Here is a 126620-nt window from a genome sequence, read left to right on the forward strand (position 1 = left end):
AGCGGTAATCAAAATAATGTAATCCAGGGACAAAGACCAGACATGCAAAACAGACATACACATTTAAGAACATAAAGTAACTAAAATCATACATACAAAGTAACAAAAGCAAATGGGCAACTCGGACCGCTAAAAATTGGGAGCGTGGACCAGGTGCACCGGTAGGGTAAGCGTCCTCTGCTTTTCTAGAAACACCCGCCGAGTTGCTAATAAAAAATCAAGTCCGGGGTAGACTAACAAAGAAAGGAAAACTATGACCCGTTGAATAAATCAGTTTTCATGGTGCAGATGGATACACCATAACAATCCATTATTACAGCTCAACTTAGTGATCAAAATTAAATGACTCTGGATATATCTAACTGCTTTTTAACACAAAGTATCTTCTCTTGAATGTCCCGATCTCCCTCAGGAAGACTTTAGATTTTGTCAAATGTTCAATAATACATTTTGATATAAATTTTCTTCTCTATTTTAACTCCGTGAAAAATCTTCATACTCAAGGGCAGACAACCGACTTGGCATCTTTCCCATCACTATGGTTTGCGGTCAGGTTTTCCGTATTATAGCCTGACAACCCCAGCATTTAACACACCAGGGGTACCAAATTCCACCACCTGGGGCACACAACCCAGTTGCTCTGTGGGCAGAAACCTAGCCCTCCACTAGGTTTCTGAGCCCTATTTAGTCGCCAATTACGACAAGCTTAGCGCTGCTGCACGGGGCAACGTGAACATAAAAATAAACAAACAAAACTTAAAATGTTTTTTCCTGTTTTAAATTTTAGTCATGCCTACTGTTTCATAATTCATACTTACCATTATTGGAAAACATGGCTTTATTTTTTGATTTTATAATGAAAAGGGTCAGCTTAAAATTATTATTTGTACTTATTCCATACATACTTTATTGAATATATCGAATTATTACGTTACTGCTTTTTATAGACCACAGTCATGTGTATTTTTAATTGTTATCTTAACGTTCTTTAACGAAAATACCGTGACATGCCAACGGTATTTTTTGAATTCGTCACTGTGTATTAGCTATTTTAGGCGCTGGTTTTTCATTGTTACTAAAATAATTTTGATCAATGAACAGAACGTGTACTTTTGTAATTTTGTTTATACAATCTAAAGTTTAATTAATACCTAAAATACACAGTGATGTTTATGTGTCACAGAATGTCTTAACGTGTAAAAGCAGCAAATAAAATTAAAAAACTAAAACAAGGCTTAATAAGGTACACATGTCACAATAATTCATATCAAATTTATAAATACCAGGATAAATATTTGTAAAGATCAAAGTTTATAATCATAGAACATATTTTTTTTAAGCTGACAATTAAATTTGACCAGAGCAAGACAAAAATAATGCTGTGGCATATTTAAAGCATACGTAAGTTTTGAATATCTAAAAAAAAAACATATTCAACCAAACAGTATAAGAAAAAAAAGCTAACAAACGTTACATATAGCACAGATATATACATGATTTAAATAACTTTAAATTCAAATTTGATTTATATAAACTTTTTATTCTAAAGTTCGATAATGTTAAGATCGTTATGGCTAGTAATGGACGAAATCCAAATTATTGTTTTATTTATCAACGTGTGTTAGGTATTTCAGGTGAATTGATTTTGTCTTTTAATGAAAATAAATGTGACATACAAACCGAATTAAACATTTTTTTTTATTTTGTTTTTACCATATAAGGTTTTAGGATTGTTCATTTTGTTTTTACCATATAAGGTTTTAGGATTGTTCATTTTGCTTTTAACATTTAAGGTATTAAAATACCACAACAAATAATTGTACAGTTTAAAGTTCGATCTTTAAAGCATAGTCATATTTATTGAAGGAATGGCAGCCAAAATATCTGAGAGACAAATTAACGACAATGTGATGTTTATGTAATAGGTGTCACAGAATTTCTTTAAAACAAGCTACTTATTTAAACTGTATACTATTATCTCAAATTATTACGTTACTACTTTTTGTAGACCTTTCATTCGTCAATATGTAGTGGCTATTTAAGGCTCGCTGGTTTTTATTGTTACTAAAATAACTTTGATCAATAAACAGTATTCGCACCATCCAAAATTTAATAATACCTAAGATACAGATTTGTGAGATTTATGTTTCTATCTTTAAAACATAGTCATAGTTATTTCTAGGTGACTTCAACTACCTTAAGCTGTAGGATTATCATAGTGTTTGATTTATAAGTGTCACAGAATATCATTTAAATGGGGGTAAAGAGCAGGAAATAATCTGATAAAAAAACTAATGGAAGAAGTCTTAATTGGCAAATGTTACAACAAAAATAAGACAAAATCAAGAGGACCGATCTTCAAGATCCAATTAAACTAAAAACGGCCAACTCCTAAATATTTTCGCCGTAGTAAAGTCCAGAAAGACCACGTCAAGTTTAATAAATATATTATAATATAATATTTCAGACGTTTACACATTCCTTTAATATTTTTGTTTTAAAATTAAAATCGTAGAGCATATTCATTTTAAGTAGCAGTCCGCCTAAGAATCATGTAATTTTCACTGAAAGTAATTTATTGATGTCAGATGTTTTATCAAAATTGACTTTACATCTGTTGGATATATAAGAAAAACAATCAATAAAATAAAAAAATGAAAAATGTTTTCACCGTTACCATAGCAACAACCACTCCTTAGCAACCACTAATTTAGGGCTTAATAATCACAACAACACCACAATTTGTTGTATTTGTTTTATATCTAATGGTGGAAATTTACCAAACTAAATAATTATATTAGTGAAGTGTGTCTTATGGAAAAGAATTTACAATGAAGTACAAAGCAATCTGATTGGTTAAAATCTGGTTACCTAGCAACCAAAATTCTTAATTTTTGACAATTTGAAATATACGAAAATAGGTTATCTTCAGATTCGTTTTGCTAACAAGAGCACAAAGATATTAATTAAATGTATGCATGGATGTGTAGTAGATGCTCTCCACTGAAACATATCAAAAATAAAAATATGTAGCATATCTTTGTTTTCTGCTCATTTGGACCTTAAATCACCCCTATAAAGACTTTTCTTCCTCTTAACGCTTTTCATACAAACTTTGTCCAGATCATAACTTTTTTGTCTTTTGACCTAGACTTCTAGTATTTGGTATGTTGGTATATCTTCTCAGGGCGGAGTGTTGCGTACCATGGGTAACCTTTGACCTTGACCTTTAAACTCAAGGTCAAATAACATAAATTTTCGCAAAAAACGATACACAATTTTGTCTGTGCCATTACTTTTTGGTCTTTGTACTTGACCTGTTTGACATTTAAGTAAATCAAATCAAGTTAGAGTGAAATGTTCTAGATTGGATGACTTTTGACCTTGGCCTTTGACTCCAAGGTCAAATGACATACAAACTTTTGGCAAACTATCATACAAACTTTTGGCGGGGCCATAATTTTCTTTTGTCTTTTTACTTAGACATCTGATATTTGGTATGGGGTTTTGTTTTCTCAAGGCGAGGCGCCTCGTACTAGATTGGTTGACATTCGAACTTGACCTTTGACCTCATGGTTAAATAACATATCAACTTTTGACTTGATGAGTGTTAATCAGAAAATAGGGCAATTAGACAGGCTAAGTTAACATTACCTGATTAGTCAAATGCAGAAAATGCTTTTAATAGCATTTTACAACCTGAACCAGAATTTTGCTGAAGGCAACAGTTTTTGAATTATTTTTAAAAAAACTCTTCTGACCCCTATGTTCCATTTTTAGTATAGGCAGCCATATACATTTTAATGGATTAAAAAACACAAGTCATTTCGAGCACAATACACTAAAGAATTAACATGCTTTATTTCCATTAACTGATCTTAAATGGTTTTCGAGAAGAAGATTTTGCACGTATACATGTGGAAAAATTAAGAATTGTTTGAGGAGCCATAACTCCTACATTAGTGGACGAATCGTTTCGAAAATGTCATAGATCAAAAATCCCGACATTTATCTTGTGTGGAATACCATACAGAACAATTGTTTTTGATGATAATATTTTCAAAGTTGTACATACGAGGAATGCCAAAAAAACTTTTATAGGGGTCATAACTCCTACATCAGTTGTAAATTTCGTTTGCAGAATTTCGGCATAGGTTTTCTCAAAATCCTGGACAATATTATCCCCTGCCAGAATTTCGCTAAAGGCAACGTTTTTTAGTTATTTTCATAAATTATCATTAGACACCTATGTTCTATTTCTAGTAACAGCAATTATGTTTTTTTTACGGATCATAAATCCCAACGGTCATTTTATCCACAATTATCTAAAGAAGGAGAATTTCGAAAATTAGTCGATGACGAAGGACGCCAAGTGATGGCATAAGCTTACTTGGCCTTCGGAAAGGAAAGCTAAAAATAACAAATGTTTGTTTACTGGCCTGTTACCCTACATCTATTACATGTAGCTGTCTAGAGTAATCAAGGGAACCGAGGTTATAGCGGTAATCAAAAGATCTAATCCAGAGACAAAAACCAGACATGGACAACAGACATACACAACAAAGAACATGAAGTTACTTAAATCATACATACAAAGTAACAAAAGTAAATGTGCAACTCGGACTCCACTAAAAACTGGGAGCATGGACCATGTGCACCGGTAGGGTAAGCGTCCTCTGCTTTTCTAGAAACACCCGCCGAGTTGCTCATAAAAAGTCAAGTCCGGGGTAGACAAACGAGGAAAGGAAAACTATGACTCGTTGAATACATTCATGGTGTTGATGGATACAACATAACGATGCACGAGTTTATGATGACGACCATAAAACTTCTGTAGTGATGACTTCAATCTTGCAGCAACATAACCCTGTTCCCGAAGCCTATTTGTTAGAGTTCTAAAGCGATACAAAAAGTCTGCGTAGTTTGGGTAAGCTCTTGCATAACGCATGAGTTGTGATATGAACACTCCATACGCAGGAGCCGAAGGGATGTTGCCACAGATGAAAGGAAAGTTGACAATTTTGAATGAAAAGTCATCACGTTTGTCGAAAAGTTCGGTCAATAGCTTTCCTTTACTATCGATTTCTAAGTGTAGGTCAAGATATGAGGCTGACTTTACAGTGTCTGTAGTATCTTTTATCTCAAGTTCGTTTGGGTAGATGCGATGTATCAATTCCCCGAAATTAGGATTGTTTAAAGATAACACGTCATCTATATAGCGGAAACTGAGATTAAAGGATCTAGCCAAACAATATTCTTTCTTTCTGATCAGACCAGCTATAAAGTCAGCCTCATAAGAGTGAAGGAATAGGTCAGCTAGTAAAGGAGCACAATTTGTTCCCATTGGAAGAAAAACACGTCCACCACACTGGACAAATATGTTGTCGCTTAAAAATTCCAGCATTTTTAAAATATCTTCCTTTGTATATTTTGAAGATGATTTGGAATTATTTCTTACAAAGTATGAGGATTCCTACCAAGAACTATATATTTGTATCTAGGTGTACCATCCTTTTTGGAAAAACAACGATGTATAATGTTTTTAAGTCGGGATTTTAACTGAGTATGGGGAATAGAAGTATACAGTGTTGAAAAATCATAGGTTTTAATGCTATTATATTCAGATAATAGTCTTGAACTGATTGTCTTCAAAAGATCTTTTTAATTTTTCAGGATCCACATTGAATTAATACCACTACGGGAGTAACAAGTGTTGTGGTAGGACTGTAGACCCTCTTTGACAGTTGTGAGTATAGAAGTTAAACGTTTTAAAAGAGGTTTGGTGGTACATGTTGCAGATCCAGCTATGAAACGTTGTTTGTATGGATTCTTGTGAAGTTTAGGAATCCAATACATAGACGGTAAATCACAATCATCTTCCTTGGTATAGAGACCAAAAGAGGATAGCACAGATTTATGGTTTTCCACAATCTCTTCTTTGGAAAGAGTGGTAGTAGTGTATGTCTTATCACTGCTATTATTTTCTACGTCTACCCCTGATAATAAACATTGGATATAAATCGTTTTGCAGACACAAACAATGTTGTTTTGGGCTTTGTCTGCTGGTACGACAGCATATTTGTCATGTATAGTGGACAATGTTTTTGCTACATCGGGGTCTTTGAAAACTGATGTAGCCTTGGCACTCATTGACCTACTTAAAACTTTCATTCGTTTCAAAATTAAAGACTTCACGGCCTTCAACCACTCTGACAGAGAATCAATGTCTTCTTGTTCTCGTTTTATCCATTTTCTTGCATAGTCCTCGACTGCATTCATAAGAACTTAAATTAAAAAAGTTATTATTCCAATTTATGGAGCGTGGTTCACGGTACTTGGGACCTTTTTATAAGGATATTACGCAGAGATTCGTTTTCGATAATGATTAAATATCCCGTAACGACTTGACCAGAAGGACCATATTTGAATGGATAGGTTTTGCAAGAACAGTCAGGTGGTTTAGCCTTGAAGTCATCAATCTCGGGGTTCTGCAATAGCCATTTATAATTGAAAATTGTGTATGTAATGGGTGAAGTATAGGAATATGAAATAATTGGTATGGATTTGTCTTTGAAATATGGTGGAATTTTGCTCGTGACGTTTTTGTGATTGAGGTTGTTAGCCAACTTAATTGCATCTTTACCTTTGTTGACAAATTATCGTTTTTCTTCATCTTGACTTTTCACACAAACGGGTTTATAGAGTCTATGGAAACCAATATCCAAAATGATGGCAACAAGTCTGTATATTGATGAGTTTGGGTCAGAAACAGGAGTGTCAAGACTTGTTTTTAAAGGGAGTGTAGTAGAGTGAGAGGTATAGAATAAAGTTTAGTTCTAATGTGATGAAGTCAAAGAGGTTTTTGTATGAATGGAAGGAGACCATCTATGGAAACATCATGTAACTTAGGTAACTTATAGTGGCGATGTCCATGACTCCTTTCACGTCTTCGATTTTTGTCAAATAAATTCATCACATTTATGCAATTGTTATATTGGCTTGAAATGTTTCCAACACTGTTGATGTTGTCATCGCATCCGTAAGATTTTTCAGTACCTAGTCTGCGCATCCAGTACTCCTCTCTTTCCCTACGATAGTTTTTACTTAGAATGGGACTGTTCGTAGGATGGTATTTTTTTTCTACAATACGACATTTTATAGAGAGGATTGAATGATCTTGTTGATTAAAGCGTTGATAAACTGTCTGGAATTTGGTGGCGTTAATTCCCGAACGATGACCGCACATTCTTTTGTTTAATCGGTCTTGTTGCATTCTAAGTCATATATTAAGTTTGTTGCTTTGCAACGTAAGTCATCGTGACTTCTTGTATGTAAGGTTTTGTTTGTAAGGAAACTGGAGAAGTAAAAGTCGGTTATAAGAATGTTGTAAGTTTTGCAATTTTTAATTCCACATTTTGACATGGTAAATGGGGTTCGTCATCGTTATAGCCAAATATATTATTTGAACTGATGGAACATGGTTTGATCATTTTCAAAACAGTCAGAATTGTTGTAATATAATTTATGGTCTGTAGACTGAACGTGTGATTGGGTACTTTTAGTTGAATTAGTCGGGGCACTTTCACTGGTCTCATTTGGAGTTGTTGCATGATTTTTATAGTTTTCGGATTCCAACCAACTAGATGCCTCTTGTCCATTGACCCTATGTTTGCTCTTCATATTACTATGTACATCGTTCTAATCATGCAACAAAATGAATTTTAATCCTTGATATATTTTCAACAGTTTAAAAAAGTTTAAAAGGTGCTAATTCAAGGTCAGGGAAAAATAAGGAAAGTGTGTTTTCTCGCCAAATTTATATTACTTATATTTCAAAAACGAGATCATTGTCCTAACATTTATTTTTTTTTTTTTTTTTTTTTTTTGTTGTTGTTGTTTTGGGTGGGAGAGGGTTAATTTTGTTCACGTCAAATTGTCTACTTTTTTTTTATTAAAACGTACAACATTATTTAACAACAATAGAAAGGTACAAGAAATATTTAGCGTTTAACAGCAGTGATGTTCACAAACAGTAACTGTGCTATTACTAAACAACAGTGGAACATTATGTGTGTTATATATGTCTCCTCAAACCAAAGAGACTCAAACCAATCAAAAACAAAACCCCAATTTAACAAAGATACCAGTATATGATCTGATATTGCTGTTCCATACTGTTATAAGACTTCTTTGCAGAGATCAAGTTATGTATGTCACTTTTCCCCTAAATTTCTCTGCGTTGAAGTGATAGAAGCGAGAAGTGTGGTTATTTCACCGTGTAATTGATTTGTATTTCTCGCGCTGAATAACGGTTGTGTATTTATTGCAAAATACAAATTAATATACATCCGTCCATCCACAGAACGAATATTGCCCCCTGCAAAATATAATTCAAAACACATTTTTAAGTAATACGTAAAAGATTTACCTAATTTTTCATTAACACCATTTTTCGGTACATAGTTATATTCTGCGCAACCATACTGACTATCTATTTCATTTTGGTTTTTTAGTTTACTACATCGTGTAATAAGATGGACTCTATTTTCTTTTTTTACGTTCGGGTCATCTTTCTTGGATTTTTTTAATTCTTTTAATATCCCATTGCTAACGTTCGGTATATTTTTTGCCAATATTAAAAAAAAATATGATTTAACAATGAATGTTTTTTAGTGTACATAATCCAGTGAATGGCATGATTACTTATATTTTGTAATATTAAAAGATGCAATATTCGTTTACAGCTGATGTTTGTACATTAACATGTACTAATCAGTCATATTGATCTTAAAATAAACTTTATCAAAAGCAATTTGGCATGAATTGTTCAAAGTGGCCTATCATCATTAGTATTTAAGTAGCTATCTTTGTAAGAATCATGCAAAATCTGAAAAATGTGATACACCCCACAAAAGGCTACACATTTTTATTTTTGTAATTCAGTTGTTTTATGGCATGTATGGGTGTATATTATGAAATTTGTAATTATTCATTCCGATCTGCCTGCTCTTAGGAGATAATCAACATTGGAAATCCAGTAGATTATATTGTATTTGAGTGTCATTTACAGAGTTATCACCCTTAATTTTGAAATCTACAATGCATTCTATATAATTTTTATCTCCTATAAGCACGGGTTATATGAAAAACTAAATGTTAATTTCTCTTTACTCAAGAATTTTGTTTTACAAAATATCAAAAACAAACATATGCATGATTCTTAGCTTGAGTGCTACTTACCAACAAAACAATTCTGATAATTGATGTAATTAAACAAAGACAATTTAAACATTGTCAGTCACATTTTAAGAAAAGTGATTTGCATAGAGCTGTCTCTTGAATTTTGGTTTATATCTATAAAACTTGGTTAATTTAAGAACTAACATGTATGTGCCCACTACTAAATTAAGCTGAACTAAACATGACTCTTTCGCGTACGTGACTGACAACGAATATATCTTGAAATATTTCATTTAAACATGGCGGCGACCTAAAGTCATGTGATGTTTTGAAACAATGATATTTGTCAAATTATATTATCTCGACACAACAGGAGCGAAAATATAGGTCAATAAGTTTGATTTTATAATCTTACCTAGACTGGCATACGTGATTAACAACAAAGTTTTTTATGAATGTATTTGTTTGTTTTTTAGTCTTGTTGTAATCTTAATAACAAAAAAGCATATCATATCCATAACCGGGTTAATTTCGAATCACCTACATCCAAACAAAATTAAAATCAGTAAAAGTAACAAACTTAAAACCATTTATATTGATCTAAATCGCAAAATAAAGTATATTTGTTAACTATGATTTTATTTTTGATCAATTCATATGATATATTTGTAGCTACAAATATAGCACTCGAAAGTTTTAATGAGTAAAAATACACATATGTCAAGTATCACATTCAGTTTCAAAGAAGGTTCTGTTCTTGTCGTCTGATGTTTTGCAATATTCATAGTTGTTATAATGATTGACTAGGATTGTATGTCAACTGTTTCTTTCATTGTGTACAAATTTGAACCTAATATATAGATCCACTGACGAAATGTGAAAACTATTTATCGCTTACCCCTTTAAAGGGGTAAAAATGGTTAATGAAAATGCAATGTTTTTTTTTAATTACACCAAATAAAATATACTTTATTTTGATCATGTAAAATACTGTTCAATGTGTGCGAAAAAGGGGACGCAATATATTTTGAAATGAATTTAAAGAGACACTTTTGTAACCAAACAAATGTAATTCAACCTAAAACATGTCGCCAGAGCCGTAGTCATTAGGGATATGTATTTTCAAACTCATTGGGACGTGTTAATGAGTCACCTTGTGTATATGGAAAATAATCCGTCAGTATACTTTGTAAGAACTATTGTTTTTCTATTTGTCTTTATCTAGTTCTCAGAAGTTCAAATTATTTAAAAATATATAAACGGGATTCTGTTGAATATTGACATTTTTATGGGAATGTAGGGTTTGATTTGTACCGTCCCTTACCTTGGGGCTGAGAACTTTAAAGCCGACCTTTGTTTTAACTTATTGCAAATTTTATTTCAGGTTCAAAGAACTTGAAAATGCTGTATGTAGGGGTACGTAGATCTTCACAATAAAATCGACATCGAGTGGGACAAAATGCCTTGTGAGAAAAGCAATATTTTCATATAAGGATGCTACATTTTAATCTTTACAGGCCATCTGGTCACTATGAAAGATAGTGCTGCATGGTAAAATTATTACTAATCTATCAGTTTGCAGCAGTGTTGACATTTCGAGGATCTTAACAGTTGCTAGAATGTGATTTCTGCAAATAAATATATTTCAATGTTTACTTATCAATGTTTATTGTTATCAAGACAGTTTATAAGTGTGTAAACTGGCAAACACCTGAACACCTACGTGAACATTCAATTTTATGTAAACATATATGTTTATCAATTTGATTAATACAACATGATAACTTGGTTAAACGAATTCATTGGTTAAAAAGGCGATAATTTTAGAATAAATGCTGATAAAGTATCAAATAAAAGAAAAAAATGTCTATTTGATCAAACTCAAATACACATTTCTTTTACAGGTAAGAAATTATTCATTGATAGTTGCTGTATGTATGATATTCATCCCTATTTGTACCTTTCATACTTTTCACTGAGTACAAAATGTAATTGTTGGATGCTCTCAATGTGATCCATCTAATAAAAAAACAATGTTTAGCAAAATGTTTTCCAATATCATGACAGTCCGACATCATGCAATTTCTGAGAATTGATTGGATTTATCCACGACAAGAAACTTAGACTAGATTTTGTTTTCTTTTTTTATAACCATTATTTCTATAAAGAAAAGTCAAGACTTTGATAAGCGTACAGCAGAACTGTTGAGCTAGGCAGCAACTTTATTTTAAAAAAATACCGCTAAACACAATGGACACATTAGTAAGAATTGTTCTAATTAAATGATTTAAGGTATAAACCATCATTGAGATCCGTTTATTTTTACCTTTGCAAATGATTGGAAAACTTTTGAATAGAAGCATTGTGCAGGATGATAACATCTTTTTATGGGTTGATAGTTTCACTACGAACAAACAAGTGCAAATATATTTGTAGTAGATAAGTCGATGAAAAAATACAACACGAGGTAAATAAACTGTACTTTTAGCTTCTACGCTTTGAAACGTGAATACATAGTCAATTTGATTCTTTAAAAGAATAGCTTTGGGTTTCTAAAAAAGCAGAGAACGCTTACCCTACCGGTGCACCAGGTCCATGCTTCCAGTTCAAGTTTCTCATTTGCTTTTGTTACATTTTATGTATGAGTCAAAGTTACTTAATATTCTTTATTGCGTATGTCTGTTTTTTTATGTCTTGTTTTTGTTTTCAGATTAAAAAAAGATGCTGATGCATGATGGATTTTAAGTAAAGAAACTATTTATTCAACGAGTGATAGTTTTCCTTTCCTCGTTTGTCCACCCCGGACTTTACTTTTTATGAGCAACTCGGCGGGTGTTTCTAGAAAAGCAGAGGACGCTTACCCTACCGGGGCACCTGGTCTATGCTCCCAGTTTTAAGTGGAGTCCGAGTTGCTCATTTGCCTTTGTTACTTTGTATGTATGATTTTAGTTAATTCTAACAGATTGGCCTCTAGAACAGGGTAATGTTGCTACAAGATTGAAGTAATCACTACAGAAGTTTTTTGGTCGTCATCATGAATTCGTTGATCGTTACAGTGTATCTATCCACGCCATGAAAACTGATTTGTTCAACGTGTCATAGTTTTCCATTCCTCTTTCTCCAACCCCGGACATGATTTTTTATGAGGAACTGATGTCTCTAGAAAAGCAGAGGACGCATACTCTACCGGTGCACCTGGTCCATGCTCCCAGTTTTTAGTGGAGTCCGAGATGCTCATTTGCTTTTGTCACTTTGTATGTATTATTTTATTTACTTTATGTTCTTTGCTGTGTATGGTCTTTGTCAATGGATTGCACTTTTTTATTACTGCTAGAACCTTGGTTCTCTTGATTACTCTTTCATAAATACTGATCAATAAATTTATCATTATATACTAAGCGCTTCCTCCAAACATTTAACATTAATTAAATAAAGAAGTTTTTAGTACACCACTGGAACGCGTAACGTTCCTAATCCCACGCACAAGAAGCACACGAAACAACCACACGAACCACACGATGCACGAAAGCCACACAAAACAAGTTGCACAAAGCAAGAAATATGAATTATCGTGTCGGCCGGAAGTATTCATCTGAGTTATTGGTACATTTCGAAATCTAACTTGCGAAACGAAATTAATAATTGATGATGGTATCCTCTGTATTTCTGTTCGTCGAATTTTTACTGATTTCTAACATCTTAAATGTTGTTTAACATTGATTTGTATTATGCTTAAATAAACACTTTCGATATTTACAATGTCCAGGTATGTTCTGATATATATCACGTTCATGTTCATTATATATCGTACGTTGCTAAAACATTTGCATTGCCCTAGATAATGACAATGTTGAAATTTCATAAAATTGAAACAAAATTCCCAAATTTTCTGTTAAGAAAGGTGTTTTTACCATACCATCATATTGCTTTGTATATGAAATAAATACTATTCTTATGAGAAGAATGCCATATATGATGAATTTGGTTAATTATGAACATATTTTCCTTGTTCGAGGAGAATAAAAATATCAATATTTCATAAAGAGTTGACAAAAATACTTTATTGTGAGATAATTAAGCTATTTTAACTGTTGTGGTTCTTTCTTATATGTCTAAAACAGAAACATTGCATTGTTGATATATAAATTGTCTATTTTCATACTACATGGTACATTCCGGAACATTTCCATTTGTCTGGAAGTTAAGCGATATTGAATTTGTATAATATTGGGGTAATATATGCTCAATTTTTAGATACCGGTATATATCTGAAGGGATTTGGTCAACGTTTCGCTTACTGGTAGTTACAATTTCTTCAAAATAAGTATAATGAACACTTATTTAACTTTATATCAAATGACGCAAATTTGGTTGTTCCATCAGCGGGATTCGAGTCCCTTCTCTTCTCTAACATCTATGGCACCATCGCTATAGACCAGTCGGCTTACATATATATAATTATGTCAAAAACTGTTTTGGACAATTTGAAGCCTATTTGTTTGCATCTTTTTAAACACCGTTTGCTCATTACTACTGAATAATTTTACAAGATAACATAATGATCTACCTTGATGCAACTGTGATAGCATGATAATCACATTAAAAGCGCATACATTAGAATACGCTAATTTCATTGGATGAACGGCTTCACAGTTGCATATAATAAAGTTTGATAAATGAATGGTGTTTATCAAAAGCTTGATTCAAAAACTTAACAGGTTTCGTACCAAAGTACAGATGAACTATATAACCTTCTGTGGATTTGTTGATCTATCTGTCAAATCTGAAATCCAAAAATATACGTACCTGACCTTGTGCTTTTTAAAAAACAAAGATAATGAAAGTAGACATATTTCAGTTGCTAACATTCATAGCCTCATAAACCCCAAAAGGGTGTCCGCGTTTTCCTCTATGGCTCATGAATTTAAACATCTAAATCATCGACAGAATATTTAGACGTTTCGTACAAATAATAAATATCAATGATTTATAGCCTGCTTGAAAACTTTAATAATATTTCTATTCATAAAGATGAAGTTACTTGCATTTCTTAAATTTTTATCAGAAAATCTGTTTTGTTTGAAAGGTTTTCTAATGAGTTGATCTTATAAATATTTATTTTTTATATCTTGTTAGATAGAGCAATTGAAATATTTTGGTCTTTTTTTCAGGTCAAAGGACAATACGGTATTAAGTTTGTTAATACTGCTTGAACAATCATAGCAACCATATTTCATTTGCAAAATATGAGGGGAATCTAAGTACCATGAGTATATTGGTATAACCATTTTACATGAGCTAACAACGTATGGTCCAGTACATGGTCTTGTCGGTCATAAGAATGTCTGCATAAAAATGATGTAGTAACAGAGGATGTCGCAAACGTCTGAATTTCCTATCATAATATCACTAGTAGGCGGGATGCATTCTATAGCTTTGCGTTCAGTTTGTCCAGCTGCTCAAGACATTTAAAAAATACATAGTAAGATATGAAGATATTGTACGCAAAATCATATTTATACGTATAAAGGGGGGGGGCTTTGAAAAAAAAGATGTAAGAATACGAGACAATTGGATATATTTTTTATTATTATTATAACAGTTACCTTGGCAAACGAGGTATATAATTAACGTCATTTATAACTCAAAAGTTAGTACCAAACGACATATACTGTCTCTCCTAGTTTTAATTTTTTGTCATTTTTAAAATTCAAGCTTCCTTTTCTAGTTCGTTGATGATATCAGTTAATTGCTTAGCACGTTCGGTTAATTTACCTTTGTGTAAGTCGATCCCACTATCAACGATTGTTCCAATATCAATAACAATTGATAAAGCAGCAAATACCCCACCAGCGATTCTTAAGCCCTTTGCGGCCGATGATGCCACTCTAGCTCCAGTCCCTGCAACTCTTACTGCAACGCTTGTTCCCTCAGTCGCAGCTTCAGTCGTTGCTCTAATGCAGTTGGCGACGGGTGCAAGAGAACGGACGCAGGTACACACTTTTACCGTTGTAATAACGATATTTGCTAAATCACAACAGACACCAATACACTGCGCAAGGTAATGTTCAACAACTGGACGGATCTGCTCACTTGCTTGGATAAGATTGTCGATCAAAACTGCAAACTCCTCAATATCTGATTTATACAGCTTCAGTAACTTCTCGGCATCTTTGCATTTTTTTTTTACAATAAAATATTTCGCAATTCCATGACTGATAGAAGCCCCTCCAGAGACAGCACCTACTGCAGCACCAGCTATGGTTAATCCTAAAGATGCCCCAAAAGTAAAAGGTGACAGAGCAATGCCAGCTATCGCAAGGCCACCACCAACGATGCCAGTTGACGAGTACACTATCTTTCCAACGCGCTCACGTTTGTCTTCCTCTATGACGTCGTCGCGAATTTGTTTCAGTTGTTTGATGATCTCGCTTCTCTTGCATTTTATTTTGTCAAATTCAATTTTCAATTTCTGAATATCGCCTGTATATTGTGGCATCCTGTCTTATTATAGTCCTAAAAAGGTTACAATGTATCAAACTTTTACATATCATAGAGTAATCAAGATAATCAAGTTTCTAGCGGAAATCAAAAGAATGTAATTCAGGGACAATGACCAGACAAGAAAAACTAACAAAACAAGAAAACATCGATAAAAACCAAAACAATGTGTACAAAGCAAAAACAAATAATAATAAATTAGTGACTCGGTCTCCACAAAAATAATAATAACGATGTGTAATACAAAGAATCTGAAATTTTGTATTTGCATACGGTCTACCATTTCAAAAGTTTCATTAAATTATCTAATTTAAAAAGTGATATAACAATGATTAAAATAATAATACTACTAAAGTTTAAGAAAAAATGATTATTTATCATGATGTTTTTGAAAAAAAATAGAGCTGCCATATTTCTGTACCTTAAAAAAATAATTTTAAAATTCTGATAAAAGTAGCGTGTTTTACGTGAAATGCTTACCGTACGTGACCATCGGTGCAGTTGTCCCAAATACCAATATCGACGGTGTTGTCTGATTTATAGACATTTGTTATCTTTGGGTTGTAACCTGTAAGAATTTATATAGTTTCGGGGGAAAGTTTCCTTACAATAAATCGTTTTACATTTAATATTTGAGCTGTAAACTGGAATTCAATAGATGAAAGACAAATTATACAGGTAAGATATTTGTTAAAATGAAAATGTCTATGTCAGTGGTTATCATACTTTTATGTAAAAAATAAAATAAAAACATAAAGATTGCAAAACATAACGTCATGACTTCTTTTCAAATGTCTTGTTGACAAAACAGATAACATCAATCGCGTCTTTGTTTCTTTTATTAAGGAAGAAATATGTTACAATACAAAAATAACATTCAAGTATCAATTAATCCAGTAGTAACAGATTCGGTGCAATATTGAATCATTTTGAATAAATGTACATAAATTGATTGATCAATTTGTGTTTCTCGCCAAAGCAGCAATATTTCAGTTGAATAATGGCAATAAACATGAAATGTATGTTAAAATGAATATGAAATGAAGATGCAATGAAAAATGGAATTAGACACAAGGACATTGACTCTTTTTGATTGCCAATGAAAATAAGAAGAGTTGGGTAGGGTAGGGCAATAATTCCTCCTGTACCGAACCCGAAGTTCCTTCTCCTGCCGATTACCACAGCACAGTTTTTTACACGTGATGAACGTGGGATTTCTCCCAACACGTTGCAACACTTTGGTCTGGGGTCAGGTCTTTCGTATTATGGCCTGACGACCCCAGCATGTAGCATGTCCGGTGTACTACTTGGGGCATACAACCCAGTAACTCTGTGGACAAAGCACCCTAGCCCTCGGCCAGGATTCTGGACGCTATTTAGTCGCCTTTTACAACAAGCTAAGCACTGCTGCAGGTTTATTCTTTTGATATTCACTGGGCTAGATGTACATACATGTACAAATTATGTTTGCCTCAATATAAACGTTGAAATAATCATGAACCAAAAAAATTGCATCACGCAGAACAAGTATATTGATTTTTGAATAATAAATTATTTTACACTTTACACATTTTATTCAAATCGTTTATTGTTTAAGGATGACATTGAAAGATAATGGTCCGAGTATTTCAAATAATCCTTCATTCTGACATGAAAATTCCCATGGGGTTTCAATGATCTTGTTTTTGGAGACTCTCACAGGAAAATGGAATAAGAATTTTTTGGTGCAGAAAGGGAAATAATTAATGTCAGATATGTGCATGAGAATGCAATTTTAAGGCTTTTAAATTAACTTATGCAAAATTTTTCTATACATGTATCACTTGATGACTCTTCTAAAAAATTCTTTGTGTATTATGGTAAATTTTATTTATGTTCCAATTCTGCTTCCCATGTTTCCTCTTTAAGATTAAAATTAGAACGAAAAATTGTGCTGTGCTCGTTATTTTTTTTCTCACAATTAATTTCAGTAGCATCCGCCATCAATGGATAAAAACGTCAATGCAAACATTTCCTATGTATATGGATGTTATGGTGGGAGATGATTTATAGCTTGAAATAATGGGAATGTTTAAAAGAGCAATCAAGGGAATCAAGGTTATAGCAGTAATCAAATGAATGTAATCCAGGGACAAAGACCAGACATGGAAAACAGACATACACAACAAAGAACATACAGTAACTAAAATCATACATCCAGGGTAACAAAAGCAAATGAGCTACTCGGACTCTACTAAAAACAGGGAGCATGAACCAGGTGCACCGGTAGGGTAAGCGTCCTCTGCTTTTCTAGACACACCCGCCGAGTTGCCCATAAAAAGCCAAGTCCGGGGTAGACAAACCAAACGAGGAAAGGAAAACTATTACCCGTTGAATAAATCAGTTTTCATGGTGCAGATGGATACACCATAACGATCCACGAGTTCATGATGACGACCATAGAACTTCTGTAGTAATGACTTCAACCTTGTAGCAACATAATCCTGTTCCAGAAGCCTATTTGTTAGAGTTCTAGTGCGATATAAAAAGTCTGCGTAGTTTCGGCAAGCTCTGGCATAACGTATGAGTTGTGATATGGACACTCCATACGCAGGTGCTGAAGGGATGTTGCCAAAGATGAAAGAAAAGTTGACAATTCTGAATGAAAAGTCATCACGTTTGTCGTAAAGTTTGGTAAACATTTTCCCTTTACCATCGATTTCTAAGTGTAGGTCAAGATATGAGGCTGACTTCCTAGTGTCTGTAGTATCCTTTATCTCAAGTTCTTTTGGGTAGATGCGATGTATCAAATCCCTGAAATTAGGATTGTTTAAAGATAACACGTCATCTATATAGCGGAAACTGAGATTGAAGGATCTAGCCGAACGATATTACTTCTGTTTTGAATGACGTAAATGCAAAATAACACATGCTATGTCTCATGCTCACATCTGTAGTAGAAGCATCTAATAGATCGTAAAACATACCGCATATCGGGAAATGTTTGCAGCATTTCTATTTTTGTCGAATTACAAGACTACAAAGGAACCACAAAAAGTAAATCATGTTTACCGAAAATAACTCGAGCTTTTCGAAGTTCTACGATTAAAGGGGAGATGCACGGTTTTGACACCGAAACGCAAGCACGTTGTTCCGAAAATAGTTATAAAGTAAGAGGAAGCTGTACTCGATATGATACTTCCCAATCGCCTGTATTATTTAGGAATAACACACTAGAACTAACTGGTCAGATAAATCCTTTTATTTCCTTATTTTGTGTCTCATTATATATATCTATCTCAAAATATTTTAACTTCAACACACGTCAATCTTCATTAAACACAAAGAAAGAGTATTCAATGGTACCAAGATTGTGGTAATCAAAAGATTACACAAACATGAAAAGACGCATACAACAACGATCATGACATACTCAAAATAACATGTACTAAGAAACAAAAGAAAATGAGCACATATCATTTATGGTGTAAAACATACCTGATTGATCAAAACAAATTTGCTTTTATTTTGAATTTCCAGATATGGGACAGCAGGTATCAACAGATAAGAACAACAGGAATGTTTTGAAAAATGCAAAGCCCGGAGATCTTATTCGAATGAAAAGGCTAGGTGGAGTGTACTTCCATTGGGCAGTTTATATTGGTATGGCGGCTTTTGTTTGTTTTTATTTTCCCCATATCTTGGCTGGTTTATAAAATCACTTTATAATTTAAATTACTTTTATTTTAATTTTGTAGCAACTCATAAACACATTTTATTTCAATTCCTTGAAATTAACGCTTCAAAGAAATGGATGAAATTAACAAAAACGCCTAGGTAATTGCTGGTAGCAAAATGTCTACGCCTTTAAATGTAATCAGGAATGTTGCTATGACGAGTAAATGTTTTGAGTCAGTGACAGAGTATAGAACCTATTTCTATTGATAGCTGTAAATATGAAAAAAAAATTATGTATTACTGTTGAAGTACAATTGAAAATCACATTTTGGAAGATAATCAAAAGTAATACCCCAACCCCTTTAATACATTTCTCAAATTTAGTTGAAAACAAATTAATCTTGACAAAATTAGAGATAAAGGACACAACCGACTCACTTAAGTCTGCCTCTTATCTTTACCTACACCTCAAAATAAAAAAAACCGGAACATCTTTCAGCTAAACTCTATGACATATGCGACAGAGACTTTCCGATAACCAACTATTCTTTTTCTGTGAGGTAACATTTCAGCACATCATATAAGTATTGTCTCTATGCATTGCATCAATCACATCGATTGTCTAAATATATCTTGGTGTCTAACGCTACAGTCCTTGAACCGATCCGCGCAACGATTTGACGAATCCATTACCGTTGACTGATTGATCGCAAACGAATCGATGACCGCAGATTTGTTATGTAAAATGACGCAAGATCTGTTTGAAATAAATCGGTTTGACGGATCGATGACTGATTGCAATTTTTGTTGCACGGATCGGTTCAGGTACTGTAACAGTACTATGATATGTATGTTGCCCAAAAGTCGCCTTTTAAAATGTTCTTCAGTCGTCACTTCGACCTAACTGGGTGTCCGTTTCTTATATGACCATCGACTTCTATCTTTAACTGACATTATCCCACTACCAACGCGTCTGTACTTGCGCATTGATTTGTCCACTTATTCTCGTTTCTCTTTCCCGTCTTTTTTTAAATATCATAATCCAGACAATTTTGTTTTATGTATGAAAGGTTCATGTCGATTAATTGTTTACGTCCACGGATTGACACAAATGTTTTTAATATTTTGTTATAAGCATACATCTAGGCATCTTAAGTGGTAAAATGTAGGGTTGTACTAAAACAAATAGTACAAAACATTCCTTTTCGGAACCCTATTTATTACATTCAGGATATAAAGGAACAAATGTTAAAATGATCATAATTAAGACCTTTCTTTTTAGATATACATTTTAATATCAATTTATAGATGTAAAAATTTACATTTTCGTTACCAAGGTGATGGCAAATTAATACACAGAGGCAGTACTGGTAACGGGAAATCATCGGCATCAATTGTAGAAAGTACGTTTGAAGAAGCTGTCAGAGACTCAAAAGCCGAGATCGACAATTACCTTGACAACAAATTCAGGTTTATAAAATATATAAATAATATGATATTTCTATTTGTCGAGATTAAGATATGACGAATGGTACCTTATTCTTATATTTCCCATATATGACGTTTGGTTATGTTATAGAAAAATATATCAGCAAATCAAATACTCAAAAGATACACCGTGCACTATTTTCATGAAATGTTCCTTCAATTCGACTAATACAAGGGAACATTCTAATGTAATTCAGGAAAGTGATAACACGCAGAAATGAAAGTTATCTTGAGGCAAATAGGTTTTCTAGCACGCATGGAAAGAATTTGGATTGATACAACATACGACACGGACTATTTCACTAAATCTATGAATAGTGTCGTGTTATGGCCAACTGTAGCCTGCTCGTGGAATGAGCGATTTCTAGTCTTTCATTGAAGACCTATGGGTGATCTTGAGCTGACCATGTTTCCTACTTTGACATCCATTTTATGTTATATAAGAAATTACAGGACACATTTTCTACACAATTCAACAAGACCAATTCAAACGATTTAATCAATACGTACTATTAACCAACCAAAACTTTTATAAAATATTCAACAGTATTATGATTTATGATCTAATTTTAGTCATTTTACTGGTACGAAAATTGTGCAAAGGGCAAGAAGACTTTTGACTCAAGACGGATATAGTCTCTTAGAGGATAATTGTGAACATTTTGCAGTTTGGTGTCGTTATGGTCTATACAGGTCTAGACAGGTATATATAAACGTCTAAGAATGTGACGACTCTATTCGCTACACTGTTCCATCGGATCAAATTGATACAGGAAAGATATGCAAACGTATAGAAAGGTCTGAAAAATTCCCAACGATGTTAGAACTGTCAAATTTCTGATGCAAATTTTTGGTCGTTCCCTCCATATATATGTGTGTGTGTGTGTGTGTGTGTGTGTGTGTGTGTGTGTGTGAAACATTACTTGTCTTAGAAGAGTTTCCAGGTTTCTGAAACAACCAGAAAGAACACACACAGGAAAGCTTGGTCTTCTTTGTAACAAAAGTTCAATAATTGACGTCCAGGTCCCACGTACACAGTTTTCTTGCAGAATCATGCCGACAAATCATGTTTTACTGTTTTTTTTTGGGTTTTTTTTTTTTGTTTGTTTGTTTTTTTTTTTTTGCGAATATTTTTTAATATGATTTTGATTATATTCATTTACTATTTTTGTAATACTTTCCAGGTGGATAAACTTATTTCTGGGATTAACGGAATTGACGTAGTTAGTAGTACAATGAAGTCAATTGGAGGGATTTTAAAAGCAATCTGATAAAATGCGTTGCCTAGAACATTTTAATGTAAACAGGACACACAAAAACATAAAACTAAAATTGAACATGATGGTATTTTATACAATTTCGATATTTAACTAAAGGATGTTTCCGTATTCCCTAAGTTTTGTATTTAGTACCTTGATTTTCTATCAATAAAAAAATCTGTGTGTTTAATTTTGTCGTTTTTACTTTTTTATTGATTGTTTTATGACAATCAAGAGTTCATATTTTTTAATGTTTCATCATCATTTTAGTTAAAATTGTACATTTAACTTATGACTGTTGCAATGTATCCCCCTAAAAAAAACACAAAAAAAACACTGAATACATTGACTAATTTCGGTAATATCTTAAGACTAGTTTCATGTGGCTCAATATCATTGCAAGTTTGACAGAATTGAATATAAGTGATTATCCGACTAACTACATGACAATTCTCGGACTAAATACTTTCTCCTCAAATTAACATATGAATAGCATACCTCTATATACCATTGCTTTTTGCTCTATTGCTTAGCTTTAGATTCTATAGTTTTAACATAATAAAAATGAATTGTTAGTGACTGGGTTTTTCATTGTACTCAACATTGTATTAAATTGTATTTAATTGTTGAATGTGTCTGAATGAAGACATTAGAGGTACATATAATAAAACTTTCGATTTGTAAACTAACTGTATTTTTTGGAATATTTCAATGGGCGCGTCATCGTAAGTTGAGAATTCCCAATGATATCACCAGTATCAGGATCGAAAGTAACTGTTGTTATGTTCATCGGTAACCCCATTTTAACTATTTTTATCCGTTTTGATATACAAAAATGGGGTACTACTTTGTTGCGCAAAACATCTAGGAGTGCGACTACACGCTTACAGTCGTGACGTCTTTTTTATTCTAAATACTATTAATCTGTTGACCGATATTTTAAATATATTGAAATTGAGAAATTTTCGTCAAACAGATCAGAGTATTACCGGAAATAACATTTACTTTATTGATAATTTTGTAACATTACAGGGATTTTTCTTAGTTTCATGGAAAATCATTTTTATGTTTTATTTTAATTGCATGAGGTACAAAACAAATGTACCAAACCATATCAAGTTCAGATACAGCCTATGGTAAATGTCTATCATGGTGCAGAAAAATCCACTTTTTTGTAAATGTTGTACAACTTTTAAATTTAATAAAAACATAGTTGATAATGGCGTTAATTATGGTATTTTTTTTTTGGTTTTGTTTTGTTTTGTGTTTGTTTGTTTTTTATGTGACGTCTTGATTCCTTAACTATTTGACTCTACCTTCACCCAAGCATGCATGATTTGTTCGCCACTTTATAACATCAATTTTCTACTAATAAATAATTTCAGTCTACTCCTCTGAAAATAATTCAATCCCATTTTCAATTTATTAACACCTTCATTTTGTAACATTATATGCACTAATTTGCCATTCTGCTGTTCCTGCCAAAAAGGTGCCTACATGAACATCTACATTACTAAATTATATTTTGTCTCATAGTATGATGAGGATTCTCTTCTATTTAAATCACAGGATATCAATGAATGATTTTCATTTCCTTGTACGTATTAGTTTGGTTATTTTATTTTCTTTGTTGTGTGAATCTGTTCTCCTTGTCTTGTATTTGTCCCTAGATTGTGTTCTTATGATTTCCGCTTGAATTTTGGTTCTCTTCCTAGAATTAATATTGTTTTTTTATTTTTTTTATCAGATGGCAATTGATCTCGCTTGAGTTATTAGAATTTTGCAGAGAAAGTTACATTTTAAACACCTTACATTAAAGAAATGTTTTATCTGGACTAAACACTATGGACCTCCTGCGCAAAAAGGGGACACAACTTCATTACCAAACAAAACTCATCAATATATATTTGCATGCAAGAAAACCAGTTCAGGACGAAAGCGTTTGAAAAAATATCCGGCTTGTCATATGGATAAACACAAACAATAAGGTTAGCGGAAGGCTTCTGCTTAAAGGGAATAACATAGAAGAAAACGAATTTTCTTGAAACGAATTGGGGTTAAATAAACAATTATTTAGCAATGAAAATTAAACAATAAATATTTTAATGTTAAAACAAATTTCATAGAAAAATATGGAGAACTATTTCATGTACGTGGAAATAAATAAAATATTCTACAATAATGTCTGAAGTTGTTGAAAATATACATATATCAAGGCTTTTAAGGCTTGAAAGAGTAATCAAGGGAACCAAGGTTATAGCGGTAATCAAGAGAATGCAATCCAGGGACAAAGACCAGACATGGAAAACAGACATACACAAAAAGAACATAAGAATATCGTTTGGCTAGATCCTTTAATCTCAGTTTCCGCTATATAGATGACATATTATCTTTAAACAATCCTAATTTTGGGGATTCGATACATCGCATCTACACCCGGAGAACTTGAGATAAAGGATACTACAGACACTGTGAAGTCAGCCTTACATCTTGACCTACACTTAGAAATCGATGGTAAAGGAAACCTATTGACCAAACTTTTCGACAAACGTGATGACCTTTCATTCAGAATTGTCAACTTTCCTTCTTCTGTGGCAACATCCCTTCAGCACATGCGTATGGAGTGTTCATATCACAACTCATACGTGAAACTCTGCAAACTTTTTGTATTGCGCTAGAACTCAAATATTATATTCCTTTTGATTTCCACTCGAAATTTGTTCCCTTGATTTCCGTTATAACTTTTGTCAGACCCTATTTCTCTTAATCGATATTTTTATTCTGTTTGTCTGTATACTCATTATAAAAGACGATTTTTTTTCTAATCTAGCATAGTCCATCTTAAAATACTTAAAATAAATAAAAACGACGAATGGACTCTTTTAAAGTAAAAAAATAAAAAGAAGTTACAAAAAAGGATTAACAATATAAATGTATAAATGACCAATGTTGTGACTGTATGCTACAGGGTGTTAGATGGAAAAATAAGAATTAAAAAAGTCATGTCATTAACCATTGTTTTTTTTATTATTTTGTAGACCTACGAAATATTTACGACAATTACGGTAACAGAACTACATTTATAGATTCCAACAGAAGATTTTTTAAAATAAATAACTGTTGTCCGTGATGTATTTCGTAAAATCTGGCAAAGAATAATAGAATATTCAGGCCCTGAACCGAAATGGCCTTACAATCAAATATTGAGAACCAAACGTTGAATAAAAATTAACACACCTTTACACGAAATGGTAAAAAATTAACGACTGGAGGGTTCAATAATGTTGAATCTAGAATAATTTTAAAGATAATTATGTATTTTGGCGAAATGATTATCCATCCCCGAAAAAGAAGGCGATCTACATCTTTGGAAGAAGAAATCGAAATTTTGTGGTGACATGCAGTGCCTTAGATTGATCCATAATCGTTTTGTTCATCGCGTTGACATTGATAACAGTAAAAATGTCAATGTTTGAACTCCTCGACAACTGCCTTCATTGTACACAAGACCTGTCTTTCAAACGTAAGGTACACAGGCAATATTCAGACGCATGTCAAACATGTCAACCATTCGTCAGACATATGTCGACTGCCATACATCTGACTCCCGTTTCTAACCGCGTATGTCAGACATGCTCCAGAAAACATAAGATCAAAATGTGTCAGGCATACAGTTAACATATGTCTTTGCGTTGGACGCTTATACCATATAGTCAGAGACACATGTTTAACATATGTCAGACACATGGTAAACATATGTTTTGTGTCAGACGCCTTAATAGTATAGCCTTTGATTTGCGTTTAACGTAAGTTTAACATAACTTTAACATATGTTTTATGTCAAATGCCTGCAACTTATCCATTTACACGTGTCAGATCATGATGCACATCAACCATACATGTATATAGACATATGTTCTACAAATGAGAAATAGGCAGTTATTAGGGTCAAGACACATAAATGGTGATGATTTCTATCATTACCTTTTAAACAGACTGTTCTTGATGGCAAATCCAATGATAAACAAACGGGCCCTTACCTGGGGCTCAAAATCTTTCCTCGACAAAAACATGTGTGCCATACAAAAAAATGAATGTGTATGGATATTAAAACTACACTTAAAATCAAATTTTATTAATTGTTCAAAATGTAAATTGCTATTCAAGTATTGTTTTTTTTTCAATCTACAACTAAATAAATATAACATTTTGCAAACGCTGCCCCTTTGAATCTGCCTACAATTCTATATACATTTATTAATAGTGTCACATCCAGTATGATACCATAAACATTGTTTGCACATTCAGTATAAAAGTGAAACTTCTTTAAATTTTGCTACCATATAATAATATTATACATATTTGAGTAGCAACAAGATTTTATAACAAATTGTTGGTACATGTACATGTATTAGCTCATTAGCTACAAACAATCATAATGGATCCTGTCTTACTTAACATTCAAAATTGCATGTACATGTACATTCAATTAATAGTTATGCACAATAAAGGTGGATTTGTTCAAACAGAATCGAAAAAGCTTTAATCTCAATACAAACAAAAATGCAGGATTGTACAAGACAGGATCTTTTATACAAATGCGTCACATGAAGTACTATGAATATCCATACATTTTCACATAAATAACGATAAAGTCCAGTCAAATAAATTGTAACCTTATAAAAATTACAATCAAAAATGTTCAATTCTACAGCATAATGCACCTTATAAACACAGAAAAACCGTTTCTAAGACTTAAAATTGAAGCAAACATAAAATAAGCATTTTAATATACATTGTAAAGGGGAGATAATTCCATATTTTTTTTCAAGATTCTCCCCTTAATTGCTATTTTTAGCTATTTATTCCTCATTCTCACAAATTGAGGAGTCCATGATACGCAAGAGATGTGAAATAATATGGGTAAATGAATTCTTTTTTTTTCTTTTTTGAATTGCTATTGTTTATCCAAGGTTATGGAAAGGCAGAGGGGTCATGGGCATATAACCATTGAAGCTAAAAATGACCCATCTAAGAATTGTACTTAGAATGCTTATAAATGGCCCGTATACAATTTGAATATTTGTAATAAATGCTGAAAATTATGACCCATTTCAATAAAATCTTTCCTGACCACTGTAATGTTTACATTCATTTGTATGCAAATTATCATTTGTTAAAAGTATTTTATCGTATTACCATGAAAATTGAAATTCTTGAACTTAACTACCTTTACAGTGTTCTAGCTAAGATTTGAAAAAGGCAGGGTGCTAGTTTAATATGGACACATTGTTCACTAATAAGGTACTAAATTATACATGTAGGTTGTTCTTTGATAGCAGGTACGAAAACTTTTTTAAATAATCCTCTCATTCACCATTAAACATCTACTCTCTTCACATTTTTTTCTATCAGATATAAAGGCATAGTTATGGTTTTGTATCAAATTGTATTGCTATTTAAGCCAATTGATTAGAGTAACCTCCCCTTTCTAATGCTTATTTTAATGGAAACTAGGAATCATTGAAAGGGACTCCATTCACATTCTGCACGCGTCTCCATGTTGGATACTCAAGTAAATTTGTTCGTCAGAGAAATGCATGTATATGAAATAGAAAGACCGGGAAAACAAAAGGAATCGAAGTTGTTTTAAGCATTAGAAAAGATTGCAGCAAAATAAATTTTAAAAGATTTTTGAAAATGATTTTGTCATTATCTTCTACATACCGTAAATTCTGTTAATCAGAATGATAGTTTCAAACTCCACACTGTGATTTCTTTGAGTTGTAGTTAATCCAGAGTAAATATTAATATAGCGGAACAAAATGTATACATGACCTGTAACCTATCATGGTGAACTTATATACAAAAACTCATGTCAATATCTTCAAGTGATTAAAAAAAAGTCTAAAAAATTTGAAGAGGCACTAACAGACGGGTCGAAAACATTATACCAATATGCCAATTATCAATATAGCCCACATTAAAAGACAAAAAAAATATAGCCTTGAGATGAATTTGTTAACCAAAAAAGCAGGTTGAATTTCAAGGTCATAAACCATTATCAATGGAACATGACACATTATCGTTAAGCAATCAATCCACATGCCATATATGAAAAGCCCACATGGAAAGACAAGAAGTAACAGCCCGGACACAAGTTTGTCACAACGCAAAAACATGAATTTGACCTTGAGGTCAAAGTTCAAGTTCATAGGCCAATACCCATGGTAAGCAACACATCGTACTTAGGTGACCTATCCACATGCAAAATATCAAAAGCCTACATCAAAAGATACATATAACAAGGTCTCAAATAGTATTAATGGAAAAAAATGAAAATAGACAATCATTATGTTAACTGTTCTAGTATAAACAAAATAAATGGTGCAAAAATATCTTGATTGGTTAACTTTTCAATTAACAGACATACAGACATTAATTTCTTTCAAACAAGGCCGACATTATACCCCCAAAAATAAAATCCTTCTCAGCATAATTGAGCAAACAAACATGATTGCTTTACGTGTACAATGTGTACCCAGACAGTCTGTCACTATTGAACAACAACAGTGAATCACTATATATACATGTATTACATTTATAGAAATGAACTTGAAATTTCTAGTTTTACAATATTTGATAATTGCATGGTAAATACCAACTTCATTTTCAATGATTCACAAGTAATAATCAATACAGGCTGTAAACAAATGATAAACTTCTTGTACTGCAGCTTGAAATCACAAGTGTCTGGTGAATATAAACCACACTGTTCAATCTATTTGGAAAACAATTTGATTAGACTTCATCTGTGGCTGTTCTTCCTTGGTTGATCCAAACACTTAGATAAACTTGGTTTTATTCCCTTTTGATTTACGAAATTTTGATAAAGCAGCGAAATCTTTCAGACTCTCTTAGTAATAACCACACAGGTAAATAGCTTGCAAAGAATCCGTGTATGAATATTGTTTATATTGTTTACATGTGTGAGTAATTTTACTCCATGCTATCAGTTAGCAAAAAAGGTAAAAATGTTGATTTCAGTACGGGGAACATAAAATAAAAAAACCTAGATCAAAAGCAACAAACAATTCACAATGCCTAAATGAGAAATTGGCCCATATTTGAATGTATCCAGTGACTCCAATCCCATAATTCAAAAATGTAAAATCCAAAACATGTAAAAATCAAAACTGAGCTTTCATTAAAAGCCTGAGAAATAAACTTTTCAATAAAGTTTCAAGAAAATAAAAACTTGAAGCCTTTTCATTTTTTGGGGGCAAATATGGTAAATTGCACTCACCCTTTTTATGAAAAAGTCTCATAACTAAACACAAAATTGACAGCTGCTCCACAAGCGAATGATACGCCAGCTTTCTTGTGAAAAAAAAAACATAATTAATGTTAAGGTAACATGTACAGGATGTAAAATATATCCTGATCAATTCCTTATCCCCACTCCATATGAAACCCAACAAAAATTGGTAACAACATGCTTACTATGATACCAAATTAAAGTAATAATTCAGCTTTTTGATCTGTGGAAAAACGTGGTTGCTGTTAATTGTTACAAAAACAGGACGAGGGGGTCAGTCAGAAGTGTTTTCTCATAAATCTTCAAAACCATTAGGTTTAACCAAGTTTTTTCCATTGCTGAAATGATCCTTAAAATAAGATCTACAAAAGTTACAAGGAAAAAAAGTTTTGTTGCATGTGATTACATGTACTTAGAGCTTGTATACATTTACATGTACATTTTGTACCTTAAGTTTTCAAATGTATTGAAGATTAGTTTCTAAAAAATAACATTTTATTAAAAATGTTTAATGAACAGTTTAAGAAATAGCAGGAAATAAAATATACAAGAAAAACCTGGAGTTAAGTCTCCTCACCTGTGGATGGTTTCTGGTTCTTTATATCAATACCCAAGTGTCTTCCAAGTATGTGTTTTATTAAAATCCTGAAAGAAGAAACAGTTATCCACAAAGAATCAGAAACAAATACAGCTTTAAAATATAATTTAATATTTGTGGAGTGTTTTTACCAGACTTCAGTTTAAGAATACTAAGCGCTATGATAAAAACTGAAAAGCCTCAAAGACTTAATGTAGTACTCTATTGTAAACACAAAATTTATCAAAAACAGCTGTATGAGGCTTTGTCTGAAAACTTAAGAACAACAGTACATACCATCCGTACATGTATGGTATATATACAAAATTGATAACAGTTCGAGCTCGTCAATGTATTAAACATGTTGGTCAAAATAGTAAACGGTATTGTTTTTTTTTGTTTTTTTTTTTTTGTTTTTTTTTTTTTTTTCCTTCTCAGTCAAAGGCAATATCCATTTGTTTTTAAATTGGGGTATATCATACACTGTAATTGCTGAATTACAAAAATACCTTTGTCTGTCACATTACCTTAAATGCTGCGAAATTAAAATTGCTTGTAATGACGATAGGATTAGCATCGAAACATCGATTTCTTATTTACATTCTTTATGCAGTAATGATTATAATAATAAGATTCGCGCTTCACTTCAGTAAGGTTCGACAACTTTGTTTGTAACAATTTGAACATGTGTATTCAAGGGAGTGAATGTTCAGTGAATTGAACATGCATCAATAGGTCTCAGTCTTGTATTTTTTTCCCATAGGCTTCTATAATATGTCGTAAATTTTCATGATTTTTTTTTAAAATAGACAAGGACAACTTTTGACCATGTTTTTCAATTACGGAAATGTAAATAATAGTTTTATGTCCATTTTAGAAGAAAAAGGCACGAACTTTGGTACACCAGGACAGGTCAAACTAAAAAAAAGATTTTTTTGCTACTTTCACTTTTATTTTGAGTTCATAAAATAGACTCCTTTTCTGAAGCATTATTTTTCATAAAAAAATACTGTTTTTCCTCAAAAACAATTGTCTGTGTCATAGATTGATATTTACCCTGTACTTGTAATGAACATTAATTATAGTCATTTGCCAGGAAACAAAACAGAAAAAGGCAAAAATGAAGCGCACTATATTTTTTAGCCTCCATGTTTTCACGTACACCCGCTCAGGAATGTGTAATACAAGACTGATACCAATAGCAAATAAACAAAAGGTAAGAACATGAAATAATGATTTACACACTAAATTTTGCTTCGAAAATGACTTTACATTTTTTTCAGGTTTTTTATCAAAGAAATTGAGGAGAAAGTATTCCAAGTGTTTAGAACAAAACCATTGAAGCCATGTGTTAAACATTTGAGAGGACGGAATAACTTTGTTCAAATCGTAGATCATCGGACAGATGTCTTCTGCCATTGTACAATTAGCCTAAATAAACATATTTGTATCTATACTGCTTGCCAAAAAGGAAACTAGTGTGATGTCCGAAATGTTCCAGTTTTTAACCATAATTAACTAAGATTCAGTACAATTGAACTTTTATCAAAGTTCAAGTATATTCAGTGTTAGTCATTTAGCAAAAGTTCATCATTTTCTGTCAGAGGCGGTGATTCTTTGATAAAAAGAAGAAATAGAAGGGGTGATTTGACTCCTACACATATCTTAAATGTTTGTGAACTAAACTATTTCATAAATTTGGGTTTGTAATACCAAAATAGTTGTCTTTTTCAAAATACCTTGTAATTTTTTAGTTAACACCTGTAATAACAATACATTTGACAACTCTAACAAATAGGCTTCTGGAGCAGGGTTATGTTGCTACAAGATTGAAGTCATCACTACAGAAGTTTTATGGTCGTTATCATGAACTCGTGAATCTTTATGGTGTATCCATCAGCACCATGAGCATTGATTTATTCAACGGGTCATAGTTTTCCTTCCCTCGTTTGTCTACCCCGGACTGACTTTTTATGAGCAACTCGGCGGGTGTTTCTAGAAAAGCAGAGGACGCTTACCCTACCGGTGCACCTGGTCCATGCTCCCAGTTTTTAGTGGAGTCCGAGTTGTTCATTTACTTTTGTTACTTTGTATGTATGATTTTAGTTACTTTATGTTCTTTGTTGTGTAGGTCTGTTTTCCATGTCTGGTCTTTGTCCCTGGATTACATTCTTTTGATTACCGCTATTACCTTGCTTCCCTTGATTACTCTTTGACGAAATTTTAAATCAAAATGTTTTTGTCCTCTTAGTATTGAAAATGTGTCCGTACTTTGGTTCTACCTTTTATTTTTTTTAATTATGTGTGAGTTTAGAAAGACTTCTACAAAGATTCAACCTTCACCACCTGACTGAGGCGTAAAGAAGTCATCATAAGATATGAAATAGTTAATAAAAAAAAGACTACATAAAATGTAATATATATACACCCACACTTTCATATTATATGTTCTACATTTATGATGGGCTACTATATGGTTATATCAAAGGTATTAAATTTGTATTGAGATTTTTTTCCAGTTAATGAGTTGTCGTAGAAATGAAGAGTGAATTAATAGGTGTATGGTTGGGGTAGAATTGATGGCAATTCCATGTATTCTAATATATTTCTCAGGTTTCTTAGTCATATAGAACGTACAAATCTTGCATATTCATTGCTAGTATGATATACAAAAAGGTAGTAAAACAATCAATTTAAGTTGATTTGAAATGGTTTTGATTCTAGATTGATATTTTATGGACATCTTTTCAATACTAAGAGGACAGTTTTTGGTGGAGTCCGAGTTGCTCATTTGCTTTTGTTACTTTGTATGTATGATTTTAGTTACTTTATGTTTTTTGTTGTGTATGTCTATATTTTAGCTGGACTATTTTTAAATTTGGGTTCTTGTTGTCAACTTAATCAGACATAGTAATACCTTTTTTATTCTGGTCTTTTTTAATTTCTCCAATCGAGCCCCATTAACGAATACCTATTCCAAGTTAGATTTATAAAAGGACTAGGCTAATTGGTGTAAGTTATCACTTAAATGGTATATAGTTACTTTAGGAAACCTTAATGTCCAGAGAGTAGGTTACGTATTGTTTATTTTTTTCTATCACAAATGGCACTAAGATGTCAATCAAACTGGTCAAAGGTAAACAAACAAATCATTTGTATATGTGTGTGTCTAGCAGATAGTGTAAAATATAACACTAAGGTAAAATTGTTTTTTTTTACTTTATTCAACATAAACTGATTTAATATGATTTAAACTTTGTTTATTTCTTTTATAAATGAAGATAAATTTTCTCTTTTGTTTTTGTTTTTTTTTATAAAAAACAAAAGTATAACAATTTGTTTAAAATTGTAAAAAAAAATGATTAATTTTGAGTTTATTAAAGGGAGATAATTTCATTTCTTATAGTAGGCACTACAGCGCCTTATTTATCCTCATCCTTTCACGAGATATACGATATAAATTTTCGCCATAAAATTACTGATTTTTTTTTCGAGTATGGTTTGGTTTCTCACTTTTAATATGACGACATTGTTATTGTAAAGGTCATAAACTATAAAAACTAATCTGTCTATGCATTAAAATTGGATTAATCACCATTCACAATTAGTACGGCGAGATGTGACAGCGATACGAAATCAGAGGGAACGGCCAAATATTTGCTTCGTAAATTTGACAATTCTAACATCTTTATGATTTTTAGACCCTTCTTTGATTTTGTAATCTTTAACTTACTGTATCAATTGTGTCCGATAAAGCAGTATAGCAAATAATCTTCACATTATGATACGTAAATATATATAAAGATATTGGTTGTTGATTGAAAGCAAGTAGAAAAACAAATGTTTTGATATGATAAATTTCTTACATAGCTCTACTCTTTTTATTTCCAAAACTCTGGTGTTAGTATTTATATACATTCATCGTGTTATATTTACCATGAATATCATTTTTTATACAACATCATACATCATTTGCTCATCGTAAATTGATGTTTCTATATATATATATTTGCAAGATGACCAAAAGTTGCCCAGTATAAAAGGTGTGATGTACCTTAAATTCACCAATATCTTATTTCAATTCATATAGTAAATAACAGTATAGATACTGAAATAAAACTGAACTTGCAAGATCTGGGTAGTTAAACAGCTTTTATTTAGTATTTAACTTGATAGTAAGATATAAAGTAGAACCAAGTGAATCTAAAGCGAAAGTGCTATAATTCCATTTTTCTTGCTGAAACAGTTTTACTTAACGGCTTTCACAATTCCACCAACAGACGTCATGACCCTGCTTATGCCATCAGCCCCATCCACACCATACCCAAATTTGTCAACCTATAAACAAAATTACAGAAACAACATATTATTCAACTGATTTATTTAACTCTTTCTATACTTCTTGCGAAATCTTAACTGAAAGTGGTCAATGTATTTTCAACAAGTTTCGTTCTTAATCCCCATCTGATGTTTCACAAATTTACATTTTTGGGAACATTAAGCCCTCGTTTGCAGGTTCTAACGAAAAGGCAGCAGATTTAAACATTTCTTTTTAAATATGCCAAACGTCTTGAAAAGGTCCCACCGGTAATCAACAGAATGAATTAATCTATTTAGAGTGTGTATATAAACAACATTAATTGTAGTATTTTATTTACATTTCTTTTTCGTTTAATGATAAGTACAGATAATTCGTTTTGTGTTTAAACCGGTATTTAGTTTAAAACTCAGAAGACGTATCATTCCTCTAGTATAATGTGATGTATAGCATTATGTAATGCAATCATATTAAAAGAACTGTAAAGTATGCTCATGCTGAAATGTGTATGATGTACCTGTCCGGACCTGTGAATGCCATAACGACACCAAGTTGCAAAATGTTCACAGTTGTTTTTAGTAAAGTGGTATCTGCTTTCCGACAAAAGACTGCGTGCTCTTTCAACCGTCTTATCAACAGAAAAGTGACTGAAATTAAATTTATAAAAAAGTTATTTACAAGCAAATCTTGTGTATAACATGGGACGAAGCGTTGAAGATAATGACATTTTTTAGTCCGCAACAAAATAACGAGAACATAAGAGATAGTCCAGATTTTCAGAAAGAACATCGGTACATCTTTTATCTGAAGACGTAGAGAAGAGGACAAAAAAGTAAACACTTTTAATTAAAAACAAAAGAAATGCACACGGAAACTAGAGAATAAATGAGCGACCCGGGTGTACAACACCTGGGTTAGCTGAGTTTCTCTTTTGATGTCATGCCCGGGTTACAGCAACTTAAGGGAACTGAAACTCCATGAACACGTCTATTCTCCAAGAAGAATTAGCCACACCATACTGATTAACACGATCGTGATGTCAAGCGTAAACTTTCTGCATTGATGACGTATACTTGTGTTGATAGATTATTGTTTTAATAGGCTAGACATAAAAAGTTTATTCCGTGTAGCTTCAGTAGGCTCGTGCAAATCATATGAGTGTTGTAAAAACTTGGAGCTTGGAAAACCCTGATTTTGTCACAGAATTTAGATATTCGATGGAGCTTTCTTTAAAATTAATAAATGCAGAAAAAGTTTTACTTGTCTTGAATATTTATACATAATTAACCTTATGATCTTTTTGAAAGATCGTAGGAACATACATTTAAAACAGTTATATTGGAGGTCATATGTAAGGTATTTTATTGTTATCGAAGACTGCTATTCAAGGTTAAAGATGGGCATACTCCCAATCCACTTTTACATGATTAAAAAGAAAAACAAAACAAGCTAAAATGGAAACATTAACACAGAAAAACAGCGGTTGTATTGAGTTATGAGTAGTTTTTAAATCTTGAGGATACTGTATATTACTTAAATGCCATTCGATATACAAATCAGGTAAAATGATAAATAATTGAAATATCCATGGCATTGCGCATTTGAAATTCATGTCGATGGAGGAAAAAATATAACTCATTTAACCAAAAATGTGTCGCCAATTGTAATATTTCATAGTAATTGTGTAGATTTTTTTTCTGATAATGTTTTACCAACTGCCTGATTATTACAAATAATGATACGTAAACAGTGTGTCTTTATCCTCTATGTTTGTAGATTCAATGAATATGATATTTACCTAAATTTGGCGTCTAAGCGATTGTCGATCTGAACTCTTGAATTTCCAACGGCTTCATGAAAAGGGCTTTCTCTTACGAATATACCTGATTTTTTATCACCGTTATCATCACTTGTATGAATTACTTTCCGATTTCCTGCATAAAGGAACAGAACAAATAAAAATTAAAAATAAATTTTAAAGAAACATAATTAGTTTTATGTTCTACATATTGTGTAAATTATAATTTTTCATGTTTCGGAAATAATAAAAAGTTAAAATACTGTAATGTTAAATAAGATTTAAACCGGATGGTAATCAGGGATTAATATATCTAATTAGACACAATAGAACTGCACAAAATTGTTTTAGATTGTCAATGTCAATACACACAGCTAATTAATATATGATTGAAGGTTGTAAGACTGAAGACCCTCTTTGACAGCCAAAAAAAAATAGAAGTTAAGAAAGAGGTTTGGTAGGACATTTACGACAGCTTTCACCTAGGACTGTTTGTTGGATGGTATATTTTTTTAAAGAATACGAACTTGCATATAGAAGATTGAAAGATGCTGTTGATCAAAACGTTTATTAGCTGGGAATTTGTTGGTACTCTGTCCGAGAATGATGACCTCACTTTCGTTTGTTGAATCGTTCTTGTGCTCCAGTGACATGTACTATACCGCTTAAGTTGCATTCTGATCCGTAGATTAAGTTCGCCAATATCCAACTAAAGTTATCAAGACTAATTTTATTTAAGGTTTTGCTAGTACGGGTTGTAGTGAAGAAAGTGTCGGTTGGTAGAATGTTGCATGTTTTGCAATTTTAAATTCCACATTTTGATATAGTACAATGTGGTTCGTCATCGTTGTAGTCAAATATATCATTTAAAGTAATGAAACATCATTTTATTACTTTGAGATAGACAGATTTCTTGTACTGGAATAGATGTGCATTTTGGTACAGTTTGTTGAAAGTATGTTGCACTATCCATGCCAGAGGTGAGCGTGATAAGAGTCTTGTCTGGGAACACAACAACCAAGATAACAGTGTGTGGTCTGTTGTCAGGTTTGGACCTTAACAACCATAAATTATTACAGGGCTGATGATACCCTCGGAGACAAAATCCACCTGCAGAGGTATCGACGCAGTGGTGTGAAAGATTAATCAAGTGAACCAAGATTCTAGCAGAAATTAATAGAATGTAATCCAGGAACAAAGACTAGACAGGGAAAACATACACACATTACAAAGAACATTAAATTAACAAAATAATACATACAGGGCAGAAAAAAAAACCAAACGATAAATTCGAATTCCCCTAAAAAGAGGGAGCATGGATCATGTTCACCTGAAAGATCAGCCGCCTCTGCTTTCCTAGAAACATCTGCCGTTTTGTTCATTAAAAGTAAAGTCTTGGGAAGGCGAAAGAGGAGAGGAAAATTATGACTCGTTAAAAAAATCAGTTCTCATGTTGCAGATTTATACACCGTAACGATTTTGCTATAATGACCATAAAACTTACGTTGTGATGACTTCAATCTAGTAGCAACAGAACCTTTCTCCAAAAGCCTAATTGTAAGAATTATAGTGCTGTACAAATGTCTGCGTAATTACGACAAGCTGTGACATGACCTACGAGTTGTGATAACTCCAGGCGTAGGTGCTGAAGGGATGTTGCCACAGATTGAAGGAATTTGACAATACAAGGAGAAAACTCATCGCGTTTGACATATAGTTTGGTCTATAGTTTTCCTTTAGTTTCGACTTTTAAATGTATGTGAATATATTGAATTGACTTGATTATTTTGAAATACCCTTATCTTAAATTCTTTTGGGTAATTGCGATGTAAAAAATCCCCGAAATTTAAACGATAATGTATAATCTATATATAGCGGAAACTGAAATCAAAGGATCTGGTTTCACGATATTTCATCATTTTGATCAGATCAGCCATAAATTCAGCCTAATAAAAGTGACGGAATAGGTTAGCACATTTTGCTTCCATTGCAGTACCGACCGTTTGTTTAAAAACGTGTCCATCACCCTAGACAAAAATGTTATCGATAAAAAGTTCCAACATTTTGAAAACAACTTCTTCGGTATGTTTGAAAGATGATTTGATATCGTTGTTTACAAGAGTAATCAAGAGAACAAAGGTAAAAGTGGTAATGACGAGAATGTAATCCAGGGACAAAAACCAGACATGGAAAACAGGCATAGAAAAAAAAAGAACTTAAAGTAACTAAAATCATACATACAAAGTTACAAAAGTAAATGAGCAACTCGGATTCCACTAAAAAACTGTGAGCATGAACCAGGTGAACCGGTAGGGTAAGCGTCCTCTTGCTTTTCTAGAAATGCCCGACAAATTGTTAACAAAATTCAAGTCCGGGGTAGATGAAAGAGGAAATGATAGCCATTACACGTTAAACAAATCAGTTTTCATGGCGGAGATGGATACACCGTAGCGATCTACGAGTTCATGATTATGACCATAAAATGCCTGCAGTGATGACTTCAATCTTGTAGCAATATAACTTAGTATACAAAGTATGGTGAATATCTACTACTACATATCTGCATCTAGGAGAAACGATATTTTATATATACATTATACAACAATGTATAATGTTTTGTCTCGGCATTTAACTGAGTATGGGGAGTAGAAGTATAAGGAGTTGAAAAATCATAGTTTTTAATGCTATTGTAATCTGATGATAATCTACGATTGGGGGTTTACATAAAATCGTTCAAAATTTTCAGGATCACATTGAATTTATACCACTTCGAGAGTAACAAGTGTTGTGGTAGGACTGGAGACCCTCTTTGACAGATATGAGCAAAGTCAAAAGTTTTGAAAGAAGTTTGGTGGAACCTTTCGCAGATACAGCTATGTAGCATTGTTTGTATGGATTATTTTGAATTTAAGGAATCCACTATGTAAAGACGGTAGATCACAAACATCGTCTTTGATAGAGATAACATTTACCTTTTTTTCACTATGTTAACTTTGGACAATCTGGTAGCAGTATCGGTCATATTACTGATATTATTCATGATAATATTGTTTAAATAGGTACATATAAATATTCTGCTTTCTCCGCAGCTAATGCTTGCTGAATGAAACAAACAACTTGTGTTAGAAGTATATTAAATTCAAGACTCCTGTCATTATCTTTTTTTAAACTCTCAGCTAAACAAAATTCTTTAAAAAATCGTAATCAACCCAAATATCGGCAAAATACTAAAGCGGAAATGATGCGACACAATAATTAAGAGAAATCAACCTCCAATTATATAGATTCACCGTAAAAACATTTGCAATTCATAAATAAAATATGTATGTAATTTCAGAGCGAAGAAAATCATTCAGACTTTTTAAATCTACAAAAATATCGCCGATGATGGTGGTCCTCACATTCATGTATGGATTTTCCTTTCACTATTCCAATTAATATTCTTGAAACTGAATGTAACTTGTGTTTAAGAAAACGTCTTCGGATGTAATCACGTGTTGGCAGTACATTGATTGGCGGTGTGTGGTCATTGACTGAACATAACACTATGACTCAAAACAGTGTATTGACACTTGAAATAAAATCGGTATACAAATATAGCACTAATCGAAACAAAAAAACGCTCTGCAAAGATTTTGCGTTTTACACCGATTCTCAGCCTCATCAGAATATCGTTTTCATTTCAAGGCAATATACTGTTTTTGTCTATTTTCTCAAATCAACAAAAACCAAAATAAAGTACTCTAATAATATTTGTCTATCAATAAAACGTGTTATATTACTATACAAATAAAAACAGCCAAATGGCAGTAAATATTTTTTTTTTATTCTAATGAGGTCTCCAGGTCTTGCGTTTTTGATAATTCCTTCATGGTTCTGCTTTATTGACTCAGCTTGTCCCATTATGCAATCCTACAAATCAAATACGTACAGGATAAGTGTTGATCGAATTTATTCATCATTAATACACATTTATAAATACAAAAAAGCTAGTTTATGAAATTAATAAAATAAAGAGACTTTCAATTCATGAAAATAAAAACAAATGAAGAACTAAATCTGTAGTATTTAAAGCGATAAAAACTCCACCGTAAAATATCTTTAAACTTAATGTGAATTTGTGTTTATAAATCCCATGACTTCTTACATGTACTTAAACAAATGGAAAACGGAACCTAAAAGTGTTATTTTTCATAATCATAACCTGTCCCTCGGTTAGACTTTTCTTTCGACCAGGTAGATAATGTATAATTACGGTTACAAATAGATTTTTACTACTGGTGCAAATGTACAAAGTTATCTCAGCCAATTCTCAGTTGTGTCTGGTTTTTAGATACAAGTTTTTGGGAAAATATGATAAATATCAAAGTTACATAATAAAAAATATTTGAAAACTGATATTTTAGGATGCATTGTATTAAAGACAAGTTATGCATGAGTTTACAATTTATATTCTCGGCAATGATTCGTATGAAAAAAGTTTATGTGTATCTCAGAGTTGCTGCAAGCGAATGATATAATTCAGAATAGAAACAATTAATGTCCCTCATTTTAAAATTATTAAAATATCCATTTGGCGATTGATATGTAGAGTAAATTGTCAAATAAATACCATACCATGTATCCATTCATTCTAATGTACTGAATATTATCAAAGTTTGACAATAATTTTATATAGATATACACATATTGTTTTGGAAAAAAATGCTGAATACATAAGTGTCTCCCATGCAATTCCAACATACTCCTAAAAACTTAATTTGCCACGCGATATTCACCCTAAGGATCAAATTTTGTTTGTAATCAGATAAATTTAAAGGTTTAAACAAGTGATTCCTAATGTAGTAATAATAATAATTCATTATTCTCAAAACACTTTTAAAACATAAGAAAAAAAGTCAATTGTTGAAACATTTTTCCCCATGATATTGCCGTATCGTTACAAAATAATCCATGACTAAATTAAAAACTATAATGAAGATACTATATTTTGGTCTTTACAGCAATGAAATGCACAACATAATACAAACTTACATAACTTATGGAAGTATTATCATTTATGATACTTTAGCACATTGCACAGGACTGGTAATGAAACTGGTTTCTTATGTTAACGATATAAACAAAATATTGATTGGTTTAAGCAATAAATACCCAACCCACGACATTAACTTAAATATACGAGTTCGTCTATCTTGTAACTAATGCAGTCGTCTTTGCAGCTACATTTACGACAGTGAGTTCCTACTTAATATTTAATCTTATAGTTCAATGTTTTATTGAAAAAAAATCTGTTTTTAGTGAACCTCTTAGTGAAAATAAATTTTGATATTACAGTAATTTCATTTAAAAAATCTTGTTTAACGTTTTTTGAAATGTCTTCGAATAAATATTCAATTCACATTGTTTTATCTATTTCATTTTTGTTGGAAGATAAAAATATAATAGTGATCGCATATTTAATTTCAAATTATGGTGTTGTTAGAGAATTTCTTGAAAAGTCAAGATGTCAGGAGATGATGTTAAAAATTATCATGCACACTTTGAAAAAGTCAAAGAAATGAGAGCTAGTATCATTCAAAAGTTGAAGGAAATTCGGGACGATGTTAAAAAAGAGGACAAACGAGAGAATATCGGGAAGATAGTTTACTCGACGACAGGCGTAGCTGGTGGGGGACTTGCGATTGCTGGCCTTATCCTTGCACCCTTCACCTTCGGAGCCTCTCTAGGATTAACAGTAGCCGGAGCTGCAGTAGGTGCTGCGTCTGGTGGTGCATCCATTAGTCACGGAATTGCAAGGCATGTAATCGTTAAAAATAAATACAAAGAGGCCGAGCGGCTGCTGCAGGTTTACAAATCAGAAATAGAAGAATTTGCAGTTTATATAGACAATCTGCTTCGGGTAAATGCAGAAATTCTTCCAGTAATTTCCAGTAGTTTACCTAAGTCTGCTGGTGTATGCCTTGATGTTGCAAACTTTGTCGTTTCAACAACTAGACTATGTAGCTACATCCGTACACTTGCACCGGTTGCAAGTGGTGTTCGGGCAGCAGGAGGAGCCGTATCTGAAACGGCAGGTGCAGTAACGAAATTTATTGGGGTTGGGTCAAAAGTGGCATCAAATGCTGCCAAAGGTCTGAAAGTTGCTGGTGGGCTGTTTGCAGCGATTTCGATTGTAATTGACATAGGAACTATTGTTGACAGTGGAATCGAACTGCATCGCGGTAAACTTAGCGAGCGTGCTAAACAGCTCGATGACATAATTTCTGAACTTGAACGTGCTGATCAACATATATATTAATTCTGACACTAGACATTCGCATTTCTGTTTTATCAAACAGCTCATTTAAAACCATGATAAATATTGGGATAACAATGGTGAAAAAGAATCCATGTATTGTTCATTATACGTTTGGTTTTTTTTTAAGATATTCACGTCTTTGTTTTGGTTTTATATGAAAAATGATGAAGACATTTTGCTTAAATATTTGAAACATAAAAACTGAATATAAAAACAAGTCTAGCATTTACTACTTCAAAAGACGCACGTCTTTCATCTGAACTCATTCCAGACCGACAAGTATCCATATCTACTTTACAAATATTTATTTTGATGTCGCCGCATCCAACCTTGTTTATTCGAAGTTCCAAAATCTGTTTAAGTTCAATTGAAACCGAAAACTGAAAACCAGCATTGGTTTTAAAATATAAAAATACAACTACTTTAATGGCTGGTTAATACACATTGTGTAGAACAAAGCGCTACATTTAGTGATCCCATCAGAAGAAGCCAGAGCAATGATATCAAAGTATAGTATCAATATGAAATGGGTGCTGCAATTGATTTGTAATGCATGACCTTTGCAAAACCTACAAATATGATGAAAGTCTGAGTTCTTCCTATCTCTTGAACTGGAATGTTCAACACAAATATTTGTAATTATAATGAACTAGAACCAAAATTAATCATATAGGATAGCTCAACATTCAATTTCATTGGATTTGCGTGTTATAAATTTGACATTTGGACCGCCACTAAAAATAATGTCGGTGTTTTTTTCCCTTTGAGTTGCATTTACTGCATTATTGGAATAGTCGTACTCAAATTCAAAATTCTTTATTTTCCAAAGTCAAATCAAATTATAGGTTAAATAATTATACTTTAATTTAAGACACTTATACAATAGGTATAAACTTTTCAATGATACAACAGAAGGCGTATAAATTATAAAATAATAATATTATAACATGTATAACGCTTACCCTACCGGTGCACCTGGTCCATGCTCCCAGTTTTGAGTGGAGTCCGAGTCGCTCATTTACTTTTGTTACTTTGTATGTATGATTTTAGTTACTTTATGTTCTTTGTTGTGTATTTCTGTTTTCCATGTCTGGTCTTAGTTTCTGGATTACATTCTTTTGATTGCCGCTATAACCTTGTTCCCTTGATTACTCTTATCGTAACTTCATAGCACAAATATAACTTTACCTAGATTACAGGTTCTTTTGCACTGTAAGAGCTGATCAAATGTCATATCTAAACATCGATTGTTTTTTTCATATGATATAAAAATATTACTCTGCATGTCTCAACTCACTGTAATTCCTTCTGGTGTATTTCAGAAAAGAAACACATATGAACAGTTTCTGTGTTTCTCTTATAAAATATACGAAATATATTTAAAAATGAACGAAATTCGCACATGTTTAAGTTTGTAAAGTAGCGGTAATAATGCACTTTGAAGTTGTGTTTAAAATAGAAAATTCAATATTTTATTGGACATGTTTGAAAAAACAATACTCCAGAATGTGTTGTTTTTTTTTTAAGATTTACCATTAAATATAAAATGGGGATTTTTGATTACGGACTTCATAAAGCTAAATATATTTAATTAAAACGATGAATTTTGCCAAAGAAAGAATTAGAGTTGATCTCATGGAAAAACTTTAGATTTTTCCTATTAGCCAAAGGATGCAAGTCGTTCCAACAATGACAAAATATTCATAAACGTAATAATTAACTTTTAAACCGTCGTTGTTACAGATGTGACAAAAATAGACCCGTACATTTTGTACAAATGTACGACAAAAATATTACTGTTAATCTGGAAGGGTAATCAAGGGAACCAAGGTTATAGCGGTAATCAAAAGAATGTAATCCAGGGAGACCAGAAATAATCTTGCAATCGATACATGTTTATATTTTATCCGTTCTAATTTACTTAAGAGCCATCCCATGCTTTCAAATACCTTTACAATAACTAAAATAAGTCTGTATTATAACAATATCAAAATCACCAGAAATTTTTAAAATATATATCAACGAAATTTCACTGTACTGTTGGAAAGGTCATGTTATGCCATTTTTAATTGTTCTGTTTCCATGGAAAACATTAGTGAATTTACTTAAGAACAATTCCCTGCTTTCAAATACCATAATAATAACTTAAATGAGTCTTTTGCATAACAACATCAAAATTAGCAGAAATATTTAAAGTCATTAAAAATCTATAGGCACTAAAAAATTGAACGAGATGTTTGATTTTGGTTTATTTTATACCACTGACGAGAACCTTACAATTACATTTTTCAGTCTTTATCTATCCATTTTTACATTTTGAATTATATTTGAAAGAGAAAAGTCAAAGGTTGGTATGCAAAGCTGAAATGATAGATAAATATAAAGCAAAAAAGTAACAAAATAATAAACCTCACTGAATACTGGTAATGTGTGGATGATAAAAAAAATGCTAGCACTAGATTGCATATCTATTTACTCAAGAACCTCTTGCGTTTAAAGGTTCATGCGAATTTTAAATTTGTTTTTCATATGTTTAGGTTTAGGCAGAACTGGTATACTTGCCGTTTCAGCGGTATGATGGAGACAGAATTAGGGTGCGGGCAATATGTCACCGCTAATTGAAGTCCAATACACAACCATTCGATGATTTTATAGGGTTGTTGTTTTATTATATTTGTAACACATTCAAGGCTTCTACGTTTTTGTCGTACTTTATGCAGTCATAAGCATTAAAAAGTAAATTATACAAATATAACAACCCCGAACTCTAGAGGGATTTTTGTATAAATAAAACAAATGTTCGAAGAAAACAAACGTCTGTCGTTTCGTCAAGAAAAGCATCGTTTCCGTCAGTTTTCTTCCGAAATTAAAAGAAAAAAATGGCCGTACACAGGCAAATGGGCCACACATGAGAATTATATGGTTTGCATCATATGATTATCATATTAATCGATGATCATATGTTTTGGTATACATTATATAATAATGTTATGTTTTTCACAAACATATGATAGTTATATGTTTTTTTAAGTCAAAATTACCATATGAGAATCATATAATAATCATATGACTATCATATGTTCAATATCATATGATTTTCATATGATTACCATATGAATATCATATGAATCGAGCACCATATGATTATCATATGTGGCACATTTGGCTGTGTACCTGTTACCCCACCTTTCACATTATCTTTCTCTGCGTAGAAACAAAATTACAAACATTTGCATAATTGCACTTTTTTATAAAGACAAGGGACGTATCCAGGATTTGTGAAGGGAAAGGGCATATTTTGGGACAGAAATTGAGAAAGGGTCTTAACTTAAGAATTCCGATGTTGATGTACGCCGCATAAACTCGTATGCATCTGTACCTGATGAAAGGGTGAAATTTGTAGTAGGAACCAGGGAAAGAAGATGTTTGGACAGGAAATCCAAGATGTGGACGAATTTGAAGGTTGATCAGATAAAACATGTATGACTAAAGGAGGGATGGTTAGACTGAAATTTACTGGCAATCAAAAATAAAAAGAGATAGAGAGAGAATATGAAACTGGTGTATTGGTAGAAAGAGGAGAAAATTTTGTACTCAATGTCGCCTTACCCGAATTAAATGTATATATGCCAAAACGTAGGAGCGTCAGTACCATATTACAAATAATTCATTTATGACTCACACATTTTCATCCGTCTGTCCGTCAATTTGAATAGACCAATACTTATATGTCTTTTTTGTCCTTTTTAATTGTCATTCCTGCCATCTCCTCTCTATCTTTTCTCACTGAATCACAAAGTGAAAGGGGCAAATAGACTAATTCATATTTTTTTCAGTACGTACGTAAGGGTATATCTTTCTTGTTATTTTATTATTACAAATGAACATGTAGTTTCCTTTCATGTATTTTCTACTCTTGCGCTTCTTAATTTACTTACAGTATTTTCTAATTTTCACCATTTCTTTATCACCATTTACCCAGTTTTCCTTTCAAATAATGATTGCAATGCATACTTATAATTCTATGAAAGCCGGTTATCAAAAAGAAAAAAAATAATTCAGATCTCGCTATTACGCGATAAGAATGACTTTTCTCGTTATTTGAAAAAAAAACAATCACGTTTTTTTCTCGATAATAATCTCTTTGTTACGCCATAATTACTTTGTTATAAAGCGATAGTTATAACGTTATAACGAGATAAATACAATATTCTTATCGTGTTATCACGATATATAAGTATCGTATAACGTCATAATTTAACGCGTAATAACGAAATATTATCGTTTTTCTCCTGATAACCAGATAAGTCATTATTGTCATGTTATAAGCAGATAAATATCAAACATAGCGGCGCAATGAAATGAACTAAAACGTGACCAACACTCCTACAATTTTTTTTAACAAAATGCGTCAAGCGGTTTCCGAGGAGTTGCGTCCACACGTGTTGCCGGATGCGATGATACCGAGATTTCTTTGTCCTTGTGGCAAGTGATAAACATATATCCTGTATAAAAATTGGTATAACAACTCAAAATTGTACAATTATCAGTGAACAAAATGCCTAGTAGAAACCAAATATTTATTGAAAAGGGATACTGTATTCAGAATTTTTACCTGGAAAAATCTAATTCGTTAAAAATCTTTGGGTTTGTTTGTTTGTACATTTAGGTCAAACAAACTATTGAAAGGTATGATATGCCTAAACTGATATGAGCCATTCCCATCACTTGACGTCCTTCGTTAAATTTTATTTACAAATCGTCTCCTCTGGAACCACTTTATGAATTATAACCAAAATTAGCTTCCTAGGGGTATCTACTTTGCCGATTGCTTTTTTTATATCACGGTTCAAGATACAGTTTTTTGCAGTTTTTAGCGTATGACTTATCAAATTAAAAGAATATAGAAAATAGAACTAATTCCTAGAGATATCTGGAACCGGGTATGATTATATGCTGTCTAAACAAATACCTTTTAACAACTAGTTTATATTCTTTTTTTTATTTCTACTAGAGTAGTTTAGAGGAAATTGATCTTTTGAAATGATACTTTTAAAATCTTTACATTTATAATATTTTGATTATTCGGGAGATATGTTCGTTTCTGTCTATACGACATTAATAGAAGATATATGTCATTTCAGAAAAACAATATTAATCGAATATCACTCACTTTAATAATCTTTTGGATAATCATATGAAAAAAAAAATATGCATAACAAGGAATGAGATTTTCAAAAACTTTTTAACATGAAACGATTGCAATAACATTCAAAGTTCAGATTTGTTGAATATTATCACCATATCCAAAATGTCTTGGCAACATACGTTGTACATACTATCTGGTTGGTTAAAATTTTTTATTGTGTATTGCTTAGATTCCTAAATAATTACTAAATAATAAATTAGAGGCCTGACACTGCAATTTTTGAAATGTAAATAAAAGTAAACAGTTTGAGCTAGAAAGAGCCCTATTTAGAAGTTTAATGTGCACTTTCTAGAGAAAAAAACTTCACTTTAAGTTTTACATGGTTGAGAGTAAATGATTTTTTTTATGAAAACCCCCTAAATATTTGAACACATACCAATTCAAGTCGGACACACTTTGTGCAAAAGAACAAAACTGTAAAACTTATGTTTCGGGTTTAAACATTTGAACGAATTCTGGCTTTTAATTATACTTTGAATTTACTACATCCGAATCACCTGAAGCAGACTTTCTTCCTGACGGAGTTTATTTTGCCCCCAAGTGATTTCAATTGGTATGACTTATTGTAAAAAGCAACTGTACTGTGGGATTTTCTATTTCTCTCTCAGATCCCAATTGTAGAATTTACGCAAGATTATCGAAATAGTTTTTCTATCAATCGACATAAAAATTGGAAGAAATGGTCACACATCCAATCAAAGGAGTTCCCACAACAAAATAAGTTAGAAAGAGAATAATCCAGCTTCAAATAAACTCAAACGTAAAACCATCAATATGTATTTATCCCCCTTTGGAGTAATCCAACAGTAATTATGTTCATTCATGCACAAATACATATGATACCCAACATTCTTGTACAATATCATCAAAATACTTTGAGCGGTTAAGGAGGAGTTGTGTGTACGAGGTTTAAAAATGTAGTCATTAATAAGAACTATCTCTCTTTGGATTCCTCTGAACGTAATTGTGTTCCTTTATATAAATACACATATGATATCAAGCCTTCCTTTTAAATTATACAAAAGTCCATTGAGTGGGGGAGGATAAGTTAAAAATGTTGATTTGAATGATATCGCTTTGGAGTCATCCAACATTAATTCTGTTCTTTCACGTAAATTTACATTTAATACCAAAACATGCTATAAGGTTTCATCAAAATCCCTTGAGGGGTTAAGGAGGAGTTGCGCGTTCAAAGCTTCATCATGTTTAATTTGATTTATATCCTTTTGGAGTCTACCAGCAATATTTTCTTCATTCATGTACATCGTCATTTGAAACTTAAACTTCCCATCACATTTCATCACAATCTCATGAGCGGTTTAGAAGGAGATGCGCTTACAAGGAACGAGGGCAGACAGACAGACAGATAGATTGACGGATGGACCGACCGACAGACAGACAAACAGACAGACATACAAACTGGACTGGGAGATTCCTATATACCCCTCAAAACTTTGTTTGCAGGGGTTATACTAAACGTCTTAACTGTCATTCTACGAGAAAACCAGGCAATATTGAAAAATATTAATTTCTGCAGTATTCACAAAGCCCAAACTTGTGCTAGATTTTAAAGGTATATGTGTTTTAAAGGATAAAAATGCATGTCCTGTTGTCTTCTGTTTATTTGGTATAATCTTAAAAGGTTGGGATTAGATTTTATAAAAATGAGTGAACAATATCGTGCCAAAGATGACAAAATGAAATGAAAATGAAATGTGGTTGTTATTTTACAAACTAGCAATAAAAATAAGAAAAGTGATGATAACAATCTAGTATGAGTTACATTTATTTCAAACAGTAATTGACATGTTGTTATGGCAACGACGCGAAATGACATCATATCAGCTATGGTTCAATTAGTATCAACTTTACCAAGTATAAAATCATAGAATGGACGCATTGTTTTTGGTAAATCTACTGGTTTGGGTAAACCAACTTTTCCTCTCTATATGTGCCAATTGGCATATTTGGGTTTTCGCCGGTTTAGAAGTAAATGACGGTTTAAATAGACCTGAATTTACGTTGCAATAAATAGGTAGCAAATTATTTCCAATCGAAATTACTTGTTTGTAACAATCATCTCTGGTCATGATTGCCAGCAAATTATTTTTTTAAAAAGCTATATCTAATAATTTATATATGCTTTGCTGAGAAACTCCATAAAAGATATGAAATAAACCACTTCACCTATTGGTTCCCTTTCAGGTAACCACTCTTCAACTATGAGGTATGATAATTCATTGCAAAATTGCAGTCCCCATTACACTAAGAAGTAGTTTGTTCTTCTTTTTGATCTTGTTCATCTGTTTCGTGTTTTATAGAGCAGAAATTAATTTGTAGATGCAGGACAGACACTCTACAGTAAATGATCCCCAGTCCATGCACGTGTAATTATAATAAAAAGCCTATTCCTATTTTTTTTACGAAAGAGTCAGTTTGTTTTAAGATCAGCCATAAACATAAAATCTGCTTTGGAGGACAATGTACTATTAAATAAGATTATTCTGCATCAACTGCACTGTCAAAAAGAGAAATCAGACCAGGGTAGCACTTGTGCAACCACTGGCATATTGTACGAGTTGATTCTGGTTAGTAAAATTACAAATGCATGTATACTATGTGGCAGATCTAACATGTAAGAGCAGGAAGTAGAGTAAATTGAAATTTTAAAAATTGTATGGCTTTTACAGTTTTACATCATTTTCAATTTATTTATTTTTTTCACAAATTACACAATTTGGGAAAACTTTGTAAGTTGAAATTGTATCAGTCCCTAGCTGCAAACATGTAGCTATTGGGATTGCTCATTTATTATTTTTTTTTATTTACTAGTTGTGATCGTTCAAATTACTAAATTTTTAAAAAATGGCAGTAGCTATGATTTTGCAGCTATTCAGAGCAGCACACTCAATGGAGCCAGGTACGAAAGTCAATGACATAATGTCCACTGGACACTGTATTCGGTATCTGATTCTATTGCTATTGAGTACCATTATGGGGACTTCGTCCTCTATAAATTACAGTTTAAAAAGGTATGATTTTCAAAGTGTTCGGTACAATGTAGCAAATTATATTCTACGTGGTCATATCATGGTGGGCTACAAAGCATATTATTATAGCACAGACCGCATTACTGCACTAGAGTGGTAGTACTTAGAAAGCAAGGCTCTGTCTAAAATGGGGTCCTGTGTTTTCAAGGCATATTGAAATTGATAGCTAGCTTTTCATATTCACCTGTCAATTGAACAATGTCAATTTCTATCTATTTTTTGTTGATTGTGATTTATTATCCTCCATTATTTCGGGCATTTCAGGAAGAGAATGTTTGATCATTCAAGTTGACCTTGCCTGGTGCTTGACCTGACAATAGTAACAGCCTGCAGGTAGGAAGTCAGATTCATTATTCTGTTTCCCTGCCAACCACTCATAATTCAATCTCTCATATGGCACAGGCTTGGCAGTGAAGCAGTGCATAACTACCAATTTTATATTCTGGTGTGTCTCAGCCAGGGATCAAAGCCCTGAACTGCCACACTCATGTAGGCATGAGGGGTTGTTTATTTACATGTACAAATGTACATGTAGATCATAAAAAATGTCACTGTTACCTTTGTTCCCAATTGCGCTTTCACATAATTTCTTCAGTTGTTTAGTATTTCAGAAAGTATTTTCGGTTCTAATTATACAATATGATTATAATCAGCTGTTATGATAAGCTACAGCTACACTGCATTATTCTCTTAGCATATCAACCATAATTGATAAAAACAAATGAGAGAAAAATGTCAATATGGGTCTACATTGACCGGTGCAAGAATTCCTACAACAGTATGCCTTGGACTTGCCCCAAAATGACCAATGGAAGTATACAGCAAGCTGGGCATTATGCTACACCCTTCTCATGCATACATATAAAAATCTCAGTGTTAACAATACCTTGCAGTTAACCAAATTTAAATCCCTTGAATTATTTATAATCTGTCCATAAATTAAAAAGATATTCAAATAAAATCTAAATTTTTATTAAATTCTAAGATTTAAATGCCTCCTTAATGAAGACATCATACAATGTATTAGAAGTGGTATTTTACTGAATGTTCACTTAATGTAGGCGTATTAATAGTACACCTGTATATCAATGTGATGCAGTAAAGAGTACAAAACACAGAACAAATGGTCCATATTGTACTGAAAACCCTGGGTATTTGTGTCTAAGACCGCTTATCAATACCAGATGTGTTAAAACAGTTTTTTCTATATTAAAAAATAAAGTACTCATTAAAAAAAGCACCTCTCAAGAGAAATGTATTACTGAAAATGGAGGTTTAGTTGCTCAAAACCTAGCTGTGAAAAGTCACTCAGAAAGTAGTTTCCTCTTGGAAATCACAGTGAAGGCGGAAAACTGTTTTTCATCATAGAGCCACTAGCACTACAGATGTTGCAATGTACATATGTAGTTGTCGGCAAGTACCGTGTGCAGACTCAATAGCCTATAACCAGTCAAATGTATTGGACAGTCAATCTAATGAGAGTAATTACAATTCTTAGAAAAAAAATTGGATAGGCCCTTAGCAGACAAAGATGTTAAACAATATGTGATGTACATGAACATGTATTTGAGGAAAGAGAAGCCTCGTGTAGTAAGCAAACTCTATGAAATTATTTATTACAAATTATCAATGGCTGTGATTAATGTGGGAGACATATATTTTGCCCAAATGATTGGATTTTTGTGTAGAAAGTGAAGAGCCTCTTAGCTTATGGCCATTTAAAGATGATGGAGACTTCCAGTAAAATACAAAACAAACAGAGTGAAATTGTCTATGAAGGCCAAGAAAAATGAAGAACCAAGTGAGATTTGTGAACTAGCATACTACACTGTATATTATGTAACTAAAAATATGTTAACTGTAAATTCGTATGAGTGACTTGAAAGAAAATTAAAATCAAAACGTAAATAGATATTTGTGTATTTATCCAAACTTGCAAACCAGCTTTTAAAATGGAAATTTAAAATGTAAATAATACATCCACAACAGCCAGTATTACGGACAATGTAGGTATGTTTTATTACACCCCCTTTTTTTAAAGCATGAGTAAACATGTACATGTATATTAATCATTCTGTGTGTCGGTCCATTCTCTACTCCTCAGGAATGAAGTTTCCAAAAATTCTTCGTCATATTTCAATGTTTCATTTCGCATTTGCACCAATAAGTGAGTTTTTTCTAGTATTTTTATCTACTACTAAGTATTGCTAGTCTGTAGCGTGGTGTGTAATAAATGTTAGAGGAGTATGATTTTACATCAACTCAAAAAACTAAATAATTGTCATAATGAGGATTTTTCTACTATAAATGGGAAAAACATTATTTCAACTGTCGTTTTTTTATTGATGCAGACCATATATAATGCATATACAACATGAACATGTATGAGATTATTGAAGAAAACCAAGCATACATACAAAAAAAATCAGTTACATTCATGTAAATTATTATATTTTACTGTTTGTTGTGTTTTAGGCTGAAAGATTTGCTAATTTCTTGAAAAGCAGTTTTAAATTAAGATATATGTGGAAACTTATGTATACAATACATTTTAAACAAGGTATTGTTTGAATTTGGAATTATTTTGGAATTACGAAAATGACCAAAAATAAAATTTGTAAAGCTAACCCTTATTAAGGGGGTTAGTCATGCCGGCATGTCTAAGGGGTAGGGTTAGTAGGATAACAAAAGTCAAGGAAACTTACTAACCCCACTTAGTCATGACGGCATGACTAACCTCCTCAGTAGGAGTAAGTTTTACCAATATTTTTTTTCACTTTTTTTCTAAAATCCAAAATACTTCCGAATTCAAATAATACCGTGTTTTCATTCAAATTGCCTCCCCTTTGAAAGAGAGAAGACCTAATTTCACTGTTTTAGAGGATTTATAACAAGACAGAAATAAAATCTTGTGGTGTAATTTTCCCAAGATGCTATTTTCAATCCAAATGTTCTTGTTATGCATTTAGTAGAAATTGAAATTCATTCATGTATATGGGAGTACATGTACCACCTCCTTTTTTTCATTTAATTTAAACATTCTAAGTAAGCTAACTTATTTGAAATGTGGTATTGAATAAAAATAAAATTAAAAAAAAACTCTAAATGAGCACATATATAAAAAAAATTGCATTGTCTATAAGACATTCTTTCCAAGGGAGATAACTCTTTGTTCAGTGATTTTTACCTTTTTTTTTAAATATGCAATTTTAAATTTACGAAAAAGTACTTAATCCTCAGAACGGTAAATCTAAATATTTAATTAGAAACTATTAAAAATGAAAACAAGGCGTCCATTCTATTTTTATTTTTGTTTGAAGATTGGCACTATTTGGTAGTTTTCTTTCCAATTTGAAAATTCATCCTACGTCAAGAGTTATTTCCCTTAAAGTGTAACTTAAAATTAGTTATATTTTTTCAGACATAAAGATAATTGATACATTTGTATATTTATAACCTTTGATTGGCTTGTTTTCATCAGGAGCATATCAATATGGTGTTGAAATTGGGTGATTTTGATTTCAGGGGCCAAAATGGGGGACCTGGAGATGGTCTTTATTTTAGCTTTTTATTATTGAAAACAAATAAAAAATGAAATGTTACCCAAGCTTTGCTTCATTTAGGTACTAATTGGTACAAATTTAATGTAATTCTGTATACCTTGATGAATTGACTTCTGCCTGGGTCTATCATAAAATGACAGTCAAAACCATAAAATGGTAAAAATTACAACACATTATTATTTCGGATAACCAGTATGCATCTTCAGCAAAATATTATATTTTGAAACGATGAGCTCATTGAAATTTCCAAGTTTGAAAGCTACAATATACCCCTAACAAAACATTTTGTTTTTTTCCTTTCTATATATTATCAGTTATTCTTTAAAAAGTTTTGCAATTATTGTCTAGGGTTGTGTATAGCTTTGACACTGTCAAAGACTTTAACCTATTCGTTTACATTATAATTGTGTTTTCCCATATTTTAGTGTTAACCGTAATGACAACGAACTATTATTGGTATAAGGCGTAGTTAAGCGATTGAAAAGATGCAAAATAAAATATCAAAGTATATCAACTGTTTGTAAAATAATTTAAAGGTCTTCTCATTGAAAGCTTTCTCCTTGTAATGTTCAGGTTTGGACCTGAGACAATCTAACTATATAAAACATTTTAGTTTCTGCACTCATTGACTTCATCCGACCCATTCTGGGGAGACAAAATATTTTAAATGTACGCTGTCAGATTTTTTATTTCATATGCGACAATATTACCTTCAAAAAAACTTTTAACATAGAATTTTATTACCCAACCCTTTAAACAGGTATGAAATATTCGATTTGAAACTTTTTATTTTTTAAATGTGCTCATTTCGACCTTGAAAAATGATATATCACCTGGTCGCCCTCCGATCAATCAATTCTATAAATAGATACTGATGTAATAACGTAAACCATTGTAAAGTATGAAAACTTCAAGTTGTGGTAGTTTTACTATTTCTTTGTATATTGGTGATTGGCTTAATGTCAAACAAATGCACCTGTGCAGATCTTTCAATTAATGTAAAAGTGATCTGTCATCTGATGTAGATTTTGAAATAAACTGCTCATAAAAACTAGATCAATAGATGTCTCAAATCTGTAAACCGTATGATGATATACAAAACATATATACAAGATGTTTCCAAACAGTTTGGGAGATTTCAGAGCTAATTTTGGGCAAAATGAATACTTGAAATATAATGCAATACCTAACTGCAGAATCGGAAGGTTTAATTTCAAAATACATATCTATGTTCATTCTTTATGTCATAGGTTTGTGTACTTGTAACCATTTCAGATTGGTTTTATCTGTAATAGTTTTTACGATAAGCGCATTTAAAAGAAATTAATTGAAAGGGGCATAATGTTAAAGGAAATGTTAAAGGGTCATCTGCTTATAGTATATGATGACGTTCACATGCAATATATTTGTGAAGACGGACCCAGGTTGAAAACAAAATGTCAAATAAGGGGAGGAAACTATCATAATGGATAATGAAATCCTTTTAGTAATACATGAGTCATATACATAATGCATTTAAGTCATATGTATGTCTTATAAGTCAAAATGGGTTTATTCGGTGTGTTTCCACATGAAAGAGGAATCAAGGGAACCAAGGTTATAGCGGTAATCAAAAGATGTAATCCAGAGACAAAGACCAGACATGAAAAACAGTCATACACAACAAAGAACATAAAGTAACTAAAATCATACACACAAAGGAAGCAAATGAGCAATACGGACTCCACTAAAAACTGGGAGCACGGACCGAGTGCACCGGTAGGGTAAGCGTCTTCTGCTTTTCTTGTGTAACGATTTCGCCTATGGTAATTATGTAATTATCTCCCTTGAATACATACAGAACCAAAAATCGATAATGAAAGTCGTTGTAAGTTATAATAATAGAACATAGTGTATGTTTATAGTTTCTTTAGGTTAAAACTACTTATTAAAAGCTTTAGTAGTAGAAAAGTTTTATATAAAATAAATATTTGGTGTTTTACTAATCGTTCAATACCAAATGGAAAAAGAAATGATTTCTACATATATATTTTTGCAAGAAATTTTCGAATAGTCTTGGAACAACCAGTAGCTAAAGTATGGCTCACTTTTAACACATGATTTCACAATGAAATAAGTGTCATGATACGTGACAATACTCCAATAGAGTAAAATCTGACAAAATCTTTTATTTTTCAGAAGCTCCTTTACTACTAAAACATGAATTATAAATAGGTTACTTGTTTATTTAAATAACACCACAGTGTGTTCTTTTAGTGTCTATTCTTTTGTCCGTCATATCCAAATTCAAGGTGAAGGTTAAAATATACAACTGTGTTGCCGGACTTACAAAGTTCATGTCTTGAAATGTAAGTAATAGATTTAAATACGGGTGTTTTTGGTGCTTATTAGGGAATACATAAGTGCAATAGTTAAACTACAATTAATTTTGCTAGCTAAATATACATTTAATATATTTTTGATACTCATTTAATTTACATAACAGCATTTAGCATTTAGATAACAGCAGGGGACGGAAGAATCCAAGCCCGACCCTCCTGTTACACTAGAAACACCCAACGAAGGTGCTCATAAAAAGTCAAGTCCGGGGTAAACGAAAGAGGACAGAAACACTATGACACGTTGAACAAATCAGTTTTCATGGCGCAGATGGATACACCGTAACGATCCACGACTTTAAGGTGACGCCCATTAATCTTTTGTAGTGATGACTTCAATCGTGTAGCAACATAACCCTGTTCAAAAAGCCTATTTGTTACAATTCTAGCGCGATGCAAAAGGTCTGCGTAGTCTCGGCAAACTCTTGCATAATGTATGAGTTGTGATATGAACACTCCATACGCAGGTGCTTAAGAGATATTTCCACAGATGAAAGGAAAGTTGACAATATTGAATGAAAAGTCGTCACCTTTGTCGTAAAAATTGGTCAGTAGTTTGCCTTTACCATCAATTGTTAAGTGTGGGTCAAGATATGAGGCTGACTTCACAGTGTCTGTAGTATCCTTTATATATCAAGTTCGTTGGAGTAGATGCGATGTATCAAATCCCCAAAATCAGGATAGTTTAAAGATAATATGTCATCTATATAGTGGAAACTCAGATTAAAGGATCAAAGCCAAGGTTGTAGCGGTAATCAAAAGAATGTAATCCAGGGACAAAGACCAGACGTGAAAAACAGACATACACAACAAAAGACTCGGACTCCACTAAAAACTGGGAGCATGGACCAGTTGCACCGGTAGGGAAGCGTCCTCTGCTTTTCTAGAAACACCTGTCGAGTTGCTCATAAAAAGTCAAGTCCGGGGTAGACGAAAGAGGAAAGGAAAACTATAACACGTTGAATAAATCAGTGTTCATGGCGCAGATGGATACACCGTAACGATCCACGAATTCATGATGATAACCATAAAACTTTTGTAGTGATGACAATATTATTAATTAGAATCGACATTCCTAAATTTGCACTTTGTTTTTCTTTTTATACCCCATCATAATGCACAAATCTGTGGTCCAATATAGGGGGTAAACTTGGCTTGAACTGTTCAAACATACAAGCAAACATCTATATCGTTCTCGAAAACATGAATAATTTAAAAGTTTAGTCTATCAACATTATTATACCACAATTTTAAAGTTTAAACATTACAGTCCAACTCCTGGAAGTGGTCATTCATAAACCCTTTCAATCTCATAAACAATTTGAATAAACATGATCATAAAAGCCATTTTTAAAATATCAAATACATCAACAGAGGTATTGATTTCATAAATTCATCACAATATATAATGATAAAACTGATCAAAATCTTATTACTTCCTATTGTGACAACATTGAAACAAAATAACAATTATGCCTTATAATTATGTCTATAAAAGTTCTATAGTTCAAATTGAACTGTTTATTACACATCAGTAAAGTTTGATATAAAATTGAATATAAACCTCCTTTAATATGTGACTGAACAATAAATAAATTCAGATATGAGCCCTGTGGCTATGTTATTACCGGTGACCTTAACATCGTCAATGACCGACAGACATAATGTTTTTTGAAAAAAAAAACCCGATACAAATTTACTTCAGAAACTTGGTTCTCAGTTCGTATTCGTGCCGGCAGATAAAGCAGTCAATAATGTGGTAATGATGTGACTTAAATACTATATAAATGTTCTTAAGAATGAAATTCTGAATTCTTCTACATTCAAAGCACTGAACTCAACAAAGAGTCAAATTGCAATCAATCACTTACTGACACAGATAAACTAAAGGCCCCCACTGACCATTTTCAAATCCCTAGTATGTAATTGTTACCTAAATAACACAAGAATCCCTTCAAATTCCGTCTAATGTCAGTATCTAGTAAGTATACTACAACTACCATTTCTGTCATTTAAACCTGTGCTCTTACCAATTGTCGACAAAAGGAAACGCAAACATAGGTATCATGGTAAGCGAAATAATCATAACAAACGTGCTTAATAACACACCGATTATTTACTGAAGAGTTCACTTACTATAATTAAAAACAACGGAAGAAATCAACTGTTGTGTAAACTACTTTTCACATCTTTTAGTAAGTAACATGATATTTTTTTAAGAAAGTAAAAATATTTTTTATAGTCAACTTTACCAAGATGCTCCCATCATTATAGCTTTTTTGTTGTCATATTACGTTCCCTAAAGATAATAAAAGTCTATATTTATATATTTAAATATATAATACATCAAGAGAGGTATTGATTTCATAAATTTATCAAGCATATATAATTACAGAACTGTTCAAAATCTTGTACCTTCCTATTTTGTTAACATTAAACCACCAATCATTGCAAATGGCTATAAACAATCCACTAAATTTTGTTTTAATTATATATCAGTTATGTCGGATTTTAATATTGAAGATAATACTCCTTCTTCATGAGACTGTACAAAATCAAATTCAGATATGAGCCCTGTGGTCATGTAATTACCGGTGACTTTACAATTGTCAAAGACCATGAAACAATACACATTTTGAAAAATCATCCAACTCCAAAACAATGACTGGGTAGATTGTCGACGGGTTCTACATGAAGCTCATTTATCTTATTTCAGAAAGTTTTGCAAGGGAGAGAAAGCCTGATGTTTTTCACGACAAATGTAAAACAATTGTAAATATTCGAATCTCTTGCCTTGAAAAAAAACTTACACATCAAGAGAAAACACAATCTTTGTTCAAGAATTTTAACTTAACTTCATAAACTTGTTTTTTGTTCAGTTCAGATTCGTACCTGCAGACAAAGCAGAATATAATATGGTTCATGTAGTGATTTGACGTAATTCTATATATAAAAGTTCTAATAATGAAATTTTGAATTCTTCTACATTCCAAGCACTGTTCGTAACAGAGATTCAAATAGTTAATAATTACAATACTGACACAGATAAAATAAAGGCACGCGCTTGACATTTTTAAATCCCTAGTATGTATTGGTTACCTAAATAACACAAGAACCCCTTCAAATTACGTGTCATCTCAGCATCCAGTACATATACCAAAACTAAAATTTCTGTCATTTTAACCAAGGCCTACCTAATCATAGGAACTAAGAATCAAGTATTGTAATAAAGGTTAAGAACATAATGATGTATAACTATTTTTGGAGTGTAAAAAACTCGCTTAAAATTCTGAATTTATGGCCGTAATGGAAGTGTGGACAGTTATTATTTCTCCACATTTTATACCACAATTCCACATTTTCTCATTTAACAGAAATATTCTTATCTTTTCAAATGGTGTTTAGATAAAACAGATCAAATATATATTCAGGAGATCGAGACAGACAGAAAATTAAATTCACTGGACCTGCGAGGACATGGTTATTTCACTTAATATTCTTCTGGACAACATTTACACCTGTTTCGGCCATAACACTAATCGGCAGGTTCTATGTATTTTGATGTGAACAAATTATGCTCCCTTGATATAAGATCTATTCCTGTGCTGTTATGAATATCACAATGTTTAGATAATGAATCTAGTGACCATGCACCGTCAAAATATAATCGAACAAAAACAAATAATGTCTATTCAAACGCTAATTGTGTTTTAATAAGTTGACAATATCAACATATATTAAAATGTTCATTTGAAACGCAATTTGTCTTACTCAACACACATTTGTCTTGACAAATACGGTAATTTGTATGACAAAGATTTCCCTAGGCGTAGCCAAAATAATAGCTGTTCCGTTTAACTTCCCCCGAAAGGAAGTTAGATTAATTAAGAAATAAATCCCATATCTAAGTAAACCATTCTCTGCAGCCGGTCTTATAATCATATAAACAGAAATATTGTTTGTGTATTAAATTGTAAAGTTAAAAACCTGTTCCGAATAAATGTGACAGGATGTGATATAACTTTTTTAATTTGATAATCAATAACATTTAAATTTATTTTGTAGTATTTTTGATTTTAATCATTTATGTATTTATTATTTTGCCAACAGAATCAATCAAATATAATACATGTCTTGATTGTTCATTAAATAACTGTACTTACTGGCTAATCTAATGACTGACGGTGGAAAAAGTCGATGCAGGTTACAAGAGGCGAAGCATTCGGAGCCATTTGGGATGACTTGCAGGCCTTTCGGAACCACAGAGAATTTTCGGATATTGTGAAACTTTTGCCTGATATTATGAAGAACTCTAAAGCAGATTCTACAAACAAAAAATATGACTTTTATTTTTCTCAATTTAAACAATGGTTTATAGAGGCAAAATTATTTCACGTGATTTTCACACGAATTTCATATGATTTTTTCCTCTGAATTGAGCAAATAAACTAAGTGACAGAGTTCACGTGAAATTCGGGTGAATTGAGCCTTTACATGAAATTCGTGTTTAGTGAATTTCATGAAAATCATGTTAATTTCATGTGAATTTCAAACGAATTTCATGTGAAGCTCGATTAACATGAATTTCACGTGAAAAATATGTGCCTGTGTATTGCTCATAGTTTTTCGCATTTACCAGCTTCTGTATACTCTTTTGCTCTTTTCCTAGGCGGTCTTGTTTAGCAAAAAGTTTCCTCGTCAGTTTTAGAGGCTTATTTCTATGGTACAAGTTGGTACTACTCGTTCGCACAGGTTCTCAACCCTTGTTCTGATAAATTTCTTAATCTCATTCTCGAGGGAAGTAAACGTACTCTTTCAAAACCATTGAATAAAAAAAAACCATCACTACCGAGATTTTGTCTAAATTGGTACAATTTTATACTTCGGATCAAAATAACTTTAAATATAATCAGCTACATTCAGGTGATGAACATGATATGGATGATAAAATGAACATGAAATTAAAAAATGGGATGGGACAAACGGATAATAGGGTCGACAAATTTTGATTACTACTAAATGTAGGGTGGGATGTGTAGGGGCGGGCAATTTATCCTCCTGTGGCGGAGCGCAAAGGTTCCTACAGCTACCGAATACCACAGCAAGGTTTATTTAACGTGCGAGGAACGGAACACTCTTGAAGTACAGTTGAAATATATGATAAAAGGATCATGACATGTCAAAATATGTATCACATGCGGTACAACACTCGATCAGTGGTCCTTGGGTGATATAGGAGTCTCGGGTTGATACCGCAGGTTATACAGACTACATACTGTTATACTTCAAAGGTTCCGGATTCACTAGGACTATACAGTGTTAATATCCAGGTTTAAAATAACCGCCCTTTATACCGATGGGAAGAATGGAACATGATTAAATGTTTATATCGCTTTGTTATACAGCTTAGTCACCCATGACGGAAACTTAACCAACCACCTTGTTAAATACCTAACATTAAAACGCAAAATATACGTGTGTTGTGTACTTATTTATTATTTCATTGAGGTAAGACAATTGTATATGTATGTGTAAAAAGTGTGTAGTGTATACAACGTAAGATAGATAATATAGAGGTTTAACCAAAGTAGCTAATATTTCAGTTTCTCCGATTTTAAACTGATATATGTATTAGGTGTCAGTATTTGAAACTGGCCAAACTTGTTCTCAACTTTTTTCAAAATCTGTTATATTGATTCCGTCTCCGGGATCGATCTTCAGTTTCCATACTCGAATCTAACTAATATAACTATTTAATAAATTGAAAGTATGAGCCTCATTTCGTCCGATTCTAAATACGTCAACACAAAGAGGTCGAACAACACGAAAACAACATCATTGATTTTACTTTAATAACATTAACCAAATTAGAAACTTGTCGAGTCGAATTTTGACCGAAAAATCGAGATTCCAATTTTTCGCTTTTTTGATAAATTCTGACTACGAAAATCGCCAAAAATCATTAAAAGAACCCCAGAAGTATAAATTGTGATAATGGTAAACAGAAAATACCAAATAAGCCATTTTTTACTGAAGCATAAATACTCTAGGGATTTGACATTGAAAAATATATCAATTTAAGCGATTTTCGGCGGGGTACGGGTATATATTTTTTTCATTTTACCGCAAAACCTTAAGTGTTACTGCAACGTTTGTGGTACTATTGTAAAGCTGAGACATTGGGCTACATGATGATATATACATGTGTCAGTTTACTTTGTTCTGTAGAAAGTAGAAATTCGTAGAATCAAAAAAAAACTTTACAAATAGATTTTTGCCTCAACGAGGTATAAAAAGTAGCCAAATAATACAAAAATGTTTCAGTTTATTTTTTGGGGACAAGATCAGTAAATTGGAGGTATAAGGGTACCTGGGAATCATATTTTGGTTGTTGAGTGGAGGGTTGCACGGAGGGTTATCTCAGCCTACCTACTAATACTTTTACATTCCATTCACTTTCGACTTACCTTGGGAGTGGGTGAGTGGATGCACTGGGTAAATGAAAATAAAGACTAAGTTAGCATGCATGGGTTACCCGATACTTCTCGGTATATCGATCTCCTTTTAATTTTCTCAAAAGTTATAAACTTTCTTCATACATTAGTTCCAAGAATTATGGAGCTAAGAGTTTTAACACATTTTACCATACACGTCAGAAATAGGCCGAAAACAAGATTTTCCTTAATACATATTATAAAGGATGGTCTTCAAACCGATGATCTATCAAATATTTAAGTCACTGAGACCTTGATTTAAGTCTGGTAGAGATGCCAACCAATTTGCAGAAAAAAAATAAAAGCTCACGTCATACACGTGATGATAAAACTAGACACGTGATATAGTTTTTATACCCGCCACAATAAGTGGCATATTATGTGATACATTCCGAAAAGTTGCACGTACGTCCGTCCGTCAGCCCGTCTGACCATCTATCCGTCCCTTGACGATTCCAAGGTAATAACTTGAGGACAGATCAATTATTTTCTGTTAATTTGCATAATTTGCATTTTTATTTAGTACAATAACATACAGATTAAGTTCAGTTTTTTATCAGAATTTAAAATGTAGTTTTCAAGTTTTTGGCCATTTTGAACATTCTGTCGTCCCCCTTTTTTCACCAGATTAGAAGTGTTCGCTGTCTCATTGTTTGCTAGCTTAAGTTTGGTTGTATCACCTGTTTCATTATTGCTTTGTTTTTTTTTTTCAATTTATTTACATAATATGTAAGTTTATGCTTTTGAGCCTTTTTGCATTTTTTTATCGTGACCAACTAACGATTCACCCAGATAAAACGTAGAAATTTGACAAGAGCTGTATATTGCATTAAGCACGTGCAATTTTCTTGGAAAAGGGAGGGAGTAAATTTATATTTAAAGTTTTGCATAAATAATTTTAAGAAACACGGTGAGGGAGCGGGGTACATGTAATTATATACTTCTTACACGACGTGACTGAGTTGCCGATAAATGATTCTGTACTTTCCAAAAGCATGTCTTTAAGGCAACTACATGTACATGTCTGGTGCGTTAATAAGTCAGAATAGTGGCTTCTTGTTCTTGCATACATTTACAACTCAGAAATATACTAGTTAAGATCATATGCAGGGGAACCTGGTACTATAGTATTCATGTATTATTGCATATGAAAGATAAAGTCATAATATTGTTTTATGTCTTTTTTGTACTGTGATGATTACTTGTCGGTCGTCGAATGACGCAGAGGAAACTGTGTCAGTCAATAGTATAACTTCCGGTTCTGGTGAATAAATGAACAGAAGCCATTCCCCAAACTGATTTATTCAACGTGTCATAGTTTGTATGTATGACTTTAGTTACTTGTGTTCTTTGTGGTGTACGTCTGTTTTCCATGTCTGGTCTTTGTCCCTTGATTACTCTTTGATTTCCACTATAACCTTGGTTTCCTTGATTACTCTTCCAAATTTAGGATTGTTAATTGAGATACCATCGTTAATATATCGGTATGTGAAATTTAAGGATCTTGTCTTTCACATAATTGTGAAGGAACACTGATTCATACATTCATACAGAAAAAGATCGACTTAGACCTCAGACCTTAGTTAGGTTGGAAATACGAAATTGAAAAAAATAGTTCATACATACAATATAGTCATAATTTTCTTTAAAAAGAGAGAGTGGCTTCCGTATAAATACATGTACATGTACATGCATCTAGTCCATCGTTCTTTGTGACGTCATCAATTTCAAAGACTTTCATTGGAAAAAATATTAGCTGACTTAATTTTTTAACTTTTGTGGCCCTAGACATGAAACTACATATTATTTTACAAATCAATCCTAATTAATACTAAATAGATAGGCGACGGCAAGACAACCATCAAACAAGCTTCATAATTAATTAGAACTGGTGTAAAGAAATGCCGTGTGATTTCTTCTGTGTTATTATGACACAAAGGTTTGCAATTGAATGCATTTTAGTGAAAATATTATGCATGTGCGTACAAGTTCAAGGTTTTTAAATGGTATATATATTATGGTGTCAAGTTCTCGAATAATATCTTTTCATTGTAGAATTGAGGAGTGTATCTACAAAATGGAAACGATATCCCTGAGAAAAGAAGTGAATTTTGGGGTGGATCCATGATATCAGGTGGGGGGACCGTACATATTAAGATTTTAAACACCGAGCGAAGCCAGTCAAGAAAATTATTGAGTGTGGAACCAAGTAAGCAGAGAGTAGCTTATGTAAATCGCGAACATAAGAAATGCAGATCCGTAATTTATTCAGGAATACGATCCACCAATCTAACGTACCACGAAAATAGAAACTTTTCAGTCAACCCTGTGTCGGGTCTTATCTCGTCCGCTGAACTCGTAAAAAATACAATTCAGGGATCATCAATATTTGATAGCCATTTTTGTTTTGAAGATGACTAATACTCAAATTGATATAATTGTATACCGCACGTCACCGTAACCGAACTTCCGGAAACACCTAAAAAGATTCAGTTCATCAATTGTTAAGTTTTCCTATTCGACCATAACAACCGTACATGCATATCGCCAATGATAATAAATAGGGGTAAAACTGCACGGAATTCTACATGCATGCATTCACAGTTTACAACGGTAGAAAACTTTAAAATACATGCACATGTATTTATGTAATTCAAATCTTCACAAATAGTTTGTTAGTCACTAAATCTTTTGGAACGTGGTGTGAATTTAAATTTGTCTTTCCGTTTAGTGTTCAAAATCACTGATCATTTTCACGTGTAATAATGGAGCATGATACACTCGACAAAATTTACAAAAGTCCAGGTGAGATCAAATCCGAGACATCTGGCACTTTACTGCAAGCCGTCGTGCTGCCAACTGAACCAAAAGAGCACAACGTTAACTTTGCTAATTTAGCGTGGTTTCTAAATCTTCCATTTTTGTCAAATATTAAGCAAGAATAATCAAGGGAACCAAGGTCATAGCGGTAATCAAAAGAATGTAATCCAGGGACAAAGACCAGGCATGGAAAACAGGCATATACAACCAAGAACATGAAGTAACTAAAATCATACATACAAAGTAACGAAAGTTAATGAGCAAATCGGACTCACTAAAAACTGGAAGCATGTTTTTTATATACTAGTAGGGCTGCATATTTGATAGTGGGAGCAAGTCCCGGTGATATGTGCAAGGAAGTCACCGCTAGATTCTGATCAAACTCCTTTGAAAAGTCAGATTAATGTAAAGTTCTATCAAAATGCTTATGAATACCTATCAACATGTACAGTACCTATCCTCTTCGCTCCGGTCGGAACATAAGGTCAACACAAGATCGTCTCTTTGCCTTTGTCACTGCCCCATCCCATCTGCAGTTCTTTGAGTTCGTGGTCTACTGTATTTCACCAAGTTAATTTAGGTCATAGGACATCCTTTTTCTTGTTTTGGTAATACTCGAGCTTTCCATTCTGAAAACATATCCCGGAATCGGAAGTGTCTATGTTTGATTTCTTGTATTATTCAGGTGGACTCTGTCTTTTCAACAGGTGCCATTTGGTATTTTATTAGGCCAAGATATTTTGCAGATCCAACGGAGGCAGCCGTGATGAAAACTAAGCAGTTCTTACAATGATGCAAGAGTAATCAAGGGAGCCAAGGTTATAGCGGTTATCAAAAGAATGCAATCCAGGGACAATGACCAGACATGGAAAACAGACATACACAACAAAGAGCATAAAGTAACTTAAATCATACATACAAAGTAACAAAAGCAAATGAGCAACTCGGACTCTACTGAAAACTGGGAGCATGGACCAGGTGCACAGGTAGGGTAAGCGTCCTCTGCTTTTCTAGAAACACCCGCCGAGTTACATGTAAAATCAAGTTTTCTATACAACTACGCTGAAAGTTGGTATTAAATGTACGATTCTTGAATTCCCCATGTTTCGTCTTGAAAATCTTTGTTACTGCTAAACGTAATACAAACGCAAATCAAAATACCGACAATCCATAACTTAGCAACATAACTAGTTCAAAGCATGAAATGGTTACATCTGTAGTTAAACATTGTAGGAAAATGTCGGTGATTTCTTTTCAGCAATAACTATAGTTGACTCTTTCTGCTTTATTTTAAAGCAGGAAGAAGACGGATCTCCATTTTTTATGTAACACTAGAAAGACCGAGTAGTTCCGATAACCTATGAACTGCTGTGGTGCTTAAAATATTTCATATCCCTGCTTTTGTTAGTCGCAGCTCTTGTTACTCTTGTGCATATTTTTTCTACTGTTTAACTAAAAAGTAACTGCTCAAATTTCTTCTATTTCTGTCGTTTTGTTGACTTTCCATGTAGAAACCAGACAGATACTATATGGGTGCCACAGGGTAAATTTTATCCCACCATTTTTTTATTTTTTATCTATTTATTTTCTTTCTACTTTTTTATGTTATTTCATGTATGATAATAGAGAGAACAAGGATTTTTCTGTATCAAAAGTGGATGACTGGGGGTATATATTCAAAGTTCCCAAACAAATCAACTAAATTATGAAAAGTTCAACGAGTTATTTCACTTAATTTCAAAGTTTCTAGTGCTTTTTATGGAATTCATTACATTCTTATCGCTGCAGTAAATAACAAACTAACATTTACTTTTTTAAACAAAACATGAGTTTGTCATCTCTAATGGACGAACATTGTTTAAACAAAATTTGGAATTTGCGTAGATCTTCCTTGTACACCCTCTTAGTTTATTAAAGCTAGAGGCGGGTTCGGGGGTTGAAACCCCCTTTAATGTTTCGTTTTTGCTAAATTTTGGCAAATGACTACAAGATAGCCTGAAAATACACAGCAACTCCCCAAAGTTTGAAGGTTCACCTTAGTTAATTTTTATATATACACAATAACTTGTACGTGTAACATAGACATCGTTTTTATACACGACCTGACGATGTGAAACCAGCAATCTCCAAAATGTAAATATCCAAATAGGTCATTTTGAGCGTTTTGTTATCCCCTTTTTTCGTCGCTACGTGGAAGGTATCATTTAATATTCCATAGTACCTTTTTCATTTTGTTTTGTTTTTTAGAATGAGTTTAAGAGAGATATTCATCTCCATGACATTATTTTGTTCCGGGTGCTATGGTAACAGTATTTTAAGTGGTGACGTTACAGTTGGTGGACTATTTCAAATTCAACACGAAAACGAGGTAAACGGGAACTGTGACAGGATAGCTCCATTATCAGTTAAAGGTTTAGAAGCTGTGAAGTGGATATTTAGAAAGTTAAACGAAGCTAACTATATACCTGGTGTTAACATCGGTAAGGCCATGTAGACAATAAATTTGGTTATTATTACTAAGATAATTAAAGATCTTCGCGGAGCGCAGCATGATACCATCGCAACATATTGAACTATGTTCACTTGTTGAGTGTGGAAACAATATAGTTTTGACACACTTAAGCATAGAGACGTATAGTTCAATATGAAGCAGAACACAACAACTGGTTTAAACACTATACAGTACAAATTTGACGTTTATAGGTGTAATAGCTTACCAAAAACCTTTGCCTATACAGCTACAATGTACGACTCATGTAACTAAAACGCATTAGATGTGTTAATCTATTTTTTTCGAAATCGGACCATAAATAAAAGTAGATATGTTGGTGGGGTCGTGACCCCGTTTGGTCCTTATAACAGCAAAAACCGTAAGAATTATCTGAAATCCAAACTTATGGTCTTTGTCCCTGGATTACATTCGTTTGATTACCGCTATAACCTTGGTTCCGTTGATTACTCTTATCTTATCTTATCTTTTTCTGGAACGATAATACACTTATCAATCAAATGATATATGTAGATCTTCAAAATTGCCAAAGCTTTGTAAACATATATCTGCTTTGGATTTTTCCAAGATATAAAAGTAAACTTCCGAAAGATGACTTCATTATTCAACGGCCGAGGAAGCTTCACACTGAATTTGATGAGTTAAAGAAGTCGTAGTTTGCCTGCAAAGGAATCAACTCAGGAATGAATACATGGTGTGAATACACCATACATGTATTTATTTGCGACAAGTAAAAACGTACAAGCTAAAGACCGTCTACATTTTGAAGATTCTAACAAAGTCACATTTAAGCCACCCCTTACATGTAAATTATTAAACTCAATTCATGATGTAAACATACATGTATATCAAACATGTAAGTATCCGTATCAAACCGGTCAAGTAAATGTACATGTAACTCCTTGTGTGTGTGTGTGCGTGCGTGCGTGCGTGCGTGCGTGCGTGCGTGTGTGTGTGTGTGTGTGTGTGTGTGTGTATGTTATATACTTTATTTACCAAAACATTACCGTGACCGCCACTAGATCCGCCTCTGAAAATTGTTCTAAACAAAACTAGGTAATATTGGACATAATATAAAGCCTTCTCATATTTTTTTTTATTTTAATGCAAAAGATAAGTCTACATATGCCATCAGTTTTTGTAAATAATCCGTAGCTGTTGCCACTGTAGTTTGTAGAATTATCCTACATTCGGTAAAAAGCCGTCCAATACGTCGTATTGGCCTGGTGAAACTCCATATTGGGCTAGTTAGTCAATAAAGGTATAATTGCTTAGGGTTTTTCATATTGGCTGAGTTATTAGTCCTCGGCTACGCCTCAGTCCAATATGGCTAGCCTCGGACCAATAACTAAGCCAATCTGGAAAACCTTACAATAATACTTTAATAAGTATTATTTACGTATTTTTTATGTAAATATGGGGGGGGGGGGGTAAATGGAGACAATGGACGAAAACGAACTACAGTAGCATTTGTCTATCCTCTCCTTAAAAACCTAGGGTTAAATATAGAGTACATATTTTTGATGTACATGTTTACCGCAATTTAGTAGGAGAAAAATAAAAAAAGGAAAATATGATAATTTAAAACACTAAACAAAGCATGTGCACATATTCTTGACGTTTGTAAGATTAAGTCATTTACTCCCAGTTTTAAGTGGAGTCCAAGTTGCTCATTTACTTTTGTTACTTTGTATTTATGATTTTAGTTACTTTATGTTCTTTGTTGTGTATGTCTGTTTTCCATGTCTGGTCTTTGTCCCTGGATTACATTCTTTTGATTACCGCTATAACCTTGGTTCCCTTGATTACTCTTTTACCATACTTGTAGATTTGCATCTATAGTATAGCACTTTGTATTATTTAAAAATAGTAGTAACATATCATTAAACGCTTATATCACATGTTTTGATAATTGAACAAACTAAGCAAGATTTCTGGCCTAAATAGGGCTAAATGAAATGTTTTCTATGCAGCTTTTTAGCAATAGTTACAATAGTTACGACTTTTACATTACAATTTTTTTCTAGAAAAATTATACCATTTTTAAATTTCTCAAATTTGGCGGAGGACGGATGGAACTTAAACCTTACACACAAATCGTTCGATGTCTGCCTTTTGTCATGAGGCTATATTTAAAGTGATTAAAATGGCCATTTTAATAAGTCCAGATTTTTGTCCAATTATTGTTTACTTTTGTCATAATATCCACAAAACATTTGATAGATAATACCTTAAATGGGCTTTAAAGTGGTGAATTCCATGTAGTTTTACATGTCCTTGTACGAAGCTTGTGAAATCAACAATTTTTTGTCACCGAGAACCATCTTTTGCGTCAGAATCTGTGGCACCCAAATAAAAAATACTAAATTTGGACTATTTTTAGTCAGTATGTGCATTACTTAGTCGGTACACCAACTTTCAGCAAATTCTGTGATAAAGCATTTCCTCATCACTTTGATGCTTACAGAGAACTGCTCAATTTCAAAAAAAGATCTGATGAGTTTTACTCTAGTTTTCCTGAATAAAATAAAGTTGACGAACGCCAACGACAACGACAACAGGGTGATTGGTTTTACATTCTACCTATCATATTTCCAAAATTTTAGAATTTCTTTTCTTTCAGGTTTAGATGTCTGGCCAACCTGCGGAATCACATCTCGTGCAATAGAACATACGGTTGATATGTTATTAAGAATACGAGAGGAGAGGACGAATTTATCATCCATACCACTTGTAGGTTAGCAAATTCAAAGTACTATGTTACAGAATCAAATAGGACCCATACAACTTGTAAATTAGTAAATCAATGTACTATGTAACCGAGTCAAATAGGACCCATACAACTTGTAAATTAGTAAATCAAGGTACTATGTTACCGAGTCAATTAAGATTTATGTCATTTATATGTTACTAGTATTAAAACAAAGTACTTTGTACATTGTTTTGTGATTCCGAATCAACACTCAAAGACACGGTTTAAGTACTGTGGTACTGAGTCAATTGAGATATATACCACGTCCAAGTTATTAAAGTTAAATACTCTTACATTGAGTCAATCAAGATCAAGAATAGTTGTAGTTCAGTTAAACAGAACTTGGTCACCGGGTCAACTAAGATAAAGAAGACGTGTAGTAAATCAAAATACTGCTTACAGAGTCAAAGTATTTCTTAATTAACAAACTGCATGTAAGATCTAAACCACTCTACGTTTACCAGTGTACTATGTTACAACTTGGTATGTAGTGTATCAAAGTACTGCGATACTGAGGTTTATATTTATTCTTAAAAAGGTATTTAGCGTTTTTCTGCTTGTTATTGTCTTTGTTTTTTGTGTTTGTTTTTTTTTATTTTTTTTTGTTGTTTTTTTTTTTTGTTGTTTTTTTTTTTTTTTTGTTTATTTGTTTTTTTGTTTTTGTTTTGTTTTGTTTTTTTTGTTTTTTTTTTTTTGTCTATGTTGTTTGGTTTTACTATCATATTCTCTTATTTTCTAATATGTAGGTCTCATTGGTCCGGAGTACAGCAGTGAGGCTCAGGGGGTTTCTTACATGCTTAGTACACAAAGGTCAGGAGATAAAGTGTTACAGGTCGGATTCTCTACAACTGCTGCTTCACTCAGTGATTCCAACATATACAATAATTTTGTCAGAGTCGTTCCGAGTGATGCTGTCCAAAGTAAGGTATGCCTTAATTTTGATCGCTCTCCCCTTTGAATGCCAGCTGATGTCCTCCTCTTGTATTTCAAGCATACATGTACTTTAACTGCCATTCTACTGTGTAAATTAAGGGTAAGCATGTACTAGATATTTAAAAGCTTTCACACTCTGCCACATCCAGTAATTAACCGCGCCTCTTTATGCCAATTGATAATGTACAAATAAAGAACCTTGCAGATTTTTAACGAGTAATGCCCATGCTTAATGAAAATTTGCCCATTCTGTACAGCAGAGTCTGTAGGCAAGCGGAGTGATATGTAGTAAATTATGGAGGATACTATTTAACTGCATGAGTTATTGTTTTATGTACATTCTGCTTACAGCTTTTTAGCTTTCTTTTAAGTATCATTATTCATATTGTTTTCTAAAACCTACATTGCGAGCTTAAATAGTGGCAGTTGCAGTCCTCTCTGATCAAACTTTCACAGGCTATACTACCAAACGCTCGATATTTAAAAACAATTAGATGACATATTGTTTATGAACAATGTATTTCTATTTTATCAGGTGATGGTTGCCCTTATGAAAGAGCTACAATGGAACTACATAGCTGTTATCTATGACAATAATGTGTACGGCATAGAGGGAAAAGACGGTTTGACGACACAAGCGTCCGCTAACTCCATCTGCATTGCTAAAAATGTGTCTCTCCCTGACGGAGCTCTCAATTTGGCAAATCTTCAGCAAATTCTAAGAGATATTATAACGAACACCGAAAGTCCGATTCACGGCATTGTAGTCTTTGCTAGTGATTCACATGTTAACTCAATTATGTCTGCTGCGACCAGTTTAAAAAACGTTATTACCGATCCTTTGTCGTTCATTCTGTCCGAAGCGGTTGGGCTCTCAGATATTTTCTTTAAAACAAGTAATGGAGTTTTATATTCTACTGCTAAAGGGGTGTATGCTGTCAACCCTCCACGTCTTTATGTTAACGAATTTGAAACTTACTGGAAAAATATGTTTAAAAATGTTTCGGCAGTTGTCGAAGAGTCTCAGAGTAATCCTTGGTTACGGGATGTTTACAATCATTATTCTGGGGGTTGTTTGCCATCAAATGACCCAAAAACTCCCGGATGTACTAATCTTGGTCAATCTCAGCTTACAGCCGTTGGTGAAAAGTCAAGCTGGACGAGTTATGCAATAAAAGCCGCTTACGTTGTAGCAAAATCTCTGAAGGACACTCACAACCGCTTATGTTCAGGGGTAATTTCAGGAATTTGCTCCTCTTTAAAGAACGCAATACATGAAGACAGAGGTTCAATTTTGACCAGTTTTAGAAATGATAGGTCACCTATCAACTTTAAACAAGACTTTCCGTTTTCTCCCGCAGAGTTTGCAAACATTTCTGTCACATTTAATGGATATAATGACGTGCAAAATTGGGAAGGTTTTCCTGAATACGAAGTCCATCAATATAGAAAATGTATCAGCGATAATTCAAAGTTTTGCTTCGAGGAGGTGAGCTTCTGTATAAAACCTACAAACACACCTTTCAGTCTGTTTACTATACACAGAGGGTACTGACACTATATATAGTATCAGTAACCGCCGCAGGTAGTACACTTGCAGTGGATAGTAAACACATGTTATATAATATATGTGTGTCATTGTAACAGAAATTAACACTATGATAACTGAAATCAACAAACATGTTCGTAGAAAATTCAAAAAATCAGATTTTGTGAAAAGGGGGAGGGCGGAGAAACTTGGTGTTGTCCCCAAGTACCTAGTTTGACTGGTACCTTATAATATTCTGATCTTGTGCGTTGGCTCATAATTACACGCCACATTACACCTGTGCGTTGGAGGGAAACAACATATAAATATTTATTTCTTTATGGTATATTGCTGAAAGCAAACAAACCGGACCCGCAAGACAGCTCAAATTTGTCTTTTTTATAGTTTAACTGTAACACTGATTTCGTTCATAATAAAAATTGTCGTGTTTTGCGGCATGGCATACATTCATTGTATGTGGTGTGTTTTTGGAAAAAAATCTTATTTAATATAGATCTAGAAGATTAACAATACGCTTAATATATGTCAAGATAATAACTTGTTACCTCGTTATGATTTTCTAAAAATGAAGATATTTTGGTTTTTTTTTTCTTTAAATATTTTTTGTTGAATTTTGCTTGATAAAAATATAGGAAATTAGGTCCGTGTATTGACTTAATTTAATAAATATATCAATTTACTGTATGTACAATGCAATGACTTATTCTTTCAGTTAGGTACTTACTACGAGTCAACATTGCCCATAGACAAGTCTGTCATACGGGAGTATCACACGGACCCAAACGGAGTTACTTGGCCCGACATAAATTATGCCCAATGCCAGGAAGGAAAGATATGTAGATCATGTACAACTGTTGATAAAACGGAAGTGATTTATTTCAAGGATGGCGATCTTATTGTCGGTGGAATTGTTCCCGTGTTTGACGCCGGAACCGACAGTCCCGTGTCTTGTGGAACCATTCGGAATAAGAATGGTAACGAAATAATTCAAGCGTTTGAATACATTGTAAGCTTGATCAACAGAAATACGGTTCCTTACGACAAAATATTTCCGGGAAAATCAGTTGGGTTGATGTTCATAAATAGCTGCGATCAACCCCTTTTAATGAAACAGAAATTATTGAATCTTTTTCACGACGGATTGTTCGTATGGAATGGGAAGGCAATAAATCTAAGAGAAAAATTAATCGGATTTGCAGGGCCTTACTCCAGTAGTTTAAGCGTAGCAACTTCGAGCATATTTTCAGACTTTGGGTACGTGCAAGTCGCTTTTGCATCTACAGCCACGGACTTGAGCGATAGAGAAAAGTATCCGTATTACACAAGAGTTTCCACTCCTGATAGTAAACAAGCTAAGGCAATGATCAGCATAATTAAACATAAGTTTTACAGTTCCAGCTACATCCAAATTGTTTATAGCAAAGGTACGTATGGAGAAGCAGGAAGAGACGCCATTAAAAAGGAAGCGGAAGTAGGAGAAGTTTGTATTATTCAAGAAATTGAGGTAGACGAAAATAGTAATTTTAACAAAGTACTTCCGAAATTGCGCAATCGCCCATTTGCTAAAATAGTTATTTTGTTTTTAAGAGCACACCAGATTGACATAATTGCACCTTCTCTGAATCGCGATATGGACTATGGGGAGTTCATGTTCGTTGGATCTGAATCATGGGGATATAGGCCTGATGCATTTACTGATAAACAAAAACTTGTAGGTTCCATCATCCTTTCACTACGGTTACCAAAGAACAAAGATTTTACCAAATATTTACAAGGGATCACAATATCCACAAAATCCGATAATCCCTGGCTTCAGGAATACATCGCAGCCAAATACAGTTGTCATATTGCCCTCAGTTACGATAAAACTTTCACAACAGCTTGCGATCCTGATATGAGACTCGCAAATAATGATACATACGAACAAGACATTTGGACACCATTTGCACTGAGAGCAATGACTGTCCTTTTAGGTGGAACTAGTGATGCTTTCGAAGATCTATGTGGCTCCAGTTCGCTTAAAATATGTGATCCATACCGGAACAACCCTCTTACTGTAAGAAACAAGATAATCAACAAAAAAATCAACAATGAGAGCGGAAATAACGTACGAGTTTTTGACAGCAATGGAGATGGCATTGTTGGCTACACAATTTACAACCTACAGCGAAATCCAGACAATGCCAATACAGTAATTTACAAACAGGTATATAGGAAGGATATTTAAGTGTCAGTATCTGTAAGAATCAGGCATCGGGTGAAACAAAGTACGAAAAAAAATTAACTTGACTATTTGCACCATCAGAATCAATCGTCTGCCGTCAACTTCTGTGTCGACAAATTTCTTCACTTCCGTCAGAATATTTTTAGCCGGTCTAAATATACAGGGCGTAGCTGACGCTCCGTCCATATTGTTTGATCCTTTCAGTTGAAAATGATGTGTTATTCATGTGCATGTTTAACGTGTATATGTTTTCTTTTGACTTTACGATTCGGAAAACCTTACTTAACTAGTCAAATATGTCATACATGTATTAGCAGAGGCCAATATAGATAAAAGGCGTATTCGACTGCTGAATTCCGTATTGGTGCACTTGATCATACATGTATTTAGACTAATAGGTTAGTCAACAATTTCCGGAGTTTTACGACGGAATACCCCACGAAAATTACATGTAACATAAATATTATATCCTAAACTTCAGACATTTTGTATCAATCAAGCGCGAAAGGTAGCGTGATGATTTTATGGACTTGTATTTCATTTGCATCAATGTTATTTTTAGGTTGGAACGTTTTCTGTTGAAGGAGAAGATTTTTCACTGGACCAACAGAACATTGTGTTGCCCGATGGGATCGATTTACCATCAGTGTGCCCTAATGTAAGAGAATGTACTTTGTGTCGGGAACCAGGGCCGCAAGTCACGACGACGAGTGAAAGGTACATAATAATATACAGCAAATGTTTTTTTATTTACTCTTATAGAGATACATGTACATCTATGTATTTTTTTCCCAATAAGTTTAACATTAAATTATTACGTAATGTTGGTTTATGATGTAAAAATTACCCGAACTTTCACTTTTATAGCAAAATAAACCAGAAAATGTCACCATCGATTTCTTCCAAACATTTAAACATTTTTTTTTCCTCGAATGTTGATTATTTTACCCAGTACATGTTGCTGTTTTAACTCATTGACGGATGCAATTAATTTGCGCAGAGGTTTGTTAACTTTTACCTAATGGTTAATTGCTTCAATCTCATCTGTGTTTTCAGTTCCTAAAAATTTAGTCTGCACGTTAAAAAACTTTTTATTTGAGTTTTTTTTTCCTTCACAGAGAATCAGGTAGTGCTGCCGTGTCGGCCCTTGGAGCCGTCGTCGGAGTGTTGGTCGTTGTCATCCTAGTTGTCGTCGTTATTGCAGTACTATTGTACCGCAGAATAAAAGGTAAATAATCACTTTACGGAAATGTTTCTTCCAAGTTAAATAAATAATGCACGACATAAGCTCATAAAGTTCAAGATACAATTATCACACGGCAGCTGATTACAAACATGGCAATGCTGTAGTCTAATCTCTGCTAGTCTTTGCACGATTTCCAAGATGTCGGTCAGTCATGAATTCACGTTTACTTTGCATTTAAAAGGGTACCTAAAATTTTCTCTAAAATTTATTTGGCCCGATTAAGATTTCTTGAAATTTTATTCAGTGTTTTACTTCGTTTAAAAAAGCAAAATTTATAAATTCCAAGAAATTTTAACTTCATGTTTCATAGGAATAATTTCAATAAACAAATAGTAGCCTCATAAACAAAACTTTGATCACTAAGATGCTTTGAGTTTGATATCAGAATGTCCCAAATTAAAACGTTTTGTTGATTTTAATGAGTTATTTCCCTTAGGTGTTGTGAAACCCCTTAAGTCCACAATTAAATCAAAACGCATTGAGGTAAATAATCAAATTGGTTTTTACAACTTTTTTTTTCAAATATAAGTCTATTATGTATATTTTAGGGTTCACAGCCAAGTACAAAAATTCCTGGTAACATGCGTATTGTGTCACGTGACACAAGATATCAACATTTGTATCTGAATTAAAAGAATGAAAGATGGTATGTTCGTGCTATCATTTTGATGGCTTCTCTGACATTATTCAAGTCCAACGTCGTTTGACAATCAGATAAGGTCGCGTATAATCAATCACATTTTTCCGACCTAGCAAGATTCTTGCATTTTCTCTGAGAGGGCTGGGTGCAGCGTCTGCAGAGAATTTCGAACGTCAGATGCTGTTTTGGAGCTTGTATTCAGTAGGACAACCGTACATATATATAACAATATTTGTATGTTGCAAATTTTGTCGTGATATGTTTTTATGTGTTGTATAATTATACGAATCGTCCTGTCGTTGGAACGTACTTTTGTTTTATGACTTCATTTGCTTGGTTTCAGAATCAAAGAACGATAACTATCTAACACCAGCTAATGTTTCTGATCCGAATTTCTACCACGCAAGAAACGTCGCATACACCCATGAGGAAACGAATCACGGTACTATAAGAAACAACTCTGTTAACTCGTCCAGGTCTCAGCCACCAATTATAAATCCATACATTGACCCGATTTATGCTTACGCCTCGGATACATATGACGGACAATTTAACCGGATCAATACAGTACCGAAAAAAATCGATTCGACATCTTCTATTAGTAGTATAGAAAAAGACGACGGTCTTTCTTTCCATTGTGGCTCAGATCAACATCCGGGATCTTCGGATGGGAGTATAACAAAGCAGAAGCAAATAAACAATTTAAGTGACTCAGCCCCGCAAGGTGGTGCCCAGGATGCCGGAAATGTGTCAACACCACAAGATGGCATTCGGAAGAACGGAAGTACTTCGTCTGCTTCTCATCCGTCTTTGTCATCGTCTTCACATTCACAAACAGGACAACCTAAATTTGATAGAAATATATCAGAACATAGTGATTTTGCACGTGATGGGTCTCCTCCATTAGCCCCGTTCAGAAGACCACAACATGTGGCTGTTGTTTCTGCTGTACCTAAATCATAGTTGATTGGTAAAATACAGTCGACCTACAGTAAAACTGTGCTCATACTTACATTTTATAGTTAAACCAAAAAGATGTCATCTCGGTTATGCTTTAAGTTTTTTCATCGGTAACGTACAAATACGGACACGGCACAATGTGGCGAACACACTTTAGTAATCACTGTATGCGTCCATCCGTAACGAGGGTAGAGCAGCTACAAACAATGTATCGTATTGTTGTTGAACTTTGATATTGAACTTTGACCTCAAAGTGAACTCAAATGAATTTTTTAATACAAATTTGTGTCCAGACTGTATCCTTTTTGCTTTTTTGCGTATACTTTTGGCATTAGGCACCAGAGAAGAACAGCTAATTACGAAGTATTGCATATCATGGTTGGTGAAGTTTGACCTCATGTTCAAATTAATGATTTTGCATACAAATACTGTAACTTGTTTTTATCTTTTAGTGTATACTTTTGATATTGTGCACTAGGTCAGATCAGCTCAAGACGATGTGTTGTCTCATGGTCAATTTATTTTATTTTTTATATGGTAGATTTGTGTATGGGTTGTATCTTTTTAACACTATCTTTTGGTTTAGGCTTTTAATAGTTGGCACGAGGGAAGATCAGCTCAAGACAATGTGTCACGTATCATGTTTAGTGATCTTTGACCTTGAAATAATTATTTTTGCATGACTGTTTTATGTGACGGCTGTGTTTTTGGGTGATAAATTGAATGAGCTGCACAAGACTGATGTACAGGATTTTTACCACACTGGGGCCAACAGAGATGGAGTTTGTCTTAATGATATCTTGTTTGAACTAAAATACATTAAAAGTATGTCCACCTCAAACAATGTACATCGTATTCAACTCTCACTTGTCTCGGTTTAGAGAGGTTTAACTTTACAGTGTACAAGTACATTTTGATACACGTGTCTTGTTGCCATTGTTGTTCAGGCATTTATACGGGAGCGTTTATTGTTGTATTATCAAACTGGTTCTGTATACTTAGGGTAAGAAAGAGCATCAATATCCAGTTTGTACTTTCATTTTCAGGAGCTGAAAAACAGCATAATGGCAGCTTCATTTGCTGTTACTTGTACATGTACATATACGATTGCGAACCAAACCAGTCTTGTAATATTTTCGCTAGTTTCGATGATTAAATACAAATCGAATCATAGCTTTTCCAAGATAGGGTTGGCCATAATAGTCTGCAGTATGGCGCCCAGATGTTTACGAAAATTATTTACTCAATATTAGGCTACCCATAATTCTTGGGTCATAAAGATTGCGAACGAAAAATGAAACAAAACGAAACGAAAATAATCGACAAAAGAAAGAATCGAAACGAAACAATTCGATAAAGTAAATCAAATCGTAATTAAAATACAATTAAACGATACAAATTGAAACAGAACGAAGCGGAACTAAATTGAATAAAAGAAAGTTTTTTTACGCAAATTATAAGAACCATAATGTTTACCAGTGCCGGACAATTCGGACCGCGACAACCAATAATTCCTTATGAATGCCGGACATTTCGACCAATAGACATATCAGACCATAACAATTAGTATAATGCTTTAGGACACATATCATTACAAAATTTACCATATTTAAAGGTTATAAGTATAATATATCGAATCAGAATAGACAATAATTATAAAAGTTGTTTTAATAATGTTTCTAAGGTACAGGGTGCTTTTACTTATGTTTTACATGTTTACTGGTCAAATGCCAGTGATGACCGGAAGTGAAGGTTTTTTATCATATGTATTGTATTGAACTTAAATATTTTTTACTCGATATATTGTTTATATTTTGACTAACAGCATTGCAGTGAATGTTTTGTAAGTGTAAAATATGTCAGACAGTTTCTAGATACAGTAAGTCAGTGATATTATTCTTCTTTCTGTTGATTTCTGGGCACATTTAAATGTCAGTCTCTGTAAGAATCAGGCAGTAGGATGAAACATGATAGAAAAAACCCACAAATTTGAAAATTAGGTAAATTGAGGTACATTTTATAATTCCATTGAGATGCACTGAAAATGAACATTTCAACGTAAAAAAAAAACTCATTTTTCTTTCATTCTAATGAAAAATTTCTGAGCAAATCCAGTGATGCAGAGATCAAATAATGGTCTTTTAAAATAGAGCAATAATCTCCGAGTGGATTGGTAGTTTTTTACATGCATGTTTCTGATTTTTCCCATGTTGCCCGATTCTTACAAAATCTTACACTTTAGAAAAGTCATCTGATAACACTTATTGACTTGCTTACATTTTTACCGAGATTTTAATTTTGTTTATTATAACGGATATAAGGATGGGGTGGTCCGAGATCTCAGGATGGGGTGGCCGGAGATCTCACGGCGGGGTGGCCCGAGACATCGTATTGAATTACATTTTTTTTAATTGTAGTTATGTACATTAAAATACAAACGCACTCAGAAAGGAAAACATTCTTACATTAACCATTCAATTAAATCTATTATTCTTGAAGAAATAAATTAGGCCACCTTTTGATAAATCATCTGATCCACTTTTAATGTTCGAGAATTTCCCATACATTATAGAAAAATATATATAAACGCTATTTGGCAAATGATGATGTTGTGTATAAAATATTTATGTAGATGTATGGTCTACCTCAATACCTATGTTAATAATCATTGATAGCATGTGCATGTACATGTACTTCTTTATACACAATAATTATATTATGAAACATGACAAAGTATCCAAAATAACAAATTTAACCTGTATACATGTACTTACCTGTATCTTTTGATTTAGATTTTGGTCTACATGAGACTTAATTGTCAGTTCCTGTAAGAATCAGGCAGTAGGTGAAACATGGTATGAAAAAACTGATCATTCTGATAGTGTAATTTGACTATTTGCACGATCAGCATCAAGGAAATCAGACAGTATTTTCCATATCATGCTGGACCTTTGAGTTACAATTTCATTGAAACGCACTAAAAATAAACATTTTAAGGGCGGACAACTTTTTCAAAAACCTCATTTTTCTAACAATTTATTGAACAATTTCTGAGCAAAGCCAGTGATGCAGAGATCAAGAAATGGTCTTTTCAAAAAGAGAAAGCATCCTTGAGTGATATTCTATTGTCAGATTGGTGGGGTATTGACATTTATGTTTCTGGTCTTTCCCATTTTGCCTGATTCTTACAAACACTTACAATTCCAGTGTAGTCTATTTATGACATTTTTATTACATTGTATTAAAAAAATGCTGATTTCTCTGGAAGATAAAGGGAGTTACTGTAACAATATTATTTTTAGGAGGGGGGAGCTAGGATCAAATTTGGAAAAAAGGGCAGGATGTTGATGTTTAGTTAAAATTTGCAGGATCACCAAGAGGGTAAATCCACGACAGGGTAGAGTGAAAATTGAAAAAGTCAGGTCAGAAATTTTACTGGAAAAAACTCAAGGACACGAAATTTGATCCTAGCCCAACCCATCCCCCCCCCACCCAAATAGAAATTAAAATGGTTACTTCCTAATACAAAACTTATACTCATTTATAGATCATATAGAACATGTTTCACAAAAATGAAGTGCAATACGTATGTGTTTTACATATGATCATATGATAGGTATTACTGTAACAGAAAAAAAAACTGATTACTTGTACTGTCTTCACTTGACTCATTTTGTGGGAAAAAATGGATGATGGAATTATCGGGGGAACTTAGGTCGCCTCGGAGTCCGAATTATGTGTCCGACTCGGTTAGCATGCCTACCTGGGGGTTGTTTGTTGCTTCTGTGAGCTAGCACAATAAAGAGCCGACTCAGCTAGTCGGTCTAGTACAAAGCACGGTGTGTTCGATTAGTCAATCGTAGGTGAAATATATGCCATAGGACTTCGAACAAAAATCAATCAATCGCATTACATGTAACGGTCGAGAGATCAAAGAGTACAGCTAGCGACACCTCAGTTGTTTCAAGATAGAGGCGTTACGTTACCGAATTGGTAGATTAATTGATTAGTTTATTTGTGTTTAACGCCCAAGCAGCAATATTTCAACTATATCCGGACGATTAACATAAATTGGATGATAAAATGCACATGAAATGATAGTGAAAAAAATACGATGATTGGATGGACGAGTTTCGATTGCCGCTGTAAATTGAGAGAGGTGGGTAGGGTCGGGCATTTTAGCATACGAGTTGTATGGGTTAAAATGACCTTGAAACTTAAAAGATATTTTTTTTTAAAATAGCAGGATGCAACTGAAAAACACATCCAGGGAGATTTCCAGAAAACACTTTCATAATGTAATGTAACAAAAACTATTCATTGTTGGCGTGAAATATTTTTTAAAAATCTAGAGTGATGTCCTAAGATAACTTCCGAGTTAACAGATTTGATCCAAGCAAGATCATGGTTTCTCTCGAAGTTTTTGATGTGTTTTCATACTTACAGTCATCGTGTTTAAAGCGTACATCTAGTGCGACAAAACAAACAACAAAGTGCTGTAAAGTTACACACACAAATCAATAACGGAAAATACGGAAGTATTTGTAGCTTCCGGTCATACAATATGGATAAACAAACGGTAAAATACCTTATATTTTATGATGATACGTTCTATTTACCGTATCGCTACTTTGTATTTGTATCTATTCATAAAGCCATCATTATGATACAAAAAAGTATTATAGAAAAAAAAAGTTGTAAGGGCATTCAACAAGTTTAAAATTTCTTTAAATAGTAACATGTGTTTTTCATTAATATTTATTTCTGCGAAATGTTTTAATCAACGCATGTTGGCAAACAACATTTTAGACATGAACGAAAAGTGCATTTTTTCTGGCTTTCTTGTTTTACATGACCATTTACGTATGTAACTATTTCAAGTTTTTATACCTCAATATGAAAACCGCTTTCCATCCCCTGGTCCGTCTGAAGACAACTATACCGCTTTCCACTCACTAGACCGTCTGGAGATAACCATACCGCTTTCCACTCACAAGTCCGTCTGGAGATAATTATACCGCTTTCCACCCTCTGGTCCGTCTGGAGATAATTATACCGCTTTCCACCACCCACGGTTCCGTCTGGAGAAAATTATACCGCTTTCCACCCATTGGTCCGTCTGCAGATAATTATACCGCTTTCCACCCCCTGGTCTATCTACAGATAACTATACCGCTTTCCTCCCACTGGTTCATCTGATGATAATTATACCGCTTTCCCCCAACTGATCCGTCTGAAAATAGGTAGACCGCTTTCCAACTACTGGTCCGTCTGATGATAATTATACCGTTTTCCACCCACCGGTTCGTCTGGAAATAATTATACAACTTTCCACCTACTGGTCATCTGGAGATAATCATACCGCTTTCCACTCACTGGTCCGTCTGGTGATAATTATACTGCTTTCAACTCACTGGTCTGTCTGAAGAAAACTATACCGCTTTTCACCCACTGGTCCATCTGGTGATAATTATACCGCTTTCCACCAATTGGTTCGTCTGCAGATAATTATACCGCTTTCCTCCCACTGGTTCATCTGATGATAATTATACCGCTTTCCCCCACTGATCCGTCTGAAGGTAGGTAGACCGCTTTCCAACTACTGGTCCGTCTGGTGATAATTATATCGTTTTCCACCCACCGGTCCGTCTGGAGATAATTATACAACTTTCCACCCACTGGTCATCTGGAGATAATTATACCGTTTTCCACTCACTGGTCCATCTGGTGATAATTATACTGCTTTCCACTCACCGGTCTGTCTGAAGATAACTATACCGCTTTTCACCCACTGGTCCATCTGGTGATAATTATACCGCTTTCCGCCCAATGGTCTGTCTGAAGATAATTATACCGCTTTCCACTCAACGGTCCGTCTGCTGATAATTATACAGCTTTCCACCCACTGGTCCCTCTAAAGATAATTATACCGCCACTGGTCCTTCTGGAGAGCATGTTTAAACCCTAATGATTCTTTGGTACAATGGTTTTTTTTTCTTTTCGTACGGAAGGAGACGGCCTTTAACTGTTTGGCGGTCCATCTATTATCATTGAAATTTGTATTATAAAACATCAAGATGGCGTGTTCCTTGTTTTTTTCTATTTTTTGGGGTTTTTTTTGGTGTTTGTCTGTTAGATTTACCCGTGTAATGTAAAGTATATAGCTTGTTAACTCTCATTTTATCCCGTTATTAGAATATACTTCTACTCACATGAGTGTCTCGTTCTGAAGTCGTTCGGTTCCTCTTTTACTAACCGCTGCAGCTAGGCCTTTCGAAGTTCTCGGACATTATTCAAATAACGTCGTTTGACTATCCGATAACGCCACGCAAAATCATTTACTTTTTCCTCGACTTTGCAATATTCTTGAATTTTTAAGGGTCTTCCTGTGGTGTCTAGAGTGAATATAATCTGGTTCCCTGTTCAATATTATAAACGACACTAGGATTGCTAAAATTTAGAAAGAAAAAAACTTGTGGAACGAAAATATTACCTTAGCTGCCAGGTTGAAGTTAATTTCGAACGTCAAACACTGTTTTGTGGCCTGGCTGATGTATAGGCGATTTTTTTACATGTAATTAAATCTACTGGGAAGAATATCGTAGTCTATTTCCTCAATGACGAATAATTCGGTCAGAACATTTCAACAATAAACCTCAGTCTGCTTAGGCCAAATAAAATTATACCTCTGTTTCCTGTTACCTGTTACCCGACCGACTCATGCCGGTCCCCAACTCCCCACTGACTTATTTTCAAGTTAACGAACGCCAAAATGTACAACCAAACGACCCGAAATTTTTTACATTTTCTACAAGAACAGATTTCAACGCTAAGTGGATTCAGTGTCAGAAGAATTTATCTACAGACAAACAACACAAATCCATACCACAAATATGAAATCCAGATAGGTTTCACATTGGTGCAGTTGCTGTGTGGTCATAGCAGATGTGAAACTGTGATAAATGGCTCGTGGACTGTTGCTGGACTGTTCCATAGATAGACAGTGTAGTGAAGTAAAGAAATCAATAACGGAAAATACGGAAGTATTTGTAGCTTCCGGTCATACAATATGGATAAACAAACGGTAAAATACCTTATATTTTATGATGATACGTTCTATTTACCGTATCGCTACTTTGTATTTGTATCTATTCATAAAGCCATCATTATGATACAAAAAAGTATTATAGAAAAAAAAAGTTGTAAGGGCATTCAACAAGTTTAAAATTTCTTTAAATAGTAACATGTGTTTTTCATTAATATTTATTTCTGCGAAATGTTTTAATCAACGCATCTTGGCAAACAACATTTTAGACATGAACGAAAAGTGCATTTTTTCTGGCTTTCTTGTTTTACATGACCAATTACGTATGTAACTATTTCAAGTTTTTATACCTCAATATGAAAACCGCTTTCCATCCCCTGGTCCGTCTGAAGACAACTATACCGCTTTCCACTCACTAGACCGTCTGGAGATAACCATACCGCTTTCCACTCACAAGTCCGTCTGGAGATAATTAGACCGCTTTCCACCCTCTGATCAATCCAATAATCTTGATTTGCGGCAATTGAAATATCTATTTACATATTAAACCTTTATGATATAAGAACTTTTACGGGAGATTCATTTGATACCATTGCCGATTTAAGTTTTAAACTAGTTTAATGACATACGTACACAGTCACACGCACTTTTCATACGCCAAACAGTCTTTTTAACTAACTCATTCATTCGTAACAATTACACAGAAGAAATACATATCAGTGAGTTTAAAGATGTTTAAGTCAATGCACAAACCTTAAATGCAGAAACGATCTCAAAAGCAGACTGTCAAATTTCTAAAAATTTAAATAACTATAAACTACACACTCAACAATGTCGACAGTTCGAAGGCAATATCAAAAACTCAACAAAGGAAACCCGCCGAAATTAGAAAAATGACCCTGAACACTGACCCGTGAAAAAGACCAATGGAAACCCACGAACTTGAACTACCGCTGTAAGGAAATAAGTATTAAATGGACATGTAATTATTATACAAGTATATACAATAAATCAAATAATATAAATACATGTACAATGTTACGAAAATAATCATTATTACTTAAAACATACAAACCATAAAGTTTGACTCTGCCCCCCCCCCCCCCCCGGGGTTATAAAAAGACGTCCCGTCATTTACTAGTGTTGGCTTAAAAGCTGTAAAATTGCAGCATGAGCTACATCCTTTTCCAATCCAGCATACATTGGTGTCTTGGCTATAGAAGAAATGTACTCAGCTGCCTGTAACCAGTCTGCAGGTGGAACTGCTTGTAATTACCACGTGATGCCTAAGAAATAACCACTGACATATTTACATCATATCGGCCGGAAGTGAGCCATGCAGGTTGTTTCCGATTGCTCGTCGACCTTCGAAGTGGACCGGGTGGAACCCGATCGACTGGGTCTGGTACATCGCCTTGATATACAATAGTTTCAGCGTCGTCGTCGGAAGCGCTTCCAGTTGATTCCCTCCTATTCTGGGCGTCCCCATCAGGAAATATTTCTTCACCATATACTGAAATGTCAGCTGATTCATCAGTGGGTCTGATTCCACTGTCAGTCCTTCTTTCCAGTACATATCCAACTGTCACTTCATCACCTGACTCATCTGCTCTTGAATTGGCAAAAGTGATTCATACTAAACAGAAAACTCAACATAAAATCGTGGACGCCGCATTCGGAAAGGCAGAATCTTAATCTCGCCTTCCGCAGCATTTTTGCTGGTGAGAATACTATGAAAATAAAATATTTTGTTCCATGAAAGAGACGCATTAAACAATCTTTTCGATTAGGATTAGATCTTCTTTGAAAGTTTTCAATTAGGCCTCTGATATGGAGTAGGCAGTGTCTATAAGACATCAATATTAGGTTGCAAATGTCAAAAAGGGTGTAGGCATACACATGAGCAGTACTCAGTCAGCAGAGACCGTTGGAAATAAAATTATCATTGAAATATATGATTTTTTTTTTATCAAAGTATCTAATATGAATATATACATGCTTGTTTTGAAGTGCAAATATATTTGTTCATTTACCTGCAATTCTGGTAATAATGATGATTATGCATCTGCATACCAAATACGTTATTTTTATCCGGCACAAGCAGATCATCTAAATCTGGCATTTTGATATTGTTTGTATTCGGAACTTAGTTAGAAATGAAGGTAAATGGACGACATAGTTTGCAATAGGACGTTCTCATAATGTTAACATTGTAAGTACTTTTTTCTTTTGCTATTTAAGTTATATTTTTAGACATTTAAGAAATCGTTTTAGTTTTTTAAATAATTATTGAGTGCACATTTTGTTATTTACCATTTGAAATTCCCTCCGAAACACGTCAATTTCGGACAATGAATGTTGTTCTCATCATTCTGCATCCCGCTGACTTGCACGTGGATGTTGCCGTAGAGCTTTCTGCTTCGTCGCAGCATGAGCTGTGCTCTTTTTAGTTGTTATTTTAAGATTTGTAACGAAGTATATTTCTTTATATCTATTTTATTATATATATATTATTCATAGTAGTGTAATCCCTTCAAGGCATAAAAAATGACAATGTCAAATATCTTGAAATTGTCCGCTTTAAGATCAAATTTTCACTTCCCTTCCAAAATGGTTTTAATTGTTAAGCAATTATCCAATGGGTGAATTTAAAAATAATACATATTTTAATACCTACCTATTTTGCGTTGTATCATGAAATTCGCCACCAGTTGTCCTTTGTCCCTTGTCACTGTAAATCAACAGTTTCAGAAATTCAATTGTTACATTTTACAAATTACATAAATGTTTGATATGATGCAGAAGAATTAAAAGGCATGTTAAAACAATGCAAATACCGTTTTGATGACTGCACGCAGAGCATCCGAATATTTTGATGATAGAACAGAATAAAGGAACCTCTAAAAACAGAATAAATGAAGCGAAACAAAACGAATAAATATAAATAAAAGCAATCCTACAATTATTTTTTTCAAATGTATTCCAACCATATAATTTTATCCGAAAAAAACTATGTCACATTGTAAAGAAAATACCTGTATATGTTAAGATTTAATGCAGCTTGATGTCACTTTTTATATTTTGATAATACGACATAAAACTAAAAGCATATCTATCCTCCAATTAGATTTTGAAATATGCGTCACAATTTCAGCAGTTTCCCCTCTGTCACCATTTAGTTATCGGTATTTTGGTCATATTATTTAAAACAAAGTGATACAATTAATTGCAGGTTATGTGTACCAGTCTTACGTTACAATTATTAAGGAAAAAGTCATAAGGGTAGGGTCGGGTAATTTAGCCTCCTGTGGCGGAGCGCAAAAGGTTCCTACTCCTATCGAATACCACAGCAGGGCTCTTTGGCGTGCGAGGAACGTAACATCTTTCCCAACACAGTGCACCTCTATGGTTTGCGGTCAGGTTTTCCGTATTATAGCCTGACAACCCCAGCATGTAACCTGTCAGGAGTACCCCATTCTACCCCCTGGGGCACACATCCCAGTTGCTCTGTGGGCAGAGCGCCTAGCCCCCAGCTAGGTTTCTGAGCACAATTTAGTCGCCTTTTACGACAAGCTTAGCGTTGCTGCAGGCCTATTCTTTTAACACCCGGACCTGCAAGGGGGTGGGAAGAAACTAAGTACTAACCAATCAGAAAACAGAACCACTTGCCGGTTCACAATATTTTGAATGCACAGAAACACTTTGGCAAGAAGGAATCCTTGTTTAAACCAAGCCTATAGTTAGAAACAATCTACTAACCAATAAAAAAACGAACTGCTGTTAGTACCTTATTTTCAATAAACAGTATAAGCTGCTTTTGCAAAGAGTAATACAGTTTCTGTTATGTCATTAAAAATCAATTGATCGTGACGGTGAACATTCACGGCGATTTTTTCTGCAAAATGAAGTATAGCATACATGTTACTTCAATTACTACAATGACAGATGTACAAAAGAACAGAAGTGCGCCATAACTTCTTTCACGTTTCCGGCTTGCAAAGAGGCATTCTTAGTTCCAGTTAGCCATTTCTCACAAGATGATATTTTACACTTTCATGTTGATATTTTTCCCTTCCAAGTTGAAATATTTGACAATTTAATATCTATGTCCTCTTTCAGGATTACTATTAACATAAATTCAAACAGTTTTTCCTGATAAAGTTTCATGCAAATGAAGTGAAAAATGGACATTGTTATGATAAAGGCCTAGGACAATAAATTATACGATAGCAACAACATAAAGAACTGGTTTTTTTAAGTTCTTGTATACTGTTATAGGCAATAGACTATAACTGATGTACTTACAAATTATTAAATCAGTCAATGAAGCTACTGTTTGCAAATTGATTCTAATGAAGTTGTCCAATGTCAAACAAGAACAAATGTGAATTCTTCCAAATACTGTCAAATCATTTCATCACAAAATAAGCGATTTTTTAATTGATTTCCGGAACTGAGAAAAATTGAGATTAAAGAATTTTTATTCAAATAAAAAGATTTCAATATGGATGTACATTAATAATTTACTACAGGATGTCTATAAGTCAGACAAACAAAAACGTATTGGGCAGATACTGATTGTTTTATCCATTCAAATATACAAGGAAACTTCATCAATAAACAACTATTCTTGAAATTATATTTTTCTCACAACTCGCCATAATATCTTTCTAGAAAAGCTAAACTTCCTTTTCACTAGTAAAATCAATTGCGTTTTGTTTCTGTTCTAATTTGTGTTCTTGGAACTAGACGTTTCCCTTGATAGATGACACCATCTTTTTCTCTATCTATCATTTTCAATCTTTTGCACTTATTTTTACATGTATTTTCATTTTTAGCACCATTGAAAACAAATATCTTAATAACACTGCGTAAAAATGTGAGAATTTACTTGTATTGGATTCACAAACTTCATAAGAATCCATACAAAGAAAGGTATATTGCTGGATCTTCACCTAGCTCCACGAAGGAGGTACCAATTCACCTTACAAAGATACTATCAGTGAAGGATGGGCAGTATTGCTGCAAACCACCTACTTTCGTAGTACATTAATGATATATGAATATTTAAAAGTTCTAAAGGTTCACTTCAAAACCTAAAATCCCGCAGCTCTTCGGAAGTTAGTTCTCTCCAACATTTTACTTTTTACTACGTTGCCATATAATAAATTGAAATTTCCTTTAAAAGGATTCGTAAATCAGTTGCTCATTCAACAAACAATATTGTGTTTGGTTACAAATCGACATATTTTTCTAGAACACATTTGTCACATTTGGAGGAGTTATTTTCGTCAAAAATTTGGCACTCAATTGGACACTAATTGTGCTCCTCTCCTAGCCGTTTTGTTTCTATATTCATGCGAGGCTGAATTTGTACAGACTCTCATATAAAAGATGCTTAATTCTTTAACTTTACATACAGATATATGATACTATATTGTCCATAACTAACCTTCTATTGATAAATGGTTACATTATATATATATATATATATATATAAACGTCTCATACTCTATTCTCTACATTGCTCCATCGGATCAAATTGATACCGTGTAGATAAAGTATACTTATAGAAGGGTCTGAAAAATTCCTAACGATGTTTAAACTGTCAAATGTTTGGTCTTTCTCTCCGCGGGACTCGAACTCATGCCGCTGTGACATCTATGGCAACACTGCCTGCACAAAGTCCAGCGCCCTAAACCACTCGGCCAGCTAGGCTATAAAATATATCGTTTGCTGGCCGTGTCATTCCTCCTCGTAGGAATAATCTAGGGCTGTAATTTAGTACACGATGTATGGTAAATGTAACACGGGACAGTTGTCTAGATCACTGGACTTTGGGAAACGTTGCTGATATTATTTTGAGCTGTATCGTGACATTAATCTCAGATATGTATGGCGTAATTTGCATTTCTCGGATTGGCTTCGACGTTGCCATGGTTCAATTGAAATGCATTGACTTGAAATTGAAAGTACTTAAATAAAAATGGAGAGAAACATTCCGCTACACCATTACAAAATTTAAGGACAAAATAAATTTTCAATTTTTTTTTTCAAATCAATAAAGAAATTGTTTTAGTAGATACTTGTAACAAGGCTCGATAGAAACTCCAAACAACCAAATATACATATTCAAGCTGAAAATTGATGTTGCTTCTTACTAGATCAGGGTCAAAAAATAATTCAGTAACCTATTTAGATATTTCATACCACAAATTAACTGTTGACGACTAACGAAAGGTATGACGACTGACCATTTAATGCAAATCTCTTCGTTTTTCCACTTACACAATATTCCGTTCAAAAGGACTTCAACCTTTTCTGACTTGCTTGATAAGTCATTGACTGAGGTATTGATAGTAGAAAAAAAGCAAAAGGGGGTATTTTTAGTATTGTTTGATTTATTCGGTAGTTCAGGACAAATTTCACTTTTTTTAATTAACCGCATTGACGACAACCTTTGCGTAGCACGTGTCTTGAAAAGCAGATACGAAGATGTGTAAATGTTGAGTTCATTTTGTCATTAATTTCATGTTCATTGTCTGAATATAGCTGAGATATTGCTGCTCGGACGTTAAACCCCAACGAACAAACAAGTAAATGTTGAGTAGTTCATTCCAAAATAAAATCTCAAGAAACAGAAGTATATTCTAAAGTATTCTGTTTACTATTTATACATGTAAATGTAATTTCTGCAGAATAGTTATGATATATTATAGACTTGCACATATTAAGTCTTTGATCTTATATTTTTCATATGGGGATAGCACAGCCTTTAATGAATGTCCCCTTTTCTCTGTTTGCTTCTGAATAGATTTTCACTTTCGCAGAAGCTTTATTACATACATGTATGTTCATTGTGCACTTTCTACTTTAAATTTTGATCCAGGTCAATTTTTCTGTTTCAAATAACACGTCATTTATGAATATGGGATACCCATTTTGAATCATTTACTCTTTCTACATCAGGCAAAGAAAAGTATTCACAGATTCTTTATTGAATATTGAAGACGTTAAAATGATGATTAAGATTTTGTTCTAAATAACGTTTTATGTTTGTCTTACGTAGCAAACATAGATTTGGTCATTTCATCTAAGCTGGAAGGAGTAATCAAGGGAACCAAGGTTATAGCGGTAATCAAAAGAGTGTAATCCAGTGACAAAGACCAGACATGGGAAACAAGGTAGGTATCAACGTAATGAGTGTTGATCATAGTCATTCTAGTATAAACATATTATTCAATTGCAAGGCAGAAATAAATTTTTTGATTGCAGTTCGTTCGTTAGCAATTTAATGTAGCATTAAAATAATACTCCACTGAGTCAGCCAGATATGCCTGCAGAGGAGGTCAAATATGGACACATAATAAAGCTTGATACAAATCGTAATTATGTTTGTGATTAAATGTATATTCTAATATGACGTCCATATTGAGTGTGATTTTCGATGCTATATGAGCAGCACGCGACTTGAGCGTGGCTTGTGTGTCTGTAACTTACTGCCTATCTTAATCATGTAAAAAACACACGAAACTTTCCGATGTGTATCTTGCGCTTTTTTTTTCATTTCAGTAGCGTGGATGAACATCAAATTCATATTTCAAATTAAACGTTATGTTCTAGAAATTGATATTTCATAAATGTCGCTTACACACGTGCAAGGTAGCGCTCGCCACGTGCTCTACGTGCGCAAGCATGTATGAAAACAAACAGTAACAATCGTCAATGAATGAAATAGTGTACCTGTTCATGTGTGAGCACTATTGACAATCGATGAATTTCATTGCGTTATTGTATTTATAGTATTATTTGATCTTGCTGAAAATAAGCCCATAATAATTTGACCAAAATGGAAGTGGTCAAAAAACCAAATTACATAATTTTTTAAATGTAACATGAACAGACAAACTGACTAACCTGTAGATTTTGTTTGTATTTTCATGATAATAAGTTGCATGTTTTGATAAGCATAGTTTTATTTGTTATTATCATTGTATAATTACTGTAGGAGTTCTTCTTTCGATTGATTAATGATACATTGCAAATGGTTAAAAGTTGTATGCGAGTTCTTTACGAATAAAATTTTCAAAACCAAATTAATGAACATATATGGCAAATTTGTTAACATGTAAAAAAAAATAATTTTCTTTTGCGAATCGATACAAATGCTTATACACGTCTAAGAGTTGATATAAGTTGTTATAGAGGTACATGTATCTGTGTTTCTATCTAAGTCTTTCGAGATTCCGGACGATGATTTATTGTATCCTTTTATCACAGCGTATACCATGTTTTGACTGAAGGTTTTAATGGCGGAAAATGGATGTTTAGTAGTAGAGAACATTTGTGGAATATTAAGTAGTACTCCAGCTAAAAATCATGCAAAATATTATTCATGGATGGAAAGCCTACATATTTTTATTTTGGATATTTTGTTTAAAATGTTATACTAAACAGTAATTAACATTTTTCCATATAATTCCTGTTGATAATAGATATTAACTATATAGAATGTACTGGAGATTTCAAAATAAAGGGAGATAACTCCATATATGACACTAATATACAGTAGAAACTATTAGATTTTCAATGTGAATTATCTCCTAAGAGCAGACAGATTGGAATGAATGATTGTACATTTCATCATATAGACCTATAAAGCAACTTAATGACAAAAATAAAAATGTGTAGCCTTTTTTGGGGTGTATCATTTTACAGAATTTGCATGATTCTTATTATGACTACTACTTAAATCTTATTTTATTTTCTAATAACCAGGGATTCAACTCATATTATACATGTTATCCGTCAAAAAGTTTTTCTAAAGAGCTGATTGAAGTAGTTCATTTTTGGCTACAAAATCGACTTTAAATAAGTCGTGAATAATATCACTTATGGTTTAATGACACAACTACACAACGTGTGACAGAGAAATAAGAAGCCTAAAAGGAATGTTTAAATATATTAAGGAGGTAGGCCTAGGGTAAGGGGCACAACTCATGAAATCAGTGATATGTTTGTATTATATTCCTTTTCACCAAAGCCTTTCAAGCTTTCATTTGAAGCAGAATAAAATGAATCCAAGTTGCAGTGTAATTAGGCGCTTACATAAGATTGATGTAAAATGCTGAATACAAACGTTCCAATGATTTGTAAGAGTTGTGTCCCTTACCCTAGGTCTACCTCCTTAAATAGCACCCTTTAAAAAAATCAGAGAGGAGGTGATTTATGCATGCCCAAAAACTACCAAATTCAGCTACTAACTGCATAATAAGTCTTAGTTTTTTTTTTACCTGAACGGGTTATCTTTCTTAATATTGTTTGATTTGCTGATTTTAGTGGGAGATAAGTAAATGATTTTCTCAAAAGTGCAGATCTGACTACAAAAGTATGTATCTCTGTGTGAATATATAGCAGATGCAGACTTATAAAAGCATCGTTTATTTGGTGGTTTGTCAACACCATGAATCACTTTACCATTTGCAGTGTCTGAATTTTATGTGGACTAGTACTTAATTCATACAATAGCTAAGGTACTGTTGACTTTTTTATAAAGCTTCTAAACCAGAGTTGTGTTCAATCTTCACTGCCATCAATACTCAAAATTTAAAGGTCGTCATCACTTTGTAATTGACCGATGTTCAGTGTCTATTTCACAGTTGAGACAAAATATTTCTATGTTCATTTCAGATCTATTAGCTTGACTTAGACCTTTATCGAGCGGTAACATACAAAAAGACAATGGCCCTATTGCTGCTTGTTTTAACATTCTTGATAAAACATTTATTTCAAGAAAAACTGATAAAATAATTAATTATATATACTTCAAAAATACAAAACAGAAAATGTAACCAAAAGGAACGTAGTTTTTATTATGATTGCCAAACAATCAATCTGCTGTACCAAATAGTTTCTTTCGTGTCATTAGTTAATTGATTGCGTCAGGGTGAACAGCTGTTACTATGCCAGACTTCATGTACACATAAAAAATTATAGGTTAACACATATGCATGTATTGTGTTGTACTTTGTTGCATTTATAATCGTTTGTAAACGATAGTAATGTACGACACAAAATTTATGAGAAATTAATATATGCAAGACGCCTGAAAAGCTATTGTGCATGTTGTTTTATTATCTTCCTGAAGAAGGAAATAAACGTTCGAAAATCAATTAAATGAGACAAAAACAGATGTCATTATTTACAAAAGGAGATAAGTGAACGAGTAATCAAGGGAACCAAGGTTATAGCGGTAATCAAAAGAATGTAATCCAGGGACAAAGACCAGACATGGAAAACAGACATACACAAGAAAGAACATAAAGTAACTAAAATCATATAACAACGAATTGTTTTGTCAATACATGCCATAGCCAGTCATTTACAAGTTTCGATTTAAGACTATATACAATAATCGTTTGGTTGCTGATTTAAACCTTGTTAAAAGTAAACAAGAAAAGAAAATATGGTTTCCATGGTTTTATATATAATTTTCATCTTTGAGGAGGGAGACCTACATTAGGATCTTTTCTCGTCATTGATACGATATTTTAATAGTGGTGTCCCTTAACCTTATATCACAACTCATGCCAGAGCTTGCCGAAACTACGCGGACTTTTTGTATCGCGCTAGAACTCTAACAAATAGGCTTCTGGAACAGGGTTATGTTGCTACAAGGTTGACGTCATCACTACAGAAGTTTTATGGTCGTCATCATGAACTCGTAGATCGTTATGATGTATCAATCAGCACCATGAAAACTGATGTATTCAATGGGTCATAGTTTTCCTTTCCTCGTTTGTCTACCCCGGACTTGACTTTTTATGAGCAACTCGGCGGGTGTTTCTAGAAAAGCAGAGGACGCTTACCCTACCGGTGCACCTGGTCCATGCTCCCAGTTTTAGTGGAGTCCGAGTTGCTCATTTACTTTTGTTACTTTGTATGTATGATTTTAGTTACTTTATGTTCTTTGTTGTGAATATCTGTTTTCCATGTCTGGTCTTTGTCCCTGGATTACATTCTTTTGATTACCGCTATAACCTTATTCCCTTGATCACCCTTACCTCCTTTAATGGGTTAGTAGTTTATAGCTTTTATTAATATTTTAATACGCAATTTTCCAAATAAAATTGAACATGCAGAAAAAATTAAAAGGTCGCCGTTTGAAACAAAAGGTTTTTCTTTAATCGTACTGACAGCACACTAAACACGTATCCAAAACATTAAATAACATAACAACTAGTTAGCGAAATATGCACTAATAAAAAAAAACCTCAGCATGTATGTGAAGCTGTAATTCTTTATTTTGATATTTTTCTGTTGCTGAAAAGTTGTTGAGCTCGTTAAATCAATGTATTTTTGTGTAAGTCTATCCCATCATCAATGATTGTTGAGATGTAAATTACGATTGTGAATGCAGCTAATATTCCGCCCGTAATTCTGAACGCTTTTGTAGCAGTTGAAGCTACTCTAGCCGCTGCTCCTGCAATACTTGATACTACAGATGCATCTTCAGTGGCAGCTTCACCTGTTGCCCTAACACTATTAACGACCGATGCAAGGGATCGAGAGAAGAAACTTAATCTAACTGATGTACCAACAAAATTTGTTAAATCACGGCAAACCCCGGCAAATTGCCCAAAATAACTTTCAATCACTGGGCAGCTCTCTTTGCTTTCTTTCAATATTTTGCCGATCAAAACTGCTAAATCCTTTAGCAACTACTCAGCCGTATTACACTTGTTTTTTTTGTTTTACGATTAGATTTTGCGATTCCAGGAGCGATTGAAGCGCCTTCTGATGCAACACCTCATTTTTCCACTTACGTTAATTCCGTGCAAGACAAAGACTTTAACCTTTTCTGACATGATTGATAAATCATTGGGTGAGGAATTCATGGTAGAAAAAAGGGTGGTATTCTTAGTATTGTTTGTCTTAATTCGATGGTTCAGATTACACTTTCTACTGCAAATTTCACATTTTTGATTTAAAACAATTGACGAAAACCTGGGCGCAGCATTTAGTTTTTTTTTAAGCAGATACAAAGATGTGTCAATATTGAGAAGTTCATTCCGAAATAAAATCTCAATAAAAAGAGGAATATTTTAAAGTATTCTGTTAATACTATTAATAAATGTAACTTCTGCAGAATATTTATTAAGTAGCTGTCTTTGTAAGAATCATGCAAAATCTGAAAAATGTGATACACCCCAAAATAGGATACATATTTTAATTTTTCTAATTAAGTTTTTTTATGGGTCTATACTATAAAATGTGTAATTATTCATTCAAATCTACCTACTCTTGAGAGATAATCAACACTAAAAATCTAATAGAGTTTATTGTATTTGAGTGTCATTTACAGAGTTATCTCCCTTAATTTTTAATTCTACAGTGCATTATATAAATTTTTTATCTCCTATGAGCACGGTTTATTCGAAAAACCAAATGTTAATTTCTGTTTACTGAAGCATTTTAAACAAAATACCAAAAATAAAAATATGTAAGCTTTTCACCCATGTATCACATTGTGTATGATTCTTATCTGGAATGCTACTTAAATATTACAGATATGCACCTAATGCTATGATCTTATATTTTTCATATGGTGGATAGCAAAGCCTTTCATGAATATTTCCTTTGCCTCTGAATAGATTATCACTTTCGCTTTAGTACATACATGTAAGTCAATTGTGCACTTTCTATTTTAAATTTTGATCCAGGTTAATTTTAATGTTTCAAATTACTAACATATTGTATTTGTCATTTATGAATATAGAATATCTATTTCGAATCGCTTACCTTTTCTGCATCACGTCAAGAAAGCATTCACAGAATCTTAATTGAATATTGAAGATGTTAAACTTATGATTAAGTTTTTGTTCTGAATAAAGTTGTATTTGTGTCTCACGTATAGCAAACATAGATTTGGGTATTTCATGATATATCTAAGCTGGGGGAGTAATCAAGGAAACCAAGGTTATAGCGGTAATCAAAAGAATGTAATCCAGGGACAAAGACCAGACATGGAAAACAGACATACACAACAAAGAACATAAAGTAACTAAAATCATACATACAAAGTAACAAAAGTAAATGAGCAACTCGGACTCCACTAAAAACTTGGAGCATGGACCAGATACACCGGTAGGGTAAGCGTCCTCAATGTAGTGAGTGTTAGTCATAGTCATTCTTATTTAAACATGTTATTCAACTGAAGGCAGAAATTAATTTTTTGATCGCAATTCGTTAACACGCGACTTATTTAGGGTGACTTGAGTATGGTAAATAACTGCTGCTCACCATAATCATGTAAAAAACACATATGAAACATTCCGATGTGTATCAGCTGTTTTCATTCATTAAGTAGCATTAGTGAACATAAGATTCATATTTAATAAAAATATTAAACGTTATGGTTTACAGTTATTGTCTTTAAAAATCGCTTACACATGTACAAGGTAGCATTCGCCACGTGCTACGTGCGCCATCATGTATGTAAACAAACCGTAATAATCGTCAATGAATGAACAATGTACCTGTTAATGTGTGAGTACTGTGACCTTTTAATGCAAAAAAAACAACTTTTGCCAGATCTAATATCATTCTACTTAATTCGCCCTTTCCTTCATTTTTACAAATACAAAGCAAAGTTTTACTAGCGATCATTAAATGATATAGCTTAAAGTGTACAGCCAAATATGGACAAGTTTGGCGGGTCTAAAGTTACCGTAATAGGTCACTAAAATATAAAAAAAAAGAATCGAAATAAACCATTGTTTTACCATGGGCTGATCATTTATGCAGGTAAAATAACGCGGCATAAATGGTCAGTCCGTGGTAAAACAATGATAAAATGGAATTTCTGTGATTTATTTTTAACTAGCAAATATGCCACATATGTTCATCATATGATTTTCTTATATTATTTTCTAATAAACAGAGATAAACTCGTATTATACATGTTATACGTCATGAAGACTTTCTATAGATCTGATTGAAGTAGTTCATTTTTGGACGCAAAATTGTCTTTTAACATGCCGTGGATAATATTACTACTGGTTAAGTGACACAACTACACAACGTGTGATAGGGGTAAAAAAACATAAATGGAAATAAAATGCATTAAAGGAATGTATTACATATATTAAATGGCAGTCTTTAAACAAATCCGACAGAAGGTGATTTATGCATGCCAAACACTACAAATTCAGTTACTAACTGCATAATAAGTCTTTTTTTTTACCTGAACGAGTTATCGTTCTTAATATTGTTTGATTTGGTTGATTTCAGTGGGAGATAAATGAATGATTTTCTCATAAGTGCTTATCTGAATACAAAAATATGTATCTCTGTGTGGATTTATAGAAGATGCAGACTTTTTTTTTCTTTTTTCTTTTTTTAATTTTCACTGCTATCATTACTCGAAATGTAATGGCCGTCATCACATTGCAATTGACCGATATGAAATGTTTATTTCACTAATTTTGCTTCAATTTACATACTGCTTGACCGGTGTGGGACGAAATGTTCTCATCACTAGTGACTTCTTGTTCTCAGAGTTGGACTCCATCTCGAATCACCTCGATTTCCATTGTAGTTATATTTCAGTTAAATGAAATAATTTTGGTGTTTTCTTCAATAAGAATTATGAAAAAGAGGGACTCGGAAAGATTTGAAGTGAAATAACCTTTGAAATGGTCTGGTTTCTTTTGTTTGGAATGTTTGCGTTTGTATGACGTCAACATATTTCCTACGCGAATCGGAATCATTACGTTTCGTACGCTATTCATTTTGACGTTTTTAGGGCATTAGAGAAACAGAATCTACACTCAAAAGCTTGTTGATTATGAATTTCTCACATCTCGTGAAATAAATTTTATAGCTTGAATAGCTCGTCAAGCCTCGCGATAAAAAAATATAAAATTCACTCGATATGAGAAATTCCATAATCAACTCGTTATCGTTGTAGATTCTATATCTCACAGATGAGACAAAACATTTCCTTGTTCATTTCAGATCTATTTGCTTGACTCAGAATTTTATCGAGCGGTAACATGCAAAACGACAATAGCCTTACAGTGGCTTGTTGAAACATTCTTGATAAAATAATTCTTTAAAGAAAAAATTAATTAATTATGTAAACTTCAAAAAATTCAAAATAGAAAATGAAACTAAAAGGAACGTACTTTTTAGTACAAGCAATCATTCAAAATCAATCTTCTGTACCAAATAGTTTCTGGATTGACATTAGTTAATCGATTGCGACAGAGTGAACAGCTGTTGCCAGACTTTTTTTAGACAATATCAAATGTTGTTATGTATAAAAGGTTATTAACGAACGAAATATTTGTCAATAAAAGTCATAATATATCTTATCGAAGTTTTGGATTTTAGTAACTATCAAAACCTCTTGAAGCCTGATTTAAAAGAAAACCCTGTTAAAATAAATAATATATATAAATAAAGTAAATAAAATAAAATTTCATGGTTTCCGAGATTTTGATACTTCATTTTCATTTTTGAGGAGAAAAATTTACGTCAGGGATTATAATTCTTCATTGATACGTTTGTCATTACCATTTTACTTAGATATTATGCAAGATCTGAGTAACATTTATTTATTTTATTCTGTTTAAAAACATATGCTGAACAGACTTTGAAATTAATATGACACAAAATATATCATTTGTTTTAACAATTTTGTCCCTTAACCTAGGTCTACCTTCTTAAATATGTAAGCAGTTCATTGCTTTTCTTAGTATTACATATTTTAATAGAATTGAACATGCATCACAAAATTAGGAAGTCACTATTTTCATTTTTTTTTAATTGTACGGACAACACGCTTAACACGAATGAAAAGCTAGTTAGCGAAATATGCACTTTTCAAAACCTCAACAACTCGTGTGTGAATCTGTAAATCTTCATTTTGTTATTTTTCTGTTTCTATGTTTTTAATAATATCACTAAGTTGTTGTGCTCGTTCACTCAATGTATTATCATGTTAGTCTATTCCAGCATCAATGATTGTGGCGATGTCAAATACGATTGAGAATGCTGCAAATACTCCGCCCGTAATTCTGAACATTAAATAACATAACAACTAGTTAGCGAAATATGCACTAATAAAAAAAAAACCTCAGCATGTATGTGAAGCTGTAATTCTTCATTTTGATATTTTTCTGTTGCTAAGTTGTTGAGCTCGTTTAATCAATGTATTTTTCTGTAAGTCTATCCCAGCATCAATGATTGTTGAGATGTAAATTACGATTGAGAATGCAGCTAATATTCCGCCCGTAATTCTGAACGCTTTTGTAGCAGTTGAAGCTACTCTAGCCCCTGCTCCTGCAATACTTGATGCTACAGATGCACCTTCAGTGGCAGCTTCACCTCTTGCCCTAACACTATTAACGACAGATGCAAGGGATCGAGAGAAGAAACTTAATCTAAATGATGTACCAACAAAATTTGTTAAATCACAGCGAACCCCGGCAAATTGTCCTAAATAACTTTCAATCACTGGGCAGCTCTCTTTGCTTGCTTTCAATAGATTGTCGATCAAAACTGCTAATTCGTCAATTTGTGAATTATATTCCTTTAGTAACTGCTCAGCCGTTTTACACTTGTTTGTCACGATTAGATATTTTGCGATTCCGTGGGCGATTGAAGCGCCCCCTACAGATGCTCCAGCTACTGTTAATTCTAAAGAAGCCCCAAAAGTGACGGGTGAAATAGCTATTCCTAAAATTGCATGGATCCCTCCAACAATGCCAGTCGACGAATAAGCTATCCTTCCGACTCTCTCTTGTCTGTCCTCTACAACAACACTGTCGCGAATAATTTTCAAATCATCTATTATTTCAATACGCATGTTTTCAACCTTTTTAAAAGCAGATAATACATGTAGCTCTACTACATGCTCGGATAAGTTGGGAGGCATTTCGCTAGATTTCTACAAATTCAAAGATTACTTTAAAATAGAAATGTCTATTCTGATACAATTCCATCAATTAACATCGACTATAACTAAATATAAAAACCCTTTGAATATTATTTACCTATGTGTACTATGATGTAGTCATCGCGAAGTTCAGAATTCTTGATTTTTCAAGACCTTTACAAGCAGCTAATTTTAATTTCTAGTGGGTCTGATTCATAATATGCACGAAATCCTGAAAAATGACGGATGACGGGAACGTTTTCCACATAACCCGTGACGTAAACAAATGACACGTTGTACATTTAAATCTAAATTTTAAAAATCCCGAAATCTCAATGCATGCACATCAAACTGACGCAACTAACAGATTTACATAATTATGAAAAATGATTCCCTATTGTATTTTAAAAAATACGATTTGAATTATACAATCGCAGCTAATTTTTTTTTCTAAAAGCGGGTTAGGTTCTTGAACAAGTCGAACAGCAGAGTGAAATGCGTAATTCATGTGTAAGTACCATGCATTACATACGATAATTCTTACTTTTGCCGAACTTTTTCATGAGTATTGCATTGAATGAAGCAAGAATATTTTTCTGTAATAAAATTGTCTATTCAAGTTATTCATTAAAATAAATGTGACGAATAGTCAGTTATTCATCAATGCTTGATATTTGAAGCGGGAGGCATATGGGTAAAATTTATGATTAATGAGAGATTACAAGGTAAAAACAAATGACCGTAACGAAGAATATGTGATGACCGTAACAGAACAAGAGACTGACAAACGAGATGACCGATACGGGTTTATTTGGTACGAAATGCGAAATATTGAACTATTGTAAAAGATATTGATACGGGTAAAACAGTTACTGAATTGGTCAATTGGTTTAGGTTTCAGAAGAAACTACATCATTCTTATACTTATTCAAATTGATATTTAAGAGTTTGTGTGTGTGTTTGAATTTATTATTTAAAAACGAAATATTCCCTTTTTCCCTTTTGTTCCCTTCATGTTTATCTCAGCATCAAATTAATTGGAGTACTAAAGATGCATATTATGATTTTGTAATAATTTGTGTTATGTAAAGGAGAAGATATATGACAATAACACATGCTTAAACGGAATTAAACTGAAGGAAATATACCTTGACAGCTTAGTCAAGTATAAATGGTAAACAATTCGTGGAAGCGTTAATTGCTCCCTTCTCGATCATAGGTATGATTCTGATTTAAAGCCAAAAAAAATCATAGGAAGACAAAAACCTGGTATGTAGTTAATATCATTTAACTTTTTTTAAATTATTATATGTTGACACTTAAGAGGGGGGCTTTTTTTTTCTTCATTAGTGCTCAACTAAGAAATGATAGTTTAGCGGCATTTTATCAAAAATTACCATGATAAATGTACAAGGGTAGGCAAAACAATATTGGATCAGTAATGTAGTTTTAACAGAATTGCCAATAAAAAAAAACATCTTTCATTTTTGAACACTGATGTTTCGATCTTTTATTGTTTACTGACATATTGTGTAGTATTTTTAATATCGATAGGTCGAATTCTCCTACATCGTAGGACCACTAGCAAAATGTGATAATAATAAAATAAAGATGTCAGTATATTTTTATCATTCAAAATGGTGCTTGTATCCTTTAATTTTTGTAGGTGAAATACCACTATTTCGGAAACCAGTCGCCTGAACATACAAGAAAGTAGTTCGTAATGACACGAAGTAGTCCCAATATTGCACCCTATCATTCTCCTTGTTTAGTAGAGGTATACAAACTTGGTGCCATCTGAAAGCTGAATGAATCAGCAATACTTAAAAAAAAACTTCATTTTCTTTATTAAATGTAAAGTAAAATAATTCTGAACAAAAACTCTAGGCCCCTTGATATGGCTAAACTTCAAAACGAAAGTAGTGATTTCTGCATCTGTCCTTTCACTTTACCGTTCTTTCTTAGAAGGCACATAAGGTATGTTGATATTTTTATGAGAGTTAAGGTAAAGGGTGGCCATCATAATGATACCCCTCTAGCACCATCAGTACTGATGTAAAAAACATTTTGAGCCTAATAAAAAGCTGAATTTAACATAGAAAGTAATGGAGACCAAATATATTGATGTGGCACCTGTAGTGCATGTTTTCTCTCCGCGATTTCATTTGCGGTTTTGTGTTGTTGGTTTGTTTTATATACCTCTTGTATACAATTATTTGGTGGATTTATATATTTCTTTGTATGTGGGTCTAGTACTGCTGATGAAATATTTCTCCTTTAACTACATGTGCAGTATACAGAAATTAGAAATATTTGTATGATAAATATTTTTGTAAGACTTACCTGACAATCTAATCTTACCTTAAATGTCTCATTCGAAACAGATTGCAACTAAATGTTATCTTATTGAAATAACATACTTGTGAGTATTGAACCAATCCTGTACAAGTACATTACGTAATTGAAATAAATCATCCACCATTCCTGAATTGATCCAAACAGCATCAACACTTGTTATTGATAAGAACTAACAAAAAGATAATTATCATTTTGTTTTCTTATAGTCTTGTTGTACTAATATATGGATTTATTTCTTACATTTATCTTTTTTCCGAAGCAGTCGGTATAGTTTTGCTTTTTACCCCTTGACCTTAAAAACGTTCTTCCATGAAAACACAAGTCTCCTGGTCGCAGCTCTTTTTTCCGATTGGCCAAATACTAATTACGTAGTGGTGTTCGAAACCAAGAGGCTCCCAGGAGCCTGAATCGATCACCTGGTTGAATTTCGTCCTTTAAGGGCAATAAATTTAACAAGAGTTGTCCAACAAACTGTTGAAAACGGATGAAAACTGTTTAAAAACAGTGATTTTTTTTTATATTTCAAGAGCAATAACTCTTAAAAGAAATCGCCTTACAACTTAGATTTCTTTAGACTTTTAAGTAATGTTTTTCAACGTACAAAAACTCCCCACGTCAGTTCTATGTAGGATACCCCAAGAAACATTCATGCAAAGTTTGGTTCCAATTGGTCAAAGAGTGTCAGCGGAAACGATTTTCGAACGAAATAACGTAAAAAGCCACAAAATGTCGAAAAAGGGCAGTAACCTCAACTTGGTTTAACAGATTAAAATGAAAACTTGACCACAGATAGATCTTATCAAGCTGAAGACTTATACCCTATGTCAGAATTAGGCTAAACCTAATGGTTTTGGAGATATATGCAAAAAACTACTGTCTGATCCCTATGTTCTATTTTTAGTAACGGCGGCCATGTTTTTCAACGGATCAAAAATTTCCACTTCCATTCTATGCAGGATACACCTAGAAATATTCATACGAAGTATGGTTGCAATTGATTAAATAGTGTCAGAGGAGGAGAGTTTTAAAATATTATTAACGACGACGAAGGACGTCAAGTGATGACAATACCTCACATGGCCTTCGGCTATTGTTTCCTCCTCCACAAAATGACCGTTGGGATCCGTTAAAAAAAATAGCCACCATTACTAAAGATAGAACATAGGGGTCTAAAGGCATTTTTTTTTATATAACTCAAAAACCGTTGCTTTAGCGTAATTCTGACTGGGATAATATTGCTCACTTTCAAAAGACAGACCTATGCCGAAAATCTGAAAACGATATTGACAACCGAGTTATGACCCTTAAAACAGCTATTTCGGCATTATGTACCATTTTGAAAATACAAATATATTCTTCTCAAAAATCATTGTTGTGAATTAAATTAAAGTTTGCATAATTGTTTCGTAGGGTATTCCACACAAAACAACTGATATGTTTCAGTTTTGCAAGTTTTAGAAAGTACTTTTGTCAGTATTATTAAGTCAAATTAATATCACAAACCAGATTAACTTTCCCACAGTATCATGCAATTATGAACACAGGTGCATATATGTATGGCACTGACCACCAGTAGTTTTTGTTTATTTACTAACTATTAGATTCAAGATAAGTAATTTTACAGCTGTTACAAATTAGTAAAGCTGACACTACATATTTACATCATATGAAATGTTATTACTAGATTAAGGTATGCTTATAGGATGGGAGAATATTGTGGGAGGAGATGGTAAATTTGAGAATGAAATAAGATCAGATAGAGAGAGAGAGAGAGAGAGAGAGAGAGAGAGAGAGAGCAAGCTTTAACATCAGAGAAATTAACATTTATAGTGTATTACAACATCAAAATCAATCAAATAGGAAGTGAACTTTATTTTTGGACTTAGTTTTGTTGCGGCAAAAAGGGTGACGGTGTCAAAACATATACAGTACAAAAACCTCTCGCAAAGTAAATTAAAGAAACCTACATTACTTTACACAACTGTTGGGATTTTTTATCCACGAAAAAACATAACCCCTGTTACTAAAAATAAAAATGGGGTCAGAAGAAATTATTTTGCAAAGGTTGTTATCCTTAGCAAAGTTTTTGCAGAGTAATATCGTTCAGCCTCATGAGTGCAGGAATTTTCAAAACACTTTATCATTTGATTCAGGAGTTACATCACCTGAAACAGTTTTTGCCAGTTTTTGAATGAGCAACTTCGTAAATCTTCTTCTATACATATTATTCAATGAAAGTTGGCGTATTTGTTCCTGCGGGTATCCCATACATTATGACTGTTGGTACTTTTAAACTGTGAAAAAAACATGTCTTGTCTGGAATTGTTAATAAGTTTCCAATGAATGTAAATATAGGTATTAATAATGTATTGATAAAAAAAACATGGCCACCGTTACCAAAATTAGAACATAGGCGTCAGAAGGCAGTTTCTGCAAATAACTTTAAAATTCTTGACTTTAGCAAAATATTTGTAGGGGTTAACTTATATCGTTCAACATCATACGTTAGACCGATTCCGAAATTTTCGAAGCAATATGTATACTAATGAAGGAGTTATGGTTCCTGAAACAATTCTTTTTTTTCACATTTACATGTACAACTTTGAAAATCCTCTCTAAAATCATTAAAGTTCATTTAATGGAAATAAATCATATTAGATCTTTAGTGTATTTGTGATTGAAATTACTTGTGATTTTTAATCCATGAATATATACGGCTGCCTATACTAAAAACGGAACATACAGGTCGAAAGACAGTTGTTTTTTAGAATAATTCAAAAACTTTTGCCTTCAACAAAATTCTGGTTCAGGTCATAAAATTCCCTGTATTTGACTATTCAGTTATTGTTAATTTAGCCTGTTTTATTGTCAAGTTTTTTTTCTAATAAGCAAATGGTCAACCAGATGAACATTCAGGCTCTCTTGGGCCTCTAGTTACCTATATATAATATTTCTATGATATATTTATAAATGTTGATTTTCCGATTGTTCTTATCTAAATTTCTGCTACCAAATTCCATGTTGAGTAAGTCACAGTATTGTGACATTATGTTTAAACAACAAAATTATAAAACATTTTTAAATGTTCTATAAAAAAGAATCTATATGTTCATGTTTATAAGAGTAATCAAGGGAACGAAGATTCTAGCGGAAAACAAAAGAATGTAATCCTGGGACATTTTAATTAGGAGATGTGCATTTCAGTAAAACATGAACTCAAAAAATGGAAATGGATATCATGTCAAAAGAAGATCAACAAAAACAAGAAATATTATTCTGGGGTCTAATTTAATTCTCTCAAAATACAGAAATTAATTAAAACAATTCAGTATCAGTTATACTACATCCGTCCTCATTAACACTAAGTAAAAATTTGGTATGCTATTTGACCATGAGGTCAAAGGTCAAGTTCAAATGTCAACCACTCTAGTACGTGACACCTCGTCTTAATGAGATATAACCCCATACCAAATATCAGATGTCCAAGTAAAAAGAAAAAAAATATGGCCCAGACAAAATTTTGTATAGCATTTGGCCAAACTTTTGTCAATCATTTGACCTTGGAGTCAGAGGTCAAGGTCAAATGTTATCCTATCTAGAACATTACACTCTACCTTAATGTGATTTACTTACATACTAAATATCAGATGTCTGGGTAAAAAGACAAAAAAACCTTATGGCCAAGACAAAGTCGTTATGGCCAAGACAAAGTTTTGTATGGTATTTTGCCAATTTTTTTCATATTTGACCTTTGGATCAGATGTCAAGGTCAAAGGTCATCTACCTAAAATATTACTCTCTGCCTTGGTGTGATATACGTAAATGCCAAAGATCAGATTTCAAGGTAAAAAGACCACAATGTGCCTATGTATCGTATTATGCCAAAATTTGTATGTGATTTGACCTTGAGGTTAAAGATCAAGGTCAAAGGTCACCTACTCTGGTACACAACACTCTGCCCCTGAGATGATATACCAACATACCAAATATTAGAAGTCTAGGTCAAAAGACAAAAAAATATGGTTCGGACAATGTTAGTATGAAAAGCCTTAAGAAGAAGAAAAGTATTTTTGGGTGGTGATTTCGGGTCAAAATGAGCAAAAAACAAAGATAGGTTACATATTTTTGTTTTCGATATGTTTCAGTGGGAGGTCTTGCTAAACATCCATGCATACATTTGGATAATAAATTTGTTCTAGTGCTGGCAAAATGGGTCTGAACATAGCCTATTTTCGTATATTTCAAAATGTCAAAAATTCAGAATTTTGGTTGCTATGGTAACCAGATCTAAACCAATCAGATTGCTTTGTACTGTATTCTAAATTGTCTTCCTTAAGACACACTTCAGTAATATAATTATGTAGTTTGACAAATTTCCATCATTAGATATATGAAGTTACATTCAATTTGTGATGTTTTTGTGATGATTTGGCCCTACATTGGTGGTTGCTAAGGAGTGGCCGTTGCCATGGTAACGGTGAAAATTTTTTTTAATTTTTTTTTCATTTTATTGATTGTTTTTCCTATATATCCAATTGATTTAAAGTCAATTTGGATAAAATATCTGACATCGATAAATCACACACTACATGATTCTTAGATGGACTTCTACTTAATAACCAAAACAGCAAGTACAAACCAACCAAAGCAAATAACAACTTGGACTCCGCTAACAACTGAGAGTATGGACCAGGTGCACCGATAGGGTATGCGCCCTCTGCTTTTTAGGAACACCCACCGAGTTCCTTATCAAAAGTCTAGGGTGGACAATAGATTGTTTGTTTGTTGGGGTTTAACACCCGAGCAGCAATATTTCAGCTTTATTCAGACGATGAACATGAAATGGATGATAAAATGAACATGAAATGATGATGATGATGATATGAAAAAAGGGATGCAACACAAGGATAATGGGGTCGACAAATTTTGATTGCCACTGGAAATAGGGAGACGTGGGTAGGGTTGGGCAATTTAGCCTCCTGTGGCGGAGGTGGACGAAAGAAGAAAGAATAACTATGACACTTTGAAAAATTGGTTTTCATGGTACAGATGGATACACCGTGATGATCATGTTGAGTTCTGTAGTGATGACGTCAATAGTCCACCGTTCACCTCCCCTACTCACTCGTTCACCAAAATATGATTTGCAGCTATCCATATACCTCCCATATTCGAATCTTTTTGTCGCCACAAATTAAACTGAACATTTTTTTGTATTTTTGGCTTTTATATACCTCGCTAAGCATCTACACTTTGATACCTATATATGTCAATTCATTTCGCTTCGTAGAAACAAGTCCAAGAATCAAAAAACGTAAAAAAAAAATGGATTTTTGCCTAAAAAAAATACAAAAATGCTTCAGCTTTGCCTTTTGCGACCAAAGGTTCGTAAATGGGTGTCAAAAAGATAGCAGAAAATTATATTTTGGTTGATGAGTTGGGGTGCACGGTGGGTTATCTCAACCCAAGCACTACAATCTTTCAGAATATAATCCTGTTTCAGATGCCTAATTGTAAGAAGTGTAGCGCGGATCAAAAAACGTCTGCATAGTGACTGCAATGTAATGATATTATGTCACTTTTTAAGTAAGTGAAGTTGAAATTATTGCTGTATTGTTTTTACTATGAAAACGTCATATATCTTGTTTGAAATCATTCTGTTCAATATTTTGCAGGGGGTCAAAATGGATCAAATTGAACCATCTGTGATAACGAATGATGATCTCGTAGAAAAAGCGATACCTGGAGACATTATCACTAAGCAAAAATTTGGTATTTACTATGATAGAGTAGTCTACATAGGTATGTAGTTAGCCGGAAGTCCATTGATTAAGTTTGGCATCCTTGCACTTGTCTTTCTACACATTTTACCTTTGGCAACATCAATATGGTTGGATAAAAAAATTTTTCCATCATCTCGTTGACTAAATTTTGTGTATGAATAAGATGTTACCATTTTTTAAAATGGTTTACTCCTTGAAAATGATTTTTCGGACTATTTAGATTATAAAGTGTACATCACGTGACTGAGGCTTTTTCTTCATAGACAGAAAAACTATAGCAATTATTCTTACGACAATCGCACAATTTTTTCTCGATACCTATTATACTTTTGAAAAATTATTTTTTCTTCAGGAGGTGGACGTAGGGTAAGGGACATACTTCATATAATCAATGATTTGGTTGTATCATTTTCAATTTCACTAAAGCTTTTCAAGCTTTCAATTGAAACAAAATGAGGTAAATCAAAGTCCTTTTACGTAAGGTTGATGCAGAATACAAACGTTCCAATGATTTGTAAGAGTTATGCCCCTTTTCTTATGTGTACTTCCTTAAATGAAATGAAAAAATAGCAGAATTTTACGATAATGACCAAAAAGCCAAAAAAATTTAATTTTAATATTCTTAAAAAAGTATTGTGCTATATATCCACTCAGTCGAGTAATTTACATATTGAACTTCTTAAACATTTTAAATAAGTAATAGAAAAATTAAACCAAATAACGCAAATTTTAACTTAACTTTTGTTAAATTTAAAATTGGTTTTGTTAAATATTTAAGGTGATGGGAAGGTTATACAAAGACAAAGAAATGACAAAGAGAATGATGTGGTATCTTACGTAGAACGGTCGCTAGTAGATGCTTTCGACAGTTCTAGCGCTGGAATTGACAATTACTTAGATGCTGAATTCAGGTTTGAAAACCCATATATAAAACACTGTACATCTAATAGATATCTAGTGGATTATTGCCGGGGCACTTCAAAGAAAAATAAACCAACTCGAGGGTATATTTTCATTCAACATATGAAATAATGATATTCTTTTTGCTCACTTACTAATATTCTTGTAATCGAATTTTAGTTCCTTTTTTGTAAAAGCTTACTTAAAGCGGAGATATTGTGAACTAATCGTGTTTTAATGATATTGTCACAATTTTAATCAAGTAATTGCATAACATTATAAGGAATTTCGAGATTTAAGAAAAAAAGGTTAAAGGTTTTGATCCAAAAGCGTACATCAGAAACTTTAGTATACCACCGTTTTTGACATTCGTCGTCGCGTGTATACAGAATTATCACGGATAGAACGATTTTCACAAATTAAATCAAGTTTCAAATTTCAAAAGTCAACAGTTTCCGTGTATCACACACATACATGAACCTCAAAAAGACATTTTTGTGAATAAGAAAATTAATATTCCAAAATATACTAAAATATGTCTATTTAATTGAAGAGAAATATTTTCCAAGAGAAATAAAACGAAATTACACCTTTAGATGCGAGTGGATCTTTTTCGACACAACTGAAAATTTTGCTTTTGAAAGGCAGACAAATAAAGATAGAACTAAATATTTTGCACTACTGTAGAAACCTTCAAACTTAGTTCTTATTTAATTGTTGCATATCAGCAGTATAACCCTGTAACAAAATGACATATACAAAGAAGGACAACTCCATCTTATTCTCAAATACTAAAATACAATCAATATCAATAAAGTAGTAATATCTGTTAGTTTAAGCAAGTACACATTCTAAGCTTTATTTTGTATAGCATTTGGCCAAACTTTTGTATATCATTTGACCTTGGAGTCAGAGGTCAAGGTCAAAGGTCATCCTATCTAGAACAAATGATTAATCATGATACACACAAATAATGCACTTACAAGAAAGAATATAGCAAAAACAAGGAGGGAAAATTTGAAAAAAATTGAGATTTCATGTATGCAGATAAGAATGTTTGTCCAACTCCCATATGAAGTATAAGAATTCAAATTCAAATTTCTGAAAATTCTTGCTTATGAAGCATTTTTTGTGATATTTTAGTGATATTTTAGGTTACATACATTTAATTCAACAAATGAGCTATTAGAATGTACGCAAAAAATAGTCCTACACAAGTTTTAGTGCACATGTGTTATGTTGCTGTGGAAAAAGTACACATCAAATCTGCACAAGTGAGCTTGTGTTTGGCAGGGAATTATATTTCCTTTATTTCTACATAAAATGGTCACTGTAACTTACTGAATTAAATATATTTTATATGTTCTGCATGAAGACCCCTTTTGTGAAATGTAGGTGAATTCCCATTCTATTTTCAGCTCATTGTTTTCTATGAGCCGGTGTCGAACTGCAATGTAGTAAATCCCGCATAATATTTTCAGAGATATTAGTGTACACATGCAGCTTTTAGGCGATGTATCTTCTTCAGGTTAAAATTAAGGTTGAAGCTCCATAACTCATTGAACTAAATGAAATTGAAGCCTATGGGAAGTGACAATATTGGTTTGTAGACTTTAAAATGAAGTATTTCAAAGTAAAAAATGATAAATAAGTATAGGAATTTTGAAATTAGTGACTCAATTTGATTACGAATCTCAAACTTAAGGACATGACAAAAATAGTAGAACATAGTCCTAGCAATATACGACAAAATAATTTGAATGAAATGGATGAAACTAAACTGACAAGACACAAAACAGAAACTCAAAATAAGCAAACTCAAAATCAATAAACTTAAAATGGATACAAAATGAAAAAACATGCAAAACACATATCGCTTCCTTCATATGTAATACAAAGGTTTTGCTGATATAACTTAGTATGTCTGGACCGACTGGCTGCATGCTCATAATCTGCACAAAATAAAATATGAAAATCATAAGCCTACGTGAAATTATCAAAAGATGAGTAAATACAAACGGACATAAACATGAATTATGAATTTAAATAGCAAGACTCAAAAAGTATACACTCAGTCTACTCAGTCATTCAAAAACCAATAACTCTTACATAACTCTCAAACCAGATAAAATAGAATCCGAAATTGAATATGAACACAAGTAAGTGAAAGTGTAACAGAAACTAACCTGAATGAAATCAATGTACATAAGACCGTGTAAATATATATAAATGCATTGGACCAAATACAGCTATGTCTTTCTGCTCACAAAATCCAATAACTCCAAAAAGTACGTGTATACATGTCGGACATGCATTTCTGAAATTGTTTATACATGAATGTCTTTTTTATAATGTACAATGTATTTGTATCAAATCCTAATGCAGTCAATAATACAAGTCACATTCATGAAAATAAGAAATTTATATTTACAAAATTACTTATTTATATCTCAATATATATATATCAAAATCGCAACTACTCAGTCCTTCTTATTCCATAGAAGAAAAATTGCGGATATACTAAGCAGAATAATTTATGCAGAATATTTTCGATCCGATTCTAAGATTATATTAAGACTGGTTTATTTGGTTTTACTATTGCATTTCTTCTTGGTTGTTGTCCTTTATTTAAAGAGATAATTAAATTAATTTCTAGCGCAACCTGGTGGATCGAACGACTTTGATACACGTATCACTACAATTCTGGAAAATTACAGAAGTAATTCTACTTTCTGCATCCGACCGGAGTTTATTTTGAAGTGTAGCGGAAATGGCAGAGTAGTTCTGATTTAGCTTTATCTTTGCAACATAATAGCAACAGAATAATGAACCATATATTTTTGCAGTCATTTCTCTGGTCCAAAAACAGTTGAGAGAGCCAAGTTGCTTCTATCTCCAGGAGGGTCTAGTGTATTTCGTGATGCAGACGCTGATTTTGTAGTTTGGTGCCGTTATGGGCTGTACAGATCTAGACAGGTACATTGTCTACCATATTTCCTCTTTCGCCGCCATGACATATTACAATTTCCAACAATGATGCTGTCACTTTGTAATGAAGAATTCAAATCTACTGACGGAAAAAGTCAACTTTTGGACAACTGTTTCGCAAGTAGCTGGTGCTAGTTCGTTAAATAATCAATAACTAACATCTTTAATGTTTTATCGAGTACATACGGAACAGACGTTAAGAATTTAGTACCGTAGTAATCATAAGTAATGGTGTAACATTATATTAGAATTGTTGATATTTTAGCATGTCGTCAGTCCAGTCTGAGAAAGAATATTTAGACAGAAACAAATTATCAATAATCTTAACATATTTTTTTTAGATTTTTAGTCGCTAATGTCAACATGCAACAAAACGTCAAACTAGTCGTTGCATGTGTCTCGTTCTGAAATATTCGATATAATACGTTGTTGTTCGACTTTTAAAAAATGTTTTATTAATTTTTTCTTAACCACAATTTCAAAATCATCATTTGCAAATATAGTAATAATGCACAAAAGATTTAAAATAGTCTTAGTTAAGCCAAGAAACGAATTTTATATGGCGTTCTCCAGATCACCCGGTACATCTATCCCTGAGCGTTTTAGATGCTAAAATAGTCTTTTTGTCATGTAAGAATATACATAATTCATGTTTGATGGTAGGCATGATGTTATATTTATCAACGTATTAGCCTTTATGTTTTCATTATATAGTGCAAGACCCAGACCATGTAAAAATGAGTACAACATCAAGTCCCTTATGAATTATTCCTTTTGTATATTTATAGTTTTACAATATTTACCCATCTATTTCAGCTTGACATATGTATTTATAAGATGGATACATTTGCAGGAACTTTTAGACCGGTTCTCACTAGAATCATCAGTAAGCTCGTTAGAAGAGTAGGTGATTTTTTTCATAGTCGAGCCAAATAGTGTTAAATGTAATATTACGCATAGAAAAATGTGCTCTTCAATGACTTTAAGAACAAAAATATTTATATTTGTTTTGGAGTTAAAATAGTATTTAAAAACTTTCTTTACAATCTGGTGTTTCTTCTTTTTTTCCAATTGTATCTTGAGATTCTTATGTCGCATACATAATTGTATCACTACAAACCTGATGACAGTTTCTTAACCTTCCCTCCATTTTGACATGTATCCTTGCGCGTACTTCCCTTCTCAAGCAATTGCACAAAAATATCCTTCAAAGGAGAAGAAACATCACTAAGGTTTGTTTTAATAGTTAGTACATGCTTAAGAATCAATTAAACTAAATAAATATTGGTCTGTAAAACGGAGATATTCATTTCAACTACAAATTGTAAGTCTGGAGGTTTTTTCAGTATTATAACCGCCTTCTTCCCCCGGATTGACTACTAAATAATGCTGAAACGAAGCTATAAGAAAATATATAAAGATAGAAGTCACAAGTTTTTGTTTTTTGTATATTTGAGTATGTCGAAGTGACAACAACCCCTACGGGATGAAATGGTCAGTTCAAGACCACCCATTGGTCTTCAATGTAAGACGAGGAAACCCGCATACCATTGGGAAGGCTGCAGCTGTCTCCAAAAGAACGTTACACATAGGTACAGCGGAAAGTTTTCCTATAGACTCCAAAAACATAAAAGTAAACGAAACAAGACATACAGAGATTCAAAATCTGGCCACTGTGAAATATACAAATATCAAACGAATGACTAATAGCAATTAACTGATATGCAAGCTCCAGACCAGTTTAAACCTACACAGATTATGTCCTCATTGTTTGTAATATTATTCCCAATTTTTCCCGTGAAGGATTGAAAACCTCGGTATATCATAAGTCATAAAAAAATGACACAACCTATGTCATGCCGAAAACGGCGTTTTAGTTTCTGTGTTAAGACCCTATGAGCGAATCAATGTTAATACCACAAAATGCTATTTTTAACAATTTGACAATATCTTAACTATATCACCTACGAATAATCCTATTCAACGGTTTAGTTAACTTATTGAGTGAGTAATGAGCTTTCCATGCGCTGTGTAAAATATTACTGTACAATATAGGTTGAGAGATACCCGCACGTATTTGAGAATGAGTTCCTTCTATTGGTTGACAAATTGTGTGAATGTTTTTACTAGCTTGTGATATCGAAAACCTTGATGCAATTGTATAAAGATTTCTTTAACAATAGGGAATGAAAATTTATCCCTTTTGTCATGAATTTTAGTAATAAGTTTACTTTATTGATATAAATACTAAGATCAAGCAATGGACATTCTTTTCTATCAATAAATGTATTTGTTTTATTTAAAGAAAGTTATGCAGGATATTTATCTTTAGTATCAGTATTACAGTCTTCGTTGTTTACAACCAAAATATGAAAATACAACAGTCAGAAGTCAGTAAGAATAACATTTTTTTTCTTTTAAGTCATCAATTTAACCATTCTATTGATTGCAATCAAGGGTAACACAAAAATCAAATTCCTAAACACAATGACAAAGCAAAAAAAAACAAAGTCATGAATATGCAAAAATAACACAATTTGGCATCTAAGATCCAAAAAAAATAGGAGCATGGTTCGCATAATCTCTCGTTTTTATAAACAGACGCTGGATTACTCGCGTCATACCCATCGTAATATAACAGAAAAGGAAAACATGAAGAATTCATCTGTCCTTCGAGGTGGATATAGATACATATTTCGGATAAATTCATGATGGCGGTGGTATTAATTAAAACAATATAAATACATTTTAAGCTACTATCTACGTATGGATGGGTATAATAAAAATGACCTGTTATCCTGATATAATCACATTTCAAGTATGACAGCCAAATTGATGCAGTAGATGTCTATGTTTGCTTAAATTAAAAAAGCTGTTTAATATTACAGCGCCCATCTTACAGTAAGTGAATGAATGATACAGGGTTAATACAATAGTGTTTTTATGTATCTTTCCAGGTGGTGGGGTGTAAGCTTTATCTGCCCAAATTTGGATTTTTGTTGGTAAAGAATGTTAAAAAAATAACACTTATACGAAAACTCTGATAGAATAAATACATAAAGATGTAAGCGAAAATGAACCATGTCAGAGAAGATTTGTTATTAATTTATTATCAATTATTTGACCTCAAATGTTCAGAGTACACATAAGCCACTATATATCTTGCATTGTCCAAAGATCCATTATTTAACTAGATAATTGTGACATCAACTACAAACATCTAAGTTAGTTTCATGTTTTTTTAATTCCATTTTTTTTAAATTTGTAGTCGGTGTCTCAATTATCTAGTTAAATAATGGATCTTTCGACCATACTTTAAACGGTGAAAGAAACTTATGGAAAATACCAATCAAACACAAGATGTCTTAAACAATTAGGAAACTTAATACATGCAATAAATTCGTTGAGCATTGATTGTATTTTCATATCAAGGCAAGTATAAAGCAGGACATATACATTCCTGTTTATGCAGACCACCTTCATACATGGAGTGACTTGTCAATATTATTTTTGAGTTATTTCCCTTTCTTTAACCAATATATACAATAACTATTCTTGAGATTTGGTATTTTGTATTCATTCGGTTATTTAAATGTCGTTTTGAGTATTTGAACAAAAATCAACATACTAAATCAGATATAATAAAGTGTCTTCATGCAAGAATAATAATTTAGAAAGTTTATCATTAAAAGAGTAATATCCTAAAGCCTATATGTCATATTTAATATATCTTATCTAAACATCGGGTTCACCTGACAAGTCTACATCAAACCCGAAAAGCTAAATATTCCATTTTTAAACAAAGTATAACCAGTGTTGTTATGCTTTGACTTGTACAAAAATATAGAATGAATACATATTAAAATGTGTTGGCATGAAAACCACACAGACAATGTACGAGAAAACTGCGTTGTATATATGGGGAAAACAGGCTTATATTCTGAATAAAATTCAGGTTCCACAATAAATGGAAGGTCCTGAGATAAACATACAAAAATTAATCACTTTTACTTGGTGAAAAATGAAATATATATATTTGAAAGTTCATAGCTATAAGATGACCTTGAAAATGAATTGGAGGTAAGCAAACACACCCAGAAATAGTTGACTGCAAATCACATCCCACCGGCATTCAAAAATGTCGAGGTTATAAAAACTGTCAAATATTAGAAATATAGAATATACCATAATAGAACTTTCTGTTTACTTAAATGGTGCAGTTATGAACTATAAACTGCCATGAAGTTCAGCACGTGTCTACAAAAAGGTACCAGAAAACCTGACGAAGGTCTGATGCTCATAATGCAGGGTTAACAAATAATTGTTCTTGATAGAAGAAAAGCAGCAACCTTGAACAGACATATCAAGACTTCATGGATACTGAATTTATTGAATAAAAACAAATAATACAAACGTATAAATAATGGATATTATATTTTAACAAAATAAGAAAATGATATGAAACAAACGACACCTCCTGGTACAGATAATAGAGACATAACAAGGACTTAAAAATAACTTCGCGAAACAATGAAACATCAAAACAAAATCAATAAAAAAATTATCATGACTATAAAGTATGTTGACAAAAACCAGTTACTTAACTGTCAAACTGAATTACTAAATCATTGTAACGTATAAAAGACACAGAATATTTCGAAACGCTGATATAAAGAGTGTAAGCAGCATAGTTCTGTGTATCATCTTAGACAATAGAGTAATACTTAATCATCAAAGACAAGAAAGAAATACTTATAATTCGAATGATCGTCTGGAAAATCCTCAATTCAAGATTTTTCACAGTATAAGATAGCATTAAAACCTATGATTTTTCAACAATTTATTCTTTTATTCTCAAAACAAAGTTAAAATCCTGACTCAAAACAATACACATTGTTGTTCATTCAAAAAAGAAGGTACATCTAAATACAGATATGTAGTACTTGGTAGAGATTTCTCATGCTTTGTTAAAAAGACGATACCAAATCATATTCCAAATATACCACAAATTTTTCATTGAATTTTTTATGGACAACATATTTGTACGGTGTGGTGGTAGTGTTTTGCAACAAACGATCGGCATTCCAGTGGAAACAAATTGTGCTCCTCTACTCGCTGACCAATTCCTCTTATGGGACTGACCATAGCTCATCTGATCCAAAGGAAGAAGTATTGTATAACCAGGTTCTTTAATCTCAGTTTCCGCCATATATGTGACATAATATCGCTAAACAAGCATACTTTCGGGGATTTTATACATCGCATCTACCCCACCCTCCCTTCCAAAAAAAAAAGAATGAGATACAGGATACTACAGACACTTTGAAGTCAGCCTCATATCTTAACTTTCACTTAGAGATCGATGGTAAAGAAAAACTATTGACCAAACTAAATGACAAACGCCATGACTTTTCATTCCGTATTGTCATCTTTCCTTTCATCTGTAGCAATATCCCTTCAGCACCTACGTATGGAGTTTTCATATCACAACTCATAAGTTATTCCAGAGGTTGCCGTTACTACGCAACCTTTTGTACCACGCTAGACTTCTTACAATTAGGCTTCTGGAACAGGGTTATGTTGCTACAAGTTTGAAGTCTTCACCACAGACATATTATGGTCGTCATCATGAACTCGTCGATCGTACCATGGACTTTTTATGAGCAATTCGGCGGGTGTTTCCGATGCACCTTGTCCATGCCCCCAGTTTTTAGTGGAGTCTGAGTTGACTATTTACTTTGTTGCTTTGTACGTATTATTTTGATTATTTTATGTTCTTGGTTGTGTGTGTCTGTTTCCCATGTTTGGTCCCTGGATTTCTTTTGATATCAGATAGAATCTTGGATCTCTTGATTAATCTTAAAAGTATAATTATTTGTATCACATAAGGGAAGTAAGTCATACATTTAGTATAATTCTGCGTATCAGCGAAGTAAAACATATTTTAAGTATAAGACATATATTTATCAATACAATGCCAAACTACTTATTTGAAGCTTAATATGTGTTTTCTTTACAAAAGCAGAAAACGCTCAATATAGTTTGAAAAGCCTATTTCTATACTGACAGTGATTTAAGTGTGTGTGTGTGTGTGTGTGTGTGTGTGTGTGTGTGTGTGTGTGTGTGTTAAGGACGATTGCAATATGATGTTTATCATCTTTATTATTCAGTGTTGTTGGACGACTTACTGGTATGTTATTAGGGGTTGCAAATATTACTTTATTTAAAAGCGGGGGAAACCATAATGTTCAAGAAAACATTTTTGGCAACGTTATCATAGGAAATACTATATGTTCACAAATTAGCATTCAAAAACTAACAAGCGAATAGGTCATTACTTTTTAATTGCAAAAACACAGCACTACATCTGAATTTAAAAGCAATGAGTTTGTCGGGCTAAAAACATATTGATATGCATTCATGCCATCTGGGAAAACATGTTCCGAACTTCCAAAGATACGAATAGAGCTCTTCAAGTTAACTCAAAGTGTGAGTATATAAAAGTGTTTGTTTAACAAACAAAGTATATAAATGTAGGTATGTACGGAACGTCTCCAAAAACCAGAACGTTAACACAAAAATGTGCATATTCGGTTAAAAAATATCATTAAGCAAAGTATAGAAGAAAAACTTATTTCCTTGAATTTCCGCACTCATTTTAAACATAGCAATGATATAATGCTATTATCTAAATAACGTCAAAATAAAATAACGGGGTTATTCAACAACCTTTACAATAAATAGATGGGCAAAGTAGTATCGGTTATACTAAGAACTGGGTTACGATCAGGTTCTACATTTCAGCTTAATGAGTGACTCATAAAAAAACAGAGAATGCATGACGATGGAACGAAAAACTCTATAACTGGTTAAGAATCATTAAAAAAGTCATAAATGCAATAAAAATCATCTAAAACTTTTAAGTAGCACTCCAGATAAGGATCATGCAAAATGTGATTCATGGGGAAAAAACAATTTTTTTTATTTTTTTATATTATGTTTGAAATGTCAAAGTAAACAGAAATAAACATGTGGTTTTTCATATAACCCGTGCTCTTAGGAGATAAAAATTATATATAATGCACTGTAGATTTCAAAATTAAGGGAGATAACACTGTAATTGGCGCTCAAATACAATAGAATCTACTGGATTTTCAATGTTGATTATCTCCTAAGAGCATGCAGATTTGAATGAAAATTAACAAATTTCATAGTATAGACCCACCAAACAACTTAATTACAAAAATAAAAATGTGTTGCCTTTTTTGGGGTGTATCACATTTTCCGGATTTTGCATGATTCTTACAAAGACAGATATTTACATACATAGGTTGTGTTCAGGGGTGTAGCTAGGCCTGTTTTATTTGTACGCAAAATTACGGCGAGGGGTCTTGGGTGGGGAGTCGCTCAAGGCCCCCAGTGAGTCATTGCATAAAACCTTTATTTCATCTTTAAAATGTGTGTTTTTATTTTTGTTACTTTTTCCGAAAGTACGCAACTGTGTATTTGCGTATAGGCAGCTACGCCCCTGGTGTTTAGTGTTCTTTCTACGGTTATACGGTTTTGAAGGTTTTGCAACACAGAAAATGTAACGATTGAAGCCAACATATCTCACGACCTATTATAATCTATACATAAAGTTCAAGCGACAATTTTTAAACATTGTATTACTAAAACGAACTCATTGTGAGAGACGAAAAAAATCACTAGCCCCCAAAAAAGGGATGAACTCATGAACCCACAAGAAAGTGATGAACTCGTGAATCCCAAACAAAGGGATGAACTCGTGAACCCCCAACAAAGGGATGAACTCATGAACCCCTACAAAGGAATGAACTCGTGAACCCCCAACAAAGGGATGAACACATTAACCCACAAGAAAGTGATGAACTCGTGAAGCCCCCAAAAAGCACCCCAACAAAGTGATGAACTCAAGAACCCCCAACAAAGGATGAACTCATGAATCCCTAACAAAGGCATAAACTCATGAACACCCAACAAAGAAATGAACTTCAACTGGATGTTGGGACATAAGGATCACCAGTAAAATTTCTTCATTTGTGCTTGTTCTTTGCTATATTAATCCATACAAACAACGTTTCATAGCTGGATCTGCAAAATGTACCACCAAACCTCTTTCAAAACTTTTAACTTCTATATTCACAACTGTCAAAGACAGTCTACAGTCCTACCACAACACTTGTTACTCCCGTTGTGATATTAATTCAATGGGGATCCTGAAAAATTCGAAAGATCTTTTGGAGACAATCAGTTCAAGACTATTATCTGAATATAATAGCATTAAAACCTATGATTTCACAACACTGTATACTTCTATTCCCCATACTCAGTTAAAATCCAGACTTAAAAACATTATACATCGTTGTTTTTCCAAAAAAGATGGTACACCTAGATGCAAATATGTAGTTCTTGGTAGAGATTCCTCATACTTTGTAAGAAATAATTCCAAATCATCTTCCAAGTATACAGAGGAAGATGTTTACAAAATACTGGAATTTTTAATCGACAACATATTTGTCCAGTGTGGTGGACGTGTTTTTCAACAAACGGTCGGCATTCCAATTGGAACAAATTGTGCTCCTTTACTTGCTGACCTATTCCTTCACTCTTATGAGGCTGACTTTATAGCTGATCTGATCAGAAAGAAAGAATATTGTTTGGCTAGATCCTTCAATCTCAGTTTCCGCTATATAGATGACGTATTATCTTTAAATAATCCTAATTTCGGGGATTTGATACATCGCATCTACCCAAAAGAACTTGAGATAAAGGATACTACAGACACTGTGAAGTCAGCCTCATATCTTGACCTACACTTAGAAATCGATGGTAAAGGAAAACTATTGACCAAACTTTACGACAAACGTGATGACTTTTCATTCAGAATTGTCAACTTTCCTTTCATCTGTGGCAACATCCCTTCGGCTCCTGCGTATGGAGGGTTCATATCACAATTCATACGTTATGCCAGAGCTTGCCGAAACTACGCAGACTTTTTGTATCGCGCTAGAACTTTAACAAATAGGCTTCTGGAACAGAGTTATGTTGCTACAAGATTGAAGTCATCACTACAGAAGTTTTATGGTCGTCATTATGAACTCGTGGATCGTTATGGTGTATCCATCAGCACCATGAAAACTCATTTATTCAACGGGTCATAGTTTTCCTTTCCTCGTTTAACTACCCCAGACTTCACTTTTTATGAGCAACTCGGCGGGTGTTTCTAGAAAAGCAGAGGACGCTTACCCTACCGGTGCACCTGGTCCATGCTCCCAGTTTTTAGTGGAGTCCGAGTTGCTCATTTACTTTTGTTACTTTGTATGTATAATTTTAGTTACTTTATGTTCTTCGTTGTGTATGTCTGTTAACATGTCTGGTCTTTGTTCCAGGATAACATTCTTTTGATTACCGCTATAACCTTGGTTCCCTTGATTACTCTTATATACCTATCTCCAGGTTTATTGTAAATCTTGTGAATTTTTTTTGTGCTTCTTAGTCTTCCTTCTTTCCTAATCAATGATGATGTCTAATTATTATAACGAGAATAGATGTGGTTTATATGTAAAAGAGACAACAACCCCAGCGATATGTCAGTCCAAGGCCACACGTTGGTCTGCAATGATCGCGAGGAAACCCTCATACCACAGGGCATGCTGCAGTTGGTCCAAAGACATCATCATAAACAGGTACAGCGAAAGAATTGCCCTTGTACGCTCAAGTAATATAAAAATAAAATAAACTATGAGTGAAAACGAAACAAGACATGTACAGAGGCCACAAATTCTTGACTTAAACTACTTTGGCCACTGTGATAAAAATATTTCACAATTAAACACACCTAAAAATCAGTTCAAAAACGTCTAAGTCCCTCGTTACAACGGTAATAAATGAAACTGGATATAAATTACACAAATGTACAAACTTAGGACTCCTAGCAGTTAACTGACATGCCACCTCAAAACCAGTTTAAACCTACAAAACATTTTGTCCCCATGGTATGTAAAATCAATCCCAATTCTTCCCATGCAGGGTTGAGAATCACGGTACACCATAAGTCATACAATAAGCACACAACCACTGTCATACCAAAAACAGCTTTTATGCATTTAATTTAGCATGTTAGACTGGATATTATTGATTTATTTGAGACAGGAAACTGTCTTCAGTACATCAAAAACAATATTCAGGGCGGTAAAATAACCATAAAACTAGATGCAACGATAAAAGAGGTGCATAAGATTTTAAAACACCTAAAAGATAGAATGATATTACTCCTTCGTATCAAACTTATCCTTATTCAACTGATGAATGACGTTTTATTTGTATTTGGTACCATGCTCGTAATGGTGAAAGTCTTCTTTGTGTATGTAGATTCGAAGTTTACGTATATTAGTATTGGTAATAGATTATGGTGTTTCTTATTTATTATATAACTCTTAATACTAAATCCATCGTCTTGTTTGGTGTATCCATTGACTATTGAACATGTGGGGAAGGGTTTGACAGGAGAGGGTAAAGCTTCAAATAAAAGCGTTCAACACACTTTATGCATAAAGATGATCCAAGATTTGGACTATTTATTTTTTATGTTTTTTTTTACTGGAGAGGGAAATGAGCAGTGTACATTCAATGAAAAATTTGAGATTGTAAAACATTTTTATATTATAGTCATATATATCATACTTATTGACGGGGTATGAGGGGAATGGCCGAGGCGTATACGAGGTCAATAGTTGTAAACGTGGGAAAATAAACTTATTATTCCTCGAATATACAGTCAGTAAAAGTACTCTATATACCCACTCTAGTGGTCACATACATCGTCATATTTTTTTTCTCTTGGAAGTGACAACATACGCGCAAATTAACCTGCCGATAGAGCACCATCCATGATGTTTCTGTCGTCTGACTGAAATTTGAAATCTCTGGATTCAAACGATAAATGCCGAGAATTACTAATGAAATGTTAAAAACCTAGCAAATCTCAAAACAGCTATGAAAATTCGGTGAAATATTTGATGTTCAAATAGTTTCGGGGAGGGCAAATCGCTAGGAAGCTATTTACCGGTCAATAATACCCTTGTGGCGTGCAATTTACCATAATAGTAAAGAAACACACAAAAATTTTGCAAAGTGAATGCATACTGAGGTACAATAAATACGAACAAACAAGTAACAACTGTGGCCTTGTTTTCCCTATACACAGAGCTGTTTCACGAAATTAAAGTTTCTGTTTGGGAATCACATCAGGGCATCAACAATCTAAAATATATGGTCGAATTATTAAACTGTGGGAATATTTTTCCCGATGTTAATTATGAAGAGGGCGTCAATGCAAAAAAAAACAGGCAGTGTGTGGCACATTTCAAAAACTATTCATCCATTTTACATTACAAATGCATTCTACATCGCATGTTAATCGTGTCATAGACTTGGATTTTTATGAGCAACTTGGCGGATGTTTCTAGAAAAGCAGATGACGCTTACCCTACCGGTGCACCTGGTCAATGCTCCCAGATTTTAGTGGAATTCGAGTTGTTCATTTGCTTTAGTTACTTTGTATGTATTATTTTAATTACTTAATGTTCCTTGTTGCGTGTGTATGATTTCCATGTTTGGTCTTTGTCTCTGGATTGCTTTCTTTTGATTTCCGCTATAACTTTTGTTCCCTTGATTATTCTTTTTCATAGTTGAATGTTGGATTTTGAATAATTGCAACATTTAAAGAAAAATTAAAAAATCCAATGAAACATAACAATAACTATTTGTTTTGTGCAAAATGTGGTTCTTTGTTAGAGAGTAATCAAGGGAACCAAGGTTATAGTGGTAATCAAAAGAATGTAATCCAGGGACAAAGAC

General features: G+C 33.1%; 6 protein-coding genes across 17 annotated transcripts; 4 read left to right on the forward strand and 2 right to left on the reverse strand.

Moving 5' to 3' along the window:
* Positions 1 to 10568: 10568 nt before the first annotated feature.
* LOC148597382 (phospholipase A and acyltransferase 3-like) lies at positions 10569 to 22275 on the forward strand. 2 transcript variants are annotated; one of them, XM_088563576.1, is made up of 6 exons: positions 10569 to 10596; positions 14352 to 14367; positions 19201 to 19323; positions 20676 to 20808; positions 21400 to 21529; positions 22011 to 22275. In XM_088563576.1, the coding sequence occupies exons 1-6, from the start codon at positions 10582 to 10584 to the stop codon at positions 22095 to 22097; spliced, it is 504 nt and encodes a 167-aa protein (XP_088419702.1). In that variant the 5' UTR covers positions 10569 to 10581; the 3' UTR covers positions 22098 to 22275. The 2 variants fall into 2 exon arrangements, with proteins under 2 accessions (XP_088419702.1, XP_088419703.1); XM_088563577.1 differs by lacking the exons at positions 10569 to 10596; positions 14352 to 14367 and adding an exon at positions 16220 to 16359.
* On the reverse strand, positions 14749 to 16296 carry LOC148597383 (uncharacterized). The gene is made up of 2 exons (XM_088563575.1): positions 16162 to 16296; positions 14749 to 15696 (listed from the first exon to the last, which is right to left on the reverse strand). Exon 2 carries the CDS (start codon positions 15677 to 15679, stop codon positions 14891 to 14893), a length of 789 nt encoding a protein of 262 aa, XP_088419701.1. The 5' UTR covers positions 15680 to 15696; positions 16162 to 16296; the 3' UTR covers positions 14749 to 14890.
* A 19293-nt stretch (positions 22276 to 41568) lies between the features above and the next one.
* On the forward strand, positions 41569 to 42458 carry LOC148597384 (apolipoprotein L3-like). Its single transcript, XM_088563023.1, has one exon. The coding sequence runs from the start codon at positions 41603 to 41605 to the stop codon at positions 42395 to 42397; it is 795 nt and encodes a 264-aa protein (XP_088419149.1). The 5' UTR covers positions 41569 to 41602; the 3' UTR covers positions 42398 to 42458.
* Positions 42459 to 56498: 14040 nt separating this feature from the next.
* Positions 56499 to 82382, forward strand: LOC148597385 (uncharacterized). 8 transcript variants are annotated; one of them, XM_088563243.1, is made up of 11 exons: positions 56510 to 56567; positions 65147 to 65300; positions 66658 to 66810; positions 68159 to 68391; positions 71044 to 71157; positions 71919 to 72097; positions 72641 to 73594; positions 74367 to 75860; positions 76441 to 76595; positions 76997 to 77106; positions 78108 to 82382. In XM_088563243.1, the coding sequence occupies exons 3-11, from the start codon at positions 66767 to 66769 to the stop codon at positions 78725 to 78727; spliced, it is 3903 nt and encodes a 1300-aa protein (XP_088419369.1). In that variant the 5' UTR covers positions 56510 to 56567; positions 65147 to 65300; positions 66658 to 66766; the 3' UTR covers positions 78728 to 82382. The 8 variants fall into 8 exon arrangements, with proteins under 8 accessions (XP_088419373.1, XP_088419369.1, XP_088419370.1 ...); XM_088563242.1 differs by lacking the exon at positions 56510 to 56567 and adding an exon at positions 62040 to 62105; XM_088563250.1 differs by lacking the exons at positions 56510 to 56567; positions 78108 to 82382 and adding exons at positions 62040 to 62105; positions 77673 to 78091.
* An 18997-nt stretch (positions 82383 to 101379) lies between these two features.
* Positions 101380 to 105353, reverse strand: LOC148597386 (apolipoprotein L3-like). Of its 3 annotated transcripts, none has more exons than XM_088563736.1 (2): positions 105132 to 105353; positions 101380 to 102723 (listed from the first exon to the last, which is right to left on the reverse strand). In XM_088563736.1, the coding sequence occupies exon 2, from the start codon at positions 102709 to 102711 to the stop codon at positions 101938 to 101940; it is 774 nt and encodes a 257-aa protein (XP_088419862.1). In that variant the 5' UTR covers positions 102712 to 102723; positions 105132 to 105353; the 3' UTR covers positions 101380 to 101937. The 3 variants fall into 3 exon arrangements, with proteins under 3 accessions (XP_088419862.1, XP_088419860.1, XP_088419859.1); XM_088563734.1 differs by having other exon boundaries at positions 105073 to 105151; XM_088563733.1 differs by lacking the exon at positions 105132 to 105353 and adding an exon at positions 105055 to 105124.
* LOC148597387 (uncharacterized) lies at positions 104616 to 116569 on the forward strand. Of its 2 annotated transcripts, XM_088563738.1 has the most exons (5): positions 104616 to 104688; positions 110745 to 110871; positions 111631 to 111763; positions 114599 to 114728; positions 115557 to 116393. In XM_088563738.1, the coding sequence occupies exons 2-5, from the start codon at positions 110754 to 110756 to the stop codon at positions 115674 to 115676; spliced, it is 501 nt and encodes a 166-aa protein (XP_088419864.1). In that variant the 5' UTR covers positions 104616 to 104688; positions 110745 to 110753; the 3' UTR covers positions 115677 to 116393. The 2 variants fall into 2 exon arrangements, with proteins under 2 accessions (XP_088419864.1, XP_088419863.1); XM_088563737.1 differs by having other exon boundaries at positions 114599 to 116569.
* Positions 116570 to 126620: the final 10051 nt, after the last annotated feature.

This window comes from Perna viridis, chromosome 15 (assembly GCF_037379345.1).
Source record: "Perna viridis isolate PV_CMFRI_1.1 ecotype Kerala chromosome 15, ASM3737934v1, whole genome shotgun sequence".
In the NCBI taxonomy this organism is placed as follows: Eukaryota; Metazoa; Mollusca; class Bivalvia; order Mytilida; family Mytilidae; genus Perna; species Perna viridis.

Coding starts and splice junctions, on each gene's coding strand:
- LOC148597383 (XM_088563575.1), bottom strand. CDS start 15,679: ATGCCACAATATACAGGCGATATTCAGAAATTGAAAATTGAATTTGAC.
- LOC148597384 (XM_088563023.1), top strand. CDS start 41,603: ATGTCAGGAGATGATGTTAAAAATTATCATGCACACTTTGAAAAAGTC.
- LOC148597385 (XM_088563243.1), top strand. CDS start 66,767: ATGACCAGACATGGAAAACAGACATACACAACAAAGAGCATAAA. Junction 71,158..71,918: donor ATCATCCATACCACTTGTAG/GTTAGCAAATTC, acceptor TCTAATATGTAG/GTCTCATTGGTCCGGAGTAC. Junction 73,595..74,366: donor CAAAGTTTTGCTTCGAGGAG/GTGAGCTTCTGT, acceptor TTATTCTTTCAG/TTAGGTACTTACTACGAGTC.
- LOC148597382 (XM_088563576.1), top strand. Junction 19,324..20,675: donor CCATTGGGCAGTTTATATTG/GTATGGCGGCTT, acceptor TTCGTTACCAAG/GTGATGGCAAATTAATACAC. Junction 20,809..21,399: donor TACCTTGACAACAAATTCAG/GTTTATAAAATA, acceptor ATCTAATTTTAG/TCATTTTACTGGTACGAAAA.
- LOC148597386 (XM_088563736.1), bottom strand. CDS start 102,711: ATGCCTCCCAACTTATCCGAGCATGTAGTAGAGCTACATGTATTATCT.
- LOC148597387 (XM_088563737.1), top strand. CDS start 110,754: ATGGATCAAATTGAACCATCTGTGATAACGAATGATGATCTCGTAGAA. Junction 110,872..111,630: donor TGATAGAGTAGTCTACATAG/GTATGTAGTTAG, acceptor TAAATATTTAAG/GTGATGGGAAGGTTATACAA. Junction 111,764..114,598: donor TACTTAGATGCTGAATTCAG/GTTTGAAAACCC, acceptor ATATTTTTGCAG/TCATTTCTCTGGTCCAAAAA.